The 144,179-nt window shown below is 43.7% G+C and overlaps 2 protein-coding genes across 8 annotated transcripts; both read left to right on the forward strand.

The window, feature by feature from the left end:
• Positions 1 to 16,502: 16,502 nt before the first annotated feature.
• On the forward strand, positions 16,503 to 40,765 carry LOC114599154 (potassium voltage-gated channel subfamily A member 3-like). 6 transcript variants are annotated; one of them, XM_028733823.2, is made up of 6 exons: positions 16,503 to 18,925; positions 19,398 to 20,452; positions 23,527 to 23,610; positions 23,985 to 24,055; positions 24,558 to 24,718; positions 37,807 to 40,765. In XM_028733823.2, the coding sequence occupies exon 1, from the start codon at positions 16,933 to 16,935 to the stop codon at positions 18,775 to 18,777; it is 1,845 nt and encodes a 614-aa protein (XP_028589656.2). In that variant the 5' UTR covers positions 16,503 to 16,932; the 3' UTR covers positions 18,778 to 18,925; positions 19,398 to 20,452; positions 23,527 to 23,610; positions 23,985 to 24,055; positions 24,558 to 24,718; positions 37,807 to 40,765. The 6 variants fall into 6 exon arrangements, with proteins under 6 accessions (XP_028589656.2, XP_028589653.2, XP_028589658.2 ...); XM_028733820.2 differs by having other exon boundaries at positions 16,503 to 20,452; XM_028733825.2 differs by having other exon boundaries at positions 16,503 to 20,452; positions 23,990 to 24,055.
• Positions 40,766 to 65,583: 24,818 nt separating this feature from the next.
• Positions 65,584 to 75,752, forward strand: KCNA2 (potassium voltage-gated channel subfamily A member 2). 2 transcript variants are annotated; one of them, XM_028733831.2, is made up of 2 exons: positions 65,584 to 66,326; positions 67,621 to 75,752. In XM_028733831.2, the coding sequence occupies exon 2, from the start codon at positions 67,766 to 67,768 to the stop codon at positions 69,263 to 69,265; it is 1,500 nt and encodes a 499-aa protein (XP_028589664.1). In that variant the 5' UTR covers positions 65,584 to 66,326; positions 67,621 to 67,765; the 3' UTR covers positions 69,266 to 75,752. The 2 variants fall into 2 exon arrangements, with proteins under 2 accessions (XP_028589664.1, XP_028589665.1); XM_028733832.2 differs by having other exon boundaries at positions 65,584 to 65,721.
• The last annotated feature ends 68,427 nt before the right edge of the window (positions 75,753 to 144,179 follow it).

Consider the following 144,179-nt stretch of genomic DNA (forward strand, 5'->3'; position numbering starts at 1 on the left):
TAAACTTCAGCAGTGAGCAAACTTTTGAACCCAGTTCCTTCACTATATACCATGAACATCAAATGTTTTTATGAGTTGTTCTAGCACTTTCTATCATGGGACTTCTCCTTAAGATATAATTCTTCTCTAGAAGATTCCTCTATAAACTGAATTATTTTTAATTCATCTTACAAATGTGTGGTTCTGAGGAACAAATCTCTTCTAATCTGATTTGCTTTTATGTCAGCAACTGCTATCACAGAACATGATACTCACAGGAGGCCATTATTGGCTCCAAACAACTTTTAGACAAGTTGAAAGGGGATGCTGAAGATGTGCAGTAGAAATGTCGAGCCAGCAAACTATTCTAATCATAAATTACTCAGTCAAGTTTCCCATATTTGGGGAACTTGCAGGGGTCAGTGCACCCAGAGTGCAATGGATGAGCCTCACCCTGGGAAAACTCCACTTTAATGAGTAGTGCGAAGTTTTAGGGGTGCTGCTAACCCAGGTTTGGTTTTCTTTTGGAAGTCACTGGAGATAAAATATTTACATTTACAGTGTTTACAAATGTACAAGTTGAGCAGAGTTGGAGAGATGCAGCTTAAACATTCAAAACAGATAGGCTTGAAGTCCACTGGTCCTACACAAGAGCTCTATGGAGACTGCCAGAAACCTGTGATCCATACAGATATTAAACTCAGCTCTCTGTCCCTTCACTTCTTTCCAACCCAAACTGCTGTCTGTCCTGTATAGACAGGCACCTGGATTACTGTGCCCTTTGCTGGGAAGGAGTGCCCTGCCTTGATTTGTCAAGGGCCTGGCATTGTTTCTCTGGAGATGGTGGAAGTGGCTGGTGCAATGCTAGAGTCGGGAGCCTCCGTAGGCTCTTCAGATTTTGTGTCAGGGGGTCTTCATTGGAGGAGAAGTTGTCCTGGCTCAGACCTGAGTCAGGCATGACAAAGAGGAAGACCTGCCCCCTTCTCTTCTCAGTTTTTCCTACTCAGAACATTCCTAAAATGATCCTACTTCAAGAAGTAGCTGGCGAAACATTTCATTTCCATGGCAACATATTGATTGTAGTTAATCTAACAAAAGGATGTGCCCTGCCAGATCTGGCCCATGAACCATGTCCTGTACCACTCCAGAGACTCACAACAATGTGTACAGTGGTATGACAACTTCACACAGAAAGCTATGGCTTGGTATGCCTTCTCTATCTCATCGTAGAACTGGAGCACATAGATTGGCACAATGGATGAAGAAGGGGATGTAAGTAATTTTTGGCTCAGTGCTTCTGTGTGGCTATGGAAGGATCTCTTTTTGTCACCTAACATGGCAGAAAGTCTTCTGAATGATTTCTTGAGCTGGTGTGAATCAGCATCGCTCAGCTGATTTCAGTGAAGTGACACAAATAGATACCATCTTGGGATATGGCCCTCTTTGTTTTGAACAGCAGATATCTGTAAGTGACTCCTTTGACATTTCGGTTGCTGCAAGGCATACAGAAAACAGAACAAGAGCAAGTTTATAGGTTGTCACATGACTCTCCTGCTGTTTTAAGAAATATGTAGGACACACATACTCCAAGGAGGTGTTATCCTCAATTTAAAGTTGGCAAGTTACTGGTCTTCCCTTTGTGATACTTTCATTCTTAGACAGTTCTTCACTGAGTTCTATACTTGGTTTATTCATGATGTCTCATCATTGATAGACCAGAAAACATTCCACCTCTCTTTCAGTCCTGAAGCTGAAAACATCAGGTGGAATTGAAAGAAGAGACAAGAACAAAAGAGATGGAAACTGCAGCCGCTGAAGCAACTGAACACTTGACAGGTGTGGTAGCTGCAGGTGAATGGTTGTGACTACCTGTCTATGCAATTGACCTATATGTGTTCAGTTAAGTTAAGGCGATTAATAAGACAAATTTGAAGGTTGGATCAGGGGAGAAGGCTAAATAAATTCAGTGAGAGAAGGACACAAAGCAACAAACTTAACTTCCCCCCTCATTTTTCTAGTCTTAAACTCATTCCCCACATTTCCATATTTGATTGCAATTGTTTTCTTTTAATCAGTGTTATGAATTTATTCTAATGTACACATTTTTGCATGCAGTTTTGCCCTACATAATACAGTTTGGACTGTTATGTTCACTAATATATGCATTTCTGTGCATACTTTACCATATAATATGCCTTTTTTTTGTATGGATTACTTGACAGGGGAACGGCATTGAAAAATTCAGAGAACTATGAATTTTGAAGGACTGCTGTGTTTTGGTGTGTGTATTGTTTCCAAAGTGTGAATTGCATAGGCTCAAAGGCAAACTAAACTGAATTCTACCTCCATCTCTATCCACATCCCACAAGAGACTGTTTACTCACCTCACTCAGTTCCTGTTTGCACTGGCTCAGTCTCTCCATCAGACCCGTGTTTCATTGGATAACCACTCTCCCATTGATTCTGAACAGAGGAGAGGTGCAAAGAGGTAGCATGGCAGTGGCTGAAGCAGGTCTTTCCCCCATTGGTGGTGTGGCCAATGTGGTGTGTGTGTGTGTGTGTGTGTGTGTGTGTGTGTGTGTAATTTCCTTTTCAGCTGTTTTGGATGTGGCAGCCATTTTGTGCTATGCCATGCCCCCATTGTTTTTTACAGGCCGTCAACAGTGCAAACCCCCACACTGCACTTCCACTCAAAGCAGGAGTTCAGCAGCAGCAGAGTGATGGTGGCATCCCTCTGCAGGCAGTGGTTGGCAGAAGCCTGCTGGGGGCTGGCAGGGCTGTGTGGAGGGTACCTCTGCCCAATTCAAGCCCCAGTGCCCCTGGCTGTGGCAAAGGGGATTTGGGTTCCTCGGCTGATTAAGCACCTTGTCCATATTCAAAATTGAGACATCCAGCTCAGGCTCTTTCATACATACAAGCTGATGCCCAGTTAGAGAGAAAGTACTTAGAACTGATGCATGGTTGCAACATATTGGCATTTGGCTGGGCAGTGGAGCCTGTGCTAGGGGCTGGGTCTGTCTGTCTTAACAATGTGTGGCATTTAAAGAGGCACACTGCCATAGACAGGGATCTCATCTCAGTGCAGAAGTCATGCTCTTCCCATGCAGATGCAAACCTAACTGCGACCTGGGTAAATGCAACATGAAGGAATGAGAAAGCATCATGCTCATCAGGATTTTGTAGGCAGTCACTAACTTTGTTATTATTAGCTTTTTGAAAGGAGGACAGGCCACCAGACTTGAGGGGAGAGGACTAACAGCTAATCTTTTCACTTAACTTTCTCTCCCATGTGCTGTAAGTGCTGTTTTTGTATTATTTCAGTCTTTATAGTCTTTGATATGCATACATAATTCACCATACCAGCTACATAAATCTGAATTTCTTTTTCTCTGCCAATTCCCAGGGGCAATGGTTACAAGAAGAAAACAAGAGTGAAGTCAACTGGGAGGATTTGATGTGTTTTCTCTCTCTTGAGCTCCAGGAAGTCTTCTTCCTGCGGAAGACACTTAAGTGGAAGTAAGGATTCTTTACCGCAACACAATTAATATGGGAGATCCTCTGATCCATGATCAGATCTCCCAACATTTTTGTGTGAGGATGGGCAATTTAAACTGGGCCTGCGCTGCTTGGATATAAATTTTAACATTCTGCCTCCAGTGTCTTGTCCCCAGTTTAAATCACACTCAAAGGTGCTATTAACCATGGTGGCAGAGAAAGACAGGGACTTGTATGATAGCTGTCTCTTGGAGAGAGGAATGATCTAAATAATAAAAAACAGTATGGAGAAAGACCAGGCAGGGTTAACTCTTCTTCCCCCAATACCATGGTACCAAACCAAATTCTCCCTACTGCACCTGCTTTTAACCAAAGACATCAGGATATGCAATTATATGAACATCTCAGCTTGTCTCCTAGGCTTAGGAATGGCCACAGCCTGCATCTCACACTCTCCTCTGCATACAATACTGCGACAGGGTCACATCACATCTGCACAAAGAGAGGATATATTTAGATCATGAGTGTAAAAATTTGAAACAATGCAGTTTTCAGAAAGCAGAATGGGAACAAGAGGACTAAAACAGACAGCATCATTATTTTCAGATATACCACTGTGTCAAATCAATCCAATGTTTGGTGATATATGACTAATAGGATTTCCAGAAGGAGAAACATAAAATGGGGGATGTCTGTCTTTGATAACAACTCAGGCATAGGAAGGAAATGAGTGGCCTCAAAACATTAAACACTGAATAAATGATTGTGGAAAGCAGCACAGAAGGTCTAATGCAAGATGTGGGGAAGGAAGAATAGTCTGGATTGTGTATGACCTCCTAATATGGCTTTAATTCCCAGAGAAAATGGTTAAATAAAAATGTTTGTGTCGTTGTTCCAAATTCATTATTGAAGTTTGATCTGTTTCCCTGCTTCTTCCTTCCTTAATTGGCTAATGCATGCATGACTCTTGGAAATTAAGTTCTACAATTAAGGCCACATTTTTTGTTGACAATCTAGGTGTAACTCTTTCCTGCCTAGGCAAAATAAATATTTATGACCTTCCCCATTACATTTTCCTCAGTCTGATGGTTTCTTTGATAGTGATAAGTTTCTGATAATGCGATGAGAGGGAATGTTTCTGGCACTTCTTAGTAATGACATCAATCATCACACCCTCTGAGGTTGTTGAAAAGACTATGGGAAAATGAATAGTACAGGGTACAAAGTGTTGAAATTTGGATCAGTGATTGTTTGGCCCAACCGACCGATGGCTTTATCTGTGCTGGGAGAAAACTCGGTTTCTGCACTGAGGGCCAGCATGAGGGAAGATCACATGCATCTGTATTTCACATGCTACAAAGCTTCCAGAAGTGAGCTGGCAGTATGGCACAATAAAAAGGGGTTGAATTATGGTCTGGATATGTGGTGAAGAGAACTGTGAGCCCCTGTTGAAACTGAAAAACTATCTGCTCACCAAGGCAGGTATGTCAACTGAATGCCTAAGATGTACCAACAGATCTTTGCCTACCCCCTAGTATGATCTAGCTTCAGCTACCCTGAGGATGCAACTCTGGGGTGGGGGCAGGCAGGAAGCTTGAATGGGGAAGGGAAAATTGTCAAATCTTGTGTGGAATCCCATCAGATTTTGAGTGATCCTCTGTTTCAGCATCCCCAGCGCCCCACCCTATATTGTTTACATCCCACCTCCCAACTTGTGTAAGTTCAGGATAGCCTCCCTATCTCTCAGGCTTGCAACTAGAAATTTTGTGGAGGTGAGGAGGTAGTGAAAGGCAGGATCACTCCAAGATACTTTGCAGCCTGAGGTGGAGCAGCAAATGTGACTCCCTTGCTCCACCCACTCCAGCCAAAATGCACAGTACCTAAGGCTGGTCCAATTACTTTGGAACCTGACGCAGAGCAGAAGCCCTGGGAGGTGTCATCCTTGGTGATGGGCCCCAGCACATATCATCTTCAGCCATGGATGTGATACGAGGCCTGACGATTTATCCTCACATACTACCCCCTCCCATTGTGGCAGGACCATAGGATTACCTTTCCTGTTAGTTGTGATGCTTTCAATTGGTTTGTTAATGGGTTAAAATCTCTATACTGTCTTGTTACAGATGATAAGTTTAATTTTGCTAAATAATACAGGCAAATCAATTACAATTTGGAAAATCATCTTCAACGTGTAGCCTGAAACAAACTATCCACATTGTTTACAACATCAGCTGCATGGAACACGTTTATGAAGCAGCACTGATTAAGATTCAATTAAAATTCACATTCAAAATCTGCAAATAATAATGTGATCCACTGAATTAATTGACTGTTTGCAGCCCTGAAGGTTATAAAAAGCTAGGGCAGACTGTCAACTAGATCAATTGATTCATTAATGACAAAGATTTAGCCAACAAATTAACCCACTTTGGCCTGCTTAGGATTTACTGCTCTTTAATGTATGCTCCCTTGGCCAATAAAGCGCGATGAGCGCTGCAACCCCAGAGTCGTCCGTGGCTGGACCTAACGGTCAGGGGTCCCTTTACCCTTTACCTTTAATATATGGATATACAGTGGTACCTCGGGTTACATACGCTTCATTCAGGTTACAAATGCTTCAGGTTACAGACTCCACTAACCCAGAAATAGTGCTTCAGGTTAAGAACTTTGCTTCAGGATGAGAACAGAAATCGTGCCCTGGTGGCGCGGCAGCAGCAGGAGGCCCCATTAGCTAAAGTAGTGCTTCAGGTTAAGAACAGTTTCAGGTTAAGAACGGACCTCTGGAACGAATTAAGTACTTAACCCGAGGTACCACTGTAGACTTGATTTTGATCATTGTTTTCATTCTTTTTGAGTCATCTGGGCAATAAAGTTTTGGGCTTTCTTTTTTTGTTTTGTTACTTGTGCCCAATTAGAGTTTATGTTTCTCTTTACAGAGGCAAATCTTTTAAAACCACTTCTTTTTTTTTTTTTAAATATTTTTTTATTGCGTTTCTTTTCATAATTTTTGCATTCCAAACAATACAGAATAAATCAAATACAAGAAACAATTTTTTGATTTTTTTTAACAAAAGAAAAAGAAAAAAAACCATTTTACTTCCCCACACCTTCCAAATCTGCATTCTTTGTAATATCAATGTCAGCAATTTGTTACCTTATTTCAAACCTTGTTACAACTTTCAATTATTATGTATCCGTATTCAATGTATTGTATCTCAAATTTGATACCTTTAAAATAAACATAATATGTTTGGTTCACTTTGTCCTCTTTTCTCTTTTATCACTTATTTTGCCATCTGCTTAATCATATTTGCTAAAGCATAACATTTCCAGTAACATGCACTATCTTAGGGTTCATACAACTTATAATATTTTTGCAAGTAGTCTTTAAATTTTTTCCAGTCCGCCTCAACCGATTCCTCATCCAAATCTCGGATTCTGCCGGTCATTTCAGCTAACTCCATGTAGTCCATCAACTGCGTCTGCCATTCCTCCAACGTGGGTAAATCTTGTGTCTTCCAGTTCTTTGCGATGAGTATTCTTGCTGCTGTGCTGGCATACATAAACAACGTTCTGTCTTTCTTTGACACTTTCTGGTCCACCATGCCCAGCAGGAAGGCCTCTGGTTTCTTAGGGAAGGTATACCTAAATACCTTTTAAAACCACTTCTTATGGTTTCTGTCCATATTTTAAGAAAACTTGTTGATTCCACGAGACTCAGTTTTTTAAATGTATGAGACAGGACACATTTATTTCTATCATCGGTTTCCCTGGCTATCCCCAAAACCTATAATACCCTAATGTGTAAAGCCTGCTACGACCAGATAGTTGTTCATAGTGAAATCTTATATATGACTGAAACCTCTCAGTTTTCAAGGGGTGTTCCAGAACATCACTTCCATAGAACATAATTGATCTCTCCAATTTCTAGTTTGAATCTTAGCACATCAACATAAATGTAAACTGAATCCATCCTCAGTCACTACTATGCCATGTAACTTAGGAGTTGCACTGGCATAGGGGATTTAGTGACAATCACAGTTCTGTCTTGTTCAATTAGTGTAAACTGAGGACAGAATTGCATTATTTCTTGGCTGCAATTCTGCTTCTTATTATCACTAAAAATGTCTTAAACACCCCCCCTCCCAGTACATTCTTTTTAATCAGTTGCTCTCTAGAGCTTTCTCATCATGCTTCTGCAAACCAAGACTGGATGATACACATCTCTATTATGATGCTCATTGATCTAATAAATTAAAGGTTGCAAAGATTTTTGAATAATGGATAAAATTGTTCTAAGAGACAAAGCCCGTATTCTCCTTGCCTTTCACTAAGAAGAGAATAATTTTATTTCAAAGCCACAGTCTATTCTCATGTGCCATCTGAATGTCCTTGATAATGACATGAAAGATGTTGAAAGCACACTGAATCATCTGCTGTTAGGCATGGCTGTCTAACGATGATAGCAGGTTGGTGCTTTATACAAGAAACTGAAGCATACAACTGCTCTTGCAAAGCAGCAGCAGCAAAAGAGGAAACTTGATGTGCAATCCTGCAGCTGCTGTTTCAGATTTCATGAGTTCCTGGTAGCCCATCTCTGGAATCGATGCCCAATAGGAAAGTCTATGAGAAGAACAAGCAAAATTCCCCTTTCCTTTCCTTTTATACGCCATTCTTACATATGAGTACCACTCATAACATACTTTCCTTAACTATACATGCAATAATGCATTTCCAAAAGTGTTTAAAGCAAGCTTCACTGGAGAATTATCCTGCCCCTGTGAGAGATTCCCCACAGTCTGTTTAAAATTAGACCCTTCCTTTGTGGCTGTAGCTTTCTCCAGAACTGAGTAGATTCACACCCACTACACAGAAAAAATAATGTGAAAATAATGACACAATTTATCTGCTGAATTTGTTGCCCATCTTACCTGTCATTTACAAAAGAATTCTGTCACCTTTTCATCTGGGCATAAAAGAATGATTCCCGAACAATGCCCTTTTTGAATGTGCACTGATATTGTGGTCCAAGCAGCACTGTAATAATATTTCAAAAGATTTGTGTGACCATTGCTTCAAGTTCAGCATAATGTATTTCAGCTTTATGTGAGGTGTTCCACATTTGTACGAACCTTTCAACTAGTGCAAAGCTGCGGATTAGAGATTCCCTTTGCTTTGCAAACATGATCTTGTATCTTATGATAAAATAATGACATGTAACAGGAGCTCTGCAGACTTACTGCATATCCTTTGTTGCTATTGTAATAGTCCTATAATATGATCTCCATTATGTGGAAATATGAATTAACATTGTTTGCCCAGCATAATCCCATACTGTAATCATACTTTTAGAATATTAAAATGGATCTCCTTGTACTCTGAGTTGTAACTTTCTATATATCTAAAGAGATGAATGGGATTTAGCTAGGCTGCTCCCATCAATGTCAATGGAGTCATCTAGCTAAATAACACTGTGTAATTTGAGAGGGGGGGAGAAGCTGATATTGTTCAGTCAACAAATCTCATTGTTCAGGGGTAAAGTATTATGGTTACTGTTATAGCCTTAGGATGATCTCCCTCTTAGACTAGATAAAAGGTTGGAAACATCTAGTTTTTAAAATTGTAAATATTATTGAGCATACAGAAAAGCTATTTTTCATAATGTTTTGAAATTGTTTATTTTGTAATTGATGCCTCTAGCAACAATACACTGACAGTTACATTTTGCTCATTCTGCTTTGCTACATAATGTATGGTATATAGTTACTTTTGTGTGCTTAACACCACTGGCACAGGGAGAGGGGCCAGGGCCGGAAGAGGGTCAGCGATCGACCGCAATCTACCAAAACCTTGCAGGGATCGACCAGTAGATTGCGATCGACATGTTGGACATCCTTGCTATACATCCACACTTGAGTGTATGTCTGACTTTGCTCAATTGGACTTACTTCCAGGTAAGTGTTTATAGGATTGTAGTTTAAAGAGTTTCTATTTGACTAGCCCAGAAAACGACTACTCCTGCATAGAGAGAAACAGAAACAAGACTGAAAAAACGCAATAATGCAATATTCATATTCGGTATAAGAAACTAGGACACACAAATTAAGGAAGAGATTAAGCCTCTTATTCAGTGACTAAGTGCATGAAGCTGTGTCTTTGCATTAGCCAGGAAACCACTGTGCGAACACATATTGCCTTCCATCTTAATGGGGGGAGGGGGCGAGAAGAATGGGGCCTTCTACCTTCCGGTCTGGCTTGACTGGGACCTGATTTCTACTGTTGTCAAGATGGACGGACCATCTCTCCAAAGGATGAGGGCATGTCCACATGGGAGTTTCTTCATATGTGGCACCAGAGGAGGTGGGAGGACAAGCAACCCCCAGGCAACTAACTGCCTGCCCCCTGTAGGACTTTTTGTGAGATTTTACATTGTGACTCCAACACTTTCCAGCAGAGATCCTACTGTGAACCTGGAGTCCATTGTGGTTTTCTGATCATCTGACCCATGCAGTGATAGATCAGACAAGTTCAAAATAGTTGAAAGTTTCATTAATCTAGAGCTACAACAGACCAAAGAATCAGAAATACAGTACAAAGGAAACATAAAAATACACAGCAATTATGAACACATATAAAGCCCATTTTTGCCAGCTTACTCATCCCATCTTGCTGAGTTTTGTCCTTCTCATCTATCCTTTCTCTTGTGCCTGCTTAGGTTCTCTCTCATTAGTTCCTTCATCCCAGGTCTTCTCCCCTCACCACCCCTGCACTTATGCAAGTCCTTCTTCCTCTAGTGCCTCCTGTCTGTCTCCACCTAACCACAGTCTTTTATTTCCTTTTTCTGCCACCATTCAAATTGGGGTGTTTCCTTCTGACTGGCTCCCTAAATATTTTAGTCTTCCCCTTGGTAATAACCTTGTTCCATTCTTTGCCTTGCTGTTCCAGACAGCTAAGCAAATTTGGTTCCCTAAAATTATTACCTGTCTTGACCCTGGGTTCTTCATTGCTAGACATTTGTTCATGTTCATCAACTTTCTATTTAAAAATCTTGCCCAAGCATTCTCTGTGTGCTAAGCGCTTGCTTATTCTGCTGCTTGTAGCAATGAATCCTGTAATAAAGCCTCGTGATTCCACGTTCCCATAATTTCGAGTCCCCTTGATTTTTTCTAAACTCAGAGAACAATTTGTTGGCTATATAAATATGTATAAATATCCACATGCTGTTCTGGTCTTACACCCCCACCAGATTCTTTCCCTTTTCATTTAAAAGTCTAATACATGGGACAAAGCTTGCACTTACAGAAATGAACTTTGCCCCCTACCTCATCACCCACTGAGCTTCCTATGGGCACCCCTGGCATCTTTGTATGCAGAAAAAAAAATGTGTGAAGCACATTGAGGTGTAGAGTGACTGCTTGGGGAAATAATTCACCACACAGAAAATGGGGGAAAAGTATTATACTGTAATAACATTAGGTAGTGAAGAAAAAGGTAAAGGTAAAGGAGCCCTGGACAGTTAAGTTCATTCGAATCTGACTATAGTGGTACCTCGGGTTAAGAACTTAATTTGTTCTGGAGGTCCATTCTTAACCTGAAGCTGTTCTTAACCTGAGGCATGCTTTCGCTAATGGGGCCTCTCACTGCTGCTGCGCCACTGGCACACGATTTCCGTTCTTATCCTGGGGCAAAGTTCTTAACCTGGAGCAACCACTTCCTGGTTAGCGGAGTTTGTAACCCGAAGCATCTGTAACCTGTGGTACCACTGTATGGGGTTGCAGCGCTCATCTCACTTCAGGTTGAGGAAGCGGGTGTTTGTCCACAGACAGCTTTCCAGATCATGTGGCCAGAATGACTAAACTGCTTCTGGCACAATGCAACACTGTGACAGAAACCAGAGCGCACGGAAACACCGTTTACCTTTCCGCTGCAGCGGTACCTATTTATCTACTTGCACTGGTGTGCTTTTGAACTGCTAGGTTGTCAGAAGCTGGGGCAACACCAAAGTCACTTAGTTCTAAGGGGTGGTTCCTATGCTGTAGTAGTATTAGTAGTAACAGCAGCAGCAGCAGCAGTAGTAGCAATTTATTTGTGTAAGAGTACACTGGTACAACTGAAATGACTAAATGTGCATGTTACATGATGACATGTATGTGTATTGCATCAGGTAGGCATGACCAGCTGCACCTTACTGCTCCATGTATGCATGAAGTAGAATATAAGTAGCTGCTGTATACCAATGCAGACTATTAGTCCACTAGTCCAGTGTTTCCCAACCTTTTTTGGGCAAAGGCACACTTGTTTCATGAAAAAAATCTCGAGGCACACCACCATTAGAAAATGTTTTAAAAATTAACTCTGTGCCTATATTGACTACCGTATTTTTCGCCCTATAGGACGCACCGGCCCATAGGACGCACCTAGATTTTGGGGGGGAAATAAAGGGAAAAAAATTATTCCCCCCCCCAGACGCGGGGCTGGGGCGGGAGAAGCCCGAGCTTCCCCCGACCCCAGCCCCCAGAATGGGAGCCAGAGTGGCTCCCGGAGCTTGCGGGACTGGGGGTGGGGGAAGCCCAAGCTTCCCCCGCCCCCAGCCCCCAGAAAGGGTCCGAGAGCGATGGCAAAGGTGAGCGCACCTTCGCCATCACTCCCAGAGCTTGCGGGGCTGGAGGTGGGGGAAGCCCGAGCTTCCCCCGCCCCCAGCCCCCAGAAAGGGTCCGAGAGCGATGGCGAAGGTGAGCGCACCTTTGCCATTGCTCCCGGAGCTTGCAGGAGCTGGGGGTGGTGGAAGCCCGAGCTTCCCCCGCCCCCAGCCGCCAGAGTAGGTCAGAGAGCGATGGCGAAGGTGTGCGCACCTTCGGCATCGCTCTGGGACCTTGCGCGGGCTGGGGGCGGGGGAAGCCGGAGCTTCTCCCGTCCCCAGCCCCCAGAGCGGGTCGGAGAGCGATGGCGAAGGTGCGCGCACCTTCCGCATCGCTCTGGGACCTTGCGCGGGCTGGGGGCGGGGGAAGCCAGAGCTTCTCCCGTCCCCAGCCCCCCGAACGGGTCGGAGAGCGATGGCGAAGGTGCGCGCACCTTCGCCATCGCTCTGGGACCTTGCACGGGCTGGGGGCGGGGGAAGCCGGAGCTTCTCCCGTCCCCAGCCCCCAGAGCGGGTCGGAGAGCGATGGCGAAGGTGCGCGAACCTTCGCCATCGCTCTGGGACCTTGCGCGGGCTGGGGGCGGGGGAAGCCGGAGCTTCTCCCGTCCCCAGCCCCCAGAGCAGGTCGGAGAGCGATGGCGAAGGTGCGCGCACCTTCCGCATCGCTCTGGGACCTTGCGCGGGCTGGGGGCGGGGGAAGCCGGAGCTTCTCCCGTCCCCAGCCCCCAGAGCAGGTCGGAGAGCGATGGCGAAGGTGCGCGCACCTTCGCCATCGCTCTGGGACCTTGCGCGAGCTGGGGGCGGGGGAAGCCGGAGCTTCTCCCGTCCCCAGCCCCCAGAGCAGGTCGGAGAGCGATGGCGAAGGTGCGCGCACCTTCGCCATCGCTCTGGGACCTTGCGCGGGCTGGGGGCGGGGGAAGCCGGAGCTTCTCCCGTCCCCAGCCCCCCGAACGGGTCGGAGAGAGATGGCGAAGGTGCTCGCAGCTTTGGCATCGCTCTGGGAGCTTGCGCGGCTGGGGGGATAGCTTCCTTAAGCCTGGAGAGCAAGAGGGGTCGGTGCGCACCGACCCCTCTCGCTCTCCAGGCTTCAGCGAAAGCCTGCATTCGCGGCGATGGGATGTGGGAGGGAGCTCGCTCGCCACCCCGCGTGTGCTCGCCGCCGCCGCCCCGCCTCTCGCCGCCCGACTCGCCCGCCTCCCTACCACGGCACACTAGGCAACGTCTCACGGCACACTAGTGTGCCGCGGAACACCGGTTGGGAAACACTGCACTAGTCTACCCTGACTGGCTTCAACTCTCCAGGGTTTCAGAAAGTAATCTGCCAGAGATTGAACCTTGGACTTTTTGCATGCAAAGCATGCAGCCTATCACTGAGCTATTGCACTTCCCTCACATGTTCTTAGCCAAATATTATTATTATTTATTGAATTTATATACTGCCCTATACCTGGAGGTCTCAGGGCAGTTCTCAGAACAAAAATATGATAGTGTACACAACTGAATTAATGCATACACTTTGAATCTATATATTAAATAGCACAGACAGCTCGACTGCACAGCAGCAAGTGGTTAAAACCTTAATTTTAATTTCTGTACTGGCCATTTACATAGGGAGTGCCAACATTTACATCCCTACGAACAGAGGAAAGACATGAATGTACCCGGTTAATAACTTTCCTTCATTAGAGATTTTAAATTAGAGATTTATGACCATCGATCCTGCAGATTTCTTACTTTGAGAGGGGTGGCCAGCATGGTCTCTGAGGTCTCAGACTTAACCGTGATTGTATTATTCAAACCCAATTTCAGTGGCTGATACGTCTTTGAAGATTTGGAATTCCAGCAAGGTCTAGTGAGTAAGTTTAGCAGCTATGGGATAAGAGGAGAGATCCATTTATGTTTCTGTAACTGATTATGGAACAGGAATGAGAGGAGGAATGAGCAGACATTCTTCCAATGGAGGGATGTTGAAAGTGGTATTGGGGGATTGGTACTGGAGGCTGTGCTTTTTAATTAGTTTATAAATGCTCTAGATTTTTTAAATTAAAAAACCTTTTATTTCAGTTTTGAAATATGAATTAAAAAAAAAACCCAGAACAACAATACAGAGCAGTCATAAATGATTTACTGTTAGGGGTGAGTGGTGAGATAGCCAGATTTGGTGATGATAGCAAATTGTTCAGAACAAAAAGGAAGTGCGAGGAGATCCAAAATGATCTCTCTAAATTGGCTGAATGGGAATTAAAATAGCAAATGTAATTTGATGTATGCAAGTGTAAAGTGATGCACGCTTGGTCAAAATATCTTAATTTCACATATATGCTAGTGAGTCTCATTCTCAGGAATAAGATTGTGGGGCCATAGTGGATAGCTCAAAGAAGATGCTGACCCATGTGTTGTTGTTGTTGTTGACATCTCAAGAGACAACTACATGTGCCTCAGGGCGTGAACTCAAACTGCTGTGTTTGCAGCCCTCAAGTGACCTTCCTGGGGCAGTGTGTGTGGAGGTCCTGGCCTGCCCAGATAACAAGACTTCCCTCTGGCCCAAAGGAAAGCAGAACGATACATTTGGCATGAGCTTGGCTGAAGGAGTTGCTGGAGGGAAATGTACAAGGCACCATCCAACCATCTTAGGGACTCCACTCCAGATTTGTGTAGGGTTTACTCCTTAGCCTTTTCTTCTCTCAAAGATGTCCCCCAAGGCAGAGGAGGTTTAGGACCAGAGTTTTCCTTCTCCTAAGCTGTGAAAAAAGCCGATTCCATGTTAGCAGGGATCATTAGGAAAGGGAATTAAAATAGAACTGTCTATGGTGTGACCACTCTCTGAATACAAATCTATGGTGTGACCACTCTCTGAATACTGTGTACAGTTCTGGGTGCCGTACCTCAAAATGGGTATTGTAGCTCTGGAAAAGTTTCAGAAAACGACGACCAAAATGATCCAACTCCTCTATGAGGAAAGGTTACATTTCTGGCTTTTTAGTTTAAAGAAAAGGTAAGCGGTAATATGATAGAGGTGTACAAGGTTATGCATTGTGTGGAAAAGGAGAAATCTTTCTCCCCCTCTCATACTAGAACCTGGGACCATCAAATGAAGCCCAATGTTGGAAGATTCAGGCTAGGCAAAAGAAAGTACTTCACACAACATCTGGTTAAACCATGGCACTCACTCCCACTAGTCACTTTGGTTACCTTCTATTTCCACTGTTGGAAGCAGTAGAAGAAGAAGAAGAAGAGTTTGGATTTGATATCCCGCTTTATCACTACCCGAAGGAGTCTCAAAACGGCTAACATTCTCCTTTCCCTTCCTCCCCCACAACAAACACTCTGTGAGGTGAGTGGGGCTGAGAGACTTCAGAGAAGTGTGACTGGCCCAAGGTCACCCAGCAGCTGCATGTGGAGGAGCGGAGACGCGAACCCGGTTCCCCAGATTACGAGTCTATCGCTCTTAACCACTACACCACACTGGCTCTCAGTATGCCTCTGAATCCCAGTTGCTAGAAATATCAAGTGTGGAGAATGCTATTGCAGTAAGCTCCTGCTTGTGTGCTTCCAACAGGTATCTGGCTGGTCGTTGTGAGAACAGGATGCTGGACTATGTGGGCCTTTGGTCTGAACTAGAGGGTCTCTTCTTATGTAAATGAATAAATGTATCTGGGATAGCAGCATGCAGACAGGACCAGCCCCACTGCACAAACAACACCAGACATTGCTTTTTGGGGGGGATAATGACAAAGGGAATGGATAAGCATTTGCCAGGTGAAGGCAAGCAGTACAAGGAGAACCAGGTCACCTCTGCACCACATGGCTTCGCCCAAAGTGTAGTTTGTCAAGGGTGCTGGGAATTATAGCTCTGCAAGGGGTGGAATGCCACCCCCAGATTCGTTTGGGGGAAGCCATGTACTTTAAATGCATGGTGTGGATGTGAGCCCAGAGTGCTTTGAGCGAGGGGTCCAGAGAGCGCGGCTCCTTGTGGCCCTGGAAGTGAGCCCCTCGCATCACTGCAGAAGACGCGCCCTGCACCAGGAGGAGCCGCATCTCTCACCAAGCTTGCACAGTGGCCGGCGGGATCCGGAGCAGCACAGGGTTGCCCGCTGCAACAACAACCCCGGGGCAGCAAACTGGCTGGCGTCAACAACACAGCCAAGCGCACGCCCGAGCCCCTGCTCCTCACGTTACGAGAAAGCCATTCTTCCCTATGTTCCAGCAGTAAACCTTGACGTTATTTCAGAGCCCAGGCGTGTGCGCGCGTGTGTTTTTTTTGGGAAATGCTCCTGAGGAGGCCGATGCGCGGGAACCTGCCTCTTGAAAGTAAGCCTCGTAGCGCTGACGGGGAGTTTACTCCAAGGTTAAGCGCGCGATGCAGCGGCTTTGCAGCCGCGGGGAGGGCGAGGCGCTCTTGCAAACTTCCCCCCGCGCGTAACGTGTTGCTCGCTGGCAGCGTCCAGCAGCCGAGTGCGCGCTGTCTCTCTCTCGCTGTTGTTGTTGCTGCAGCAGCAGCAGCTCTGGGCTCTCACAGGTGGGGGAAGCGGGGAGACCCCTCCCTCGTTCCAGAAGCGTCCGCTCCCCTCGCCCTCCTCCTCGGCGCTCTGGCGGGAGGGCGACGGCGTGGGCGGCGACGGCGCGGAGCGAGTGACTGAGGAGGGCGAGAGGCGGCGTCCGGGCTGGGGGCGGATTTTTTGAGCCGCGTCGGGCGGGCACCTCAGAGCGACGGCGGCGGCGGCGGCGGGTGCAGCCAGGAGGGTCACTCTGGCGCTCTGCCTGAGGTGTCGCTTGGTCGGCCGGGGAGGCAGCCTCCCCTGGGCTCTGCCGCCACCTCCATGGACGAGCACCTGAGCCTGCTGCGCTCGCCGGCCGCCCTGTCCTCCGGCAGGCACCCGAGGGGCGGCAGCAGCGGCGGCGGCGGCGGCGCTGGCGTCGTCGTCGCGGGCGTCGTCGCCGTGGGCAGCAGCCACCACAACTTGGGCTACAGTGAGCAGTTCTTCCCCGAAGACGCGCTCTCGGGGCCCGGGGAAGGGCAGGAAGACGACGAGGAGGGCGTCGAGGAGGACGTGGGCGACGGGGAGCTGGAGGGGGGCATGACCGTGGTGGGGGGAGAGGACCCTCTGCTCGAGGAGACCCAGCACCCCCATGCCCTGCTGGGAGGGGAGCGCTACGACCACCCCTCCATGGCCCACACCCTGCCTCCCCCTGGGCATCACCAGGTGGGCAGCGGGGGGGACGCCGGGGAGCACGAGTGTTGCGAGCGGGTGGTGATCAACATCTCTGGGCTGCGCTTTGAGACCCAGCTCAAGACCCTCGCCCAGTTTCCCGAGACCCTGCTGGGGGACCCCCGCAAGAGGATGCGCTACTTTGACCCCCTCCGCAACGAGTATTTCTTTGACCGCAACCGACCCAGCTTCGATGCCATCCTATACTACTACCAGTCCGGAGGCCGCATCCGGCGCCCTGTCAACGTCCCCATTGACATCTTCTCGGAAGAAATCCGCTTCTACCAGTTGGGTGAGGAGGCCATGGAGAAATTCCGAGAAGATGAAGGTTTCATCCGTGAAGAGCAGAGACCTCTGCCCGAGAAGGAGTTCCAGCGCCAGGTGTGGCTCCTCTTTGAGTACCCGGAGAGCTCTGGACCAGCTCGGGGCATTGCGATTGTCTCAGTCTTAGTTATCCTCATCTCCATTGTCATTTTCTGCCTGGAAACCTTGCCTGAGTTCAGAGATGATCGTGACTATGACAGCACCACAGGGACATTTGGGACCAGTGGTGGACCTTTCGTGGCAGATATCTTCCCAAATTCCTCTTCTCCAGCAACCTCCATGGTGTCTTCTTTCACTGATCCTTTTTTTGTGGTGGAGACTCTGTGCATTATCTGGTTCTCCTTTGAGCTGCTTGTCCGTTTCTTTGCTTGTCCCAGCAAACCCACCTTCTCCAAGAACATTATGAACATAATTGACATTGTGGCTATTATTCCTTATTTCATCACCTTGGGCACTGAGCTGGCCGAGAGGCAGGGCAATGGTCAACAAGCGATGTCTTTGGCCATTCTCAGGGTCATCCGGTTAGTCAGAGTCTTCCGTATATTCAAGCTCTCTCGGCACTCCAAGGGGTTGCAGATCTTGGGGCAGACCCTCAAGGCCAGCATGAGGGAGCTGGGCTTGCTCATTTTCTTCCTCTTCATTGGAGTTATCCTCTTTTCCAGTGCTGTCTACTTTGCAGAGGCTGATGATCCCACGTCCAGCTTCAGCAGTATCCCTGATGCCTTTTGGTGGGCTGTAGTGACCATGACTACAGTGGGTTATGGTGACATGCACCCAGTCACTATTGGGGGCAAAATAGTAGGGTCTCTCTGTGCCATAGCTGGGGTGCTGACCATTGCCTTGCCTGTGCCCGTGATAGTCTCCAACTTTAACTACTTTTATCACCGAGAGACGGAAGGTGAAGAACAAGCCCAGTATATGCATGTAGGAAGCTGCCAGCATCTCTCCTCCACTGAGGAGCTGAGGAAAGCTCGGAGCAATTCCACTCTCAGCAAGTCAGAGTACATGGTGATAGAAGAGGGAGGCATCAGCAACAGTGCATTCAAACAGGCTGCCTTCAAAACAGGCAACTGTACAGCCACAAACAATCCAAACTGTGTGAATATTAAAAAGATCTTTACGGATGTTTAAAAGACACCTTTCAAGGATATATAAAAATATTACAGAAGGTCTCCGTAATCAGTATTGTGAGGAACATGCACCATCGTCATTCTTTGTGCTCTTGTTTAATACATGTACTTTTCTGATCCTTCTTTCTGAAGATGGGCATTTTTAGAAGGTAAAAAAACCAAACAACTAAGCAGATGTTAAGAAAGCAGATAGATAAGAGGATACAAAGAAGTCTGGGCTGCTTCTTCTAGAAACAGGTTTTTGTTCTGCGCTGTTTGTTGCTGGGCTTTGGGGGTTTTGCTGGGAAATTTAGCAAAGAGCAGCTCATTTGTTGATTTTCCTTTCCTTGAATGTGTGCGCTTGTTGGAATGAAAGTTATGAAGTGAAAGAAACGCGGATGCAAGTGTGTTGCAGTGAGTAGAAAATATAGGCACTGAAATTTCACAAAGCATCTCTGCCATCACGCTGCAAAATGATGCTCACATCATCTAATGCGTGTCATACGAGGGTACAGTTTTGCTTTTGTTAATGCCAGGTTAAAGCCTGTGTGCAGTCTGAATTTGCCCTAGGCATACGTATAATTGTTTTGATATAGCGAGGGGAAAGTCTTCCTTGTAAGTTTGGATTTCTTTGATCCACAGAACTACAGAATTGCTTCCTTGAATTCAAAATTCCAGCTGCACAATATAGTGGAAAATACTTCTTCCTACATCACAAGGTTGAACAATTGTCTAACTGGATCATATCCTGAGTGTTTGGCTTTCTGCATATCATGAAGTTTTAGGCTTCTGGTAAGTCACTGATGGGCTTTTCACAGTGACTGTAGCCTCAGTTGAAACCCATCGAAACCTTAGAAACAAAGGGGGCATTTCCATCCATTGCCAATGCATTTAAGATAAGCGGTTGCATCTATCACAAGAAGATTAAAGTGGCAAACACGCCTTGCAGCGGAAGTTACTAATTTGGACCTGAGTGATGCAGTTTCCATAGCAACTTTGGTTTCCTGGGAAACTCCCAAAGGTTGTCATGGCATCCATTCCCTCCCTCCCCCAGTCCTTTGCTGTTTCCATAGTAACCCTTCCAGATGGTTCGAACTTCTGTGGTTCCGCAGAAAAGCCGCTGCTCTGATCACACACACACACACCATTAATCCCTGAGAGATTTAGGTGTGGAAACTAGGCATTATTCTATATGCACCATTTTTAGATGTGCAGAATTCTAAAAGTTCTGGAGCCTATAGAAGAAGGGGAGAAAGGATGATATGGAATAGTTTTTGTTGTTCTGCACATCCTAAAAGAATCATAACATCTGTTCCATATAAAAGCAAGCTTCAAACCCTCCCTTACAATTTGGTGCCTGATAATTGAAAAGTCTATATATGCTACCTACAAAGCTGCATAGAAGATTTATAAAGATGACACCATCTCTGCTTCTTTTGATGAAATGATACATTAAATCATGGTGCATGACCTAGTTTTATGCAAAACACCCCTCCTGACACAAATGGCAGCTCCACTTTCAAAGCACGTATGGCACTGAAGAACAAGACCAAAAGCATTTATTACAGAAGGATGAAAATCTGGGGAAATAGATGCAGATGAACCCAAAAGTGTTGGGCTGAGAAATATTCAAATCATCTGGGGAATGTATACTCGTATACACACAACTGGGGCTGTGGAATATCAGACAGACACAGGTGAGCAGTTTGCTGCTGCAAGAAGTGTTATTCTTGCTTATGGTGTATAAAACATACCATCTTTGAATAATCAGACATTTCTAACCCCTTAGTTTTAAGATCAAGTCTCATTTTACTTCCTATTATTTTATTTTTTAAATGCTTAATTTCTGAAAGAGTTTTGTTTCCTGCATTTTTAGAATTGCAGTAAAGCTACCTGCTCCAAAGCATTTCTATTGATTTCAATCCAAGTGACTTCCAGAGTAAATATCAGGATATCTCTATATAGCTATTGGAATTCAGTATGTGTTGCAATATTAGCCACTAGTGCATTGCTTTCTGTAACTTGATTCCACTTCTCAAAATGAATCTATAGAGCTGCAAGTTAGTTAATCATGCCAGCTGTGAGGTCCTGATTCAGTGACTTTCAAGCCACCTTAAACCTTGGTAAAGCAAAATGTGTGGTAGATAATGCCTACAGACACCAGATATTCAGCCAATTTAATTTTTTAAAAATTGTTTTCAGCAAATATAGTAGCAATTGAATGGGGATACTTCTATTTGTGGCATGTGTGTACATTTTATAAGATTCAGAGCTCTACTAGCATACAATGTTATGCTTTTTGTATGAAACTATTATCTGTGTGTGGCGATCTTACTTGATCCCATTCAACATTCCCGTCTACTATTATTTTCAGCCACTAAATTCAGCACACTATGATAAATTTATTGGCCAAGCCCACAGTTATTTGTGGCACTATATGGAGCTGCAATTGAGCCTTGTAATTTTCACCAGCTGAGAACTGGGCTAATTAGCGTCGGGTGTAGAGCTGTGCCAGCGAAATCGGTCATAATAGTGTTGTCTGTGTGAATTTCAGCTTGCAAGTTTGTCTGGAGAGAAAGGATAAGAGGGAAGGGGGAGCACTATAGGAATATTGCTTTCTTCTTTTGCTTATTGGTTGAAATGGTTAAATCCTAATTTTGATGTGTGTGGAATATTATCACAAAGCAAGAACTCTTTGGCCAGGATCCAGAGAGTCACTTTGGGTGCATCCTAGGGCTTAGGCATGCCTAATGGGACTGTGAGATTTTCTCTGAGCAGCAGTCTTCTCTCTCTCTCCCCGCCCCATATCGTTCCCTCTATTTCAGTTGTTTAGGCATGAGTGCCATTGCTTTATGTAGCCAAAATGGCACCATCCATGAAAACACAGGAGCTATTACGGCACTTAGGGGAACCCAAAGGTTTACAAAAGTACAGTGGGTGGTATCCAGTCCAATCATTCCATTAGTGCAAGGATTTGTGCTTGTGCAACAGAGCTTCCCACCCCTCCCAGATCTCTGGGGCAGGGTTGAGGGAACCTCTAGAACACATCTGGGGATGGAGATGAGGGAATGTTCTGTTGCACGAGCAGAAATCCTATGTTGGATACAACCCAAATTTTGTTTTTGAGAAAAAGCTGTAAAGGTGGTGGTGATGGTGGGGAGAATATCCAAAACAGTCCAAGGACTAGAAGTGTGCAATGTGCATAGATTGTTGACTGTCAGTAGGTTGTTGTTGTTTAGTCGTTTAGTCGTGTCCGACTCTTTGTGACCCCATGGACCAGAGCACGTCAGTAGGTAGGCATAGGCAAACTCAGCCCTTTAGATGTTTTGGGACTACAACTCCCATTATCCCTAGCTAACAGGACCAGTGGTCAGGGATGATGGGAACTGTAGTCCCAAATCATCTGGAGGGCCGAGTTTGCCTATGCCTGGTCAGTAGGGATGAGGTGAGGGAGAAATGGAAAATCATGGAGGAAGGTAGGGCTGGAACAGTGAACAGGAGCTCTCCATGGTGCAACATTTCATTGCAAGTCCCATGCGCCCCAAACTACTTTGGAAATTTCTCCTTGGTTCCAAAAGAGGCCACGCAGCATGGGGAGATATGATTGGCAGAACTAATTGCATTGTTCTTTGGATCTAGGCCATTAAGATGAATAGGAACTCCCAGCTCTAGGAATAAGTGATGTGCATTATTCTCATTTTATGTTCAGGGTTTTTGCTTCACCCACAAGGTGAGAATGAGGACTTTGAGAAGATGACATTGCTTCAGTTTTTTTTACTTGCACCCAGAACATATGAATCCATGTATTCCAAAGGAAAGATCTATTACACAGAAGCCACACATATTGTAAGCATAGAGAAGGCTCTTACTTCAAAAGGAGATCCTTTGCATGTTTGTGTTGTTTTTTTAAAACTGTTTGTGATTATCAGGGTGAGAAATTCCAAGCTATTGTTTCTGGTGGACATCGAAAAGTCAGCCCAATGGTGACAGAGTATCACTGTCAATGATGGCCCTATTCCCAAATGAAAGGAGGGATCTTTTTAAAATAGTGCCACCTAAGTGGCTGTTTCTTCCTCTTTAGTAGCATACCTGCAAAGTACTGTATTACAAAGACCAATATTTTCAAGCCAGTTGGTCTGTTATTTTCCTGTTTGTTTAATGCTGATTTTACTATTAAATATATACCCTGCATTCTCAGCACAGTAGTGCTGAGCCACAGTAGTGGCAAAGGCAAAAAGATACTGAAACTGGGGCCCCATTTTTATAGCCATAAACTCCTTTCCTAGGTTACTGTTTCCCTGGGAAGAGGGCCAGGGGGCAATTTTGATTAGGAAAAGAGTATGGGGAAAATAGTTTAATATTCCATCCTTCCCTGTGCTGCTGCAAAGAAATTTGCAGCTCCCCACTCCACATGGCTGCATTTCAGTAAGAACAAAAATCAGATCGAATCATGGTCCTCCCACATAATGCACAGTTTGGCCTTTTGCCCCAGTCACTGAACACAGATCTCATGTATCAAAACTATAGCATGGATCTCCATCACTGTCTAGAGAACTAGGGACCAACAGGTGGGGACATATCACTGTGTCTTAATAGTTTTTGTTGTAAGTCAATCCAGGGGCTCCTTTTGGGGCCAAAAAGCAGTAAATAAATGATCCAATGAATGAAATGAATGGCACGAAATGAGCACTGTTCACAAACAACGCACACCCCAAAGTCAAGGATAACAAAGAAGATATGAAGGACTGATGAGCAACACTTGTCTTCTCAGAATTCCTCTGCCTTGGGACTCCAGATGCAAACTTCAACTCTAAGCCTGCAACCAGAGCTGCAAGGAAAAAGCACCCCATAAGAGGTAGGCAAGGTCAGGTGGTTGTTGGGGGTCACCAGGGAGGGGGGCATTATGTTTCATCATATGATGCCTACACTTCTTCTCCAACTCTCCCAATAAAAGTGATGGCCACCCATGGCCTCAAGAGTGTCTCCCATCAATCCCTGGGAAACTTTTAACTTTACAAGCTTCCCTTCACAGCAGACAGCTGTGGGACACAGGATAAATATACACAGTGTAGAAAGGGGACTTCTGTTTATTCCAGATGTTGGTGAGCTTCCACAAAGCACCAATGAGTGCAGTGGATAACATCCACCTTTGCTACTGAATGCTAGGCACTTATCTCTGTCTATTGCTGCAGCTGGCAAAACACTCATGATGTATTTTCTCCACTCCAGTACAGCCAGAGCATACGGAACAAAAGAAGCTGCAAACTGCTGACAAACATTCCAGTCCCTACAATGGACAGGTGAGCGTTCTTGCAATGGCTGCATTGTCTTCCCCTACAGGAGAAGCTTCCAAACATAGAGTGGGAGAGTGGCCTGCCAGTGGGAGAGTAGGAAGCTGAGGTGAGGCATGCAGGGTGAAATAGCATCTAGTGATAGCATCCTTTGTTGCTTCTGCTCACTCACCTAATGATAATGGCACTTAGTCACTGGACCTATCAGTTGCTGCTGATCCCCGTTATTCATTACCATCCCATACTTGTCTCCCTGTAGGCAACAAGGCAGCCGTTCCATATTCTGAGAGGCAAGGATGATTCCCATTCCTAGTATCATGCAGACCACAAACGGCACCTGCAGCAAGCAGCAGCAACAACAACTAGTTGAAGGCAGATATGCCTTTGTTGGGCTTCTGTCTTGGTGCCTACAGCTTTTCCATCAGGTGTGATAGCCCATAATGTAAACAGGGGTAGCCAGCATGAATAGTGATAAGGAAACCTGCATCTATTACTCTTCTTTCTCTTGCAGTTTTCAAGCATACAGAAATCCTGCAAGAACGCAAAGACAACAGCCTTGATTCTTCTGTGTTGCTGTCAGAACTTATACCTGCCACTGATATGGTTTAATAAAAGCTGGGATGTTGTGAAGCTGTGTTTCAGCTTTGTCTGTTTTCTCATGACGGTTGGCAGGTAGGGAACCATCACCCTCCAATTTTTGCTCTGCTCAGTTGTCTCCCAAGAGAGGCACACAAACTAGGCAAGGGAACAGTGAGTTCCTTGCTACAACAAGACAGTAGGACTGTGGATCAGCATCTTGCCTATAGCTTTGAAATAGAAGTACTAGTAATGGCGAATGGGTTGCCGCCTCTACCTGACTTTCTCTGTGATGAAAAACCTACCAACTGGGCTGCATGGAGAGAGGGAATGCAGGGGTGGCTGTGGGTCAAACTGATCACAAGGTTGCATGGCACACTAACCAACACATGCAGCAGTTGTCGAAATGAATATATTTCTGAATGGGATGAAGTAGGCCTGGCAAAATGAGAAGTGTTCTGGAGTATGAATGAAACTGAGAGAGAAACGATTGGTCTGTGCAAATGACATTAACTGGATATCTCATTGCTCTGTCTTGGTTTGTCTATGGTTCTTCCCAACCATTTCTCCTGGGATTCTGTAGCTAATAGTGACTCTGAAGGCTTTGGCATGCTGCATCTGTGCTTTTCCATTGGGTTATGGATGCACATAGTGCTCCTTTGGTCCACATGACTAGGAGCCTTCGTGTGCATTGGGGTGCTTGAGAGGAGTAAGTGGCATGTCATAGGAGACTACAAAGGGCCCTCCATAAGTTATTCTGTGCACACCTTTGGCTTGGTGGTCAAAGTGTAGCTTTGGGTTCTGGTCTTGTTGTTTTCCCTGTCTGCTGGCTAGACACATAAAATGTAGGCTGTGCCTGGTAAAGATCATATTCACATCTCTCTGAATTTTGGTTTGAGATCTCATTTTGTTTTCCCCTCTGTTTTGCTCCTTCCCAATGACCTGCTAAGCAGCTCACAATACTTTCTGCCATGGGTCTCCTGTTGTAGCATTCAACCTCTCCCCACTTTCCCCTGAAAAATGCTGTCTCTCCTCACATTCACAGCAATGCAAACACACTTTGTCTTGAATGGAGGCATTGATCCTCTCCATTGAGACTGAAACCTTCCTCCTGAGATCTCCTCTGGTTTCTTCATGCAGGTCTCCTATGCAGAGTGCCATGACAGCTTACGCAGGAGGAGTCACTGTGGTCTGCTTTTTATGTCTGATACTGAGCAGTGCAAAAGCTGTGTGCATACTGGTTTAGATGACATAATGAGGTCATTTGCTCATTTATTCATTTATTGTAGATACGTGCTGCCCTTCAGTTTACGAAACCTGGCCTAATTTCAGGAGGCACTTAAAGGACTCTGAAGATGATAATGACAGTTAGGCTTCTCTCTCTTTGTTCCCTCCATATGTTGTACCTCCACAACTCTTGTGACCCCTGACCATTAGGCATGCTGGCTGGGACTGATGGAAGTTGTTAGGTATCAAGGATAAGTACCACGTTGGGGAAGGCTACACAGTTGTCCTTATTGATGCTTTCTATCTATGCAAGGAACTATGCAACTTTCCATTAGCTCAGATTAAGGGTTCTGACAGAACTTTCAAAAGATGCTCATGTGTTATAGTCCCCAGATGGATGGAGTCTCTAGATTTGGTGTATGTGTCTGATGTAGTGCATATATGGCGCTACCAAGGGGCAATTGATATTGGAAACCGGTGAAGAAAATGAATGGGTGGTGGTTCTTAGGGTGTGTTTGGTCCAGCCTGTTTAGAATTTTATTTTTATAGAAAACTTGCAATTTGAGTGGTACCTGAAAAACAATAGAAAGCCATTGTAGGTGCTGAGACATTGACACAACCCAATGTTGCGTTTTATGCTAGTATATCCTGCTCTAGCTGAAATTTTCATAGTCATAAGGGGCAGCCCATCATAGATAACGTTACAGAGCCTTTGTTTGAGGTTACAGAAGCATGGCTAATTGTTGATGAGTGCCAAGTCAACATCTCATAGAAAGGTTCACAACCTTCTTGCCAGGTGAAATTGCTGGAAAGCTTGATGCATTTGATTGATGCAATGCTGTCTTAACAACCTTGCAAACAAATCAGAATGATTGATCAGTAAATAGCTGATGCCATTTAAACTTTGTGCAAACAAATCAGGATGAATGTTTAGGGTCATCTGGAAGCAACCCAAGTCTTCACATGATGGTGCCAAGTGGCTTTACATATGTGTATGAGCAGGAAGGGTCAAGATCAATCTTGTGTCCCCAGAGGGAAGTGATAAGGGAAATCCCCATAATCACCTGCTGGGACCTTGTTGAGAAGAACAAGTAGAACCAGTCAAGGATGGTCTCACTATATCAGGTGTGGGAAGTCTGTGTCCCTCCACATATTGTTAGACTACTACAACCATCATTCCTGATATTGGCTATGCTGGCTGGTGCTGATGGGAGTTGGAGTCCAACAACATCAGGAGGGCCACAGATTCCCCACCCTTGCACCAGATATTGTAGTTGCCCAGTATCCTGTGTTGAATAATATGAATATAGCAGAAAAATATTGCAGGATGAATAGAGTGCTACTGTTACCTGTATCAAACACTAGATAAAGATTGGTTCCTGAGCAAGGCTGCAAATGCCCTAGTCCAAGCTAAACAATCCAGAAATCTGATAGTATCCAGAAAAAGATGAAGTTGAAAACTAATTGTTCACTTGACATTATTCTACAAAAGGGGAAGGTTAAAAATGAGGCAGTAACTGGCTGGGGAAATTTGCATTTCGGTTTCGTTTATTGAGTAGAAGCCAGACAACTACAGGCCACCTGGCGTCCTTCCCTCCCTGAAAGGTGTATTAATATCCCCAGGCAGTTTCTACTAGGCAGGATGGGCATAGACCCAGGTCACAGGTGGTAACCTACATACTTTTAAATTCCCTGCACATCTCTGGGTGAAGCCAACTGATACCAATCCAAATCCAATGGACTAGGGTGAGCTTTGGATACATACTATGTAAATTCCATTCAGAATTACCTACCCTGAATATGCTTACCTATACCATTAAGGCTATCACGTTGGTCACTCCCCACCCTCGCCAGTGTTCAGACTCTGTAGTTAAATCTACATATATTCATAGTAAAGGCTTCATAGATTGGGAGCCAATGCACTCAGACGTGGCTAGGTTATTACATATGAAAAGAGATAATGAAGTGTAGCATAACTTGTTTCTCTCTGTGTCTAGTTGTAAGATTTCTGCTAATGACTCCTTTGGGGATCAGTATGAGGCCCTCTTTAGACATCTGCAGATTCTTCCTCTTGCTCTTTTGACCTTTGGTATTTTTCTCTCTGCAGATATTTAATAAAGAGTGGTAGATCTGCAAGGTCTGTATGACTAGATAATCAAATAAATTGTGACCTGCTTGTTTTCAATGAGATCATATGAGGACAATGTCAGTGCAGATTCATCCCTTGAGTCATCTTGCTCACCTTTCGCCATACATCCTGCTGGCAGCTTCACACATCTCCAGCTTGCTGCCAGTGCTATTAAATTGAAAGTACAAAAAAACGGTTAAAACAGGTACCTTAAGCATGGCTCCTGTTTGGCAGGCTGCACACGGTGGTGAAAATACGTTTAGATTTCAGAATTGGATGAGAACTGAATGCAAATCAGTCCCTGTTCTAAAGCGTTGTGCTGCCAGCAACCCTAAAACATTTCCATCTGGTGCTCCACCTTTTCTTTCATGGTGCAATGAAGTGGCGGTCTTGAGAGATGAATATGCATCCTGATTTTGCCTCAGGCAAAAGTTAAAACATTTCCATTTCAAGTATAAACCCCCAGCTGGCTAATACTGTTCCTTTTCTCTGTCTGTAATCCTGTGCACATGTATTTGGGAGTTGGCCCCTGCGACTTCAGTGGGTCTTACTTCTGTGCACAGACTTGGTCTGCACAAAGTGTTATACTGATAGCAAAAGGGGAAACCTTGCAATGGATTGTGGCTCTTTAAAAAAACATCCCTTATTTCTTATGTGACTATTTGATTAGACTTCGGTGAGCTTAATGCTGCTTTGCCACTAATTTTACCAATCCTTCTGTGATGGACATTTATGCACAATCCTTGGATTTTGGGTTCCAGTAAGCCCCGTAGTAACACACTGCCAAACATTCATGCATGAAAATACCCCTCTAGTCTTTGTCATTTCATCTTTGTTTTATGAATCGAGATACATGCTCAAGTAAATGTAACTTGTCTTGTAACAGGCTGAACTGTGGAAAGCTTTTGTGTTCAGCTTGCCAGTCGATATAACTATGCTTCTCACCCATAAGAGCAAAATGCATAAAGTCCTACAAGATCTGCCCCCTGCTTTGCTGACCTGTTTCTACCTGCCCTGGGTGGGATCCTGACTGAACCCTGCTGTAAAAGGAGGTCAAGAGATAGGAGATCTGAATCCTTGTGGGACACTGAAGGGGCCAGAGACTAACTTAACCATGAGTCCCACAAGGCTCCAGATCTCCTATCTCTTGACCTCCTTTTTCAATTTGTATTTATTAAGGACCACATTGCTTACGGGGCAGTGGAGGATGCAGCAAAAACACAATGTTAGAACCAGTGTGAACTGACTTAGAGACCTAAATTTGCACTATACATTTGTTTATGCGAATTTCATACAGATACATACATATACATGTCCTGACTCTTAACTATCTAGCAAAACTCATGTCTAAACTATCTTGAAATTAAAACACACTCAGTATTGACATATCTCTCTGAGGGTTCCTCCATATTACCTATTTATTGAGCATCCTGATTTACTTTCACAAAGCTTGTGTGAAGGTTAGATTATCTGGTCATTCTGTTTGTTTGCATGGTAGTTATATGACAATGAGCATTCATCCTGATTTGTTTAAGGGGTGTTTATATGTCTTCTCGTTGGCCATTCATTCCACATTTTTCAATGTATTTCCAGTCACTTTCCTAACTCTGAAAAGTTTGTTTCTTTGTTAAAGTGGATTTTCTGTGCTAGGTGCATCTGTAAACTTGTGATTACTTGTGGGTGCATTCAGTAACATGTCTGTCCCATGTATCTGGGGAGGACCATTTCCAGACTATCAATGTTTTTGGGTGGAATTCAGTCATATCCCAGCCTGCACAATTAAAGTAGATTTGGAGCTCTTGTGAAACAAACCTGCTTCCACAAAAGATAGGATTTTTTGCAGTAAGGAAAGTGATGGGGAAATGCACAGAAAGTGTAGAACAATGCCTGCTTGATGCAACTTCATGTAATATTCCCACAAACAAATCATAACAAATGATCATTAGACAAGTTGTCTGGAAGCGACCTGATGCAATAATAGTGCATTAGTGGTGCATTTATACTGTAGTGTCTGGACATCATTCCACTTTAATAGTTGTTCTGTGATACTTCCCCAATGCTGTTGCATTATCGCTGTCTTGGAGGGGCACGCTTGCAAGAAAAGTGGAACACCCGTCCATTTGTGGTATAAACAGTTACAGGATTTCAACAGGAAGTTATGAGACATGCACTGATTGGAAATGAAGCAATATGTCACACCCCAAAACTTCTGCAGGTGTCAATTGTATTGAAAGTGAAATCACACATAACTGCCCACCAAGTTATACAGAGAGATGGTGGCTAGCCCAGGTTCCCTTAATGATCTTTATTTATGCTGTGTGGATTTGGACTTGGGCTATCCTGCTTCAGGGTGGGATAGGAAAAGTGTGTACCCTAAAATGTGTTGCTGTAAGTATCTTTTTTCACCTTCTAGTATATATTTATTGGGAAGCTGATGTTTGTGGTGGTTTCTTATTGAGAGGTCATTGCACATCACACTGACTTGCTTTACTGGCATGAAGATTATGGTAATCTCTCTAATAGAAAATGTATTTTCTGAAGATGCTATTAGGAAACAGTAGATTGGGGTGGAGAACCTGTGACTCTCCAGTTGTTGGATTACAGCTCCTTTCATTTATTGGCTATGCTGGCTGGGGCTGATGAGAGAGTTGGAGTCCAACAACATTTGTAGAGCCATAGTAGAGGATCAGGTACAGAGAACTGCATTGATTCCCCTCCCCCAAATGATCACACATGGCTGATTTCGCAGTTAAATTGCATTTCTCAAGATATAATAAGCATAATGCTGTGCTTTCTTATCATTATGCTGAGCCAATGTATGGTTGACATTGCAAAATCAGAAAGTACTTCCTACTTTCTGTTCAACTTCTGATTATCATGCTAATGATCTATTGAAGTGCAGAACTGAAGATTTTGGATTTTTATTTCTATTATTAGTGCTGCTTTCTGAACATATCCCTGAAGGTAAGAACGGATGCAATGAAGGTAGTTAAGTAGGATCTCTTCACTGTCTCCACAGTCATGTGGTAGGCCTAATTATGAGTCTGAACATGTGCTTGGTTGGCTATGGAATGAGATTAACACCACTTACACTCCAGTCTTCACCAGGTCTATCTCTATACCATTGACCACAGCTACTCAGAAACTTCACCAGGAAGTGGCCTGACCATAACAATGGGGTGATATCCATGTGATCTATTTCCAGACCCCCTGCTCTCCACATGGCTCAAATACAAAATCAAGGGTATGCCCTGCTCTCTGTGTTGCATTGATGTTCATCTGAGACAGGCCCATAGTTACAATGGAGGCCATGAACACCAAAACTGGACTTGAGGTTTCCTCAGCTTGGATGTTGAAGTCACCCAAAATCACCATTCTGGGTTCCACACCCAAGACAAGTTCAGTTAGGGAGGCTGCTGAGCAGCAGGATGGGTGGTGCACCAACAGTATCCCAAACCTGCAGATCCTTCCGTCCCCCTCCCCTCAGGGGAAGTGAACTCCTGTGTACAGCAACACCTCCCTGCTGCTCCCAGTCTGGGCTGATGTCAAACTGAGTACCTGGGTAGGTAGAGCTGCATCAGTTCTGACCCACCCACCTCCCTCTCAGTGATATACCCCAGGGTGGCCCATTCATCCATGAATCAGCATGGTTTTATTACAGACCAACTTGGCATTCAACACCAAAACTACCAGAATGTTGGGGACAGTGGCAGTGAGTTCTGTTACTGTATGCCTGCTGTTACTTTGGATAGGATTTCTTGCCTGATCTGAGATTTTGTTTGTTGCTAGCCTGATTGGATCTCATAATCTTTTCTGAGGAAGGATTTTGTTAAAGAGACTTTGTTGAAATAAGCAAGTTTCACAATCTTAAAGTAGTGGTGGAATACGTTCTCTTTCAGTCTGATTGATGAAATTAATAGGAATTGCAAAACCAGCTTCTCCATCCAGCTTTGCTTTCCAAAAAACTAATGTAAGGTTCTGAGGAAGTGCAAAAATGGAGAGTCAAAAATAGTAGTGTTCCATTACTGGGCTGAAAGCTCAAATTTGAATTTGCTCTACATTGATTAATAAAACCTGTTGATTTCACTGTTAATAGCAAATACTTGATTCAGATATTGGAGAGCCTGAAGGTGCTTTCAGCTCTTTTTTATTTTTTAAAAAATAACAATACATGGTTGACTGTTTCGGAATTGTGGACAGATGGGTAATTGATCTTTATTAGCCCTCTGCTGTCATCTCTAAATAAAAATGGAAACATCTGGCTTTACAATTAACCCCTCTAAAATATGCTTATGAATATGTAATGACACCATTTTTTACATGCTACTTAGCTCAGAACCATAATCTCCCAGTGTATAGTATGATAATAGCTTTTGGGGGAGAATGCTTAGAAATTTGAAGGGAAGCAGACTTCAGCTGTGGCGCTTGTGGAACATGCTGTCATCTTGACTTTACAGCTTAGAACCTATGTACTTCTGCCTTCTTAAAATAAAATTGAAGAGCCTTGAGAGTTTATTAAGGCCAGCTATATTTCACTTGGACAGGTCCTTGGCTCCTACTGACATCTGTAGTTCCAGGAACGCTGGTGTGTAGTAGCGGAGAAATGGACAGCCACACATTTGATCCTTCCCCTGCTTTGCTGTGTCCTTTCCCCTCTTCTACTTAGATTCTACTTACTTACAGCTCTTCCCTTGAGAGCTTCTCCACCCCACTATTCAAAAAGAATCTCTCTGCGTTGTATCCAACTATTTATTTAAAGCATTTATAAACCACTTAATATTTTAAAATGACAGCTGTGTATGCACTGCTGTTTACTCTGCATTCCGTTTGCTCCCAGTGCTGGTTTGGGAAACAGTCTATGCATAACCTCAGCCACAATCCATATTTATCCAGTATCTGTTCTGTTGTCTCTTATGAAATACTGTGTTTAGCTGTGCTTCCCTCCAAACCAGCTTCAATCCAAATTGTGGAAAAGAACAACCTAGCTGTGTTTTTAGCTGGGAATGTGTGCACAGCCTAAGTCACTGCATGAGTGGAAAAAACTTTCTCTTGTGAAATGGAACCTCCCCTCCCCTCCCTTTCCCTGCACTTTGCACCCCCGCATCCGCTCTAGAGATTCTCCTTACCCTCCAGAGCAAGATCTTAGGGTGGAGCAGTGTGGTTTTGTGTGTGCAGGGTGTGCAGGGTGTTGGTGTTGGAGAGGGAGGGGAAATTCTGCTGTGCAAGTGGAAGTAATTCTCTCTATGCAATGATTTGGTTGGCTACAAATCTCTGCTCCCCCCCCCCCCCACTCTGATCAGTTCCACTTTCTGTCATCTTCTCTGTGCACCTGAAGTCCAACTTTGGAGTTCTCGTCATATGTTAAAATCCCAGAATATCAGACTAGGGTTGAAGGAGACATCATCACATCCTTCTGACTTGTTTATTTTGTACTCACATGTGCATTTCCTCACCTCCTAGAACTGTCAGTCTGGCACTTCTTAAAAAAAGTAAAAAAAAAGTTAAGGGTTTTTTGTTTTAAATAGCCTACATTGATAGATGAAGAGGAGCTGGCAAGTGCAGTGTTCTAGGGAAGAAAATAGTATTTAATTCTTAGACATATGTGCCATAGAAGGCTGCTTTGTATCCAGTCAGACCAGTGTTGCATCTAGTTCAGTATTGTCTACATGTGCACATGGTGTTAGTCATACTTTTTTAAAAAAGTTTATTATTATTATTATATTGTTCCTATCCTGCCCATCTGGCTGGGTTTCCCTAGCCACTCTGGGTGGCTTCCAGCAAAATATAAAAAATAATAAAATGTCAGACATTAAAAACTGAACAGGGCTGCCTTCAGATGTTTTCTAAAACTTGTGTAATTCTTTATCTCACTGACATCTGATGGGAGGGCGTCCACAGGGAGGTGCACCACTGCCAAGAAGACCCTCTGCCTGGTTCCCTGTAACTTTGCTTCTCGCAGTGACGGAACCACCAGAAGGCCTTCGGAAGTGGACCTCAGTGTCCATGCTGAATAATAGGGGTGGAGATGCTAAATGGCCGAGGCCATTTAGGGCTTTAAAGGTCAGAACCAACACTTTGAATTCTGCTCAGAAATGTACAGTGGTACCTTGGTTCTCAAACTTAATCCGTTCCAGAAGTCTGTTCCAAAACCAAAGCGTTCCAAAAGCAAGGCGCACTTTCCCATAGAAAGTAATGCAATATAGATTAATTCCAGACTTTTAAAAACAACCCCTAAAAAGCAATTTAACATGAATTTTACTATCTAACGAGAAAGCAATGAACAATTATACTGCAGTCACACAATAAATCAATCAGTAGCTGAACTTGGTTCCACACAGTCACAAAAACAAAACAAAACAAAACAAAACAAAGCAAAACAAAGCAAAACAAAACAAAAAGAGCCACAAAGACAACAATGCAAAATAAATAGCAAAAACAGACAGACCTCAGCGTAACACTCAAAATGGAACTATGGCACTCAAAACGGAAGTGTGGCCCTCAAAACGGAGCACGTTCGGCTTCCAAAAAAGTTCAAAAACTGGAACACTTACTTCCGGGATTGCAGTTTTTGGTTTCCAAGTTGTTTGAGTACCAAGGCATTTGAGAAACAAGGTACTACTGTACTGGGAAACAGTGAAGATCCTTTAGGACCAGTGTTATATGGTCTTGGTGGCCACTCCCAGTCACCAGTCTAGCTGCTGCGTTTTGGATTAGTTGTAGTTTCTGAGTCACCTTCAAAGATAGCCCCACGTAAAGCGCATTGCAATAATCCAAATGGGAGATAACCAGAGCATGTCCCACTCTGGCGAGATGGTCTGTGGGCAGGTAGGGTCTCAGCTGGTGTAGCAGATGTGCTTAAAGTACTTAACCTGACCATGTTTATTTTGGAGAAAAAGCAGCTGCAGGGCCCCAGTCTGAAACTTGCTCCTGATTCAGATCAGAAACATATTCTGGATCAGGGCCTGTAGTTGTTTATATTTGTTTATATTTATTGCATTCACTTCTATTTCACCTTTCCTCCAAGTAGCTCAAGGTGGTGTACATGGTTCTATTCCTCCCCATTTTATCCTCACAACAAACTTGTGAGGTAGGTTAGGCAGAGAGATTGTGACTGGCCCAAGGTTACCTTGGGTTGAGCAGATACTGGAACCCTACTCTATATGATTGTAGCCCAACAATCTAACCAAGTGCATTAAAAGAAGAAGAGGAGGAAGAAGGAACAAGAATAATAATGTGTCATTTGGCTAGTGATTGGTGCTGACAGCAAGCCCAAAGGGATTGGCTGCAGGAGGGAATTGCTAATTGGGAACTTCCTCCTGCAGCCAATCCCTGTTTTTGCAGTTTGGCTTGAACTCAAGCTGGGCAGCTGCAAAGGAAGAAAGGAAAGAACTAGAAGTGCATTTAGAGTTCCCTGCCACTGCAACTTGTACATTTTTTTTTAAAAAAGATAGTGGCTGGTGTGATGGTGCAGAGTGGTGGAACTGCCCTCCCCAACATCGTTGCAGCTGGGACAAGGCAGGGGTGTTGGTCAGGTTGGAACTTTGCAGGCGTTCTGGAGGAGCTAATCCGGCATTCCTGCCAATGTGTCCACACAGCCCCAGCCTTTTTGCCGTCCTGTCCCCAGCCACATCCATATAAACTGTAGCGATGCCAGTGGTGGCAGGACTGTTCTGTGGCTCTGCCCCACCCAACTGCATAACTTGTTCAAAAAGAACAGTTGCAACAGAAACAGGGGGTGTAGTGTTATATGAAAGGAGAGTATATTAGTACCTGAAATGAAGATTTGATCCTAAGTGGCTAAATCAGCCTTTCTCAACCTGTGGGTCCCCAGATGTTGTTGAACTACAACTCCCATCACCCCTAGCTAGCAAGGCCAGAACTCAGGGATGGTGGGAGCTGTAGTACAACAACATCTGGGGACCCACAGGTTGAGAACCGCTGCGCTAAATGAATTGTTTTAGCAGTTCTGAAAGTGTGAGATGGGCCTCCCTAGAGTAGGATGGATAGTAGCCAGGAGAGGACCAAGCTTCCTTCTTATAGTGACGGTCCAAATGCAGTGAATGGCAACCACCCAAGTGTTGAAGGTAGTTTGAAAGAGGAATCACTACTTGTGTGTTCACTAACCTAGGGATGGGGTGAAAATCTGATTCAGTTTGCATTTCAAGATGAACCTCCCTAATCCACAGTTTCTGAAACAAGACGCAAATGAAACACAGCTATCCATTGCCATGCACTTTCCTGATGTTTGCAGTGCCATTTTCCAGACAGGTAATGTGCACGAAAATGCATACAGTGCAGTAAAATGTGCATAAAATGATGTAGCAGTGAAAATAACATATAAATGTGTATTAGGGAAAGTTGCTTTAATAAAAAATGTTTGTACAGTATTAAGAAAATTTGCATAGAAATGTGTCTGGTGAAATTCCCACTGTGAAACTTATGAATTTTCACGAAGACTTTAAAAAATGGGAAAATGATGTGGAAATATGGAGGATTGAATTTAAGATTGGAGAAAATGAGAAACTGAAATTGACCGAGTCTCCCATCTCATACTAATCTAAGTTCAGCTGGTTTTTGTACTATTCTAGAATCTTGGAAAACCCATCTCACCTGAGACAACAGTGAGGCAAAAGTAAATAATATGTACTCCATAGGCAACCATGCTCTGTCATATAACGCATTGTTTTGTCTAACGAGTGACTAGGCAGACCACCCCTTACTGAATATGAAAGCTGAAGTATCCATACAGCAACAATCAGTTTCCATCAGCAGTTGGGTTCCCAAGGGTCCCTCCCATGGGAACTATAAAGCATGCTGCTTTCTCATGCAGCTCTGTTTTTGCTCCTCCTCCTCTCCATCCTCTTTCCTCCTGGCCTAAAGACAGAGTGAGCATCACCAAATGACCTGCCTTCAAGCATTGTCTTGGGTCTCGTCCAGAAAACCCCCTCACCCAGGTGGTTTCATATTACAGCACTAGAAACTTGGAGAAACGTACTGCAAAACTCACCTGCCTCCTCTCTGCGTGGGAGACCCTGCTCTCCACTGTTAGGGGTGGGGAAAGTGTTAGAGCAACACAGTTGGGCATGACGCATATAGCAAAAGGGGTGGGAGGAGGAGGCATGGGGAACAGCAGTTGTCCATTTCAGGGCGTGTGTCCCCCTTCCATAGCTTACCTGTGTGGAGTGCTTTCTTGTAATGGAGTTGGGTGTTCATGTCTGGGGTCCCAAGATGAGGTTCCTGGTGGGGTTCTAAACAGACAAGTACTTTCAGTGTGTTCAAGTTCGACTTTGTGCATTCTGTTTTGTGCAAAGTGCACCTGTTTCTCTGAAAAGAGCCAGAGAAGCCAGTCAGAGGGAAATGCTTTGTTCCAGCTCTGGGGCTGGTATACAGCTGTGCTGTCAGTGCAGGGCATGGCTGTGGATTGTCCTGCCTACAACCGTACCCCATTTTGGCTGTTACACTGGCATATTTTCACCAGCGGACAGCTCAGCCAGCTGCTAGCGTTCTGCTTGAAAATCTGGCGTGTTCTGACATTGTACCTTTCAAGGTGGCAGTGTAGCTCAAGTTCTGCTGGCATAGGAGGTCTTTGGACAAATTCCTCTCCTTCTCCCCCAAATAACAAACCAAAGGTATACTCAGAATTTGCCAGGTGTCATGTGGAGTGCTGAATTTAGATATCCTGCTTCTTACTTTTATTTTTAGGGCATGAAATTGCAAATTTTCTGGAATGCAAACACTGTACAAGAAGGATTTGATTTTGCCTTTAAAAATGTGACACTATTCCATGCTTGAATGTACACTGAATGCTTTCATTTATTCTGCTCAACAGATAACAGAAGATGTCTCAATAAGTGCAGCAGAATGCTACCAACCTCTTAAATACTTACTAAAAAGAACCACAGACACCAGGAAGAAGTCACTAATTATACTATAGCATCGTGCACCGAACTGAAGGATGGTCTGCCCTCTTGTGTCTCAGTATTTTAACTTGTAGTTGTATAACAAGTTCTATCTCTGTGTTTTCTGACAAGTGCATTATGTGGAAATGAACATCTTTCATGTTGTAAGATAAAACCAAACGCAATATTAAAAGAAAGATCAAAGCTGGGGGAAAGGGGCACAATTATGTGGATGTTATTTCTGCCTTTATAAAATCTCATGCAAGCTTCAGTGACTAAGAACAAAACTTCAAATGAGCTGCTAATAAACATTCCAAATGTGTTGATTGTAAAATGTTCATGTTTTGTACAGTTTTATTTTGGGCTGTGATGAGAAATGAATCATCATTCTGTGTTTTTTTTTAAATGAGTCCCCCCCCCCCCCGTCCAGTGTTATTTATAAAGTGGTACCTTTGTTACAAAAAGCTTTCCTACTTATTTTAGCCTTTGTGTACGAGGAGAAGTGATGCTGATTTAAACGAATCCTCAAAGGATTTTCTGAACTGTTAAGTTTAAATTTTGTGCCTTGTTTTGAAGCATTTATTTAAATAAGGATACTGAAAGGCATATGTGTTTGTTAGCAAAGAAATACATATCTCCTCTTAAATTGTAAGTGCAATTCTTTGCATGTTTACTCAGAAGTTAGTCCCATTGAATTCAGAGGGAATTCCAGTAAATGTGTATTGGACTGCAGCCTGTATTTCATTAATATTCATGTATAAAGGTATAATAAAATAGATATGGACAGATTGCTTAACAACCACAGGCTTATCACCACGTTGGGAAGGATTAAGAGCATCTGGTTAAAGCATAGCACAAGTCTCTAGAGCCGCTTTGAGGGTCCTACAGAGTCTTACTGTTTGTGGTCATGATAGTGAGCTCCATGGGCAATTACCAAGTGTTGTCAATGAGCACATATCATTATGGTCAGCTCAGCTCTGCTCTAGTGCAAGCTCGCTTGAAAACAAGTAGGACGTAGTGCATTACAGCTGAGGGGAGCAATAGAGAATTGTTTATATAGGGTTCCAGTCTTTTACAGCTAGTAGGGCTGGGAGATAATATCGATAGATCGTCTAAAACTGGTTTGAAGTCCATATCATGATATTGGTTTCATAATTTTGACCTGGCAATATATCATGAATCACAATGTGTGTGCATGCGCTATGCAAAAATCACAACGTGGGAAGAAGCTTGAAGCCAGCCAATGCCTCTACATAACTCCATCCTTATTTCAGACATTATATCAGTATATCGGTATATGGCTATGCTTAGCTGGTGATGTATTGATGTGGAAAACCAGATATCGCCCAGCCCTAACAGCTAGTTATTAATGTGTAACCAGCAATGTTAAATTATGAACTGAAGCAACAGGAAGTGCAACTAGGCATGTGTTTCACACCCAAGTTGCTCTGAAGGGACCAAATTGGGTACCTTAGCATGCAGCAGTAGTGAAACAAAGTGTATTTCTTTGTTCCAGTGATAACCTTCTATCGGTGGACCTTTCCAGAAGATGTTTTGTTTGCACAAGGATAATCTCGTAGCTGTTGCCCCACCTAGTTCCAGTTTGGGTTTGTTCTTGCCCTTTTGTACTGGGAGGGTTAGAGTTGCCTTGCTGCAGGAAAGGATAGCCAAAATCTCCACATATTAAGAGAGATGAGCAGTGCTTGGAAGTGGGAGGGGAAGTCTTTCCAATGGGACGTCAGAGGTGGCACCTGGCAGGTGCTCACAACATTAACACACGGCACCTAAGCCCATATGTTTTTATATTAACATTTTATTATGTTTTGACAGGAGAGTGACACAAATCGCTGAAGCATCATGAGTAGCAAATGACAGGTTCAGCATTTCTTAGGCAAACAGACCCCCCCACCCAGTGCCCCCTGACCTGAATATGGCAAATTTAAGGAAAGAGAAAGAAGAAAGGAGGAACTTTGTCAAAAAATGGTTGACAACCAGTGCCTAGTTAGAGAAAATGAAATGATTCCCAAAGGAGTGAACAGTCTCAGAATTAGCCCTCCTGCCACAACAAATTTGTTATTTAGTAGACAGATCTCAAAGATCCTCAACCCCATGCTCTCTCTTTGAAGATTATGACTTCTAAAACTGCAGCGCAATTCATTTTGCCATTAGTGATATGCTAGAAATTTAAAGCACAGCAGGTTTTGGAAGTGCCAAAATTACCAAGATGAATATGGTGATTAAATAAACACCAGAGCTAAAAAGACATTAGTTCTATCATTTTCCCAAATAAAGACTCAATAATGGGGCACTTTTGCATGTGTTTTTAGACCTGGCAAGGATTTCCACTCCTCCAGCACATGGTTGTGCCTGCATTGCATTTTCTCAACAGCTCAATACTGCCATCTGAATGCAGGGAAAAGTTATTTTCTAGGAAAATGTGTTCACTGAAAATAATAATCTAGATTCCTCCAGTTGATGGGCAGCCCAATTGTGTATTCTTCGCGCAAAATATCTGGAAGGGTCCCCTAGGAACAAGAGGATGAAATGGTACACGGGCTCAGGTAAACAATGTTCCTTTTGGAATATGCTAAAGCTAGTTCCAAGGTTAGATATTCAGAATTAAAATGCGTAGCTTTGAATTTCTTTGCCAAAGTTCAATGCCAGCTGAAGGATTTGAAATTGGTATTTGACTTTTGAAATTGGTATTTGTTCTCCTAAACCACCAATATTTGAATTGCAGCATAAGAAGTGGTAGTTAAATGACAGACGACATCTTTGTAGTCAGTGCAAAACTTCCATTGAGCTTGATGGATTCTGTACTAAGCTTTTTAACCATGTGCTAAATATAAGAGAATCAACACTGTTAATAAACATCAATGCATCAAGAAATGTGGAATGTGTACTCTGTAGATTGTCTGATGTGTTTCACTGTGCAGATAAAAATCAGAAAATTGTTAATCGGATAAGTTCTTGCAGAAAACATTTCCAGTGCTTGTTGAAATACCAGCTACTATGAAATTCTACTTTTGGTCATGGGGATGACTTGAGGGTGTTCATTTTCTATGCCTTTTCCCATTTCTTGCATTGACCTGAACATTTGCTCTGCCCTTTTTATTAAAGGCCTTATGCAAAGTCAATATGCAATGAAGAAAACTGCCGAGCTGTGTTTTCTCAAGCTTGTAGTTGGTTATTCCAGGTGCATAGTTGGTCTGTGTGGATATTAAAGCCATTTAAAATAAAAATGAATAGAAGGAGGACAAGTTCACAGCTCATGGCTCTGCCATCTTCCCTATGCACGTTCAGCAAAATATCTATGCACATTCAAATAGCATGAGTGATCAGGAGCAAATCCATTGATCATGCTTACAGAGCCTAGATGTGTGTCCTCCTCCTCCTCCTCCTCCTCCTCCTCCTCCTCCTCCTCCTCCTCCTCCTCCGCCTTTCTTCTTTCACTCATAGCTGAGCAAGATTGTCTTCCCTGAACACGGTCTTAACAGTGAGTCCATAAGTGACTATGGAGGCCAATTCTGGATCCACACGTCCTTCCACAGTGGGGAAGTGTACTATGCACAGATTATTTATGCATTCCTTTTTATCATGTCCTTCCTCCAAGAACTACATGCTCCCCCTCCCTCACCTCCATTTGATCATCATAATAGGAGGTAGGAGACACTAGTCCAAGGTCACCCAGTGAGCTTCATAGCTGAGTAGGTATCTGACCCAGGTCTGCCTAGTCCTAGTCGAGTGCCCTAACCATGACACAACACTGGTTCTTATGTTGAGCAGATACATGAAGGGAGAGTCATCATGTGGAATCTTATTTCTCCCACTTCATGCTTTACATGATCACAACATGTGTTAAGTCTTTCTTCTCTTACACCATGTTGCAATGGGGTAAACACTTCCCTAGGAGTAAGTCTCCATTGAACTCAATGGGATCTAATTTTGAGTAAACATGCATAGGATCGTGCTGTATAATCCAACCTTTTTTGTGTTAACCAAGATACTATTGCACTCCCCAAGGTGCCCTTGAAATGCTGTTAGGAAGCATCTTGTCTTCTCTGGCATTGGATACAGATGGGATCTGATTCTGAGTCTCCTGAAGTTGCGCATTGCATTACTTTAAAAGCTTTACATCAGTTTTTACTCCTGCCATATCAGCTCTTTTTGCAGAGGTTCAGTGTAGATTGCATTTGCCAACCACTTCTAGAAGCAAAAGTTATACCTGAGCAGTGTCTATAGCAGCACAGCAAGCAGAAAACTTTTCTTTTGTAGAGACAACACACTGTTTTTGTGGAGGGCAGGTTAGGGGCTATTCTGTTTTCAATAAAGAACTATTTTGTCCCTATTTTGACATACTGTACGTCAGGAGAACAGGAAATAATCAGCTTTTCTGCTTAGAGCTAAGGCTTCACAGACTGTACATCCATCTTTATCAGGTAATTTCAAAGCACAGCATAGCAGGCTACAAAGAACACAGTATATTTTAAGAAAAATAAGGGCAATATGAGGCCAACTAAAATGTCACACGACAGTGTGCAGGTTTTTAAGTTCTGTAGAACTCTTCATCAACCTAGATGGTAAACAAAGCAGGGAATGGGGGCTGATGTTAAGAGTATCACGAAAGGCAATTCAGAAATTCAACTACAGGCTAATCCCATTGAGTTAATGGCAGTAAATCTGCTTAAATCAAAGTGTTCTGTCTTGGTGGATTTGCGAGCAGTGGCCTAAAGACACAGTCCATTGGGACGTTGTACTGTATTTTGCAGCCTCAATGAAAAGAACAGAAACTATGGAGGAACACTCAGCCATGCATCTCACTGGGTGACCTTGTGCCTGTTACTGTCTCTCAGCCTAAGCTGCCTCAAGATGCTGTGAGGATAAAATGGGAAGGGAGAGAGCCATATACACTGCCCTTAGTTCATTGGAAGAAAGGTGGGATGTAAATGTAATTAATGAACATGAAGGTGATAATAAAATCTGGACTTCTCCAACTTTGTGTCCTTCAGAAGATGTTGAACTGCAGCTACCATCACCCCTGACCATTAGCCATGCTAACTGGGACTGATGGGAGTTGTATTCCAATAACTTCTGGAGAATCACACCCCTGCTTTACATACATGATTTTTTTTTTAAATCTTCTGGGTTGTAATTGCAAGGGGTTGCTATTATTTAAGCATGTTGAAGCACCTTTGTGTCCTTGATCCCACTGTCAAAAATATTATAAAATCATGTAGATATATAACTGCGGGGTCCGATAACAATTGAACAACTTGCTTAAAAGCCAGTCTTTTCAGACTTCTTAATGTATTCATCCAAATGGCCTCTCAGGTCTCACTCACTCTCTCTCTTCCTCCTCCTACCTGAATTGCTAAGTTTTCCCTGGCAAAATAAGTGTCCTGTTCTCTACAGACCAAATGCCACCTGTGTAGTTTGGAGAACGCTGGCATTTGGAGACAGGGACTGCCCAAGAGAACATAACCAACCGGGGGGCTTTTTAAAGAGAATGAGCCTAAAAGCTGAAAATAGGCAGGGCCTCGTGACAATGTCGGTGGGTGGACTTGTTTGGGTGGGACTGGCACGTTCGAGAAGCTGAGAAAATCTGTGGGTGTGAGCTGTGTGCTGGGTCAGAGGCCTGTTTCTGAAAGCTGAGAAGAAGTGGTGTGATAGTGAAATACATGCTTGTATACAAGGCAGGAATACATTGCAACCAATACGTTGCAGTTTACATGTATGCCCATAGAAAGAAGACACTGCAGCCAACTACTAAAGCAACAACAACATAGGGCATGCCTAGTAGCCAAACCCCATGATTTTCTGGTATAACTGCAGGCTCCTTATGTTCAAGGCCACTTCTGACCTCCCCCCCCCCCAGCTTTTGGGAACAGCTTTTCATCAAGCTGCAGTAAGAAGGGGGTGCTGGGCTTGGAAGGTACACATATAGAAGTTTCCATGCTGCCCTTTGAACCAAGGAACATAGGAAGCTGCCTTAACCTACATCAGACCTTTGGTCCATCTAGCTCATGATCACTTATGCTGATCACTGCTTTCCAGCGGTCTTTTTCAACCCCCACCTTGAAATGCTGGGGACTGAATATGAGATTATTGATCTATTTATTTGTTTGGCTGCATAAAGAGTTATTAGCGAGGATGCCTCTTTGTGTTTCTTATAGTATTCCATCCTAAAATGATGCTGCTTCTGAAAAGGATAATGTCATATATTGTGGATAGGATTTGCAGGAGGGCAGGTGCCCAATCCCAGTGAAATTCAGTGAGAGATGGATACCTTCATGGAAGATGACAGCAATTTAAGGCTCTGTTCCCCCACAAGCAGCCGATGAAATGGCAAACCTTTGTCTAAACTGTATCAATATAGACTGTGTGTGTGCTTGTTTGTGTGTCACACAACTGGAAACTCTTCCATCAAAAATATTCCCTGCGCACAAGAAATTAGATGCCAAGCAAAAGTATTCTGATCTCGTCTTCTCCCAAGTTTTCTATCTGCGTTTTGAGGTACTGGAATCTGGAAGCAGATTTACCAATTCTTTTGCTCTTTATGATGACCAGGTCTAAAAATATGTAAGCAATCTATTACTTTTCAGCTATCTGCAGCATCATTTATCAGGCATCATGGAATGGGGAGCCTGTGACTCTCCAGATGTTGTTGGCCTCCAACTCCCATCAGACCCAGCCAACAGGGCTAACGTGTAAGGTAAGATGTCTCTTAAAGGTAAAGGTAAAGGGACCCCTGACCATTAGGTCCAGTCGTGGCCGACTCTGGGGTTGCGGCGCTCATCTCGCTTTACTGGCCAAGGGAGCCGGTGTACATCTTCTGGGTCATGTGGCCAGCATAACTAAGCCACTTCTGGCTAACCAGAGCAGCGCACGGAAACACCCTTTACCTTCCCGCCAGAGCAGTACCTATTTATCTACTTGCACTTTGACTTGCTTTCGAACTGCTAGGTTGGCAGGAGCAGGGACCGAGCAACGGGAGCTCACCCCGTCACGGGGATTCGAACCGCCAACCTTCTGATCAGCAAGCCCTAGGCTCTGTGGTTTAACCCACAGCGCCACCCATGTTCCATAAGATGTCTCTTGGGTCACTGATTAATAATTGGCTTGCAAACCCCAGGATAGTTTTTGCAGTCATTATTAGAACTGTGGGCATTAGTTCCAGCTTGCAATGACCCTGACAAAACCAGAATAAAAGTCATATTTGACTCACCTGTTTCTACATTATTATTAATTAAAATTATTATTAATTATTATTACATTTGAAGATTTTGGATCCACTAAGCCAGATGCATTTAAAAGAGATGTATTTCCTTCTTACCAGACTCTGAGCCTCCACTTAGCAATGGGTCTATGGTGCTATAAAAGGGACAAGACTTGATCCAAGGTCAAATGTATAATGCTATAGCCATTTAGCCAAACTTTCATAGACTGAGAGCATGAGGAAGGCTGGGTTTTTCCATTTTAGAGAGAACTGAGTCTGGAAATAGATGTTGCTGCCAGAGAAAACAGCAGCCCTGTGTCTCTTCCCCTCTCTGCTTTAGATTCATAGTATGGTGCATTTGTGATGAGGGAAGAAATTCATTTGGTTTGTATTTTCATTAGAACCTGCTGAATTCAGACTTCCTGAATCAATATGCAAACCGGAATGCAAGGCATCTCTGAAATTCACACCTCTCCAAATTTTGCAATGCAGTGCTCCAGCCAACCAAAGCATATGCACACAAATCCATATGTTTATGAAAATAATGTACCAAAATGCATTTTTGGGTTTTCACTTTCCCCTAGTTTACTTTTCTCTTGGTATGCATATTTTGCAGGGCTGCATACCAACATTCAGAGAAGTGCAAATTTCAAAGGACAGCTGTGTTTTGTTTCAAATAGTGTTTCAGGAACTGCATATTAGGTAGGTTCATGCTAAACTTTGAAGTGAACACCAGTGGCGTAGCGTGGGGGGTGCAGGGGGGGGCTGGCCGCACCGGGCGCAACATCTGGGGGTTAGGGGGCGCAAATCCATGGGTTAGGGGGCGCAAATCCACGGGTTAGGGGGCGCAAATTACTTGCCTTGCCCCGGGTGCTGACAACCCACGCTACGCCACTGGTGAACACAGCAGCAGCCATGCATAATGAGTAGTTAGGCACTATGGGCATTCAGGGTTTAAATGCAGGTCTTCTAAACGCCAGCTAACTGGCCATTTGTAATTTGGGTCATTTTACTTCCTCGTTATGTCACCTACATTAAAAAGGAATGCACCCTGGAAAGGAGAAGTCCTGGAGCCTTTTCTAGAGCAAGTCATCACTGAGAACATAAACCAAATGGGAAATTACCAATTGCTTTCCACATTGTAAGGTATTTTATAATAGTTCTTCTACCTCTTGAGTTATATCTCATATGCAGAAGGTTTTACTGTGTTTCTTTATTATTATGGAAATGATTGTAAGATATTTTTAAACACTGCAAAGTGTCATTCGTCATCTAATATTAATGGCACTTTTTTGGGGGGGAATGATCTACTCTTGAACAATAGCCTTCTGAAGATGTGCAGCTAATGAAGAAGGCTCACAAAGCAGTCACTGATTGGATAATTGGTCATGGGAAAACACTAGCAGAATCTTCTTGAAACATCAGAATTGTGAATCACAATGTAAAATCAAACCATTTCCTGGTGCGCATTATTGCATCAACCTTCATTTTTGGCACTGTGGATTAAATAGTATTTGACATCGCTGTAACATGAAAACAAACTGTGGTGTGCTACTGTACAAATTGGACACACATTTTTACTGTAGATTCCATAGTTATATGGTTCTTGTTTTCAGTTTCAGTCAATGTTGGGTTGTGTGATAGTTTTTTAAACAAACAAACAAACAAACAAACAAAAACAAACACAAACATTGAAATTCTTTTCCCCCGAATGTTTTGCAGTAGAATTTTAAATTGCCAAATTTTCTGTGTTAGGAACAGTGTAGAAAAAAAGCCACAATGATGAAAAATCAGGCTTTGTGTGACAACCTTACCAGGTAGAATTGGCATGTACTGACAATAGAGATACTGGATGAATAATTGAATGTTCCAGATTCACAAGGCTATAGGGAATCAGGGAATATTCCCAGGACACTCAATGGGCCTGTATGGTCATGTTGTAAGCAACCTGTTGACCAGGGAAGCTGCTTAGGGTTGCAGCACTATCAAGGCTAATGACAGCACAAACACCTACATAGCTGAGCTGAACCGGGGCAAACAATGCATTGCCAATAGACTTGTAAGCACCTGTTGTGATGCTTGCAAACTCTAGCCTCTTTCCTCAGCAGATGCAGAACACATCATTCAAGGTGTGCAATTTTGACCTACCCAGGAACTATTAGAAACAGGTGTGTTTGTAGTGGGTGCTGTAGCAAGGTGCAAAGACTGCTTGGGGATTCTGCATTGGGTCTGAAAAGCATGTTGGATGAAGCATGGAAAAACAGTGGAGTAAAGGTGATGCATTAAATGGATTGACCCAAGACAGGAGGGAGGGGCTGCTGTGATGAGAATGATGGTGCTGGTCTATAAATGTGTATGCAGAGTGAGGGCCTCACAGTCAGTCACCCATTCCCTGTGTAAATACAGAAATTGATATGTATATATGCCTCAGTTGTTCTCTGTGATGTTCTAAGGCAGGTGTAGCCAATATGACCCCTACCAGATGAGAATCAGCAAGAAAAGGCAAGGGTTTCACAAAGCTGAGGAAGTTTGCCTTCTACAGGTATCCACTAGTTCGGAGCAGGCTAAGGCAAGGGGTGTGTGGAGCAGTCCAGTGAGTGAGATACTTGAGGACTGAACAACATGGGGACTGAGGACATACTTAGCTATAGGAAAGAGATGTGGGTGATGTCATTAAGGGAAGGGCTGGATGGAAGGGGCATTAAATGACAAAGAACACAGGCAGTAAACTACTGGTAGGCATTATAATATGATTTCCCCACCAGAGTGGCAGAGAGGTCACAAAGGTCTCTGGCCAATCAGTTCTCAAAGTGTGGTGTGGGAAAAAGGAGATACATTTCCCAGAAAATTCAAATTTAGACTTACCGTATTTTTCGCCCTATAGGATGCACTTTTCCCCCTCCAAAAATGAAGGGGAAATGTGTGAGCGTCCTATGGGGCGAATGCAGGCTTTCGCTGAAGCTTGGAGAGCGAGAGGGGTCGGTGCGCACCGGCCCCTCTCACTCCCCAGGCTTCAGGAAGCTCTCCGCAAGCTTTGGGAGCCCGCGGGAGTTCCCGTCGGGCTCCCTAGGCTTGCGGATAGCAGCCTGCATCTCGAAGCCTGGGGCGCGCTGCACAGCACGCCCCGGGCTTCGGTTCCCCGACCTGGTTTGGAGGCTGGCAGTGGGGAGAAGCACGCTTCTCCCTGCCGCCAGCACCACAAGCTCGGGGGACAGCGGGGAGGTGGAACGCCACCATCCCGCTGTCCCCCGACCTGGTTTGGAGGCTGGCGGCAGGGAGAAGTGCGCTTCTCACCACCGACAGCCCCACAAGCTCGGGGGACAGCGGGGAGGCGGAGCGCCGCCATCCCGCTGTTCCCCGACCTGGTTTGGGCTTCAGGCAGATATCTGCAAGGTGTGGGAGCCTGGCGGGAAGTTGCGCTGGTCTCCCAAGGCTTGCGGAGAACTGCCTGTTCTGGGGGCTGGGGTCGGGGGAAGCTTGGGCTTCCCTAGCCCCGCGCCTGGGGGGAAAATAAATTTTTTTCTTTATCCCCCCCCAATAGGTGCGTCCTATGGGCCGGTGCACCCTATGGGGTGAAAAATACGGTAATTCTTAATACAACTGTTGGTAGATGCTCGTTTGTTACTTTCCTTTAATCTTTTAATCAAGGATTATGGGAGGTGCATGATAGAATGAATCCACAATTTTGTAGTCATAATCAGCACAATCAGCATTCCCTAAGCATGCTGATTCTGACTACCACACACATTCTCTTAGAAGGGCAATGGTGCCCATCTGGGATGTGCCGAAACTGAGTTCTGCCAAGTCCCGGCTGCAAAAAAGCCCTGCCCACAGGGAAATGTCAACATTGTAACAATTCAACCACAAATAGCATTGAGATGATCCATATCACTGAGCTCAATGGGCTACCTGGTCAGTAAGCCCATTCTTCAACGTATGAAAAGCCAACAAACTGTCTAAATCGCTCTCCAGATCCATCAAACAACAACTAAAGACCCATCAGGTCAACTGTTCCTGGTGAGAAGGACAGAATTTGGGAAGATTCATGTGATCAACTACATAGGAAAGCCTGTGATGCTCTACTTTCTAATGGAAGTGGCTGGCTAAGAGTAAGAAAAGACAGTTTCCTTGCTAGTCAGGTCTTATTATCATTGCAGAGCAGGGTTAGGGGGAAACTACATGGCTATATATAGAGAGACCACAAAGAAATGTATGAAAACATCTGGGCGGGGGGAGAGAAGAGAGAGGTTACCATGACAACTGGAACATCTCCTACAGAAAGCAAAAAAAGGGGGGGAGGGATGAGATGAAACTGTAAACAAACAAAACAAGAAAATGTAATGGGAAATGATACTGAAAGTACAGTTGACATTGTGTGCCTCTAAGGGTCTTCTAGAGAACACTTAGCAACCCCTGGAATAATGGATTCTAAGCCATCAGTGGAATATAAGAAAATAACAGAAGTGCAGGCCAGGAGAGGATTTGAACATGCACACAGCCCAAACTCCTGATAAATTAGCTATGGCATCCATGTTAGAAAAAGCAGTAGAAAAGGTGAGCTTTGACAGAGGTGACATCAGGCAAGCAAGGATTTCCCTGAAGGTGGGGCAGAATGCTTAGGCCAGAGACCAGTTACGTGGTGCCATACCATAACAGAGAGGGAGAGTCTCATTCCCAGGAGCACTAGACTGGGAGAAAATCCTTTCAGGCCCCATCACCATTACGGATGAGCAAACCTGACAATGTTGGCTTCTCTGTTTCTCGTCTGCCTGCTCTTCAGTCCACTTTTCTGCATTTCCACCCCGGTTTGTGAATTTATTTTTAAAGTTCTTGTTGAAAATTCACCAGCATTTTAGTGCAAAATTCTCCTAATACACACATTAATTCTGTATTTTTGCCTCTTCCACACACTTTCGCAAAGCAATTTCCCCCATTGTAACAGATGTTTGCGTGCTTTTTTCCACCAATAAGTGCATTTTTATGGACCTTTTACCCCAGTATATGCTTTTTGTTTGTTTGTACATATGACTTGGCTGGAGAACAGCATTGCAAAATTCAGAGAAATGCAAATTTTGAAGGATGGCTGTGTTTCACTTTTTCAGAAAGTGTGAAATAGCCTTTGAATGCAAACTGAATCTAATTTCTCCCCCATTTTTAATTACAATTAGTGATAGACTCTGAACATCAAAGTAAAGTTTACGTGAAAAACTCTAGCAAACCCAGCTGTCTCAAAGGCATTACTTTTATGTTGTTTCCTCAAGATGTGAAAGGAAGGAATTGGGTGGACTGTTGGAGCAAGGGAATTCCAGGCTCAGTGGTCAAAAAGCCAACCTTAGGTAGTTGTGCAGACTACAGTCAGACAGTGATGAAGAAATGGACATGGAAGTCCAAAGCTGCAACCCCCTGTCTCATGTTTTACAGACCAGCTCCATTGTTTTTGCCCCTAGGAAAGCAGCCCCCTCATTGCTATGACTGCCACAACTTTTAAAACATTGTTAATATAATTAGTTACTTAATTATAAATTTATATACCAATTAATGCCAAAACAGCCTTCTATGCAGTTTACAAAGTACAGTGGTACCTTGGGTTACAGACGCTTCAGGTTACGCATTTTCAGGTTGCGTACTGTGGGAAACCTGGAGGAACCGGAAAGGGTTACTTCCAGGTTTCGCCACATGCGCAGAAGTGCCAAATCGCATCACACGCATGCGCATGTGCAGCGCTGCAGGTTACGAACGCTGCGGGTTGTGGACGTGCCTCCGTCGCGGATTATGTCCGCAACCTGAGGTTCCACTGTATAAAACTAAGTTGCAGAAACCAATTTAAAAAATATATCCCTAATTAAAACACACACACACACTCCCTTTTTGCAAAAATGACATGGGTGCTAGCACAAAATGGCAGCACTCTGCACCAGTGAGTACAATGGCAATGCCTCCTCGCTGAAAAGGCACACTAAAACTGTGCGATTAAAACAATACTGCAATTGAAAACAGGAGACAGATAGAGAAATTGAAGGAATGCCTGGGTAAACAGGCACATCTGCAAAAGCTGGCAGAACATTGATCTGCATGGAGCCTCTTATATTTCAGCAGGGAATGCACTCCATACCATACCACCAGGGGCATAGCAAGGGGGGGGGGTGCAGTAGGTGCGGTCCACCCCGGGTGTCCTCACTGAGGGGGGTGACAAAATGGCAGACGGCACTCACCATGGGGCCTGCAGCGCGCCCGAGCCACACGTCTCAGGAGCCCGCAGGCTCCATCCTGTACGCCCGCTGCCTCCCCCCCAGCTGTAGGGAGGCCGACTTCCCATGGTGCCCCCTGTCCCTATGGGTCCTGCACACCCTGTCCCATCCCTATGGGTGCTGCTTGCCCCGCCCCACCCCGCCCCTATGGTGCATGCCACCTCAGGTGCCCGAGAGGCTTCCTCCGCTGCTACATACCACTGGGGCTACTTTTTAATCTGATGGAACCCTGCTGTTTCTTCACACTGGGCCCAATCCACAAAGTTCTCTGGTCTATCTCTCTCTCTCTGCATCCATAGATAGAGGCAAGCAGGGGGGGCTGCTGCCTCATCACCAAAAAAACTCAAAAGAGGATAAGGTCTGCATTAATATATACAGTGGTACCTCGGGTTACAGACGCTTCAGGTTACAGACGCTTCAGGTTACAGACTCCGCTAACCCAGAAATAGTTCCTCAGGTTAAGAACTTTGCTGCAGGATGAGAACAGAAATTGCACGGTGGTGGCGCAGTGGCAGCGGGAGGCCCCATTAGCTAAAGTGGTACCTCAAGTTAGGAGCAGTTTCAGGTTAAGAGTGGAGCTCCGGAACAAATTAAGTTCTTAACCCGAGGTACCGCTGTAGATGCAAATTTAAAAATAAATCACTCTAATTTACATAGAAATACAACACATCTCACCATCATGGGAGGGCCATGCAACTTTTGGGCCTGCTCAGTCTGCTGTCCAGGTGTTGACAGTTGATGGGTGACTTCAGCTGATGGACTCAGTGTCACAACTGAATAGTCTAATAAAACATTGCACTTGCGTTGGAAGGGGAATTTGATTTAATTCTCGCTTAGGTTTATGGCTTAGTTCTGTTTGGTATTCATATTGATAACAGAAGACTTCGCTGTCTCTGACTAAAAATAGATGGGTTTTGCTATTCTTATCATTTGTTTATGTGGCTGATGGAAAGAAATTGGAAGAGACACTTTGCTGAAGACCATCTGCAGCATGCTCAAATAGACAGGAGCCGCACACATTTTATATATAAAAACTATAAGGGATGTGTGAAAAACAGAAGCATTTAGCAAGGCAGGCTCTCACATCTTAATCATCTGAATCCTGGAGTTATATTTTTAAAAAGAAACCCTCATACCACACCAGGGAGGAGTCATAGCTCTGTGGTGAAGCGCATGCTATGAAGGTCCCAGATCGAATCTCTGGTTTCTCTAATTTAAAGGTCCAGGAAGCAGGTGTTATGGGAGACTTCTGCCTGTCCATCAGAGTCAGAAACACAGGGCTGAATGGACAAACTGTCTGATTTGACTGGATATAAGGCAACAGATATAAGGCGTATACCATTTTCCAGCTGTGCAAAAGTGGTTAGCTAAAATTGCTTCTGGTGAATAGCCATTTCCCCCGTGAGTGAAAATATCACACTTTCTGCACTGTGGGAAGATGAACCCCTTTCCTCCCAGGAAATAGATTGTGGCAAGGAGAAGATCAGGCTGAGTCTATCCATCAGCCAGAGAAGAAGGAGCTGCGTCTTCCTCTCTGCCAGAAAGAGCTCTGCTTTAGTGCTTGTTTTCCTCTTTCCTCTGCGTTTCTGAGCACAATTCAAAGTGTTGGCGCTGACCTTTAAAGCCCTAAACGGCCTCAGCCCAGTATACCTGAAGGAGCGTCTCCACCCCCATTGTTCTGACTGGACACTGAGGTCCAGCGCTGAGGGCCTTCTGGTGGTACCCTCACTGCTAGAAGCCAAGTTACAGGGAACCAGGCAGAGGGCCTTCTGGGTAGTGGCCCCTGCCCTGTGGAACACCCTCCCATCAGATGTCAAAGAAATAAGCAACTATATGACATTTAGAAGACATCTGAAGGCAGCCCTGTTTAGGGAAGTTTTTAATGACTGATGCTTTAATGTATTTTAAATCTTTTGTTGGAAGCTGCGCAGAGTGGCTGGGGAAACCCAGCCAGATGGGTGGGGTAGAAATAATTAATTGTTATTATGATTATGATTATTATTCTTTTTCCCCTTCTGTATCATGTCTATTTGATTACAAGCATGTGCACAAGGACTGACTTTTCACTTTAAGAAAATAGCATCGAGAAAGTTTCAGGTGCATTATAAGTTTCTGTTGCTCTTGTTATTGTGGTAGAGCTATGAATCAGCAAAACCCCCAGTTCAGAACTTGCTTCTTCCCTAATATTAGATAATCTTCTCTCTCTCTCCTTCAAATCCATGATGAAATGGATAATAGTAATTCCCTACAGGGTTGTTGCAAGCATTGCAAGGAAAACATATGCAAAGTACTTTGAACACTTGAAAGTACTAAATAAGTGTCAAATGGGACTATTCGGAGAAGACTGTATTGAGCCACATTGCCCATAGTTCATCAATGCACGGGATGAACAGGCCTACCCTGGTTTGTTACGAAAATAACAAAAGATCTATCCACTCCGGAGATTATATTTTGGAGTCATTTGGATTTCAGTACAGTGGAGTCAGGTCTTCTCAATTCAGACAATTCGTGTATTTCCATATAAAGATACAGGAATAATAATAATAATAATAATAATAATAATAATAATAATTTATATACCATCCTTCATTGTAAGATCTCAGGGGGGTTCAGAGGGATGATCGTTATATTTGCAAGCGTAAAATGTAATAGCACTTAACATTTATACAGAGCTTCCATGAGTTCAAAGTGCTTCACATTAGATTCTGCTGAGTATTCCTTTCATCTGTACTTACTCAGGGCTAGCCAAGAATATATTTTAGGATTGGCCATTTAAAACACTAAACCATCACAATCTAAACTCATGAGAAGATAATTTCTGACAAATAACATTTTCACTTAAAACAATCATTGTATGCTTATGCTTCATGGTAAATCATGAAGGAACAGAACAAACTGGGTTTTTGTTATTGTTGTTTTTTTGGGGGGAAGAATCAAGATTTGTTGATTTCCCATGGAAAAAAAACTGGGAGAAAACCCATGGCTCTGGTCTGGTGATGTCTGATGACCTGTATATTTCAGTTTTGCCCTTTAGCCTGCTGCTATGCAGCATCATATGCCTCTAAGTAGCTCTTAGTTTCACCTTCTGCTTTATCAGCAAGTAAGTCAAATCTCCAGGTAGGGTTACCATCTGGTCAGTTTAAAACAATAATTAAAAAAAATAAAAAATTCCAGTGCCAGAGAATAGGAAACAACACGTACACATACAATTCTGGAAGCTGAATCACCATATCTCCCCCTTGCCCCGATAGAGGCTATTCCTTTAATAAAAGCCTGACAGGCAGAAATAAGACACCCTGGGCAGGTGTCTCCCTCATTATTAACATTCAGGAGGAATTTAAAAACAATGGAAATGTTTTTCGATGTTCTTTGTGTTTTTAAATGTTTCTATTCATTTTATTTTTCATTGTATTGTTTTGCTTTGGGAGGATGAGCAGGATATAAATTTAAATAAAGAAATAAACAGCAAAGACACGTGTGCAAAACAAAACACTGTTTACTTGCTAGTTTTGTTAATGGTCATGAAAATATTAAATAAATACTTAAATAAAACGTAAAACATCAACAACAACAGTATAAGCCTGCCATAGAATAGTACAACCAAAAATCTGCAAACTATGTTGAACCATGAATGGCTGTTTTAAAAAATGCAATTGTCTCAGTTAGTGGTGTTTAGGGTTTAAGATGCTGGACTAGGGCTTGGGACTCTCTTGACACAGGCCCTAGTGGAATGTTAACTTATGCAGATGCTCTCACTTATTATCTCCTCAGCCACAAAGGAGATTTAGTGGAACACTTTGTCTCCTCTAAGCACCTTGGGGTGTGAATACAAGACTGTATATATTGCTTTGTTCAGATATTTTGGTGCCAAGAGCTCATAAGTGCTTTTAGAATGCAGAATAAATGCTGAAGTGGCCAAACTTGTAGCCTCCTCGTGATATCTTTATCGTATGGTCTCCTGCTTGCCTGACATCCTCAGAATTGTTTTATCCAGGCTACTGCTCAAGATCTCTACTACATTGTTTGTTTCCATGCCTATGCATTTGGACTTATGAGGGCAAGCATGTGGAGTACATTGCATGAGAAATGGCCAGCCACTTGAAGCAAGCCCATGAGCAGGAATCAGATTTAACAGCTGCCAACTATTTTCTGTGCAGGGGCTCCTGTGCATTTAAACCACTGCTGAAAAAATGGAAACATTAGCAGGCAAAGCTTTCCCCCAGCATACCGATACAGTACCAATGGGGTTTCTGCTGGTCACACAGTACTTAATGGAACAAAAGCCATGTCAGAAAAAAAGTTGGCAATGTGGAATCCAGTAGGAAACATCTGTATTATGGATAGTTCCCATTTTGGTGGATGAACAACAATGTATATGTATCCATGAGAATCTCCCCCCCCCCCCAAAAAAAAAATCTGATGGAGGTGAAGACCTTAATAACAGTTGCTTTTGGAATAGCTTTGAGCTTCCATCCCAGAGATGAAGGTTTGGGACTCAAATTGTGCAAACGGTGTATTGAAAATTGCACATGAGATTCACTGAGGGTGAGGAGTGATTTATATGAAGAGGCCATCAGATTCCAGAAGAGGGCAGCATTGCACACAAGCCAGTACCTTGCAAAGTCCTCTAAGCCAATTATGCATACAATGTCTCCAGGCTCATTCCTGTAGCTGTTTGAGCCCATGGCAGCTTCATATATATTTTTTTATTTTTTTAGGCTAGCCCCTTTCTCTGCTACCTTCAGGATCATAAATGACACTTCTCATGCCAGTAAGGCACTCATGTGAGCTGAGAAAAAGGAAAACAAACAAACAGAAAAAGTATAACTCCAATGTGGCTCATAAACAGACCTTTTAAAGAGTTCTTGGATAAACAGTTCTTGGAAGTGGCAAATGAATGTTAACAATGCAAAAGTGTGTATGTCAGATAACCAGTCCTGAGCACCTTCTGCTCCTCCTTACAATGCATCTGAGACCCAGGTCACACAAACAGCTGTGCAGCGGATGTTTTAAATGCAACCCTATATAGTAAAACAGCTCCTGAATGCATATGGAAAGAGTGTATCATTTATACAGTCATGTTTTTTAAGTACATTAAATAAAGCAGGATATATATATATAATTTTATCTTGCTAATTTTTTCACCGGTCCATTCCCCCCCTCATTACTTTTTAATATTTTCTTGGGGTGAGGACCAGGCTGAGAAATATAGCGACTACGGCATTTTAATGTCATGTGTGATGCTGACTTCACAGTAATAGGTGTCAGTGAATTGGTGGCGATGGCGGTCACCATTCATGAAACAGAAATGAAGGATACTACAAGTGTGTAACGCCCAGCTTGCTTTGGATTCAGCAGTACATTCCCTCCTTTATTTAGTTCACTCAGGCCTGCATGAAATTGCTTTTTAAATTGTTATTATACATTGACTCCCTTTGGAGAAGACTCTTCAAAAATTGCACATTAAGGTGGCTTCTCTACAATAAGGTCGCCATGAGGGAGCTGCTTGGAGCTGCTTCTACAATGTGGGCATTCTCTGTTGCTTGTTGCTTTGTGTGCATCAGTATTCCCTATGGATTGCCCCCTCCCATACGAATCCTGAGGTGGAGAGGAAGGAAACAGCTGAGTCCAACATGCACCGTGAGCTGGTATATAGGAAACAGCCACCTTGCAAAGTTTCAGTAGAGTACAGGCCGTGATTGTACCAAAATAAGCTGCCTGAAATCGGAATGGTCTCATTCAGGCAGTTTCTTGACACGTCTAATATCTGTACTTTGATCCAGAGCTCTTGTTCGACAACAGGTTGGGCACAAAAAGAATAAATAGCCACAAATCAGACTTTAGAAAGTGCAATAGTCAGAAACCACTGGGAGAACATTGCAGCTTCCCAGGATGCCCTGTTACTGATGTTAGCGTGGCCTTTCTTGAACAAACTTCTAAAGGAGCCTCCAGCATGAAACTGCTGAATTACAACTGAATTACAAGAAGTTCCATAGTTTAACCTGAGGCCCGAATTGAGATAATAGGTTATCCCTGGATGTTTGTGTTATTATCAACACTGCTTTGTGAAAGATCACTGTACATTTTTTACATACATTTAAGCTTTACAGTAATTGTCATTGTCTGTACTTTTGGCATTTTATTCCCCTTCAACCTTACTCCCTATAATATCCCCCCCCCCTTTCCTCTACAGCCTTGTGTGTGCACAGATATATCTGCCAAACTCGGGTTAATACTTCATTAGAGATGGACAAATCTGTCCCTTTTGGTTTCTCTCTCATTTTTTCCAACCTTAAATTCAGTTCTCCACATTTCCACATCAGTGTGTGATTTTTAAAATAAATCCTTATGAAAATTCACCAGCATTTTAATGTGGATCTTTTTGAATATTCACAAGTTTGTATGCAATTTTGCCTAATATGCACTTTTCTTCAAAGCAATTTCATTTAAAATAACAATGCATCTTGTCCGTTCTTTTCCCCAATAGATGCATTTTTATGGACACTAGCACAGTATATGCATTTTTGTGCTCATTACTCAGCAGGAGAACTGCATTACAAAATTTGGAAAACGTGAATTTTCAGGGGTGGCTCTGTTTAGGTCCTTGTATTGTTCAGGAAGTGTGAATTAGGTAGGTTCACATTTAAATGCAAACTGAATCCAATTCTCTCTCCGCCCCCATCCCTACACTTCATGTATGTGATGCAGTGGACTCTAGCCCACTGCAAGATCTCACTGGAAGCTGCCACAGCTGCTTCTCTGGAGGCAGTGTGTATGTGTGTGTGTGTGTGTGTGTGTAGAGGACACCCACAGAGAGGCCCCTTGAATTCCGCTGCCTGAGGCAGCTGCCTCAGTCTGCCTCATGGATGAGACGGCCCTGTATCCAGGTGTGTTCCCATGACCTTGTAGCTGCTGAACAGCGAAACCATGCAGATACTCAGGCGGCAAACAGTTGGAGGGATGGGGGGAGAAGGCAGGCAGCACTCTTACAAACAATATTACACTGAATGAATAAATACACCCTGTGTAATGCATAGCTTGGTCCCCACAGAAACTGAGTTTGAGAAGTAGGTTATTTCTAAAGGGCTGAAACATGTTAAGGGGCTGAACCCAGAAATGGCAGCTTAGACCTTTTGGATAAAAAATTTGAGTCAACTTGCCAGTCAACCACAACTCTCTCCTAAAGGTCCTTGTTTGAGAAGGCAAAATAAAGGGGGGAGGGCATAAATGTTGCTACAGCGTCTGGTTCCAAGTTAAAGTGCTGCCTCTTTTGACTTTCTGTGGTTCAGGATTTTAAAAATACTAAACTACAATGGAATAATTTTTGAGCGAAGTAAGCTAAATTTCTTTTTCTAATAAAAAGCACCAGTTCTTCCTTGCCACCCCCCTTTGAACAATCTCTCTGCTTGAAAATCTCTCCTTTCATTGGATTTGGTGAGGCAGCAGAAGTGCTAAATTGATGCCTGGACTTGGTAATTGATTGGACAAGAGCCAATAAGCTGAAGTTTGTTGCAGGCAAGATGGATGTGCTTCTCAGTGGCTGGCTTGGCTATCTAGGAAGGAGGTGTCCAAGCTCTTCTACATGGGTCTCCACTCTCCTTGAGGGATCAGATTTGCAACTTGACGGTTATCATTTATCCCTTTGCCACTGAATGCAGACGTTGTCTCCTTGGCACACAGTTTTGTTTTCACCCAGTGGCACTGCTTGGGCTGGGTGATGGGCCACAGGTCTGGGCCCCTGCACAGGGTGCAGGGGTGGTGGCTGGCCTTTGTTAGTAGCAGTCATCCGTAATGTCTTTCCTTTAAAAATAACCAGAGTGAGTGGGGAACAGAGTGAAGCTCCAGTCACTCAGACCTCCATCTTTGTTTCCCAGAGCGCTATACCTCCGAGCCTGCTTGGAACTCTGGGAAATGAAGATGGTGAGTGTGTGGTTGGTAGGCCTAGGGGAGAAATTTAATTCTGTTTGCATTTAAAGACAAACTGACAGAATTTGCCTTTTCTGAAACTATTTGTGAACTGAAATACAGTCCCATCCTTCAACGTTCATGCTTCTCCAATCTTTGCAACATAGGTCCCTAGTGAAGCAATGTGTATAGAAATAAGGTAAAGGGACCCCTGACCATTAGGTCCAGTCATGGCCGACTCTGGTGTTGTGGTGCTCATCTCGCTTTAGTGGCCGAGGGAGCCGGTGTACAGCTTCCGGGTCATGTGGCCAGCATGACTAAGCCGCTTCTGGCAAACCAGAGCAGTGCATGGAAACACTGTTTACCTTCCCGCCAGAGCGGTACCTATTTATCTACTTGCAGAAATACATATGCATTTATTAAATGTATATATTAGTGAAAATTTCAGACAAAGCGCATTACACGAGGGAAAGATGCTTTACAAAAATATGATTTTAGCCAAAACAGGATGCAAAAATGTATCTTTTATAATAAATTCTCACTAAAATGTGGATGAATTTTCATGAGGACTGAAAAAAATATTGCAAATGGATGTTGAAATGTTGAGAACTGGGAAATCCAGCCAGATGGGTGGGGTATTTTATTATTATTATTATTATTATTATTATTATTATTATTATTATTATGCTTGGGAAACAAGAAACAGAGAGAAGGTACAACTGGTCCACCCCTCGCGCCTGCTGCAGTAGTGGCCCCCTCTGCCTTTGCCACACATTTGAATCAGGGGAGAAAGGGGGAGACTGACATGGAAGTGGGCAAATAGTAAGACAGGAAGCGGTTCCTGTTGATTTCACCAAAGCTTTTTCCCCACAGAGACTTTTGGTGCCCTCCTTCCTTAACATGTTCCAGCAATGAACCTGGGGTGGGGAAGAGTTCCTCTTATTTGCTTTCTTAGAAGAAAGTAGAAGGGGCCTGTTAATCCCCCTGCTGCATTACCTGCTGCCTACCAGATGCTAGGTAGGGAATGGAATTCTCTCTCCCACCCAGTTACCAGGCAACAAGTAGGAAGGAGCCAAGGAGAAGAGTGAAAGATGAAAATGAGTGACCTGAAGGAGAGGGAGGGAGGGGGACCTTGGAAGGTATTTCCCCCAGGACCCCTTCAAGACTGGCATTGCTTCTCTTTCTACCAGCTGAAGCTGGCATGCCAACTGCAACCCCTTCTGAACAAAGAGAGACTGGCTGCGGTGGTCCATGCCGTGCTAACCTCCTGGCTAGACTGCTGTAATATCTTAAACTTGGGACTATCTTTGAAGACTGTCCAGAAACTTCAGTGGAATGAAAATATAGTTGTTAGGCTGTTAACTGGGATCAGGGATTAGGAGGGACACATCACAGCAGCTGCACTGGCTCCTAGTTTGCTTCCAGGTACAATTCATTCAGAGTATTCATATGTCATAATGTACAAACAGTCAATCAATCAATCAATCAATCAATCAATCAAATAAAAACAGAAATTTGGCAGTCCTCAGGTCTTGCTTGGATTGACAACAACTTTGGTCAGCCTGACCTATGCTGGGTGGAGAACTGGAGGAGTCCAGCAATCTACATGGACCAAATAGTATTTTCAAGACCATCAACTGTGATACTTTTTCTACTGAGGCTGTCTGTGAAGTGGGAATCACCGGCACTCTGTTTTAGTTGTTCCATTCCTATCTGGATGGCTGTTTCAGGAGGTATTTATTTATTTATTGGATTTATATTCCACCTTTGTCTCCAAGGAGCTTCTCAAAACAGATAACAAAATCTATAGAAGATAAATCTGGAGTAAAATATAGATCACAACAGATACAGAAGAAAAAGAACTTGCTTTAGGAAATAAAGTCCCCACATTGGTAGCCTTTTAATGTTTGATGTTTTATCATGCTTTTAGATTTGCTGGAAGCCACCCAGAGTGGCTGGGGCAACCCAGTCAGATGGGCGAGGTACAAATAATAAAATTATTATTATTATTATAGTTAAAGTGATGGATGTGGAAAGAGGCAGTGTTTTCATCCCAATCATACCCTGGCTCCATTTCCAGGCAACCAATTCAGATGACCTGGCTTGGCTCCAGATGTTCTTGGGACAGGCCTGAATCTTCAAGAGTGCATAAACAACAACAGATCTAAAATGTGAAAACAGTCCTTCATTGAAAGCTAAGAACACACACACACAGTTACAATTAAGCAACAGAGTGTAATATATATCATACAATCATGGAATTGTAGAGTGGGAAGGGACCCCCAAAGGCCATCTAGTCCAACCCCCTGGAATGCAGGAATCTCAGCATTCCTTACTATCCAACCTCTCCTTAAAAACCTCCAAGGTAGGAGAATCCACCACTTCCCGAGGGAGACTGTTCCACTGCCAAGCAGGTCTTACAGAAGTCTTATCAGAAGACCAAACGCCAGATGATAGTCTGTTTCAACTAATTAGTCGTTTTCAATCTCATCCATTTAATCTAGTGTTCTTGGGAAGAGTGATAACACCACACTCCTGAGAAACTGTATCCCTTTCTGTACATTACTGGCCAACAGAATTCCTTTGCCTGCGCTGCTGCTTTTTTGTTGATAGATCATTAGCAGTAAGTGCAATTTGTGCACACACACAATAATTAGACACAACAGATGCAGTTACCCAGGTTTATGGAATATTCCACTCAAATATCATTCTCACAGGGCAAAACATAACGAATTGTGGAAATAATACAGATTGGCAAAGTTGGGGAAAGTTAAAGAAAAAAGAGCAGATGCTAAAAGATATATACATGCTACAATTCTCCCAAATCTGTAAATCTATTCTGTAAATCATTGAGGATCCCTAGGGGATTGAGGATTAAAAAAAATATCCAGGTTTATTTAACCAGGACATGGATTTATTTTTTAAAATGGGCATCTATTTTGAACAAATGCTCTATGGACTTAATATTACTACTATCTGAACGTTCTAACATGGAAATACAGAAGGTAAATAAAAGCTGTTCAGGATTGTGAAACAGGGCTAATAACATATCACAAGATAAAGCACGATGGCGAGAAGGTACGCAGAAGGAATTGAATGTATACATAAAGGACTTAAAAGCTGTCAAGATTAAGAAGTTTTAAATGCGATGAATGAGATTATAAGAATAGAGAAAGCATATCCCTGGTTGAATCAAAAGGATCCTACCGAAAAGGTAGTTACATTCCAAGAATCTCATAGTTTTTCTTCAGACCCCGGGAGCAGCAACAAATATGGAAATAGCCGATCTCAGAGAGAGGGAGAGGAATGCAATAAAGATAGGAGCAACACTTTTTTGGAGCATTGCCCAATGTTAAGATGGTCAGGATGATGCAGAGGCTGATGCAATTCCCTCGTATTCAAGGAGAAGATGGATTTGATAGTAAATTTATCATCTCATGAACTAAATGCAAATGAGAAATCCATCTTAAGCAGCAGGAATTGGGAAAATGTCCATAGCTGTATTTATTGGCAAGCAGAAGCTCAGCAACTCAGCAGATGACTTCCTACAAAGGGAAGACTAGGACTCCACCTGGTTCCCACTGAGCTATGGAGGGAAGCACACCCAGATAATGGAGCAGAGCTTCAACTGCAGTTCAGAGATGTCTCTTAAAGAGGCCACCCTTGCCATATGTACAAAGATAAAATTGACTTTTGTTACTGTGCCCATATTTGCTTCTTGCCCCATGTGACCCCCAGAAGGGAATGTGGTCCTCTGGCTGAAAAGATTCCCTTGATGTAGGAAGACACTTGAAACATGAAAGTGAGAGGTGAAGTCACCTCATATAGCTAAATATAAGGTAAAGGTACCCCTGCCAGTGTGGGCCAGTCTTGACAGACTCTAGGGTTGTGCGCCCATCTCACTTAAGAGGCTGGGAGCCAGCGCTGTCCGAAGACACTTCCGGGTCACGTGGCCAGCGTGACAAAGCTGCTCTGGCGAGCCAGCACCAGCGCAGCACACGGAAACGCCGTTTACCTTCCCGCTATAAAGCGGTACCTATTTATCTACTTGCACTTAAGGGTGCTTTCGAACTGCTAGGTGGGCAGGAGCTGGGACCAAACGACGGGAGCTCACCCCACCGTGGGGATTCGAACCACCGACCATGCAATCGGCAAGTCCTAGGCGCTGAGGTTTTACCCACAGCGCCACCCGCGTCCCTATAGCTAAATATAAATGACCACAAATGTTGCAAACCTCCCAGCAGTCAATGGAGGCAATTTAAGCACCCTTGTTCAACCTCATAAGAGGGTTGAGATCAAGGTCACACCCACACATGGCTTCCCCCAAAGAATCATGGGAACTGTAGTTCACCCCTCACATAGCTACAATTCCCAGCACCCTCAGCAAATTACAGTTCCTAGGATTCTTTGGGGAAACTCATGCCCTTTAAATGGTCCAAGTGTGGAAATAAGTCCAGACTGCTTCCTTTATTTCAAACGGTGTATTGTTTCTGCCACTGAAACATGTATTTGGACTTTTTCAGAATTTTTTTTTCATTTGCAGTGTACTGCTAAAATTAATAAAAGATAAGGAGAGCCTTGCGGGCCTAGGCCAAAGGCCTCTCTAGTCCAACATTGTTGACCAACCAGATGCCTCTTGAGAAGGCCTCAAACAAGACGTGAGTCCCACAGCCCTCCTGATATCAAGTTGTTAGTCTTGATATAAAACCCAGAACGTTGGCTTTCTGTCAGGCAAACAGATGTATTTTCAGGATGTGTGCCATTGTCAGGAATAAACTGGTACCTATTGCACATGAAAATAGGTGCCTATGCCTAATAAATAGGTAGAGTTGGGAATTCTGGAGTTGGGCCTAAGGACTCATTCATGCATTCATGTTAATCACTCAATGACTGCCAGATGAAGTGATGACTTCTAATTGTATAACCATCATGCATCATTCACTACAACCAGAGCTTTCATCATATTACCTCTCAGCCCCCATCTCAGATGCCATCTTTTCCAACAGGGGCAACCCACACCTTCAAAGGCAAGGCTCGGAGCGACCTCAGCCATGGTCTGACAAACACACATGTGTGAGTCGTTGACCATACTATGGACCCATAGGGAGGTTATACAGACCTGCTGCAAAGAAACTGCAGACCAGGGGAAATTCCTGACTGAGAAACAATTATTTTTGCACTTTTACCAAGCTCATTGGTCACTAAAACTATTACATGTGTTGTAGTGGCAGCAAATGTCCATAGTTTTTTTTTTTAATGGTAATTAGTCACTGCTTCAGAAAAGCAAAGAAAAGTCACTGAAGCTTTTCTTTTTTACTAATATGAATTGTTATCAGGGATTGTAAAGCTCACTCTCTCCATTTCTCTCTTTGTCTCCTAAGCTCTGTCTCCTTTAAATTAGCTTCCTCTGTTCGCAGGTAAGGAGGGGCGCCACGGCACAGAAAGCTTGTTATGTATTCGCTGCATGCCTAACTGCAGAACCAATTGTAAGCCGCTGCTCACCTCCCCCCACACCCCAGTTAAATAGAGGTTTACCACAAACTGTGAAAATGGATGCTTCATATTTTGAATGAAAAGGGTAAATCAAACACAGCCTTTCCCTTGGTGCGTGCACCTCACTGCCTCTGGAGATTATGCTGAGCATTGCTGTAGTGTGTGGCCTGCCTCATGCCTGTCCAGTGATTGATTTCATCCATTCGCCGCACCCCTGCAGGCATTTACCTGATGTGGTTCACGCACTGCAAAGACCCCAATACATCTTCGTTAGCCAAATCTATATGCATGAGAATACACATGCACGCACAAACAAACATATGTATGTCCTTCTATGAATTGCGGATCAAAGATGCATGAAATATTGAATAGCACCTAGACTGGAGGAGGAATTTAAAATATGATAAGCACAGACGACACTATAACATTTGTATAATGAAAATTTCCATCACTATTAAGATGCCAAAATAAAAATTAACCTGCTGGAAGATTTTCTCTCTCTCTCTCTCATTTGCTGATGATTCACCTTGAATTTGTGTGATATTAGGGAGGGAGGCAGGGAGGGAGGGAGAGACAATATAAAAACCAAGGTTAGATTTTGTTTTTGTTCCATTTTGTGCACATCAGGTTGATTGTAAACGATGCCTCCCATTTGGCATTCAGAAATATTGCCTTAAAAACCCTCCGTTCCCAAGGGGGGTGGATTCTCTTAGCAATTCAAAGGAGAAGGAGGAGGCAGAGGGAGGGAGGGAGGGGGAAGAGAATGGAGCATATGATAACCCTCTATGATTTTGCCTCGGTAAACAAGGGGTTAAGAATAGCAGTTGAAGGCTGCAAGCTTTGTCAGGGTTGTACTATTTTTCTAATGCACAAGGAGAAGGGAGGCTAGGAGACAGGAGACAAGAGGAAAATCCAGGGAATGGAGAATCTGAAGCACACCCTGAAGGGATGATGATGGTGATGGGCGTCAAGAAAGATAACAGGTCAGGTGCATGCAAAAATCTCTGTCTTAAGGACTAAGACTAAAAGGTGGTATTTCATTTGCCTCCCCTCCCTTAGTTCTTGAATCCTGACTCTGAGTGGTTAAGGAAGGCGGCTGTCTACTGCTGAGGATGGGATGCCAGGGAGTCTCTCTTGGGGAGCAAAAATCCTTTGGTTGGGCTTAGCAACAAGAAGGCAAAAAACCCACCAAAAATTGCAGTATCCCGAGAAGAGAACTGAATAGTCTCCTGTGGCTATCAGTGAGGTGGGCATCCACTTAGACCAAGCCAGAGGCTGGACAGCTGGCAATGCTGCATTGTGCTAAGGACATGGAAATCTCAGCGGGGGCTTCTGGCTGAGACCTCGAGCCCACATGGGGTCTTCTTCAGGTGCTTAGGAGGGCCAAGCCTTTCCAGGACATGTCCTGCATGCGGAATGAAGTCCAGAGCTTCTTTGATGTGGACCCGGCCGCAGCTGGATGAGCTCTGCGTGGCAGAGAGCGTGTTGCACTGTTTCTCTTGCTGAGAGGAGGAAGATCAAGAGGGAGACCACACTGCAGAGGACCCTGCGCCAGCCAGGCTGCATAGACCGACACAAGTGCCGAATGGTGTGTAGACTACCACTTCTACCCTCAGCAATATACAGCTCTCTCTCTCTCTCTCTCTCTCTCTCTCTCTCTCTCTCTCTCTCTCTCTCTCTTTGTGTGTGTGTGTGTGTGTGAAAGAGTGAGTGTTTGTGTCTCTGTGTGAGAGAAATATAGCTCTGTTTTTATGCCACCACAGTTGCTCTCCTTGTTTCATCCAAGGTAGCTAGAGCTTGCAATACAGCTCTGTGAGGGAAGGGCTACATTTGGACAAAAACAAACAACCCCCCTCCTGGTCTTCTTTGCAGATGCTGTTTTAAAGCCCATCCAGCACTGTCTTACTGCTGGTTTTCCGGGCAACGTCACACCTCTTGAGGACACTGGGGACATCAGGGGTTGTTTGTTTTTTTGCTGAGTATAGCATCTTTCCACTATCATACAGAAGGATTTCAATTCAGACAGGCACTGCCCTGAGCAAAGGGCTACAAGAACTACCAAAAATTCTTTCCAGTCCCCACCTCATTGCAAACCTCCACCCTCTTCTTTCTTTCTTTCTTTCTTTCTTTCTTTCTTTCTTTCTTTCTTTCTTTCTTGACTCACCATATTGCCTGAGGAACTTATGGGAATCTTGGAAACCTCTGTGTTTCTCTCTAAGGTCAGGGAGTCAGTGTGAGAGACACTGAGCTCTCCTCCATCAAGGTAAACGTGTGCCTTGTTTTTTGCTTGCTCTTATTCCTTAGGCAATTGTTAAGAGATGAGCCTCAGCACAGAAATGCAGCAGGGGAAAGCTAGCAAAGAGCACTTGCACACTAGAAAACAGTGGAGAAGGAGGGGTGGGAGGAAGGAAGGAAAGGGAGGGAGACTGGACTGCAAAAGTCAAAAGAGATTAAGGTAGGGATGCAGCATGTTAAATGTGCACGATGCTGTTTGATGAAACAGAGTGCTTAATATTTACCTCTGAGTCACCAGGGTATTCCTTGAGTTGAATGCTCAAGTCCCAGGTGCCACATGGGCAAATCTTAACACTTCAATGCAGGAGCAAACTCTAGGCAGCCTTTGAAGTTCTTTGAATAAACTGTTGGCCGTGGGGGAGAAAGAACCCCTACCTATGTTGTGTGATATGTTTGCCAGGGAGAAAGCACCCTTCATTTATTCTTGTTTCTTTTAGCCCTTCCTTAAATGGCATAGCATGGGGTGATGGGAGTATTTTTAGACTACACTTGAGGATGCAAATTAAAAGCAACCCATTTATGTTTTGTACACATTGTGAAGAAAGAGGGGGCTAATGCTCATGGTGCTATTTGTTTCTCTCTTTCAGCTGGACAGGCTTCCTTTACATCCTCTCTACGTTTTCATGAGCCACTTCCAAGCCCACGCGCAGACCCTTCTGGCAGGTGTTAAAGTCCCCCTGAACCTCATCCCACCACCAGACATTCAGAAAAGTTTAGCTTAAAGGCCTAAATATGACAGTTGCCACTGGAGATCCCACAGATGAAGCAGCAGCTTTGCCTGGTCATCCTCAGGACACCTACAACCCAGAAACTGACCATGAATGTTGCGAGAGGGTGGTCATCAACATCTCAGGACTGCGCTTTGAAACACAGCTCAAGACACTTGCTCAGTTTCCAGAGACCTTGTTAGGAGACCCTAAAAAGAGAATGAGATATTTTGATCCGCTTCGGAATGAGTATTTCTTTGACCGAAACAGACCCAGCTTTGATGCTATTTTGTACTACTACCAGTCTGGTGGCAGGTTGAGGAGGCCTGTTAATGTCCCCTTAGACATCTTCTCAGAAGAGATAAGGTTTTATGAACTTGGGGAGGAAGCTATGGAGATGTTTCGGGAGGATGAAGGTTACATCAAGGAAGAAGAGCGGCCTTTACCAGAGAATGAGTTTCAGAGACAAGTGTGGCTGCTGTTTGAGTATCCAGAAAGCTCTGGGCCAGCCAGGATTATAGCAATTGTCTCTGTCATGGTCATTTTGATCTCAATTGTAAGCTTCTGCCTGGAAACTTTGCCTGTGTTCCGGGATGAGAATGATGAGATGCATGGCAGCAGTAGCAACCCAAGCTCTTACTCCAATAGCACTATGGGGTCTCAGCAGCAAACATCTTTCACAGACCCTTTCTTTATAGTGGAGACGCTCTGCATCATTTGGTTCTCCTTTGAGTTCTTGGTGAGATTCTTCGCCTGCCCCAGCAAAGCTGGCTTTTTTACCAACATCATGAACATCATTGACATTGTAGCCATCATCCCCTACTTCATCACACTTGGAACGGAACTGGCTGAGAAACCAGAAGATGGCCAACAAGGTCAGCAGGCAATGTCTCTTGCCATCCTCCGAGTGATCCGCCTGGTGAGGGTCTTCAGGATCTTCAAGCTCTCCAGGCACTCCAAGGGATTGCAGATCCTCGGACAGACCCTGAAGGCCAGCATGAGGGAGCTGGGCCTCTTGATATTTTTCCTCTTCATTGGTGTCATTCTCTTCTCCAGTGCTGTCTACTTTGCAGAGGCCGACGAGAGCGATTCTCAGTTTCCCAGCATCCCTGATGCTTTTTGGTGGGCCGTGGTTTCCATGACAACAGTTGGCTATGGAGACATGGTCCCCACGACCATAGGTGGGAAAATAGTTGGTTCCTTGTGTGCCATTGCAGGTGTATTAACAATTGCCTTACCAGTGCCGGTTATAGTGTCCAATTTCAACTACTTCTATCACCGTGAGACAGAGGGAGAGGAGCAAGCTCAATACTTGCAAGTCACCAGCTGCCCAAAGATCCCTTCTTCCCCTGACCTAAAGAAAAGCAGAAGTGCCTCCACTATTAGTAAGTCTGATTATATGGAGATACAAGAAGGTGTGAATAATAGCAATGAGGACTTTAGAGAGGAGAACTTGAAAACAGCCAACTGCACCCTAGCTAACACAAACTATGTTAATATAACCAAAATGCTAACTGATGTCTAGCTAATAATAATAATAATAATAATAATAATAAAACAACCCTAATAACTTACTTAAAACTTGAGTCGAACAATTGCAGATGTTGCATAATACCTTGCATTGTAGTTAATACAAAATGTTCTACAACGTGTATTGGTTCTGCATGGGAAGCAATAGTTGTGTAAGTGACTCTTTTTAAACATTTGATGCTCAATAAGCTTTCATGCAACCCCTCCTCCCCATCACAGACTTCTGGTTTTCCAATTGTATGGCACAATTAAAGCAGAATTATGTCACAATATCAAACGAAAGGCATTGGAGAAAAACAAAACAAACCACCTCCCCATGTAAACAACAGTAACAAACAAATGCCAACTAGCATAAATATAATTTAATATAGAACTCAGCCCATGCAAAAATATATCCCAAGGAAATAGTATGCAACTATACAACTAGCTTTCAAGCTTCAGGAATTATACAAAAGGTCATGCATAGTTTAATTAATGGAACATCCATCCAAATTACTTTAAGGTTCAGATTTCCAGATCAGAAATGCCAAAGGGAGAATATACCATGCAGGGTCATGCTTCTGAACCAAAAATGCTGCATTGGATTCATCCACTGCAGCAGCCAGTGTGAGGCTCGCGGGAGGCACTGTTTAGTAGGACATTTTCTGTTGCTTTGGTAGAGATACATCAAGAGCCTGGAGACATTTCTTTTTTTAAAGAACACATGTATTATTATTTTTTGCTGGTTTGGGGGTCACCGACATATTCAGGACTGAAAAGCATCTTGTTTCAAATGCTGGAGCAACTAAGCTGTGGCCTAGAATATATTTATACTGCAGTGAAATTTAACCCAGTATTACAGTAAAGCTGCATGGATATTTGTTGCATGGATCTTAATATTTAATACACAAAAATATATCTATTTTCTTAAGTAGACTATAGAGTATACCTGTTTATAGTGTTTCTAGATTCTCCAGTGGCTTGAAGGAGATTTGTGGACATAAAAGGGGGAGAAAGGGAATGTGTTGGGGACGGATGTGGGCCGGCCACAAATTTGATAACCAAGGCAAATGCCCTGGGTGTTTGCTTGCATGAGGGTGCAACCCAGGAAAGGTGATATGAAGAGTACACACCTGTCTTCCACATGTAGGGAGGAACTGGTAATTTATTCATAGTGGTATCATATGCAGAGATGTACATCTGACCAGAGATGGCCAGGCTTATTTGTGACTAAAACATTGCTGGGTGACACTGTTAGGCAAATGTAAGCTCAGACCCACAACAAATATTGCTCACAGTGCTTGGAGGCGTAGATAGTTTGAGATCCACAGCTAAGATGCAACAGTATAGAGTGCCAATGACTTTGTCTGAACTTTGTTGACTTGCGTTGTCTGGTGGTGATGGGGCTTATACAGTAATGCCAGCCCAAGGTCATTTGTTCAGGTGTGGGCAAAGTTGCCCCATGGAAATGAGTCTTGACGGAGTTGCCCCAGCTGAGGAGATGGCTGTGGATGGATACATGCAACGCATGGCTTGGAAGTTAAGGCTTCCTTTGGGATGTTGCTGTCATGTGGTGGTGTCAATATTCCTCAGCTTTAGAGTAAATACAATCCAAGTCTACTCCCAGTGGGCTAATCTGTTGGGGAAATGGCCATGGGCAATATGGTAGCAGAATTTGGCCAACCTCACACATCAGAATCAGATCCATTCTTTTGAGTCAAGGAGGCAATAAGACTCCTGGTTGGACTGCTCTTCATAGGCTGGCATTTTAGCTTGGTAGTGTCCCGTTGATGCGGCTGCTTCAGCTCTCAAGGGAAAGGATAGCCCTTCAGTAAAGGCTCATTCTGCTATCAACATCCTAGGAAAGTGGCTTTTGGAACCAGTGTTTAAAAGAGTGAGGCCAATATCCCCTTCTTCTCATCAGTAATAAAAAAGATAATGACCCTTCTAAGCCAACAGGATTTGGTTCTGAGGCCACCATGGGTGTCCTATTTCCTGAGCTGCTAAACATGGTATGATTATTTGAAATAGCACACTCAGATACACACACAGTGTGTGTGCTTATATCATATTTAGAAGCTTAGGATTTGGAGACTATTTGAGAAGTCCCCTATATATATACCCACCCATGCCATAGGGAGCAAATGGAGCAAAACTGAAATCCCCAACCAGATCACTCATGTGGATCCTGCAAGTATTACTCAGGCAGCTTGCTTATGGGTCCTGATCTTGCATTGATATGGATGGTGGATGCCTTGTGAGGACCAAAAATTCACCAGACCAAAATAACGTGTTGAGCATGTGATCTGCTTGGATCTGTACAGAATTTGGCAACAAGGTAAAGCAGATCCACTGTTGCTTATTTACTTATTGCACCCCACTCAACTCACTTTCAACAGCTTAGCATTGAAAATGATATAGGTTGAATGGGATACATGCTGAAGCAATCACCTAATTTATTGATTGTGTGCCAAACTCTATACAATCCACTTAACCTGCATTCTTAACGAACCACCTGGGTTGTGTGTATTGGCCCTAACCCATATGCTTGTGCCAAGAGGGGCACTATATCTCAACAACACCTGCCCTCCCTTTAAACAGAGTATAAGCGACATGCAGACCTTGTTTTGATTCTACACCTGTTGCAGGACAGCTGACTCTCACTTTTTGAATATGAACCCCCCCCCAAACATTAGATTCACATGATAAAATGTGGGTCAATTTCTTGATCTTCCCCCAACCCTGCACTGCCCCTGCCAAAGAAAGGCAATTTCTCTAACCTTCTTGGCAGTCGCTGCTGAAAAGATGTATAAAAAAGAAAGCTGTCAGGGTTTTCTAATGGCTTATGATTTGAGGGGCTTACTAATTATTTCACACATCAGCAGTGCTGGAGTTTGCATTGCAGGATTAGGGCCACCTATGTCACAGTGCCTTGGACCATTCTTGTAGAATGCTGACAAAGGAAGAGCTTGGCATCACATCTCTAATTGCTTGCTCTCCAACTATGCTATGAATTTAAAAGGCTAATTTTGGAATATCTTCCATTGCAGTGAGCAGGGATGGAATAATCCTTCCTATTGCCTTAAGCCACTGCTAAAAATATTCTGTCCTCTCCACAACTCTGTCTGTAAAGGAATCATAAATATTCTTGGTTAAAGATCCATGCAGGATACTCCTGTACATTAGGGGGAAATCATTGCAGTCTATGCAAAAAAATTCATGAGGAAGCGGGTTACTTCAGGGACTTCCATGGGGTACTGTCCTCATGTAATTATGGGGTAGGATCCATGGGGCATCAGAGAGTAAGGGAGGCAAAGCTAAGCCAAGCCTACTGATTTCAATAGTAGTTGAGGTTATTCATGCTAGGAGTATGTTCAAGATAGATTTGCGAGGATGAAGCCTAGTACTTCTGAGGAGGGGACTCACTACTGCTATTTCCCAGCATCTTAGGTTGGATCCTGACCGGTACTATTTCAGTGAATTTTCAATCGCTGCTCTTGTACTTGGGTTTGCACATTATCTAACTCCACACTTGTTTTCATGCATTTCCCATTCTGCCTCTCGGAATTGCAGACTTTGACTTTTTAATGTCCTCACCCTAATATAAATTTGATTGTATTTGCAGTCCCAACTGTGTGCTCACCTATTGACCACCCCCTGCCCCAAAAGGTGCAGCGTATCAAAAAGGAGTGGTTCCTGTATGGGAAGTAACCTTGAAGGGGCATCCTAAATTGCCTGGTCTCTGCATCAAAAGAAATTGGCACCAGAAGTGAAACTCAATGCATATGTTAAGATACAGGTAGAGGAGCAATCTGAGACTTCATCTGAGGCCAGTTGCATAAAAGCTTACACCGCTTATGAAGTGCAGTACTTAAAAAAAAAAGTTTATTTATGAGAAAAAGGTGGGAGGGGAAACCCAGGAATGAAACTCTAAACAGGACTAAAAGGTCATGAAACATTATCTTGAAATGTACCTCCTTATTGCACAAAAGTCCATAGCAGAGCATGTTTGAAATGTTGGACACATCTTTATAGCTCATCATCTTGCTGCCTGATCCATCCCATCTGCAGTGGCAATAACCTGAAGCTTTAGATCCTTATCTAGCACCATCCTGGACTATGATCCTGGGCATTTTTTCTGGTGGCTCATTTTAAGAGTGCCAATCTAGGAACTTTACAAAAGTCACTATGGTTGGTCAAGCTTCTAGGGGGAATAGCTGCACACTTGGGAGTCTATCTATCTATCTATCTATCTATCTATCTATCTATCTATCTATCTATCTATCATCTATCTATGGCACTGGCTCTGGACCCAGACAGTTAGTGTGAGTCCTTTGCTGTAGCTTTTCAAACCTATTATCAGGAGACCCCTAAGGCTGATGTAAATCAAAACAACCTACCTTCTGGGCCTTAACTGTGACTGACCTCTATCAATGAATGTTGAAAAAAAAGCAGAAGTAGGAAATCTAAGCATTTGGTTTTTCATTTAAGTTATTGCTTAATGGAGAGATGCTGGAATATTGATTCCATAGACCGAGGGAAGGATGGCCCCAATGTGCTGCAGTTGTCTCTGAAGTCTGTTCAGTGGGGCTTACTCATTAGTAAGTGTGTTTGGGCTTGCAGCCTTAGATGTGCTGCGGAGGTAGGGAGAGAGGAAGCCAAGAATAACCAGGAGAAACACGAAAGGCTGCAGTGCTCTGTTGCATCCAAGGTCAGGTTTAAATGGAATGTATGATTGTTTTGACTGTCGTATCTGCTGCCTGGACACTGTGTAGGCAACTTGAACTGTATCTCAGCGGCAGGACGCCAACCCTCTAATCTATGAATTGGCTTGACCCAACCACTGTGCTAGAGCTATCTCACGCCCCGTACCTTTGCAGAGTGTTATGGCGCAGAGCTGAAACTGCAGACCACAGCAGGTGGGAAGGAGCAGATGGTAAGACGGGAGTGTCATGATGAATGCTGGAATAAGGATGGCAGGATCTGCAGGTTTAAGGCAGGGCTTCTGTCGTGAGGTTTGCCTATGCGGTGTCCAGACTGCAGTCCAATTAAACTTCAGCAGGTACTTCTTTACATAACTTTGGGTGAGGTTATTCAGGGTCAAGGACACACTTCTACCTAGATAAGCATGAAGCAATACCCCAGGGGCGTAGCCTCTTGCCTCAACTAGGGCAGATCCACACCACACACGTTTAACAAAGCACATTTAACATACATTTAAAGCACATGGCTTTCCCCAATGAATCCTGGGAATGGTAGCTCTGGGGAAACTAGGACTCCCAGGGTTGTTTGGAAGAAAGCATGCACTTTAAATATACAGTGTGAATCTGCCACTAATTTGAATTAGTTAGTAAAGCACAGGAAAGCAGTCTGGGCTATTGGGGTGGCAACTGAGTGTCCTTCAAAGGCTAGTAAGTAGGGTTGATCTTATACAAAATAGAGGAGGACATCAGCCCAGAAAGCCTAGGGCAGGTTACAAAGGTGATGTAAACTGTGAATGTGAAAACTGGATTTGTTAAACCAGCATTCCTAACTTCCATTAGAGCCCAATGGGTTGATTGTCTCTTTAATTTGGAAAATGTAGTCTTCTGTATATTACTCAGGTTCCTAAATGACAGCTGAGGCAGGAATAGATGGATGAGAAGAGAGTGGGTTTAAATGCAGGAGTAAAAGAGGAGTTGGTTGTTGAATGAAGCATAGTTTAGTCATTGTTATTCCACAGTCCAGGAAGTATGAGACGGCTTTTGGATCTGCAGCAAGAAGCTCTCTGTGTCCATCTGATTCCCTGCTTGTGAATTGCTTTCCCTGCCCCCAATGCAAGATGTCTGGCAGATGTAGATCAGTGGTGAAAGCAGGGGCTCAGCATATGCTCAGAGGCACTCTTCATTCTTCACATTTCACTGCTGAGCTTTTAGAAACAGATCCAGAACTGAGCCATGGTTTACTGCAGATCATATTAAGTCCTCTATGTGTGGCTTTCTTGATAGCAACACAAAAATGTTAGCATTTGACCTGAATCCTCAGTAAATTATTTTGACTCAGCCAGTGCACATGTTGATGCCTTGAATACTTTTGTTCCTTCCTTCAGGGTCTCTAAAGGCTGGTTTATGCATGTAGCAGTATGAGATGAGAATAAGGGAGATCAGTAAGAAAATGTTGCAGCGAGTGTTCCTGTTCACTGCTCTAGCCACCCATACCCTTTTCCAGGACACCTCATCCCATTTGCCTCTCAACCATTTCCCCATCCTTCCAATAATCTGTCAGTATTTGGGGGACACTGAGCATGCTCAGTCCTCTGTGAGCTACGGTCCCCCCTTTTTTTGGTGGTGTGTGTGCGGGTTTCCTCTTAGTTTTTATATAGGCTTTTTTTTTTGTAGTTCTGCAAATTTCAGAGTTCCCCCAAGTCTGTTGACCTGACACCTCCCTTTTGTAGGCTGGCGGTACTGTTTTTCCTATATAAACTTAGAGCACTAGAAAAAGAGGGAATGATAAGGCAGGACAGTTCTGACACAGTAAAATAATTAAAAACAAGGGGTGGTATCCAGTTATGCTATGCTTAAGAGTGTAACTAATGAATCTAGTTAGTACTGTCCATTGATTTCAGTTGGGCAAACCAACAGTGGATTTCAGTTGGGTAGAACCCCAGAGTTGCACATGGGTTTTCTAAAGCTGCAACACACAGCTCCTTCCAAGACAATCTGTTTCCAGTGCAGCAAATGTGCAATTATTACCCAAATGGTGTGTATAGTTCAGATATTCCTTCATTCCCCCAGACTGAACTTAGAAATATTTCATTTCCCCAGCAGTTAATTTGTTATATTTTGAACCTGGAAAAATACTATCCAGATAATGCATCCATTACAGTTGTGGGTTTGGAATTCAGGTGTGAAAGTGTCATTTGATATTGCCTGCGATGTGCATAATGATGAATGATGGACACAACACATGGCCTGGATATTGTACTCTTGCCTTTGAATGAGAGCTTTCAGAGCAATGAGGGTTCACATTCAGTAATCGTCAGAGTAAGCTCTTAATAACCACTTTTAAACTTTAGAAATGACCAGAGGAGATAGAATAATGTTCCTAAAGTCATGTAAAAAAAGAAAAAAAAGAAATTGTCAGTAGTGGAGTTGGAATTAAAAACACAGAAGTTTCTAACATGCCATGCAAGATGTTCAGATCACTAAAAATAAATACATAAACTATATAAAAATGTAAAAACAGCCAAGAGAGAGAAAGAGAAAGAAAATAGCATGCCTGCTAATAGCAGGTAGATGATGAAATGTTCAACTTGCATAAAATCATAACAGCTCTGAGAAAATGTATATAGCGGAACATATCTCAACAGTTATCTTCTGCATTGTTTTCTGTAACCTCCATAACTCAGTGCTATACCTAGAATGGTCTTAAGAGCATGCAGCATGAGGGTGTGTAAATATGGGCATATTTGTGCATAAAACCCAGAGAAGAAAAGTGAAATACATAGGAGGATCTCTTTCAAGAAAGGTCATGCTTTGTAATCAAATCATTCATGGATGAGCTACTGGATTTACTGCTGAAATCTCCAGTCTTTCTGGAGTTTGCAATACACTAGAGAAGGGCCCAAATCTCACAACAGATCCAGCTGCTTTGACAAGGTTAAATTGACTGAAATGTGACTCTCTCCATTCTCCAACTTGGAGGAGGAATTCACTGATCTCCCTTCTCCCTTTTCTCAAGTTAGTGAAACCAAATCCCCCCCTTGGGACTTGTGTTGAATTCTGATCTGGATCTGAAGTTTGCAGTTTTGGACCCATCACTAGTATTTATGTTACTATGCAGGTGAAGCCAAATTATGAGCTAAGGCATTTGTTTGTTTGCTGTGCACCTTTCAGATTCAAACAGCTTGTCGTTTTCACAGCACCATACCAATGGGGGCATCCTGGGTTCCTTTCCACCCCAGCTGTGGAGCCTGTAACAAAAACGGCCTCTAAGCAGGAGGCAGAGGACCATTGGATTCAGAAATACAGTGGATACTACAGAATGCACACTTAAGGGGAGAGTGCCCAGTCTAAGGGGAAAGGAGCAGAGGAGAGGCAACACACATTTACTACAAGGATGTAGGAATTTCTCAGGGGGCAGCAACACTATTACTCTGAGTACTATGTTCGCTTTTTTGCATCTCACACCCTGCCAAGACAGAGTAAAAAGGCTTTCCATTATAGAAAGACAGCACATCCCAGCAGCCTTAGGGGCACAACCACTTTGTCCCAATTTGAGGCACACACAAGTGCACTTTACTAATCTTCATTTGTCCTCCCAGTTCTCCTCCAGTTTCCTGCCCTCTGTGCAATCATGTTCACCAAAGGTGTTGTAGCAGGAGCATGCTGGGCCTAGGGTGCAGCCCACTCCATCAACAGTCTTAAAGATGACACAAGACCCCATTCCCCAACATGAAGAGTAAGGAAGGCTTACTCTTCTTATTATTGCCTCCTGCCTAGGGCCACAGGGTGAGGGATTCTTTCAAGCACAACCCCCGCCCAGTGGCGTAGCATGGGGGGTGCAGGGGGGGGCCGGCCGCACCGGGCGCAACATCTGGGGTTAGGGCAAATCCACAGGTTAGGGGGCGCAAATCCACGGGTTAGGGGGTGCAAATTACTTGCCTTGCCCCGGGTGCTGACAACCCATGCTACGCCACTGCCCCCGCCCCCAACAGCCTTCTTTGGCTGATGCAGCTCATGTTCCTGTACAAAAGGGTCCTCAAATAGTGTTTTTTGATGTTTTTTTTGCAAAGCACACATTTCGATGTTCAGAGGCCCTTTGGGCCCCCACCCTACCCCAAAGTGCAGAATCTCACCCCCCTCTCTTTGCAGAGTTCTCTGCCCACGAGGTCTGAATCTGCTTAGGCCCTTTCTTGTTGATCTCTGTGATCTTTCCGCAGCTCCCGCCATCTTTATCCTGTCAGCAGTCTTTGTGGTGCTGCAGGCTAACCTGTTTCTATCTGTCACATGTTGGAAGGACGGGGTGGGTATCTGATGCCTCCTTGCTCATTCCATTTTCATTGTTGCTGCTAGCTATTTGTTCCTTGGAGCCTAACAGCTGATCCCTTTTGCTAGAAATGCCCCCCCCCCCATTCCTTTCTCCTGCTCCACTGTCCCAAGTGAATTTCAGACTAACAGGCATTTTCTAAAGGCAAGCCCTCCATCTGTAATGTGGCTTCTGCTCTAAAGCCTTGGAGATCCCAATCTTAGAGCACAGATAAGGCTTTGGCTTGGTTTCAACAGAGCTATGCTAATTTACACCATCCCACAATTTGGCCCAAGGATGAATTCAAGGTGATAGCTGGCAAATGAATCCCTTAGTTCTCATTTTATCTTCTCGGGTACATTTTGGCTTCTATGAGATGTCCAATGTTGTGCTATTAGGAATTTAATTCCAAAATCTATGTGTATGTGTAAATATGTAATGGAACTGTGTGTATTATTTCAAGATTTGTAAGGCTGTTTTCTACTGAGTGCGAGGAATGTAATTAGCGAACTGCACCTGCTTTCCTTGCTACCTGAGACATTGCAGATGTCCTACAAACTAGTCATATTACTAATTATTGCTTGGAATGTGAAAGAAAGGATATTGGATCAAATAAGTGTGTGTTTGCCTAATTTGAGAGAATCAATAAGAAAAGGAAATCCAAGAAGGACTCATAATAAAGATGCCGTGGAACTGAATCTTTTGTTTCCATGGTTACTGGAAGAATGGGACCAATAATGGTGAGAGGACGCTAAAGAAAGAGAACTCATGGGAATGTCGAATCATTTAACCATGTGTTTGCTTGATGAAAATTTAGACACCAGCTGTATCTAAATTGCACAATGTGTATAGAACTTACTGTTAACAACTCACAGGAGTCCTCAGCACTAACTGGACACAAGAAGCTGTGTCCAGGGCTGTGCCCTGTCAAGATGAATTACTTGTATATAGGGATAGCTATTTGTGTATATGTATATATATGCATATACATATATATATTCCCAAATGGAGATTTGCTGTCTGGTTGATCATGTGTGTACATAATATATGCTTCACCACCAATTTTGTAAATATCAGCACCCGTTAAAAATAAAAAAGGTATATTACTGAGGATTCGTTTTGCCATACATTGTGTGTGACAACAAAAGAGGAATAAACTTTTGACAGGCTGCTGAAGTCATATTGTTCTGATAGCCCCCAAATGGACCCCTCTAACTATGTCTCCCCACCCTGTCACTCTTCTTTTTTCTCTGTCTGCTCTTGAGTATTCCATCCATTCTGAAATAGTTCTGAAGCTATTTGACGATGGGACATGGAGGCTGTCAAAATTATTATATCATCTGCAGACATCCCATAATGGTTAAAAAGTGTTCCATTTCTGTCACACAACACACTTGGGGTTGTATAATGATGCCAATACCTCCTAGAGAATTGTAGCAACATTGTTAGTGATGGAAAGAGGAAAGCTAATCTTCAGCCACCTGTCCACCTGAAAGCCGGAGAATGGCCATTTAATCTGGTTCCTTCTGAATGGCCATATATGGTAGTCTTTTCCCCAGCAAACTCGTCCTCAGTATCTGAGTAGTTTTCTTGCAGCAGTATTCTTCGTGCACTGTTCTAATTTATTTCAAGGACATTATTGGTGTTCAGATTCCTTTACAAAAACACTCAGCCATGTCTTCCCCAGCAAACCACTTTGCATTTATTTTAATGCAACATCAAGTAGGACAAGATTGGCTCTCATCAGCTCCCAGGCATAAACTCTTATTGGAGTTTTGGGGTGGAGTTGAGTAATTTTGTAACAGTTATGATTGGCTTAGATAATGAAGGAGGAGAGTCTGGGTGATGACCAGACAAGGGGCATAAGGAAACATTTGCTTAAACAAGTGCCTTTTAAATACACGGACAACACTCTGTTTTCAGCCAAATGCTGTGTTCCTGTTGTGCACAGGACACAGAGGGTTAATCAGGGACCATTAAGAAAGAGGACATGCAATGGGCAGCAGAGGTGGCACCAGTTTCTGCAACACTTTCTTCAACACTGTCTGTGACAGAATGCCTGGCAACCAACAAAATGCCTGGTGCCAGCATTCCATCTATTTTAGAGGCTGAAAATGCTTCTTATTATACATATTGTTATTTTATTTTATTTACATCCGGATTGTGCTCAGGCCTGGCTGTTTTCCTATCGCCAAACCCCTTTTCCTTCCTCTGGGTTACAGTATGTCCAGAGGATACCATTCCATTTGCATGGACCCATGCAATTGCAGCCAGGAAGTCTGTTTCAATTTCAGCACAATAGGCCTGGCCCTTGTGCTGTATTGCAAGCTGAAACTCGAATAGGATTTCAGTGGTGGGTGTGTACCATGCCGATAGGTAGAAAGAGCATTTTGGGACCATCTGGTGAGAACATTCATCTCGGTGTTTCTTATATGTCGTCATTGGTTAACCAGTTTCTGAGCACGTTTCAAGGTGCTTACACTTGCCTGTTGGTGTAGTGGCTACAGTATCGCACTAGGACCTGGGAGACGAGGGTACGATCCCCCCCTCATCCATTAAGCTTGCTGGACGACCTTGAGCCAGTCAGTTTCTCTCAGCCTAACCTACCCTGACAGGGTTGTGGTGAGGATAAAATGGGGAGTTTGGGGAGAACCATGTGCACCCACTTTAAGCGCTTTGGAGGAAAGGTGGAATATAAATGTAATAACCATATAATATATATACATAAATAACTGGAGGTTCTCCTTCCTCCTGAGGTGACTGAAGAGAGGCCCTTCTCACTTGTGGCATCCTGCCAGGGGAACTTTCTCCCCAAGGAAACTCTCTGCTGCCTTCTTGGCTTTCCCTTTAGTACCCTGATTTTATTTCCTCAGGCTTTTAATTTTTAAGCTATGATGATTTGTATAGCTGCTAACATGATTTAGTGTTCAAAACACTTAACCTGCTTATTGTCCTTCTAGAGTTTTGTATTATTATTATTTTGGCCTTTAGAATATTTATTTCAAAGTGTGGTGTAGAAATGAATAGAATAATACATTGTAATGAACTATGTGTTATTGTAAAGGAATAGGGAGAGAGAGAGAGAGAGATGCAGCAAGGGGAATATTTTCAAACGTGCTTCTCTAAAAAGAACGATAACTGGTTATTGAATAAATGATGTATGGTTCTTGTTGCTGTGCAGACAAATCAATATCAGTGCTAAGATGAGCTATAATGTCTTTCTGAACAAAAGTGCCTACGTTGTTTGCAGAATCCATTGTAAATCCATGGTGACATGCTGCTTTCTTCAGAACAGGCCTTGTGGTAGAACAAAATACCTTCTGGGAACCCTGGTCATATAGCTCTGCCTTGCAATGACAAAAAAAAAAAAAAAAAAAAAAAAAAAACAAAACAAAAAACTCTGCAACATACACAAGAGAAGCTGAGGCAAGGCAAGTAAGGAGCCCATTTTCTGCCAGCCCAGCGGTCTGAAAGAGGACGTGACATTGACAAAGTTCTAAGTGGATGTTTTTGTCTTCTTGGAGAAGCAGCAAGTCATATATGCAGTACTTCAGAAAAGGCTTCCTAAGGATTTAATTTTTTTTATAGTCCCCCCCCCCCCCCAGAGCAGAGTAACAAAGAAATGCACTTGGGAGAAACAAAGGAATATGGAGGAGGGAGGGAGGGATGGTGTTAGGTGTATTGCATTAGTGTCAGTTGGAAACAAAAAGAACATTTAAGCAATTGATGGGTAAAACCAGCCCAGATGTCTTTATCAAGGTCTGCTTAGTGTTCATGAAAGTTCAAGGAGGGCCAGGGAATGTAGGCCAACAACCCGCTGCTTAGCGGATGAAGATGATTTCTCCCCTTCCAATGTTGGAGCACCAGGTGATTGCAAAACCTTGGAAGCAGTTCATTGTAAGGTAAGGCAACCATTTTGTGTATATCTTATCAATTATGTCCACTTTCAACAATGAAGCCTCCTTGGGATTTGAAGACAGTGTTGACATCCAGGTTTTTAAAGCCGCAAAGATTTGTTTCCTGAGACAGAGAAGATGGCACCTCCCTTCCTATTTAAAATACAGATGCCATCTAGACTGGCACCTGGATCTTATCTTACTGCTGGGGACAGGATGATGTCCTCCATTGCAGCTCTGGGCAGCAGGCCATGTTGGAAGGACAGGTAAGAAAGTATAGGGGAGCAAGTCCATTCACTTTGCATTTTATGGTGAACCTTCTTAATATTCCCTTTCCAAAACAACTCATGAGCCAAAATATAGCCACCCTTCAACATTCGCACTTCTCTGAATTTTGCAGTGCAATTCTCCAGCCAAGTAATGTGTGCAAAAATCCACGGACTATGGTAGAATGTGCCTAAAATGCATATATGAGTCAAAATAGCATTAGAAAGAAACTCTATTAGGGAAAATTACTTTGGAAAAAAGGTGTTTATTAGGCAAAATTGCATATGAACATGTGTGCATCAGGGGGCATTCGCAGATGAATATTCACGAGGAATTTAAAAAGTGCAAACTGATGTGGAAATGTGCAGAACTGCACTTAAGGTTGAAAAAAATGGGAAACAGAGAGAAACTGACAATTGACAGGTTCATCCACCCCAAGCTGCAGGGAAGTCGTCGTGACACATCTACTTTGGTTTCCCACCTCCCTGTTGCTTCTCACCCCCCCCCCCAGCATCTGTTTTAAAACTTTTATACTGATCCATTAGCCATTGCTTTGGCAAAGCAGCACACAGATCTGGGACAAATAGATACTGGATCCCAATTCTGGCACAATGCCACACAACGCAATCTGTTTCTGAGATCCAATTCCAGCCCCGGTATCATGTAACAAGTGCTGTCCGTGGTGTGACTCCTGCTTAGATTGGATCAGATTTCTGGTTGCAAAAAATGCCATGCTCGCCAGGGCTAATGGGAGTTGTAGTTCAAAACATCTGGAGAATACCAGGCTGGTGTAGCGTGAATGTGTTTGTGTGTAGGAATGGCTGACATCAAAACTTTTAAAATATCCAGTCTATTTGTAGATCCTGAGCACCAAGATATGTGGCCTGTGACCTCTAAGATGTTGCAATTGGCTCAGCGCTTGCCTAAAAGGAATTCCCTGAAGATCAGCATTTCAAGGACCCTGTTATTGTTGGACCTCATAGTTTCTGTTTCATTTTTGAATCTTTTCCCAATGGAAAGAAAGGATTCCCCAACTTTCTAGTAGGTGGCATTTGCAAATATAAATGTTTGAATACTTTTAAAAACGCAGCTGTTACAAATATGAGTTTCTCTTGCATGATATAATGATAAAAGCCTACTCATAATCTGGGGTCCAAATTATATATGCCAATTTCTATATGTATTCCAAAGCATTTTATGAAACTGCCTGCCTTAACGCATAGCTTTGGATATCCCTAATGAACAGAGACAGAGCAAAACATGCAGGGTTTCATCATTAAATACATGCACTATTAATATCCATCTTATGAAGCAGAGCCTTTTTCTTCTTGGTGGCAGTCCCCCGTTTTTTTTAAATATACCATGGACCTCTGTGTCTTCTGCTGGTGTGAATGTAAATGCTAGTATGTCCCCACAGGAAAACTCATTCCTGATGAGAAGTCAACATTGAGCTACAGAAATCATCTAAGGGCCTCATTACAAGTTGAATAGGCCTTTCTAATGAATCCTTCATGTTGGCCAATAAGCAAATGAGCAAATGAATGTGCAGAGAGAAACATTGGCTTCCAGGTGGAAAAATCAAAATTAGAAACTGAATTGTTAGAACCCAGTAAGAAAAATCTGTCAAAAATGTACATCTTGCTGTTGAAATGGAATACACAGGATGAAACGGTCAAATCAAGTATGATTAAATGGGCTCAGGACATAGGGCATAACATTATGTTTGCTGACTGGGAAAAGTTGTGGACCACCGGGATGAAGTTCACGGCGTGTAACGCCCTAAGAGAAAATATTATGAAAATGATCTATAGGTGGTACATGACCCCAGTCAAGCTTGCAAAGATTTACCATTTGCCTGACAATAAATGTTGGAAATATAAAGAAAATGAAGGTACGTTCTTTCATCTCTGGTGGACGTGCCCGAAGATTAAGGCATTCTGGGAAATGATATATAACGAACTGAAAAAGGTATTTAAATATACCTTCCCAAAGAAACCAGAGGCCTTTCTCTTGGGCATAGTCGGCCAGGGGGTGTTAAAGAAGGATATGACTTTTTTTATGTACGCTACAACAGCAGCAAGAATACTCATCGCTAAGTACTGGAAGACACAAGATCTACCCACCTTGGAAGAATGGCAGATGAAGGTGATTGACTACATGGGCCTAGCAGAGATGACGAGCAGAATCCGAAACCAGGGAAGAGAAGCAGCGGAGGAGGAGTGGAGAAAATTTAAGGACTATTTAAAGAAATATTGCAAAATTTATGAAGTTTAGAAGGATGATGGATTAGTGAAATAAATGGTTGATAGCGGTAATGGTTAAGACAAGGAGAAAAATGAGTAAATTAAGTTAAAATACAAGAAGATTTGCTGAGTAATTGATTAGAAATTGGAACACAGAAAGGGGAAGCATGAGGAAGTCAGGGAAGTAAGGTTTAAGAAAATAAGATTTGAAAGTATACTTGTTATTATTTGTTTGTTATGTTTTAATGTATTGTCATGTTTTGTTTTATCTTTGTAACCATAAGAAAAACCTCTAATAAAAAATTATTAAAAAAAACCCAGAGAGAAACAGAGGGGAAGCCTGGAAATAACTATAGTGAGGACATAAGAGAAGCCATTGCTTATTTACAACATTCATATTCTTCCTTTCTTCCAAGAAGCCCAGGGCGGTATATATGACCCTTCTCCACTTTACAAGAAACCTGTGAGTTGGTTGGGCAAAGAGATAGTGACTGTCTGGATGCCACCCAGTGATCTGTACTTATGCATTTAAGTTCCTGATTCAGTGGGAAATAACTTGACTCCCCCCCCTTCACTCCTTCTCTGGTTCTGTCATTCAGGGAAGGAACCAGCAGGAATAGCCACAGCTGACCTATCTCCTGTTGTATCGGAAATACAGGAATGGTCTTCAGGAAGGCAGCCCTGGTGCAGTAGCAGCCACTGAGTCCATTGCTCTCCTGGTATCTACAGTGAGTTGCTGCTACCTACTGAGAGGGAGAGGGGAGCTATGAGGTGTGGGGAACTTGGTCTGGTGTAGCATGTGGTGGTAGGAGCATCAGAATGGCCTCCCGTTCCACTTCCCTGGCCACTATGGCCTTAGAAGTTGTCTTTCTGATCATTCCATACCTTCTCTCTGATATCTGTGTTACCCTTCTGGACTATTTTACAAATAGGCAATGTTAACCAATGTAACCCAAGGAAGGTTTCAACAATAGCAAAATATAATTGGAGCTCGGGAATGTGACAATGCCTTTCAGAGAAGTTGTCTGAGGATCCCATTTCCTGTCCTTCCATAAAACTTCCTCTGCTTCCTTTCTGGTCAGCTATAGCTCACAGTCTTGTTGCAAATAATAAAGTCTGTTGTCTTCCAAGAGCTCTCCTGTGCCTGCCTGATTCTGGACCATGAGAGGAGAGCCTTTGTTGAATGCAGATGTTGAATGTGGATGCCTGCAGCTGATCCCAGAGGTAAGTGAACAAGAATATGATCCAATGGCAGCTGCTCTGTGGTGGTTTATGGGGTGAGAAGATAGATTTCTTTGGCAGTTGATTGTACACCATGGTCCAACTCAGACACAATGAACTTGGTCCAATAAAGCATGGATTATTAGGCCAAGGACAAGTCTTGTGTCCATGTACTTCCTCAGGGTTGGCCAAATGGCTCAGTTGATGGAAGGGGAGAGGCTGAAGATCATTTGCCCTCTCACACACTGCCCTCAGGGCCAGCCACCCCCTGCAGTTGATTGGTTGGTCAACACTACCACCACTATTCCCTCTGTCCTGCTGCTACCTTCTCACTCCATCCCTCCCCCCTTCCCTTCTCCCTTTAGCACTAATGTGAAACAACAGTTTGCCACAATTGCGACAAAGCACTGATGGAACAGACCCTCTCTGGGTGGAACAATTCCTCACTCTGAGGTTGGGCCTCTCCTTCAGAGTGAAGAATGGGATGTCTGTGTTGCAGCTGCTTTGACAGAATCCAGCAAAGGCCAGCAAGCAGTAGGAGACAAAGTCATGGTTGGGAGGAAAATAGGCAGTGGCAAGGAGGCGGAGGGGCGGAAGCAGCCGTGGTGCAGTCTGTTAGACTCAATGTTTTGTGCTGGCTTTGGGCCTTTCCTTTCTCCCTTCTCACATGCACAACAACTGAAAACTTCTGGTGTTGGTTAAACCACGGTTTCCTGTTACATGTGAACAGGGACACTGTAGTCTTAACTACAGAATATATACCATGATATGAGATCAGTGCCTGTGGTTAAGTCACAGTTTCCAGGTTCAGATGTAGCGGGAATATGGAATTTAATAAGCACTAGAAATTTTCATTTGCAGCTTGTGAGAAGCAAGTAGAAGGCAGATGGAGCATGCAGCCATAGGAAGGTGGTTGTTTTCTATAAACTGGACTACCATTTCAATATTTTATAGGGTTTCATAAAACTCTGGTGTTCTGAAGCAAGGGATACTTCACTAACAAAAGGCAAACATGTTTCCCTATAAAGTCTATAGACTTTATAAATTATTCAGAAATCTGCTTAAGATATGAATAGTAATTACATGGGTTTATGAAAAGTGTCTGGTCTATATAAATTCTTCACCAATCAAAGCTACCTGTACAGATTAAGCAAATTAAGCAAATTTGCTTAATTTTCATATATTTTAGGTTTCTGTCAAACTTGAGGGGAAAAGGATCTATGTAGAGCACTGAAGCACCAACCCCTGGCAATTAGAAGCCTCCCTGGGCTTAAGAATGGTCAAGTTTATCTCCATAACCATGAGGACCAGAGACATAGCTGAGATGCAGAGATGTATGCTACATTCCAAATTCCGTCCTTGCATAGTACAGGAAATATGAACAGCCCTGGTCAAAGTCAGCCTAGTCAAAACATAGGAAATGGTTTTTAAGTCTCCATGGTGACAAAAACAAAAGTTTGGCTAGCAACATTGCTTTTGCCATGGGCCCAGAGCCAGGCAGACCAAAGGAGAATGGAGAAATTAAGGCTATGTGCATTCATGACATAGCTTGAGGCTCTCAAGGGAGGTACCCTACACACACACACACACACACACACACACACACACTGCATTATTTACCCTCAGCACCATAAATCATCTTAACAAACGAGTAGTCCTGCCGTCAGGAAAGAGGCACCAGGCAACACTGTCTGCCTTCTAATTCAGTCAAGATATGTAGGAAGCTGCTTCTGAGGAGGATATATTGGAGGTGGAGGCACATAAAATGTCCCTTGCTATTGGCAGTGGTGATCCCATTTTCAAAGAGGGGATCACATTTTTAGCCACATCTCAGCCATCTTCTTACCTGAAGTCAATTTTCTTCATCCCATGTACCTTGATGGGAACCATAGCTGGTCGGGGACAGAGGGTGGCGCTTGGGGGGAATTGTCATCGCGCCACTCCTTGGTGTGTGGAGTACCTCAGGGTGTGATACTCTCCCCGATGCTTTTCAACATCTTTTTATATATATATATATAAATTTTTATTAAGCGTTTCAAAAGTTTTTTATCACAACAAAAACAAACAAAACTATACAGTAAACAAAACAAAACATAAAAACACGTATAATTTCAACCCTTATTTCTTGTATCTTACTTTCCTGACTTCCTCATACCTCCCCTTTCTGTATTCCAATTTCTAATTAATTGTTCAGCAAATCCTTCCCTTAGTTTTAACTTAATTTTAATCTTACTTTTTCTCTTTAACTTTACCATTACCGCTAATAACCACATGTTTTCAAATCCAGCGTCTTTTTAACAGTCATTGATTTTGCAATATTTCTTTAAATAGTCCTTACATTTTTTCCAATCTTCTTCCGCTGTTTCTCTTCCCTGGTTTCGGATTCTGCACGTCATCTCTGCCAGGCCCATATAGTCTATCACCTTCATCTGCCATTCTTCCAGAGTGGGTAATTCTTGTGTCTTCCAATACTTTGGCTTTTCAACATCTTTATGTGCCCCCTTGCCCAGCTTGTTCGGAGTTTTGGGCTGGGTCGCCATCAGTATGCTGATGACACCCAACTCTATCTGTTGATGGATGGCCATCCTGACTCAGCCCCAGACACAATAACCAGATGTTTGGAAGCTGTGGCTGGATGGTTACGTGGGAGCCGGTTGAAGCTAAATCCTTCGAAGACAGAGGTCCTGTGGCTGGGACGGGACGATATGGGATTGGGGGGGGGGCAACTCCCATCTCTTGCGGGGGTGCAATTAGTGCCAGCACCGTCCGTTAAGAGTTTGGGTGTAATTTTCGACACCTCCCTTTCCATGGAGGCGCAGATTGCAGCTATAACAAAGGCGGCATTTTTCCATCTCCATCTGGTGGAACACTCTGTCACAAGAGACTAGGGCCCTGCGGGACTTGACATCTTTCTGCAGGGCCTGCAAGACAGAGCTGTTCCACCAGGCCTTTGGCCAGGGCACAGCCTGACTCCCTCCCTCAGCAATCTTCGCGGAGCTCTGGCCCAATGGTTGCCAGTGGCTTGAATTAATTAATTTTATAATGAATGATTTTAGAGTGTTGTTTGTGTTGTACTTTTGTACTGTTTTATTGTTGTTAGCCGCCCTGAGCCCGGCTTCAGTTGGGGAGGGCGGGATATAAATAAAATTTATTATTATTATTATTATTATTATTATTATTATTATTATTGCATTGCTTCTCCTTTTCTTGCTTTTCTTGTGCTTACAGTGTGCTTGTCTTCCTAGAGGCTTCACGCCTCATCAAAAATCCCCTTCCGGGGCCACGGCCCCTCTGGCACCCACCACGCTATGCCCCTGTGCTCTCCAGCATTTTATTGTTAGTTGGTGCAAACGTGGCTCGTTTTTATATTTCTTTAGCAATCAGTGTGCTAGGCTGCACATGAATACCCTATTCCAGCTTTCTCAGTGACCTGGAAGAACTCTTAACCAGTAGTAGGCAAACTCCCTTTGGCTCAGCTTTGGAACCAGTTCAATCTTTATTAGCTTTCTTGGTGACTGTCCAAGAAGGGGGAGAGAATTATAGCTCAGTGACAGAGCACAACTCTGCATACAGGAGGTCCCAGGTTCAACTCCAGGCATCCCCACTTAAGAAAAGGATCAAGAATCAGGGGATGTGAAAGGCCTTGTTCTGCTCAAGACTCTGGAGAGCTGCTGGCAATACCCTGGTGGAAAATATTTGCTTTTAAACTGTCTGTTATTGATTATTTTAATGTTTATTTTATTTGATTGTAAACCATTTTGAGGTTTTAGTACAATCAACCGGGATATGAATTTTGATGGATAAATAAATAATATTGGCTTAGATGAACCAATAGTCTGATTTGGTATAGGGAACATGAAGCAGTTTTATAGCTGGTTGGGAGTAAAAACTCACTCCAAAGACTCCAAAGAGAAGAAAGAGACTCATCAAATGAAAGGCTACATGGCCCAGTGATCTGGTGACAGTCAGAGCAACAAACTAGACTATCATTGAAGAGGCTAACTCCAAATTACCTTTGTGGATGTGCCTACAAAACAGCTGGCTTTGGTTGTCTGGTCTGCACATGTGTAGATAAGAACTTTTCAAGGGAAATTGTTATTGATTTATTAGGTCACGGAGCATGGCAAGCTGCATAGATCTGTATACCAAAACAACTCACGAATTTTCGCACATCGCTAACCCTATCCATTCATTTAGGGTATAGCCAGGGGTCACCTAAGATATTATGGTGCAGAAAAGGATTATAGCTCCGTGGCAGAGCATAGGTATGAAAGTCCCCACGTCCAATCAATCCCTGGTATCTACAGGTAGGTAAAGACTTCTGTTTGAAACTCATTGTTGACAATACTGAGTGAGACGGACCAAGGGTTTGGCAATATTAGGTACCTTCCTGCCTAATTCCAATGATGCTTCTGATAGTGCTCCCCTCTAGTCTATTTACAGAAGCCACTTGGCCTGCAGCTGGAGCTTATTTCAACACTGGTGGTGGGACACTGTCCTCCATGTCATCTGAAGGCAGCAGGATAGCTTGGAGGAGAATAGGTCATGTGGCACACACAGATATCTCCAAACCGCACTGCTGCTCCCCAGCACCTGCAGCTCCAGGTGACCACTTCATCTTTTTCCATTTGCAAAATTTTAGCTTTCTTTATCAATCCACCTGCAAGCTGCAACTGCTCCATAGAGCACGGACCTAGGAATAGCTGCCTAATGCTAGATTGGTGTGCCTAGGTCCCCAGAGCTGTGTTATCTTTGACAATAAAGAGTTAGCTCTCTGTCGTGTGCATTCCTTGGCTGGGAAGTGCCCTTGACACAGTCATACTTTCTAGAAATCCCCATTGAAACTAATTAGACTTCTCAGTAAACAGGATTTCAATATGCAGAGTACTTTGTAGCACTTACCTCAATCTCCTTCACAAGAGTCCTGTGAGGTAGGCTATTCGACAGCACAAGCCATGCTTTCTCAGAAGGAAATTCTGCTGGGTTTAATGTTTAGGACTGCAGCATAATATCTTCACACAGAAGGGAAACTGAAGCTGAAAGTGATGCATGATAGTGAATCTGAGAGTTGAAAATAGGCCAGGCCAGTACTTTATTCTCTGGCTGACACTGGCTGACACCTACAATTATGTCTGTGTTTGGAGGGGCTGTGTGATAGCAGCCAGCCCATCGTCACTTTTTATATTCAAACATTATATTTGTTGTTGGTCCTGCTATCAGTGGCAGAACTTCATGCTCCGGCACTGAGGGGCGGAGAGCAGGTGGGGGCAGGGCTAGTGTGCATCCCAGGGGCATGATGCGCGTCCTGGGGGCATGACACGCTGCCTGCAGGGGTATGGCACCCAGCACGGTCAGGGGAGGGCAGCTGCGATGGCACCCCACAGGGATCATGCTGCTGGGGGCGGTGCGCTCCCCCCGCACTCCTCTTCCTCCGCCAGTGCCAGTGCCTGCTATAGGCATGCACACACCCACCCACCCACCCACCCACCCACACCCTTTCATGGACTGAAGCCAGGACAAGGAGCTCCCTACAAACTGGAGTGTTGATGAGTTATATCTGTCACTTGCTTCAGGCTACTGGAATATTACTCAGTTCCAGGACATCACAAACCAGATGCAAACCAGATGGTGTAATGGGGACATAGAACATTGAAGAGAACAGATTCAGGAACTGCTGAAAGGGTACAAAGATTTATACCACCGCAACAAGCAGTCGGACTGCAGACAGCTCTTCCTTTGAGGGATTTGACTAATATTTGCATTTATTAACAAATATGCAGGTTGAACATTGATAGGGGTACAGTTCTGAGGATGATCTAAAATCAGATCAGATTTCTAGAGGAACACCACCAATATGTTTTTACAGAGACAAACCTCAGCCTTCTCAGTCTGTTTCCCTAAACTATAGGTTGTCCCACCTTGGTTTTCACACAGGCATTTGGATTACTATATTTCTTAACTGGCTGGGGAGCAAGAGGCATCCAGATTCAGATATTTGCTGATAAGGTCAGCCATTAAAAGCTATCTTCTGCTTCTTGTTTAGTTCTCATAGAAACACCTCACCTTTAATTTACCTGTAAAGGGATTTGCCTGGACCAAAACTGGCCCGCAGGTTTCAGGGCTGTGAATCTTCTCTTTGAGAATCAAGAGCTGCCCTGGGCTCCTCTGAGAGGAAGAGCGGGATATGAGTTTCATAAAATAAATAAAGAAAGAATGGGGTGCTGGGAAGTCATTTATAGTCCCAGTCTTATAATAATGTAGCCAACTGGTGTCAGAAACTAAACACCAAAGAACTAGATAAAGGGTCCTTTGGCTTTAAAGACTGAACCAAACTGATCAGCAGGAAAATTAGTGAACTTTGTTCAAATTCTGTAGCTTGTTAACATTAGCCTCATCTTCTCATTTGCTAGAAGCTCTCTCCTTAACATTCTGTTGGTGACCACAATCTCTTTATTTTCCTTTCTTTCTCTTTTTTTGTAAGCACCTTAACATTCATGAGCACAACTAAAAAGTTTCCTCAAAAGTAGGTGAAAAAGATTGTCTCTTAATTTTCGGAAAAGCATTCAGAAGTGAGTGTTTCCTTAAAAATAAATAAAGATCTCTTCATTTCCTGATTTTCCATTTAAATTGTTTACAAAATATCTGAAGATCAACAACTTAGTGCAAATTTCTTCCAACATACACATTTCTGCATGCAATATTGCCTGATATAATGCATTTTATATATTATTTTTAATAATATATGGTGGCCGTGTTGTTGTTTTTTTAACTTATACACATATTTCTGTACACATTGTTGGGTTGGACAACTGAATCACAAAATTCAGAGCTGTGGTTAGCAGTGTTTCGGCATGCAAATTGTTTTGGGAAATATACATTAGGTTCACATTAAAACCCAAACAGAATTTCTCCCCCGTTCCTAATCCAAATCAATCTGAATCTGTTTTGATACTATTGTGACTCCATGAAACTCCAAGTCTCTCCCCATGCCCTCCTTCGTTCCTCCCTTCCACCTCCAAATCCCGCTTCCTCCTTACTCAGGCTGATGCTATTCCACCAGTGACAAGAGGGAGGGAAATCTCTCCCACCTCCACTCCAGCAGCTGATATACAGTATGCAAGCAGGAAATGTAGCATTGCCAAAGGCTACTGACATCTGAAAAGCAGTTGAACACACAGTTATAATGTGAGGGGAGCATTATGAGCCCCAGAGACTCCTATTTCTGAGCCAAGAACCACGAGTCTCAGCAAAATCTCTATGTGAAATCAGAACGATAGTGTGCAATGATCACATGTGGCCTGCAAGGGAGGGGGGCAGGGAGGTTGTCCCTCCCATGCCATCCCTAAATGGTGCCTCTGCCAGGCAATGGATTGTGAGGCTGTGCATACTATTAGCTGAGGGCGCAGACAAAAACTCCACTAACGTGGCATTTAGCCAGCAGGAAAACATGGTCACTAGTTTTGATTTCACTCCTAAATTGATTTTGTCAGAAAAACCCTGCCAAAGACAGGATGGGGGGGACCTTGGGGCAGTGCCATAGCAAAGTGATTATGAAGTCCCAGGAAGATTCATGCTTCCAGCATTTGTCAGGACCAGTTAGTTTAATAGGATGGAACCTGGTCAGCGCTCAATACATCCACTAGGTAATAGCTTTGAATTGACAGTGTGTGGCAAATGCTCCAATATATTCATGACCACCCTTGTTATTTTCCTTTCTAGCTGCGTTACACAGCCAGCCTTGCAAGAAGCTATACTAGCCTCAGTTTGCTTGTAAGAGAGCTTCCATATATGCCGCATTTCAAAAAGAGAGCAAGAGCGGTAAACCCCTGGGGTCCAGGGAGTGGGGGAACTGATTGAGTTCACATGAAAATTGGACCCACCCAATTAACACTTCCCGAAGCAATGTGCGAATTGAAACACAGCCACCTTCTGTAAGCTTCGGCTGGTGGCCCAGTTGCACCTATCTGCACAGGGACAGCCTAACTTTTGTCGTCTGATAACCTCTAGGTTAGATTACTGCAGTATGTTATATGTAGGGCTGTCTCCGAAGATGGTTCGGAAACTTCAGCTGCTGCAAAACTCAGCGGCCAGGTTGCTCACCAGGACAAGACGGTTTGGGCGTATTACACTAATTCTGGCCTGACTGCACTGGCTGTCAATTAGCTTCTAGGCCTAATTCAAAGTGCTGGTTTTCACCTATAAAGTCTTAAACGACTCCGGACTGCAATACCTCAAGGACTGCCTCTCACCATATGAACTGACCTGGACTCTGCAATCGTCATCTGAGGTTCTTCTTCATGTGCTTCCTTCGCAAGAGGTCTGGAGGGTGACAACATGAGAAAGGGCCTTTTTTGCAGTGCTGCCCCCCCGCATGTTGAATGCTCCTTGGGGAGGTTCACCTGGTGCCTTTGTTACGTATCTTTAGGCACTAGGCAAAAATATCTCTTTTCTCCCAGGCCTTTTAAACTGTGTATGTGTTGAAGGGGGGGGGGGTATTGCTTTTGTGCCATATATTGTTGTGTTTATATATTGTAGCCACCCTGTGGTCTTCAGTAATTTGTAGGGTGCTTTGAAAAAGAGAGAGAGAGAGAGAGAGAGAGAGAGAGAAGTTTCAGGAAATGATGCATCTATAACTGACCTGAACTGTGAATCAGGAGTGATCCATGATTGAAATGGATATCTAAAAATCATTTTGATTGCTTACTTTCCAATAGCCACACCATTATACCCCCAGGGGTGTTTACAGAGATGCAAAGGATGAGGCCTCTGTTTTCAGTGTCTCTTTTTGGATTATGCGATCATAAATGGAGAACCGCAAGCTAGTGCGAGGGGTTTGCACCATGCCATTAAGTTGCCGAGCCCCACTCTCAGAGAAATGTAAGGACAAGTCTGCAAGATGTGTGGGTAATTATTGTAAACAGCCGAGCTATTAAGCACTAGCAGAAGCAGGCTTCAAATACATGGAAATGCAGTCAGTAATCTATGTCTTACTGCTAACAAGGCAGTTTGGCACATTTACATAATTTAAAATAGACAGCAATATTTGCAGGCTAATTATTCTGGCAGGCAAACACAAAGGGCTCCCTTTGCTTACACAAAAGGCCTTTCGGCCCTACAATGCACAGTGGTTGCTCATGGCCAATGAGCTTGATTGCAGAGAACAGCTGATCCCCCACCGAGTACAGGCTGGCTGGTAACGCTTGTGATAGGTGACCTACTTTCTGGGCATTTCCTTCTCTGAGCTCTTCCTTCCTTACTGTCAAACTCAATGCCCAGGAGACATCCATCCCCCACCCCCATCCCAATCAACAGTGGTTCATATCTATGTAAAAAGCTCTCTCAGCCTACAAAGATTCTTCCCAATCTCTGCTCTGCTTTGTGCCAAAGATCCATGCTTATAGTAACATCCGTGGGTTGGCTCCCGATCATTGAGATTCAGAAAAATGCCAGCGTCCTGGGATCCTCTTTGAGGTCCTCCAGCAAGTATGTAGCAGCATTTGCTACAGAAGGACATTAACTGGGAGAAACAGCTGTGCCCTTGCATGCCTTATGCAGATCACCTCCTTCATGTTGTTGTGTGGCCTATGACCTCTTATGTAAAACTTCCTTTTGGATAGTGCGTTGTCATAGATGGGGCAGGCGATTCAGTTGCCCTTTGTCCAGAGCTGGCTGGCTTATAGTACATCTTGGGTGTGGGGGTGGGGAGACTGAGGGTGCATAGTCATGGCACACTCATCACAGTTGGTATCATTTTAACTGTCAGGACCTCCCCTAAGGAGTCCTGACAGTTTTAGCACGGTGTCCATTAGCAAAATGCAGTTCTGCAGGTCTGCAGAGGACAGAGGATGACTATTAAAACTAGTTTACAGATGTAGTGCTCATGAGTTGCAAGCCATTCTGAAATGTGAGAAGGGGGCGCTAAGGGAACTAAATGGAAAGAGTTTGGAATTGTTTTATAGGGTAGCTGTCAGAGCTGCCCAAGGTCCCAGCTCACAAAGGACCAACGCCAGTGCGTTACTATTTACAAAAGTCTTTATTGAAGTTCAGTTTCGATTTCAAAGCCGCGGCGCGCAGCTCTACGTCTTAAACTCTAGACCGCTGAAGCTCCGTCTGAATCTCCTCCCCCCAGACACCAGTTTAAGACTCTAGCCTTGCTCCACCTCTTCCTTTGCTCTCTTCTCCTCTGGGCCCGCCTGTCCGCTGGGGTCTCGCCTCTTCTAGACTCTTCTGAGGCTGAGTCTCCTGAGTCTTCCCCCTCCCTCCGGCGGGCTTTAGGACCTGGTTCCCAATCCGGGTTTCCTGCTGTGCCGCGCGCCTGTACATTCGAACTTGGCGCGCGCGCCCAGCCGGCCACCTTCCTCCTGACCGTTACACTGCTCCTGTCACTGCTTCCCCCTTCGGGGAGGCTAGCTGCACCTGACTCTCCCTCCGTTCCCTCACTCTGCGATGGAGGCGTGGCCACCCCTGACTCATCTTCTCTCCCTGCTGGAGGAGGAGCTGGCCCTGATACATGTGACTCTTCCCCCTCACTACGCTCTGGTGGAGGAGCTGGTCCTGCTCTCCCGCTGCTGCTTTGGGAGTCCCCGCTGGCCCCTTGCTTCTGGTGTGTCCCCCCTGGGACCCCCCTTGCCCTGGCCATCGGCGCCCCCCTCTGGGAATCTTCTGATTCGCTGGAGAGACTCATGGAATCTCTCGGGCCACTTTCATACTCCCCTACGCTGTCCTCAGATTCTTCCCCTTCGCTCTCTATTTCCTCTCTCCCCTGTGCCTCTGCTCCTGAACCCCTGACAGTAGCCAATAAGTTTCTGGAATGAAAGATAATTGAGGATTTAGGATGGGGGGGGGGGAGGTGGCCTGATGCCACAGTAGGGTGGTCAGCAATACAAAAGAGGAGAGGGGCTCTTGCATCTTTATTAGTTATTTAGAACAGGGAAAGTTTAGCAGGCATAACTATTAAAGGTGCAAGAGCCCAGTCTTCTTTCCCCATCACTGGCTGCCTTATGTAGCTGTGGACTTAGCACGTTCTTCTCCTTTACTTATGGCTGCTCTATGAGCACAGAATGGATTATTAACAAAAGTATCATGGGACATGCAGGGCAGGACCAGTGGGGAATGTGCCACAGTGCCACACACAGAATGGCCACTTTTAAAATAGACAGATACATTGTGCATTTGAAGATAGCATGAAAGACAAGTCAGCAGATGCAACTTTTCTTGTCATTGTGCTACAGAAGGGGAAATGGCACCTCTTGAATTTCAGCCTCATCTACCGGTTGGAGACACAGAAGCTATACAAGCAAAATGGTGGCTAATCACAAAACAACCTGATATCACATAGATCTCATACCATGTTTCAGTCTGATAAACCAGTGCAAATGCCTAGGGTTTACTAGGGTTTGTTAAACAAATCTCCCTTTGCTCCTGATACATGCTGCAATATTGGAGCGCTGGACCTGAATACGGAAGAAAACGGCAGTAGATCTATTGATCCACTACAACTGGGAATGGAATTGAAGAGCTAGCCATTACCTGCAGAATTGTAAAGCGTTCAGTTTTTCGTTCTTTCTTTTTTAAAGTCAAATGCCCTCTAGACCTGTACAAGGCTGAATGTAACAAAGCTATCCAGCATTTCACCATGAATAAGGTATGAGTCTTTGCTATCTGCGGCATCATTGACCTTAGCTATTGGGCTTGCTTCTTGACTCCTGTGCACCAGCAACGGCCATATCAGAACGTGTCACCTAAAGGCATGCTTTACACAAGAGCAGAATAAGCTCAATTCACTAAGCAGCTGCTCCTTTCCTTGCAAAAAAGAAAGCTGCAAAGTATTGGAAGGAAATATTCTTTCTCTTAGCACTTAGGACTTCCATTGTGTGGCTTCACATTCACCCTTTTGCCCTTGGTTATTCTAAGACTGTAAATCTATGCACACTTTCCTTGGAGTAAGCCCCATGGAAGACAGAGGGGCTTGTTCTGAGTGAACATGCGAGAGAGTATGCTGCACACAGAATGCATTGCATCAAACTTGAATGAATCTTGAATCAAGCCTTGGAACAAATATTGAAGGGAAGACTATTGTGCTTGATTAATCCAACATGTTTTCAAAGGATGTAAACTGGTATGCTGGGCTAGAGAAATGTGAAAGTCTATTCCAGCTGCAGGAAAATGTTTGATAGGTTGTTATACTGGTGACCTGCAGGGCGAGTTAATGTTTGTGGTTGTAGGAATGCTAGGCACCAACACAAATAGAGAAAGGGTGGAAATTTTAGCGGCTGGTTGTAATTGTATGCGTTACGATTAAAATTGTAATTGTTAACATTTTAATATGTTTTCAGAGCATTGGTGAACTGCAGGTTAGAAATTCTTCAAATGAATAAAAATAAATGCCATTGCTGACATCAGACACAGTCTCCCTCTCCCTGCCATCTATTGCATGTGTGGTTTTGAAAACTATTTTTAAAGTTTATATATATATATATATATGTTTTGTAAAGGGTGAATGCTTATCCGCTTTGCCACATGAATGCTTATGTAGCCCTTCCATGCAGCATTGTGCCTTCACCTGAAGTAATGTCCTGCCATTTGAAGAACCTTTACTTATATATTTTACTTGTAGAATAGGCACGCAGCATCACTCCCAGCATTAGAACACACATCTCGCCCATTTAATTTTTCTTAAAAATGTGAATAGGTTTCCTTTCCCTACTGCTTAGCTATTCCAGTGGTGCCAGTTCATTCCTTGCCCATTGTCTGGAGATCATAGCACTGCTGCAAAATCAGGGCCAGACCACAAGAGTACTAAAAGGGGGAAGGCACTCCCATTGCTTTCTCCCATAGGATCACTTGCATAAGTCCACATTTTATCTCCTTCTACTTCATGGTACTGTTACACAGTGCAATGAGAAAGGGGTTTTGTGGTTATTACACAATATTAGATATGATATAATCATAACTGTGTCTTTTTGGCAGTCAAAGGATACACCTGAGGGAAAACCGATATGCCACACACAGGTAACTGGATTTACTCACATGCATCCCTTGTTATCCTTATCTCATCTTCTATCTCTCTTCCCCTTCTGTTATTTTCCCTGTTCTTAAACTGTTGATTGTAATTCCCTGGAGTAGCATTCTGCCTGTGTGTTGCATTTGTTGTATGACACTTTGTATGCTGACAACATTGCGTATGGTGGTTACTTTTATCTTTATTTCATCAGCTTGCATAAAGCTTAACGATCGTACAGTGGTACCTCGGTTTACAAACTTAATCTGTTCCGGAAGTCTGTTCTTAAACTGAAACCGTTCTTAAACCGAGGTGCGCTTTCCCTAATGAGACCTCCCACCACCGGTGCCCTTCTACCCTTCAGCTTCCGTACTTAGACTGAGGTAAAGTTCACAGATTGGGACACTACTTCTGGTTTTGTGGAGTTCTTAAACCAAATAGTTCATAATAGGGCTGTTCTTAAACCGAGGTACTGCTGTAGTCTTGAGGAGATTAAGTAGAATAATGGTGGTGACAACAGCTATGATGCTCAGGTCTCATAGACACATCAAACCACACACAACTATACTGTATATAATTAAGAAGACCTACCAGGAAATTCATCAAATCAGTACTTTTTTTGTTTGATTCAGCAAAAATGGCTTCCAGCCAAATATCTGATATTTAGTTTTAAAGTTCTGCACTCTTCCTACAAACTGCCTGGGAATTTTGCACTTTAACATTTCTGTAACGGCTGGCCAGAATGGTTACATCAGAGATCTGTATTAAACCTTTTAACCTCTGAGAACAGTTCTCAAGATTGGCTGCAAGCATTGATTGTGTGTGTGAGTGTGTGAGAGAGAGAGAAAGAGAGAGAGATGGAATTGCCTTTTAAAATATTAGTTTCCTCGCCACACAGGATGTTCGCTTTCAGGCTGCGGAACTCAGCTGACCATGGTGCTGAAATGCAAAATCCCCGACTGAAGGCCTTTTGAAATTGTAATTGTAACCTGCAAAAATTTCCACAGGGTCTGTTGCAGGAAAATAATAATAATGGAGTCTTATGGTATGTTCAAGACTAACATATTTATAGTGGCATGTATCTGTTTGGCCTTTAAGGTGCCACAAGACTCTTTGCCTTTTTCTGAATGCAGCAGCAAAGGCAGTCCTTGACCTTGCCTGAGCTTCCAGCCTGGTGCAGAATCCTGCTCCTGCCAATCACCACCTTCCTTGGGCCACCGTTTCTCTTTGTGGTGGACAGGAGGAACATCAAATCCAGATTTCTCCCACCCCATGTGGTGACTGGAATCTTGCAGACTATGGAACATACTGAAGACATAGAGAGAGTCTGGTCTGCTATTGCTGAAAGCAACTTCTGTTTATTTCCCTATGGCAGGGGATTCCATGCACACTTGGGACAAACAGGGGCTGAACCTCCACTATGCCATCTGTACAGGTCACACATATCATGTCACCAGTGAGCATACAGAAAACCTATATTTCAGTGGGCACCTTATATTTTAGAGATACCACGAGGGTGAGAAGGCAGTTTTACTGGTTCATAAAATGAAACACAAGGTTCTTGGGAATCCATCTAAGTTCTACTCAGAGTAGAACCATTGAAATGAATGCACCAAAATTTGTTCTGACCAGTAACTGCAAGGGGTATGACTTGGGATATGCATACATCCCTTTAACTGCAGGATTTATTTTTTTTAACCAGACTAGAATTGTGTGATGTTAACCACTATTAAAGATACTTTATTTAGATGCCTAATCACCTCCAGGGAATCTGCTTGTTAAAGCTTCTAAAGCTGTGAACAGATTGTAGCAGGTCTGGATCAAACCTGGCTCTTGAGCCATATATAAAAAAGGGGACATGTATACATCCTTTCTTTTGCATTTCTTGCATACTCTCATTGCATCCCTCTTTCTCTTGTCCACATACTGTACACAAACAGTAATTTTGAACTATAAATCACACCAAGACCTTCTGAATCCATTTGGGAGAGCTGTGAATGCTCCAGACAGCTGCTGTTTCAGTGTTCCTGGTTTGCATGTACCTTTGTTATTTTCTGAAGGAGTTAAGTGTGTTGCTCTGCAGTGCAGCTGCCACTGCAGTCAGCGATGTTCAGGAATCCTCCTCCCTTTGCTCTCATCAATACCAATACTGCCACCTCCTCTGCACAAAATGCAAAGTCACAGCTTGAAAATTAGACACTCTCTCCCCATTTTAAGAGAGAGAGAGAGAGAAGTACATTGAATAAGACGATGTGATGCAACAGGGGTGAGGTAACCTGGGCAAGATGGTTTACACCATTAGCTATTGGTGGTGCTTTCCTTTTTGGTCAATCCTTGTTTGTTGGGTCATGTCTAACAAAGGACCTAATTCAGAGAGGAAGAATTCCTCCCATTCCTGCTGTTGTGAATGATCACGGCGCTTATTTTGTGTACATTTAACAAGCTCTGCATGAATTCCCACCTGCTATACTGACTGATGCATTTGCTATTCTGAGCCCTCTGTTGTCAAAGCCCTCCCCCTCGTCCACACCAGTGTGTCCCCCCGGGGCAGGGAACCCTTTGCAACCCAAGGGCTTCATTCCCTTCTGGACAATCTACCAGGACTCCACATGCCAGCGGTGGGTGGGGCCAGAGGCAAAAGTGGGTGGGACAACTAATGTAAACGTTACCTCCGTACAGTTACCTTTGCTTCTACTAGGGCTACGCATGTGTCAGATTTGGAACTTTGGATCAGGTCCCAGGGCAGTTCACATCATTTTAAAATTCAGTATCATTGGTATCCATCTGTCTCAAGAAACAATGGAGTGCACCTCTGGAGGTGAAGTCAAACTGCTGGAGAATCACAGCGCCTGCTATGGCTGCAGAGACCGGTAACTCATAACTGCTGCCTCCCGTGTTGTTTTTGCTGTGTTAGCAGCAGTGAAGTGACCTTTGGGCTGTGTGTATATAGGTCCTGGGGTTCCCAAACAACAAGACCCCCCCACCCTCACTTTCATCCTCACTGATGTGGTCCAAAGGAAAGCAGAGCAATATGTTTGGCACCAGCTTGGCTGCGGGAGTTGCCAGAAGGAGGTGTACAAGATGCCATCCAACGGTCTTAGGCACTCCACTCTGGATTTGTGTAGGGTTTACTCCTTAGCCTCCTAAAGATGTGCCGCAAGGCAGCGGGTACAGATTTTTCTTCAGGGTTTAAAATGTTGACCACAGTATAGCAACATTTGGAGAAGCATGAAAGCTGCATTTAGTCCAAGAAGAGCAGATCGGGTCATTTCATACATAAATTCAAAAGGTCAGCTTCTCCCAAAATCACTGTGAGTCAGTCTGAAGGAGACTTCTGAAAACTGGCAGAAAGATTCTGTTTTTCTGGGAGGTAGGATGGACACAGAAAAGAGCGAGCGAGCTCCTTTTTATTTATAGCCTGTTTGACTGTGGATTTGGATTAGCTCTCAAGCTCTCTCTCAGGTGAGCTGGTAAATTCTGACATAAGGTGTGGAAGTCATGTAAGGCAGTGTCCTTCAAGCTTCAGTAACCAGGACTACAAGTCCCATCATCCCTGCCTATTAGCCTGGGTACAGATGGGTAGCCGTGTTGGTCTGCCATAGTCAAAACAAAAAAAATTCCTTCCAGTAGCACCTTAAAGACCAACTAAGTTAGTTCTTGGTATGAGCTTTCGTGTGCATGCATCTGAAGAAGTGTGCATGCACACGAAAGCTCATACCAAGAACTAACTTAGTTGGTCTTTAAGGTGCTACTGGAAGGAATTTTTTTTGTTTTGACTATTAGCCTGGGGTGATGGGAGTTGTCATCCAACAGCCGCTGTGGGCCCAGCATTGAAAAACACTGGTGTAAGGCACCTGCCTTCAAACAAACAACCCTCCATGTAAAAGTTGAGATGGCAGAGGCCTGTGAAAGAGAGGGATCCTCTTCAGCTCCTGAAGGTCTGAATGGGTCTGAATAATTAGGGACCACTTTCTGAAAAACACCTGTGCAAAATGTCAAATTAAAAGGCAAACAGAATATTAGGGATTCTTAAGAAAGGACTGGAAATGATACTGAAAATAGCATCAGATGGAATGGTTATTCTCGCACACGGTTCTGGAACTGCTATAGGTGACTTGCATTTCTTGCTTTCTGCATCATATGCTCTGACACGAAACATTTCCTGCCTCTAGTTGCAAGAGCTCTTCTGCTCCCCATATGCTAGGCTTCTAATCCTCCAAGACACTGAGCCTTCTGTGTTTTCCGGGTTGCCTTGACTGTGTATGCTTGGTGAGTTTCCATTGCAACTTTTGAAAGTGAGACTGGGCACAATGCCATTTTAACAGATGACTGGGAATGTGGGAAGCCCAGAAGCAATGTGCCAACATTTAATGTGTGTGGTAAGGGCACAAATCCCAAAAGAGAACATCCACAAGAATCTGCAAGGCAGTGTTCCGGTACGTATTGCACCGACCAGAGCGGTGGCCGGCACAGGGTGTGGCGTTTGCATCCCTGCAGAGGCCAGTCGCAAGGGCACACAGATGTTGCATCCTGCAGAGGCGAATTCTCTGCAGTCACATGAACCTCCCTCTGGCACAGGGGGAGATCATATTCCTAAATCCTGCTTGTGCAATGCAAATCCTGCTTGGCTAATCTTAGGCAAACTTAGAAAGGGCAAGTGATCAGTTTTTAATAAGAGAGGTGTCAGTGCTTAAGCCTTAAGACTCGTCCTTAAAACAAGGAGATCTGGAAGCTCGGGTGTAGAAGTGCCCTGGAGGTGACCGGATCCTGTACCTTTAAGAGTGGCACAGATGGGAGACATCCAGCATACCTGGCTTTTCCCAGCAATGGAATGTAATGTGCATTGCTGAAATGTAAAAAGCCACATTTGGTGGAAGTTTCCTCTTCATGCAGTTCCTAAAAGTGCAGCATCGAGAGAAACAGCTGTGTTTGCCTGCTGCAGCAAAGACACCAAGGAGCCTTGTAGCACCTTAGAAGACTCATGCATTTTTTAATGGCACAAGCTTTTGTGGATTAGTGTCCCACTTACATCAGACACACATGATGTGCTGTCCTCAGTTGAGACATGTATATACACCAGGGTTGGGGAACCTCAGGCCTGAGAGCTAAATCTCTCTATCTGGCCATCAGGGCTCTAAATCGCTCTATATGGATCACCACAGTTCAGTTCAGGGCCACTCCAAAGTTCCAGATCTGACACATCTGGGACCTGCTAGTGGAGGGCAGGTTAATAATAATAATAATAATAATAATAATAATAGCCTTCCCAGAACCAGTTGCCGTCTAGTTATTGTTGGACTCCATTTCCCATAAGCTCTAGCAAGTATGTTCAATGGCAGTGAATGATGGGAGTTGTAGTGTAGCAACATCTGGAGTGCACTAGGTTTGGGGAGGCTGCTCTAAAGACACTGGGAAACCCGGTAGACAGTGGCACACAGTGCATATCCACAATGGGGTACACATGAGGACACAAGATGTCTCTGCACATAAAGTGGAAATCTGCTTTGTGGGAGAACCGATCATTTTTTGTCCATGCAACAAGCTGCTAATTCATTAGGACTTTCCCATTCGCCTGATTATAACATCGTTAAAAAAAGATTTGAGGATGCAAGTCCTTGTGATAAAGGTCTTATCAAAGTCTCCCTGGATGCACAAAGATATTCAATAATCTTTTAACGAAGGCATCCTGCCAGCATCCTGTTTATGTGCAATACTGTGTCCTAATGGCAATTTTCTTTTTTGCTGTGTGGATAATGCAGTGTGGCTTATGTGGTATGGGTGATGCCATGAAACCGATGGGGTAAAGTTGTCCTGCCTCTAAAAAAAACACATTGTGGAGAAATAATTAAGTCCTAAGGGAATCGGAGCTGCAGCAAGCAGATATAGACGTAATCCAAGCAATATGTGTGGCTCTGAGCTTGATACCTGCTAAAACAGGCAAGGCGGATCTGATTGTCTGCAATGCAGCTTTCAGACTCTGCTGTGGAGTATCAAATACAGGAATAACAACAAGTTCAGAAGAAGAGGAATAAATACACAGAGCAGTCAGCTCGATTTCTCCCCACATGCATAGTGGCAAAGGCTTCCTTTTAGCCAGAAGAAGCCATTATTTCCTGTGTAATGATATAATCACGATAGCTAGTTCATGCCATCTGAATGTTTAAGAAGTGGGTTCTGGGCTGATGCAATAGGACACTGGCTGACATTTACAATTCAAATATTCTTGTTATTCGCCTCTTTTTTCTGCAGCTTGAATGTGGCTGTTTCACATGACCATTTTTAACCACTTTGGGTGGACATCATAATATTTTTAAAAAGATTCTAAGTGCATTAACCAACTGCAGAGCAATATTAGCTTCCTCCTGGACTGGCAACTGAAATGACATTGAGACCAGCAACTCAAACCCTGGCTCAGCCACTACCTGAGCCACCATCTGGCTCAGTCTGTTTCCCTTTCTGCTATTCAGTTTTTTAAAATTTTGACTTATAACTGTGCAAAATAAAAGATCTCATATTCCAAAACAGTTGTCAGTGGGAACTTTGCTGAGCAGCTCCAAGGGAGCAATTTTCATCCAGGTCAGCCTCCCAGTGGCTACTATTTATATTTTTTTTAAGTGCACATTAAATGTAGAGACCCATGTGCAGCAAAATCCTATGCAGTTTTACTTGGATGCAAGTTCCACTTCTTTCAATGGAACTTAGGGCACTTCCAGATTGTCACTAATTTTGGGTGATATACTGTACTGGCAAATTCAGGTTGCTGCATTAAAGTCGATTGGGAGCTATTGTGCAACAAACTTGGTTTCACTACAGACCAGAATTTTTGCAGTAAGAAAAGTGATAGGAAAATGCACTGGAAAATGTGGGACAACACTTGCTTGATGCATTGGTATCTAACATTTCTGCAAACAAATCAGGATGAATGCTCAATAAGCAGGTCACCTGGAAGTGACCTTACTCCCTAGTAAGTGTGCAGCTTCAATAGTTTACTTCCTAAAATCCCACCTCTCTGTGTCTTAGTCCATCTATTCCTCTCTGTAATAACACAGGCCTGCCTTGCAGGTTTGTTGTAAGAATTATTATGAGGACAATGCCAAGCACTTTGAACACTCATAAGGTGTAATATGGATGCATAGGATTATATTCAATATGAAAAAGGTAAACGATGGTTAAGTCCAGTCAGTCTTGACAATGGGGTGTGACGCTCATCTCGCTTCAAGCCGAGGGAGCTGGTGTTTGTCCACAGACAGATTTCTGGGTCATGTGGCCAGCATGACTAAACCACTTCTGGCGCAACTGGACACTGTGACGAGTGCCAGAGAGCACGGAAACTCCGTAGCACTAAGTAACCATTCCATCCATGCAAGTATATTTGCTTGTGTAATGGGACTCCCCCCTCCTCCCCCGTGTGCCCCCAAAATCTGTTATGGGGTTCCCCCAATCCTTTGGAGCACATTTGGGGAGCACATGGGGGTGCATGCAGGGGGATGAGGTGGAGGAGTCCTGTTGCATGCCTGGAAATCCTTGCGCTGATGGGACTGTTAGTGCTACATGGGATACAAATGTTATTATTATTATTAACATTACTGCACATTGCACAACTGTGCTGCCATATGAGGGCTGTGCCACTCTGGCAGGGGCAATGGAGGGATGGGGCAAGATCTTTCTCTTCTGCCCACCTGAATCAGAACCTTCTTTGCCTCATACAACCTGCACAGCAAATATGCAACAACCATTTAGTGTTTTAGTGTTTAGTGTTTTAATGGAAGCCGCCCAGAGTGGCTGGGGAAACCCAGCCAGATGGGCGGGGTATAAACAAATTATTATTATTATTATTATTGGCGGTAAGGAACAAGGGTTTCCTTCAGGCATAAGATCTCATTTGGATTGGACTAGTCCAGATCACTCCATGTACTTTTTCAGTTAACATAGGGCTCTGGGTGATGTTGAACGGCTTCAATAGGTCAGAGGTGGCCCTCCAGATATAGCTGTACTCCAACTTCCATCAGCCCCAGCCAGCATGGCCAGGGATGGATGGAGCCTTAGTCCAACAATATCTGCCACCCTTCAATAGCAGAATAGCTGCGGGTGTCTCTTTAGTTTGGAGTGCAGCTCAGAGAAAGTCACATTTTAGAAGAGAAGACTATGCAAATCTAACTTAATCATTCATTTTCCAGCAATACCAGGGGTTCCAGATGTTGTCATATAGGGATTCTTTGTTAAACTGATCTGGCAACAAATGGACTAACATACTTCAGGTACTTTTTGATTCCAATCTTTCCCCTGTATTGACAGCTCCCTAAAGCATATGGGCCAAATATTTGCAAAATGTATGGAAGCAATTGAAGAGCAGTCTGCAGAACTGAGTGCATTTCACTGGGTTTTCAAGCTAAGCACTCTCCTGCGCTCCAGTCATTCTGCCATCACATCTCCACTGGAATCACCGATGACAGAGCAAATCATTTGGTTTATGGCAAACTTCTCTTTTGTAAACATTATGCGCGGATACACAAAGGAGGAAAGGTTCTGATGCACCATAGGAGATATTATTGCCCTCCAGAGCCCTTTTCTCATTGATCCAAGAGAGCACAAATAATTTTTGAAGTGCATCATCATCCAAAAGCTATTGCTGTCATTCTCTCTCCCCCACTCCCGCTACTTCTGTTCAGTTTAGGGCCAAAAATAATGTTACACAAACAAACAAAAACCAAAACAGTTGCAACAAATATAGGCTTCAGCAAGAAATGCCTCTATGCCAGCGCACAGTCCTGAGCAATAAAGCAACCAATCAAGAGGTCGCACATTGGAATGAAAGGAAGAAATTGCCTGTAATCAATCCTGAGATAAACTATAAGAACAGAGGTTGATATATGATTGAGATTGCCAGTGGCAACTTGAAGCACTCATTATATAAGAAAGGAAGACTCAGAGTAGATGTTGCATGACATGTAGCATTCACTCAGTGGTGTGGGCTTTCTTTTAAATAAAAAGTATGATAATAATAATAATAATAATAATAATAATAATAATAATAATAATAATAATATATTTATACCCCGCTGATCTGGCTTGGTTTCCCCAGCCACTCTGGGTGGCTCCCAACAGAATAATAACAATAACAATAACACAGTGGTACCTCAGGTTACAGACGCTTCAGGTTACAGACTCCGCTAACCCGGAAATAGTACCTCAGGTTAAGAACTTTGCTTCAGGATGAGAACAGAAATTATGTGGCGGCAGTGCTAAAGCTAAAGTGGTACCTCAGGTTAAGAACAGTTTCAGGTTAAGAACCGACCTCCAGAACAAATTAAGTTCTTAACCCAAGGTACCACTGTAATATAAATAAATAAAACATCAAACATTAAACACTTCCCTAAACAGTGCTGCCCTCAGATGTCTCCTAGAAGTCAGGTAGTTGTTTATTTCCTTGACATCTGGTGGGAGGGCATTCCACAGGGCGGGCGCCACAACTGATTCGGCCCTCTGCCTGGTTCCCTGTAACCTCACTTCTCACAAACCTGTCCTAAGCTCTCTGAGCTATTCTGCAGCCTTCAGGTATGTGGTGGACAACACAGTCCTCTTCTGAAGTAAAGTTCAACAGCTAAGTTGGGTGGCTTTTGTACATGGAATGGCAGTGAGGGTGCCATTTTGTCCTTTTGTCCTTGGGCTGACCTTAGGAGTTGGGTTGGTGTTTCAGCATCCTGGAATGATCTTGCTTTGGAGCTGGCATTACCACCCCCTGCTAGTTTCTCCATAATGCAGCTGCCTACACAATTAGTAGATTTGTAAATAAATTCTTGACTAGAAAGTTATGGGAACATAGGAAGCTGCCTAATACAGAATGAGACCATTGACCTGTCTAGCTCAGTCTTGCCCACATCGACTGGCGGTGTCTCTTCAGGGTTTCATACAGTAAGTCTTTCCAAACCCTACCTGGAAATGCCAGGGATTGAACCTGCAACCTTCTGCATGCAAGGCAAATGCTCTGCCACTGAGCTACAGTCCTCTCCCTACATCTCCTCTATAGGAAATTGCTTCTTCAAGGATGTCTCTGCTTGCTTGGGAAGGGGGAGCACCTCACAGTCTAAAGCCATGGTGCCCATCTTCATCTACCAAAATACAGGAGAGGGCGTGTTCACAAGCACACTGCATTTTGTTTTTTGAGCTGGAAGATTCTCCGGAGGGCTACTTAAATAAGAGCTGTCCTATTTCTGAAAATATAACTGACTGTAGATTCATCCAGCATCAACGCATCTTATCCGAAAGACAGCATCAAAGACGGGAAGCCTTTGTTTAGGGCACAGAGAGTGCAAATAGCAGCTGAGAGCCTCCTATCACATGGGGGAAGGAGGACAAAGGCTGACTGCCCTCCCTTGGCCGTGAGTGTGTCACGACTTGCTGTGTGAGCCTGCAGAAAGAGATGAGAAGGGAACGTAATAATGGAGGGACAAGGCAGCAGCTTCCTCCAAGGAAGGAGTAATCGCTGACAGCTGGGACTCAGCCCTGAGTCAAGATGCTGCCATGAGAACTGTTGTTGAAAGGAAAAGGCACAGCTGCAGCTTCTCCCCTGCTTCTCTCAGACCCAGAGGGGTTTCACTGGAAAATTTTGTGGTAGCGTGCGGGCACACATATACACGCACACACGCACGGGATACATTTTGGGCTTGGAGGAGGAAGCAACAAGGTTTTATATCATGCTATCAGCCAACACAGTGCTTTCGAGAGCAAAAGAGGAACAGAAGCAAAAAGATGAACGTCTCTGCCCCAGAGACCTTACAGTTTAAATGCAGGCATGGGATGGGGAGGAGAGACAAGTTTTCTTGGCAGCAGACACACAGACTATATTGAGACTGGAGAAGGGAAGCAATGAGGATTATATGATAGGATGGGGAGAAAACTAAAACAAAGATATATGGGGATGACTATGTGCCAGTGCAATCACACTAAGCATTTAGACTTTCTCACAGTTAAGGATAAGGGCTGGGAGTAGAGATGTCATCTGTGGAAGATGATACCTTAACACAGAGCTCCCTCCTTTCTGGAGATTTTTTCACCCTACAGGAACCCTAGTTGGGATATGCCCCACAGATCTCTAGGTAAGAAAAAGGGGCTCCTAGACTCCTTCCTCTCTTCAAATTCAACCTTAATTTCTGCGGTAACACTAAGCCCCTCAAGTGCAGAGATGTTGGGAGGAGCCAGGTAAAGACTTGGAAAACATTACTGCAACAGCTGAACACAACTCTGAAGAGACAGATTTCAAAAATGGGATAAAACCCTGGCCCAGACTGTAATAGTTGAGCTGGGTTTGGGGTCAAACTCACCCAAGTTGGTATTTGGCCTTTTGTGACATTAGCCTAAGCCAAAGTAGCTCCTGCATTGAGTGTAAAAGCTATATAGCATGTGGGTGCACATGTGTATGTATATGTATATGTATATGTATGTGTGTATATATATGACTGGTGGTGTCTCTTCAGGGTTTCATACAGGAAGTCTTTCCAAACCCTACCTGGAAATGCCAGGGATTGAACCTGCGACCTACAACAGACTCATCATTAATGATGTGAGGGGACCCTGGGAAGTGGATTAGCTGATGTACCTCTTTGTGAGAGTGTCAGTGAATTGGCTGTACCTCTTCCTGGTTGAAAATGGATGGGCCTTAATTCCTTTCCCCAGGTATCCCATATCAATATCCATCTACGAGTGGGAATATAGTGCAGTGATAAGCATCCAGTTTTAGAAAGGCTGCCTTCAGATAATTGATCGTAAGTTTTCTTCCTTCCTGTTTATTTTTTCTTTCGTTTTGAGGCTGTCTTGATATAAGAGACTACTTCTAATCTAGAAGAAGAATGCCTAATGTAACAATAAAATGAAACAGAATTCCAGAACAGCCTTAAGTGCTTTGAGGAGCTGCTCAAGATAATGGGCTTAATTCATCCTTCTTTCCCCTGTGTTAGTTAGGGCTGCCATATTTCAAAAAGTAAACTTGTTGAGCTTTTTGTAGGAGGAACCCAAAATTGTTGAGCTTTTTAAAAACAAACCCCAAAGAAGCGCCAATTCCACCTTTGAAATCCCGATAATCTCCGGGAACTTCCGGACTAGGCAGCCCTAATGTTTGTAGGTGATTTTATGATGCTGATGCTGACTCCTTAAATATACTGTAAAACTGGACACATAAAGAGTAATTCCCTGATAAAAGACTGTTTGCCCTTGAATTTATATTTTATTATTGTTACCCATTTCATGAATGCAAACATATATACGAACAGAAAATTAAAAGAGTGCATCATTTTGGCAGCTGGGACAGTAAAGAACCTTCCCTGAAATTATTCAATTTAAATGGGAGGGGAAATCATAGCACTAAGGCAGGGATGGGGTATGTGTAGCCCGCCAGCTGCTCTTGAACTCCAACTCCCTTCAACCTCCAGCCAGCAGAACCACTGGGCAGGGACGATGGGAGTTGTCTAACAACAATCTGAACTGAGCCCATGGTATACAATATATGAATAATCTTGAACAAATGATAGAATTATTGGGTTTCAGGGGGCGATATCTCATGAGGCCTTCTAGTTTTCTTTCTTTACCAAAGCAGGATCCTTAGTTTACTTTTCCCCTACTAAACATATACAACACACCCAAAGACCACTATATTCAAGAGGGAGCAGGGGAACATAGGCAGTGATGGCATTTCACCTCCTTCCTACAGGACTGGCCTAGGGCACTTGCTGAGGCCCACATCCTTATATAGGGCTGCCCTGTTGTTCTTTCTCCTCCTTGCCTTCATTGTCTTTGAACATACAAATGGTGAGAAGGGCAAGGAGATGGAATAGAAACCCCCCCCACTTGCCTTGAGCTCACATTTTGAGCAGTTTTGCAGTAGTTTTGCAAAGTTTATTCCATTCCTCAAACCCTTGGAGACACCAGTCCAGTCATTAACCATCACCATCTCAACCACATCCTGTTGAAGAGTCTGCAAAGAATATCAGGACTTTTACACAAGGAACAGTTTTGCACTCAGTTCCTTTTGGCATGGACTCTCTGAGCCTGCTCTTGAGACCAACATCATTTATAAGGAAGGGATGAAAACTTGAAAGACATTAACACCTGATGCTGGGTGTCAGTGTTGTCGATTTTTCATTGATTTCTGAGAATCTTGTCTGGGATGTTTCCTCCTCGTTGTTGGCGTGGTGTGAAAGCCAGCTTTATATTGATGCTCCCCGTTGCTAGAACAGACCTCCTGCCAATTATGAGTCAAATTCTTTGGAACCCATCCGGCTTTCCAGCACTACCTCACAGATTTTCTTCTCCTGGCTTCTTCCATGTACGAAAAATATATGATCATGGGGCTTTCCAGTGCCAAGTTGGACCAATGCAACTTCTTCCCGCCTAATTTAGAGTGGGCAACAATGTATGAACAGACTTCTGGACCTCAGTCTCTTTATAATGGGGCCTTGAGGCTTATACACAGGCCGACATTTTGGGGCGTGTGGAGCCAAAGCTATTGGACAAAGCTGGTTCGGAGTGCAACTTAGGTGTGTAGAAGAAATTGGAGCCACATATGTTTTGTTAATGAGAATGATGAAATTGCTAAAAATACGGTAACTGGACACCAAGGAAGAAGCTGCAGTCCAAAGAAGAAGAGGCCTTGGTCACATTTGCACCACAAAATGTTACGATACCACTTTCATAGCCATGAATAGCAATAAGTGTGATGTGAAGCTAAAGTTCAACTTTCCTGTCTCTCATTCTAGGTCAAGTTCATGTTTCCTTTATGGCTCTTTTCCTCTAGGGTATGCTTTGGTTTGGGCTCTTTAAACCACAACTTAGGACCCTTTGGCTTCCTTATCATTAGCATGACTGAGATGCAATGCCTGCTTCCCATCCTCCAGAAGCCCAGCCTGATGTTAGGCAATGTGCCCAGTTGCTTCTTGGAAGTAAGCTTGGGAGATCCCTTCTTCCTACATATGTGGTTCTCCTTGTGCTGCAAGGCATCAGACGTATGACTATATATCCTTCTTGCAGCTCATCAAAGCGACAACCTTCTTGTCTCCAGCGAGAAGTTACAATTTGATCCCCCACCTCCTTTTCTAATTGGTGCTAATCACACCGGAGAGTTTATCTAGTGATTCTGGTTGAGGGAGATTACCCAGGATTCTAGTGTAGGAATCCTCCACACTAAATAAAGTTGCCATTGCCAAGATAAAAGGAACAGCATGAATAATTCAAGCCTCGGTCTTTTTTATCCAGCCCGGCTGTAAATATTTTAATAGTTCTGTGCTAAGGCACGGATACAGAATCTGTAAGTGAATGGAGAGGAAGGAGACTTCTACCACAATAGAGTGTAAGCCAGTCATGCACAGACACCCCCCTCTCATTTAGCATCTTCCACAGCCCTATTTGGGGATTCTGGAAATAATGGATTCCTGTTAATTACGCATACTGTATTTTAATTCCTGCTCAGTACTTTGTGTGCAGTTGTTTGCATGACCAAAACTGCATCTCCTCCACAGAAGTGGGAGGTATCAGCAGACTGAAGATAGCTGGGAGGTTTGCAGAAGTACAAAAAATCTTTTAAGGAGTGGGCCTAAATGGGGGGAATCCCCCAAAACATCCTAATAAGAACTGAGCATCCTCAGGGGTCATGGAATGTTGACTGAATGCTGAGCAGAAAATACCCGACAACCTGGTAGGAGGGGGAATGGAATGGAGATGCTAGAAAAGTAGGGTTGTTGTTGTTTAGTCGATTAGTCATGTCCAACTCTTTGTGACCCCATGGACCAGAGCATGCCAGGCACACAAATTCATGTTGGTCGCTTCTATAACACTGTCCAACCATCTCGTCCTCTGTCATCTCCTTCTCCTTGTGCCTTCAATCTTACCCAACATCAGAGTTTTTTCCAGAGAGTCTTCTCTTCCCATGAGGTGGCCAAAGTATTGGAGCCTCAGCTTCAGGATCTAACCTTCCAGTGAGCACTCAGGGTTGATTTCCTTCAGAGTGGAGAAGTTTGATCTTTTTGCCGTCCATGGGACTCTCAAGAGTCTCCTCCAGCACAATAATTCAAAAGCATCAATTTTCTGGTGATCAGCCTTCTTTGTGGTCCAGCTCTCACTTCCATGAATCACTAGTTTAGCAAAAAACCAAACAAAACCAACCAACCAAACCTCTAATTGCCTTGATAGGTCATTTCATGATTTAAAGGGAGACACAATTTTTATTTATTTATTTGGATACTACCCTTCATTTGAAGGTCTCAGGGCAGTTCACAAGTATTTTTAGATAACTCCAAGGATGAAAGAGAGGAATGCCCATAGAAATCAATGGGGGAAATCTGAGATTTTAATGTAGCTGGGATCAGGCAGTAGTGTTTTCAATGTGAAGAAGACTGAGCTTGCTCAGTAGATACAGAATACTGGGGGTGAAGTAGGGGAGAAAACCAGTGCGGCAGTGGTGAACTGGAACAGAGCATCTGGGAAGTTAAAAAGAAGCACTCTATACTTCAACATTTCATTGCAGGGTCCGGTCCTAGTTGTAAATATTAATACAGATTTGGGGCAACATAGTTTAGGGGTGCAAGGGCACCCATAACTGCTAGAGTTAGTGAATGTTAGAAATTAGTAAAATGGTTGAATTTTACAAATTTGAAGAGTATTGAAGGGAAGATGCAGGCCAGTGGAAAAATATAAACTAAGCTCTTTTTTCAGGCCAGGGCCTCACCTGGGATGGAAGCCTTTAAGCCTGACAAAAGATGTTGATGGCCCATCACAGGGAAATCCTTGGGTCTGGGCCAATGGAGGTTGCCAAGGTAACACGGAGCGATGATGTAGGTTACAGGAAAAATGGTCACCTTTAAAAACTAGGTGTGGAATAGCCAGGAGGAGGGGGTCAAGCAGACAAAAGGGGTGGGGGTGGGGTTGTTGCCCTTTGGCAAGGTGTTCTGGGAACATGAAGCAGGAAGTAGCTAGGCAGAGGCCATGTGGAGCAGAACCATATTGGCAGGCTGGGACAGAGGCACGAGAATAGTGGGCAGGATGCCTTGGACTTCAGTGCTGCACTGTTGTGAGGAACAATCCCCTCTCGAGATGCAATGCCGTGAATTCACTTTCTCTGCTTAGACCCAGGTGTATATAGGTGTAAAATCAACCATCTATCTTAAAACACTACAGTCTTTTACATGCCTGGATTCCCAATGGAAATATAACCCTGGTGAGGTGCCTGGAACCTCCTGGAATCTTGCCTACTGCTTGGCAGAGACTGGGGGTGGGGAGCAACGTCTGTAGCACTATACAGTGGAACCTTGGTTCTCGAACTGCTTAGCTGACAAACAAATCGGATCCCGAACGCCGAAAGTAAGTGTTCTGGTTTTCAAACGTTTTTTGGAAGCTGAATGTCCAATGCAGCTGTCGGCTATTGTTTTTGGGGTGCCTGTGCCAATCAGAAGCTGCACCTTGGTTTTTGAATGTTTCAGGAGTCAAACAGACTAAGTTCAAGAACCAAGGTTCCACTGAACCCATGGCAATCTTAATCGGCAGCAGCATCCACACAAACAAGGGAGGATTTAGCGGGCTTTGGAGAACTTCCAAGGTTAACAGAAGTATAACAAATATTTGTGAAGGGAGGGGGAACCCCTAAAGAGATGGCAGAGCTCAATGCAGCCCAGTGAGGTGTAGGAATGGGGCGGGGGAATGGAATGGAATATCCTGGACAGGAGCACCCTCCATTGCAACTTCTTGTTATAGTTCCTAGTTGCAATGATGTAAATGTCAACTTTATTTGTGATTCGCTTTTGTTTTGCCTGTGCTATTCTTTCAGTTAGAGAAGAGAGGAAGAGCAAGACGAGAGAGTGCTGCTGAAATGACAGTTCTCAAGAACCTTCACTGAGAGTTTTGTTTGACCAAAGTTCATCTAGGATTCTCACCATAAATATCATTTGGGCAGAGTCACCCTTCTTGAGGTATCTGCAGTTCTTGCCCCTGTTCAGATTGCTAAATTGCGAGTTACTACAATGAAAGGAAAAGTTGAGGCCGTGGGGTGTTTGTGTACATACCTGTCCTCTACTCCATTTAAGAGATAATATGAGACAATAAGTCATTTTTACTGCAGTTTCTTTCGCTGGCTGGTTAAAATCAATAGCAGCACAACAGGAACAATGAGCAAACATTAATCTGTTGATGGAATTATCTCAATATTCTGGTGTTATACATAGGCAAAATCACTTTCTTATTTGCAAGATCCACATGCATCTGTTACTTATGTCAAATGATTACTACTTCATGTCTCGGAAGCACTGGAATCCTGTGACACATATTTTTCTCTTTCAAACTATGACTACATCCTTCCTTTGCAAAATCTGGAAAGAAATGCAACAGACACAAATGCTCAGTACATCTGTGCATTCGCCTTTCCAAAATCAACATCCATATTTTAAAATCACTTTTCACTGTGAACCAATCCAATTCAGTGTTCTCAAACTTGCTTGCGGATCAGAATGCAACTACAGTGGTACCTTGGGTTAAGTACTTAATTCATTCTGGAGGTCTGTTCTTAACCTGAAACTGTTCTTAACCTGAAGCACCACTTTAGCTAATGGGGCCTCCCGCTGCTGCCGCGCCGCCACCGCGTGATTTCTGTTCTCACCCTGAAGCAAAGTTCTTAACCCGAGGTACTATTTCTGGGTTAGCGGAGTCTGTAACCTGAAGCGTATGTAACCCGAGGTACCACTGTATCTGTTGAGTTACACATTTTTCTGGATTTTTCAATGCAGATTTGGTCCTTCAAAGTGTACACAAAAATACTTATTTTTACATTTTAAAAAGTGTACAAAATGTGTATTTTGGGGAAAATGCAACAAAAAGTCTCTAAATGCATGGAAGAAGGCATATTTTACAGCAGTGTTTTTCTACTTTTGACTGTCCAGGTGTTGGTGGACTACAACCCCTATCATCCATGACCACTAACTAAGCTAACTGGAGATGATAGGATGTAGTCTAACAACATCTGCTGACCTAAGTCTAAAGAACATTGTTTTATGGGAAGACTGAGTACAAAATGTGTACTTGCTGGTTTCCCAGAGGCATCTGGCTGGCCACTGTGACAACAGGATCCTGGACCTGATGGGCTGTTGGCCGGATCCAGCAGTCTCTTCTTCTGCTCTTATGATCACGACCTCATCTAGGTCAATGCTTTAATGCTGGCTTGCTCTTGTCCTGCATATGTGAGCCTTTGGATTATACCAAGATGAAGAAAAGGGGGTGTCATTCCACTTCTCTAAAGCCAACTCTGAAGCAGCCCTTGTTCATACCAACTGAAACCAAAGGCAGACCAGGAAGATAATAATAATAATAATAATAATAATAATAATAATAATAATAGTAATAAACAATATCAACTATCACCTATTTATTATAGATTTGTGGCCCTCCCAGTTAAAGTTCAGGGTGGGAGAATGAAACCAAACAGATGAAATGAAACAAAAATGCCGCCTTGCATCCTGGGCTGAGGTCCCATTGTTCTCAATTGTCACCATTAGTCATGCAGCTTTGTAACAAACCAGAACATCAGACAGATCAGGATGTGATGGGTCATAACAATGATTCACCAGAGTAGGAGAATTCACAGGAGATTTGGTTTTATTTTGAGCACTGAAGTTGGGGAAGATACATTAATTTAACACAATTCTTTTAAATGTCACCTCTTGGGGATTGCCTGAAATGACAGCAGCCCAAGAGTATGCTGTTTATTCATGATGGTGACATAACTGATGAGAGAAATTAGGTTGGATTCCTATGCAGTCATTCCCATCTGAACATGACAACGATGTGCTTGAAGTGAGGCCAGTCACAACCTAGAGTTCTAATGGACTCTCTCCGTTTTCAATTTCTCCCAATTTCTCATTTTTCCAGTCTCAAATTCAGTTCTCCACATTTCCCAAACAGTTTGTGAACATTTTAAAATAAGATTCTCATGAAGATTGACCAGCATTTCAGTGTGAAGTTTTCCTAATATACACATTCTTTGCATGCAGTTTTGCCTACTATACACATTTTTGCCAAAGAATTTTCTCAACATCTTTCTATGTTATTTTCACTAATATATGCATATTATGCACACTTTAAGTACATAATAAGAACCTTCTGGATCTGGCCAATGTCCCATCTAGTCCAGTATATGGTTATCAGATTTTTTTCAATGAATCCTCGGACACCACTTCTTCTTCTTCTTCTTCTTCTTCTTCTTCTTCTTCTTCTTCTTCTTCTTCTTCTTCTTCTTCTTCTTCTTTTTTGAAGCTGAGTAGCAACAGGGAGTCAGTAGTGGGGATGGTGAGGCAAAAGACCCTGGGCCCAAGCACACATGCATATTGTATAAAGGTGCAAAGCCCTTCTTTTGCACCCTGTGAAACATAATTGCACAGTTTTTTTTAAACTGGGCAATGGCGTGCTGCCCACCAGTAACTCCCAAACCTTCCCCGATCTCCTGACCCCTTCCCCCTTTGTTTTGACAGATCGGGGGAGGCTCGGGAGACACGGGTGGGTGGTGTGCCGTTGCCCAGTTGTTGTTTTTTAAAAACACTGTGCATTTATGTTTCACAGGGTGCAAAAGAAGGGCTTTGCACCTTGCCTGGCAGAGAAACCGTGCACCTTGTGCCCCTTCTGGGCAATGGTGCGCCCCCACCTGCGACTCCTGAGCCTCCCCCAATCAGTCAAAACAAAGGGGGGAGGGGGCAGGAGACCTGTACCACCGGACGCCCCTGGTTCCCCTTCGACAGTGGCAGCAGCAGTGGCAGTCAGCAGCCTGGAGCCAGGAGCCAGTCTGGTAGTCCAGAAGTTCCCATATGATGTGTGCATGCAAGACACATAATATGGGGACTTCCAGTGAGGAAAAATGGTGGGCGTCATGGCAGCGAGCAGCTCCTGAAGCCAGCCAGAGCCAACTGCGTTACCAGGCTGCCTCTGGGCTGCTGAGGCTGCCGCTGCCACATTTCCTGGGGACAGATTTGCAAATCTGGGGACTGTCCTTGGAAACTGGGGATGTCTGGTAACCCTAGTCCAGTATCCTGTTCTCCCAGTGGCTGACCAGATGCCTGTAGAAAACCCACAAGCAGGATTCGATCACAAGAGCACCCTTTCTCCTATGGTTTCCAGCAGCTGGTATTCAGAAATATTGCTGTCTCCAACTGTGGAGGCAACAGTATAGCCACCATGGCTAGTAGCCATTGATAGCCGTCTCCTCCATGAATTTGTCTTTTAAAAGTAACAAGGCTCATTTCTCCAAATCCCACACCCTGCCCCCTTGGACTCTTCCAATGGTCTCCCGGCCTGGGGCACACTGGGTGGTCCACCTCCATCTGCTTGTGCTAATTTGTTGTTTCCTTGTCCACCTTGCTGGCTTCGTTTAATTGAAATGTATGCAGTGGCAGAGATTTACATGGGACAGTGTATGCAGGGCTGGTTTTAAAATGAATGAAACGGCTCTCTTAAAACTGCATGTAGTAAAAAAGTGTGAGAGCAGATATTCCTCTCCACATCCACAAATATGCCACTAGAGGTCACAACATACCCATCTAATTTAGCAGGCATATGGGAAGCTTTAAACACAACGCTAAAATAATTTTGAGCATAATCTGCCTGCTCCAGAAGCATTCAGAATGCACCCATCACTCTAAATCCAGCATCCTAACTTGTGGGTGAATGGCCTAACAAAATAGAGTAACACACAATCTTGTGGCCCAGTTGTGCTTGTGCAAGTTGTGATCCTGCAGCTGGGAAGTTAGGCTACGTCAGTTTTTCCCAGTTGGTGGTGGTGGGGAACTGCCCCTATGGTTCCATAAACTCATCTCCCTACCCTATAAAAAGCATTGTTTAGAATAGCACTTTGTATGACCCACTAAGGAAGATTAAATTTCAAAACAGTAACATTTAATTGCACATGTATTCAAAATCCAATCAAAACTATTTAGCTTAATTAATTCAACAAAACTGATAAACTAGATCCAGGGGTACCATGTTTTCAAGTCTGATGGTCATTTACACCTCTGCCACCTCCATAGGCAATATCACACCCCCTGCCTGAGTGATATCCCTCACTGAACTAAGTTCCTGCCTGTTGCCCACTTGCAACTTTCTCCCCGCCTGCCACAGTCCTGGCTGTCACTCATATTTTGCTTTACTATCTGTAAAGATACAATCAGATACAATGGTTCTTTTAGCATATAACATCATTTGGAAATCTTAATCTTCATCCTATCTCCAGGACAAGAACCTTTCTCTGATGGCACCAGGTAGCTTCCCAGACTACCGTATTTTTCGCTCTATAACACGCACCCGAACATAACACGCACGTAGTTTTTAGAGGAGGAAAATCCGTAGGCATGCCACCCGTAGACATTTCCTCCATAACACACACAGACATTTCCCCTTACTTTCTAGGAGGAAAAAAGTGAGTGCTATGGTGCAAAAAATACGGTATGTTCTTATGCAGGAACCAGAGTGATGTAGCCGGTGCTTCTTTGGTTTTTTTAAAAAAATGCAGTATTCGTATAATAACAAATGTGTCGTGGATGCCAGCCAGGGCTGGCTCCTGAGATGAACGGTGAAATGGTGACTCTTTCCCCACCAGGATAAAGGCGTGAGTGAAAATCTGTCTCAGGAACAAGGGGGGAGGGAGGACTAAAGATCTGCATTTGAATCTGCTGCCCCTGTGGATCCTGCTTCCTGAGGCAGTCACCTCATCTTGCCTCATAGGTGGGCCAGCCCTGTCGCCAGCACATATTGGCTGCCATGGGCAGCAAACAGAAGAGCTGCCACTACTTCAGACAAAAAGCACAGGATATAGTCAGATCTCAATAAATTTACACAAAGGAGGTACAGCTTCAGTGAGATCACTGTAATTATTAATGTCAATGTATCAGTTTGGGAAGAGAAGGGGGAGAGATAGCTTCACTTTGGGGTCACAGCTGGGTCCAGTATTAATTACTATATTTTGAAATGAATCAGGGGATGGAGAAGACGAGAGAAGGTTTTGTTTCCCTGGTGACACCAAGCTGGAAGGATAACATAACAGATATTTTGCAGTGAGAATTACAAACTGAAACGAACCTTCAGAGGGATTGGCTGTCACTACTCAGATGAAGGCCAATAAGGACAAAGGCAACATGAGCTGGAGGGGGTGGGGGAAGAGCCACATATCACCATGGGAACATGTAAAGTGATGGTCAGATCTCTCAAAGTGCCATACATGGGGTTTCACAAGTCCTGACAATAAGCTGCCCAGGTCTTACAAAGCTCCATTCATAGCACTCTGAAAGACCTGATGATCTGCTGGCTTGAGAAATGCTATGCACAATGCTCACCTGAAATCATAGTGACGCTAGGTGATTGACAGCTGGGTAGGGTCAAACTTGATCCACAGGCCAGGGGGAGAAAATGATCTGGTCCACCAACCAGATCCAGTTCCCCACTCCTAACGTAAAGAGCAAAGCCTAGGCATGAAGGTTCTGATTCTGAGCATACTGTAAAATAATTCACCTCCCTGATTAATAGGAAAAACAACAACATTGTTTTGTTACATGAAGGGACTGTATTACATATTGGGTATGATCCAGAGCCATTAAAACCAATGTAACTTTAGACATGAACAGACATGGTTGTTTACATGATCACAGATAGCTAGAATTATCTGTGCAAAAAATTGGAGGTCATGTACATTACCTTTGACAAAGGATTGGATTGATACGTTATGGGATTACACTTTGCTGACATAATTAACATATTAAATGGGAAGAAAAGAATAGATTTATGCATAATTGGGGATGTCTTATTGAATACTTTCTAAGCACATCAGCGGACGCAGGTGGCGCTGTGGGTTAAACCACAGAGCCTAGGACTTGCCGATCAGAAGGTCGGCAGTTCAAATCCCTGCGACTGGGTGAGCTCCTCTTGTTCGGTCCCAGCTCCTGCCAACCTAGCAGTTTGAAAGCATGTCAAAGTGCAAGTAGATAAATAGGTACCGCTCTGGCGGGAAGGTAAACGGTGTTTCCGTGCACTGCTCTGGTTCGCCAGAAGCAGCTTAGTCATGCTGGCCACATGACCCGGAAGCTGTACGCCGGCTCCCTCGGCCAATAAAGCGAGATGAGTGCCGCAACCCCAGAGTCGGCCATGACTGGACCTAATGGTCAGGGGTCCCTTTACCTTTACCTTTTAAGCACATCAGCACATCCAAACATGCAGTTTTGTTTCTCTTTGATTCATATGTGTTATTAGTAAATTGCATTGAAATAAAGAATGCATTTCTCTGACTGGAAGAGTTTACATCTTTGGATATGAAAGAGGGGCCTGTAAATTTAGCCTTGATTATGCAGACTTCATTTTTGGGTGTTCTGGTTTTCCTTTGGTTTTAAAAAAAAGTTTCCATGGACCAGGAGTCAGCTTCACCTGCTGAACAGCAGCCTGAAGGGGGAGAAGTCCAAGTGACTCCACCTGTGGCTGATCATGCTTCAAGGACACAGAGGATGACATTAAGCTGAACCATGGCTTGGCTGCCATGATGCACTGAAGGACCAAGGAGGAACAAAGAGGTTGTGATCTCCTCCCCAGGTGCTCACACATTTGTGCAGTCGTGCAAATCCATAGTTTGTTTCTGCATTATGTGCATATGTGTTCTATGTGTAAACAATGAAAGAATCAAACTGAACCTATGGAAGAATCTCCAAATTACAAAGAGCCGGATCTCATGCATGCATGCATGAGAAAAGTCCTTAAAAGACATACAGTCTAAGTAACTATTTTCAGAAGAAATTAACTGTGTTAGGCTGCTGCAACCAAAACAATAAAAAGTCCTGTGGCACTTTTAAAGTGTGTATATATATATATATATATGCAGGTTTTGGTGTCCTCGGGTGTCTTCCCGTGTAAAAGTTGGGGTGTCTAGGCGACGTTTCGACGAGGTCTCACTCGTCATCTTCAGGCTGGTGCTTTCGGCTTCTTGTTACTGGAACAGAGCAGGATCTCAGTGTTTGAGTTCCTATAAATACTGTTGAGGAGGTGTGGTGTATAGCCTCCAATGTTCTGGGCAGAGAGGAAGTTCCGAGGCTAGTGTGCCTTTTCTTCTTTTGTTCCTTAATTGCTTGAGGGATATCTTGAGTGATTTCTTGAAAACTCCATTCAAAACTCCTTCCAGTTCATAGAAACAATAAAGAAGCAAAACCTACATCCCAATGACCTACTTGTGAGCTTCGATGTTGTATCTCTCTTCACACAAGTGCCCATTAATGAAGCCTTGACAGCCATTCAAAACAAATACAATCCCCCCGAATACATCTTGGACCTGACCAACCACTGCCTAACCAACACGTACTTCATCCACAATGGACAAAGATACAAACAGATAGAAGGAGCACCTATGGGATCACCCCTCTCACCGGTCATCGCAAACCTGTACATGGAACACTTTGAAACCAATGCTTTAGACAAGTCAGAACACAAACCCAAACTTTGGCTCAGATATGTTGACGACACCTTTGTAATTTGGCCACACGGGAAGGAAAAACTGGACAGCTTCCTCACACATCTCAACAGCCTACACCCCAAAATACAATTCACTATGGAAATAGAAGCCAACAACCAACTTCCCTTCCTTGACGTCCTAATCTACAAAAAACCTGATGGTTCCCTAGGACACACTATCTACCGGAAAAAAACACACACCAACCGCTACTTACATGCACAATCACACCACCACCCTGCACAAATAAACTCCGTAGCCAAGACTCTCATCTCCAGAACCAAACGCCTGGCTGACAAAGACCACTTGACAACTGAGTTACAGAATCTCTCAAATGTGTTAATTGCCAATGGATACCAGCAAAACAGGGTTACGAAGCTAATCCAAAAAGAAACACCCCCCAAAAACCAAGACACAGAAGAAAACAATGGCATGGCCCTCCTTCCTTATATCAAGGGCACTACAGATAAAATTAGCAAAATCCTCCATAAACACAATATCAAAACAGCCTTTTGCGCCAACCAAAAAATAGCCAATATCCTCAGAAACCCCAAGGATAAAATCCAGTTGGAAAACCAAGGGGTCTATGAAATACCCTGCAAAGTCTGCCCAGCCACGTACATTGGACAAACAAACAGACGAATAAATGCACGTATCGCAGAACATAAGAATGCCGTCAAAAAAGAAGAAAAAACTTCCTCTCTTTTCCAACACATGAAAGAAACAGGACACGAAATTAATTTTGCAGATTCCAAATTGCTCTCTAACATGGAACATCACCACAAGAGAATAATCATGGAAGCCATCGAGATAGAGAAACACCCTCACAACATGAACAAGCGTGACGACACATCCCGCTTGCCAGACATCTGGAAATTAGCCCTCCCCACAAAAACTGACACCAGATCCAGAGGCACACAGAACGCCATCACCAATCAACCACACCAGACCCAAACCCAGACCCTCTCCACAGATAAATTACAGACACCATCCAGTAGCCAAACCATGGTGGCACCTCCGGATGCTGCACCCCCCTGCAATCCCTACACAGATCTGGCTGGCACAGGCCACAAAACCACAGCTCGCCCCTATACACGAAGCCAAGCCAGAGCACAACTAAGTGCAGTACAGCCATCTTCTCAGAAAAACTCTTCACAAAGTTCAAGAGGTCAAGACACAAAGGCTTTAGCAACTAATCCACACCTAATGACCCACCTAAGTGGTACTCAGGATATCACTCAAGAAATCACTCAAGATATCCCTCAAGCAATTAAGGAACAAAAGAAGAAAAGGCACACTAGCCTGGGAACTTCCTCTCTGCCCAGAACATTGGAGGCTATACACCACACCTCCTCAACAGTATTTATAGGAACTCAAACACTGAGATCCTGCTCTGTTCCAGTAACAAGAAGCCGAAAGCACCAGCCTGAAGATGACGAGTGAGACCTCGTCGAAACGTCGCCTAGACACCCCAACTTTTACACGGGAAGACACCCGAGGACACCAAAACCTGCATTCCTATACCCGTGAAAATCTACGAAAGCATATATATATATATATATATATATATATATATATATATATATAATCATCAACTTGTATGGCCACAGATGCATAAAGTGTTCTCCTGAGTTACAGATACACACACCTACTTTGGACCTACTTTGATGGGTGGATGGGGCAACCCACCTGTCAATCAAATGAAGTCATTATGATGTCTCATGGTTGTCAGCTGGGTTGTCCCACCTGTCAAAATCCCTTGTGGGTTCATGAGCTTAGTAGAGACAGCAACAGCCTTCATTCTCCACATCAACTTTTTCAACTTGCAACATCAAAGGTTGGAAGTGGGAGAGCGGGAAAGGGCTCTGCATTTCTCCTCTTTTACACCACCAATATCAGAAGTGAAAGGACTTTGTGATCCTCCCAAGTGCTTCTCCTTTGCTCTTCCTGTTGTCTGTCCCTCTGTGACTCTCCTGGGCCTCAAGCCACTGCCTCCCATCACCCTGCAGTTCACAGCAGCACCAGTGTGTGACCCCTGTTTACCCCCAGCCATATTCCCATGTCTCGGGATATTTCATGCACCTGAAGATGCAGACTGTGGTTCATGGACACTTATGCCACAATACATACATTAGTCTATATGGTGCCACAAGACTTTGCTGCTGAAGATGTAGTGGTCAAGGAATTTTTTCTTTTCTTCACCATTCCAGCTGTTCAAATGTTTGAACCTTAGCATTACAAACCAAGCTGAGGCTTAGCTCAGATTAAGCCCTGGTAATTGTTCCATGGAAGATGAAACCATTAGCTAAATGAACATTGAAAGTCTATCCCTCCATCAGCAGAAGGGGCTGACCTACCCTGACCATTCTTACACTGTGATCAGTTTGCATTGCTGACCCCAGTCCATGGTCAAGTGACAGATTTTAGTTTCTATCACCAATATCATGACACTGGAAGGTATAATATGGGGTATGGGGTGGTGCTGGCGAGGGAAGGAGGAACGCTGTTAGCCTGACTTGCCATTGCAGCCCATCACTGCCCTTCACAGCCTCTACATGCCAAGCATTAAAATGGCAAGCTGTTCTTCCAGAGCAATGCTTCCCCTGGTGGCCATTTTCTTTTTTGTATGCATATATTTCAATGAAGACAATGAACATATCTCATTTTCCTTCCACTGATGAATGATGTAGGGAGAAGAAATCTAGGCAAGGAAATAAAAACCAATGCCCACGGACTTCAGTATGCATGGAAGAAGAAGAAAATCCCATTTGTTTTTCAAGGTTTGGTTAAATCCAATATTTACTGTAATACAGTGGTACCTCAGGTTACAAACGCTTCGGGTTACACATGCTTCAAGTTACAGACTCCGCTAACCCGGAAATAGTACCTCGGGTTAAGAACTTTACCTCAGGATGAGAACAGAAATTGTGTGGCAGCGGCGCAGTGGCAGTGGGAGGCCCCATTAGCTGAAGTGGTACCTCAGGTTAAGAACAGTTTCAGGTTAAGAATGGACCTCCAGAACGAATTAAGTTCTTAACCAGAGATACCACTGTAATTACCGTATTTTTCGCTCTATAACACGCACCCGACCATAACACGCACATAGTTTTTAGAGGAGGAAAACAAGAAAAAAAAATCTAAACGAAACAGTGGATGTATGATTTTTGTGGTTCATGCTGTGGCCACAGACATGTGATCTGACGGTGAGTTTGGGGTAGCCCAATGCAAAAATCCTGAGGATCCATGTGGATCCATGCTTTGTAACCACGTTTTTGCACTACTGCGGCCCCAGGCAACAGTGGGTGCGTGATTTTTTTTGGTGCAAGCTGTAGCCATGGACATGCTATGTGATCTGATGGTGAATTTGGGGTGACCCAGTGCAAAAATCCTGAGGATCCATGTGGATCCGTGCTTTGTAACCAGGCTCTCTGTCCCTCTCTTCTCCCCACTAAGCGGCTCTTCTCCCGCTTTGCTGTTTCAAAGTGGGCATGGTGGACCGGAAGGTGTCAAAAAAGGATAGAACCTTGTTTATGTATGCAACTACAGCAGCAAGAATTCTCATCGCAAAGCACTGGAAGACACAAGATTTACCCACACTGGAGGAATGGCAGACGCAGCTGATGGACTATATGGAACTGGCTGAAATGACTGGCAGAATCCGAGATTTGGACGAGGAAATAATAGAGGAGAACTGGAAAAAATTTAAAGACTATTTGCAAAAACATTATAAACTGTATGAATGTTAAGAACGTGCACGATTAGGAAATGTTATGCTTTCGCAATTTGATTAAGTAAATGGTAAAGTAAGTGATCACAAAGGAAAAAAAGAGGAGACAAATGTGAAACAAATATATTATGTTTATTTTAAAGGTACAAAACTGGGTTATAACACTCTGGAACTTGGAAACATAATAATTGAAAGTTACAGTAAGTTGCGAAGTAAGGTAACAAATTGCTGACACTGTTATTGTATAGAACGCAAGGCCTGGAAGATGTGAGGAGGTCCAACTGACAGTGATAAATTATGGAAAGAGGATTTGACATATATCTATGCTTTTTTATTTTCTTATATTTTTATAATCTGTTTCTTGTTTTTTACTCTTGTATTTCTGAACTTGTGAACTCATGGAAAGAAACGCAATAAAAAATATTTATAAAAAAACAAAACAAAACAAAGTGAGCAAAGCGAGCCACAGAGGAGGGAAGGAAGGGGAACCATGGATCCTCTGCTCACGACTGCAGCAGATCCCCCCGCCATCCATAGGCATTCGCTCCATAACACGCACAGACATTTCCCCTTACTTTCTAGGAGGAAAAAAGTGAGTGTTATGGAGCAAAAAATACGATAGTTCAATTTGCCTTTCCTTGACAAGAAAACAAAGCTAAATTTGAAAATCAGAAACAGCTTTCACTTTGTACAAAACTACTGGGCTTGTACGGAATCTGAAGGTACTAATTCAATCTGGTGCTAAGAGGAGCAAGCAGCTTGCACTCGGGGACATCACTGTTTTTTGGTCCTACTCATGCAGAAAGGAAGGAAGTGGACTGGCAATAAAGGAATGAGGGAAGTTTCACTGGGTGTGTGTTTGAGAGACAGGGAGAAGGAACTAGGTCAGTAGAGAAAATGGCAACACTACTCTCCCCTATTCATGACCCAACATAGCAGTCGGTGAGCACCTTCAAATTGACTAACGTGACCTTTGAGGGCAGCTACCTGCCTGGCTGAGAAACACAATGCAAGGCTGTTGGCAACCATCTCTTACCAGCATCTGCAGACTGCTCTTTGCCAGATGGCAGGCAGGACATGGTCACAGCCAGTAAGTAGAAAGAACATTATCCTAGGGAGCTTTTGTTTCCACCCAAGGGCTCTGCTTTCAAGCTCCTTGCTTTTCAGGGGGATTCTCCCCTCCTTCCTGATGCTGAGTAGTGATGTGATATTCTGGGGCCATCTCCTCACTGGAGACCAGCTAGCAAACCACAAGGAAGCTTGGCTGGCAAATGACTTAGCATCACCCAAGCTGTCATGTGTTTCTTCACACCTAATGTACATTATTTCAACTCCATTCTGGTCTTTTCCTTCTTATAACTGCTAGAAATGAACACCTCACCTCCTTTGCCCTGTTTGGATTCAAAGCAATACCTCATTACTCTGGCAAAAAGAGATGAAACCAATTCTCATCATGACTGATATGTTGATCAGCTAAGATCACCCCATGGCAAAAGTCACAAAGCCTCTCCTCCTTCCGGAGGGGAGGGATTGTGAGTGGGAGACGATTCCCACGCCACGCAGGGGGCATTCTGCCCCCTGCCCTCTCATCATCGCTGGTGCGCCACGCCTCCCAGTTGGGCACCCAATCGGGTGCCACCGTGGGGGGCGTGGTTTAGCCACTCAAATGCGGCCGTGCCAGCTCTCCCCGCCATTGTGCTTCAGATTTTCCACAAATTTGCTGTGGTCCAATGCCTAAGCCAATACCTTCTCACATGCTGTAATCAATAAAGTTGTGGCCTTTTCTTGCCCATTAACCTAATATACTGTGTCCACTTGTCTTCATTCCCCAAGCGGGGATCGGGTCCTCGAATCACAAGAAGGCATTGGGGTAAGTGTGCACAGAGGCCTTTTGTAAGTTAACAACCGCAACCAGGATTCCATCTGGATTCCATTAATGGTGGTTTTGCTGTTGGTAATGTGGAATCAAAACTTAAAACACGAGGATGAAAAATACTGAAGGCAGTGAACAAAACTTCCAGAAGGAAGAGAGAAATTGAAGTTACCGCCTATTGGCTTTGTAGGCTTCCCTTGAGGTGTTCTGAACAGAATGGTGGGGGGAGGCCTAACTCCAGGAAAGGAAGTTCACTGACATTTCAGGTATCATTGACTGATATTTGGTACAGTAACAACAACAACAACAACAACAACATCATCAACAACAACAACAACAATTTATTATTTATTCCCCAGCCACTCTGGGCAGCTTCCAACAGAGTATTAAAATACAGTGGTCTGTTAAACATTAAAAGCTTCCCTAAACAGGGCTGCCTTCAGATGTCTTCTAAAAGTCTGGTAGTTGTTCTTCTCTTTGACATCTGGTGGGAGGGCGTTCCACAGGGCGGGTGCCAGTACTGAGAAGGCCCTCTGCCTTGTTCCCTGAGTGCCTGAGCTCAGTCATACTGCAGCATAGTTAAGGACTGGGTCTGCCCTAGAGGTACAAAAACAGTAATGGGCCAGTTAGCTATTAGGGCCACCTAAGCACCCATAATCTTAGATTATAACCATTAGCCATATAAGTCAGAGAAGAGTTGACATCAATGGTTTTAAGTGCACTTAAACATTTGTTGGACTGTGGCTACTGATGTGTAGCAGAAAGATCCAATTGTTTTTGTTTCCTGTACCATACACTTTCAGCTTAAACATGCTACTTAGAAGGAAGTCAGAATGGAGTGAACTAGCTAAATGCATACTTTGAGTAGAATTACGAAAAAAATAAGAGGAAGCTGCATCACAATGGTGAAGTGTGCAGTGCACCTGTCTAGATTTCCACGCTGCCAGTCATGCCCTTTCCTAAAAGATTCCATTCCATCGGTCCATCGGCATTCCTTAGTCACTGGAGTATGCTCAGTCCCCAAAAGGCTGTTTTTGGGATCCTCCACTTAGAGATTTTTTTGACTGAATATTGTTTTGGTATTTCCTTTTCATGCATGGATGGTGTTGTTTCTGCTACCGGCCTTCAGGGAAGAAGTTTGCTGCCAGTATATATAGGATTGAAGTAAGTGGCTTCAGTGAAATCAGTGGCACTTAACCATCTCTCTCTACATCTAACCCATTAAGAGAATTCAGTTATATGGGCAGTGTATCAATGTAACAATTAATTAAATAAAAGGGAAATGACTTCTCATACTACTTTTAAGGCTACAATTGTGGCATACATACTAGGAAGTAAGACTGAAACTGGTGCCCACTTTCCTGGGAGGAAATCCCAGTTGAATTCAGTGGAATTTATTTTCAAGGAAATGTGCTTATTGTCTAACTGTAGAGTTTATTGGAAATCTATAGGAAATATAAGAATATATGAATGGGTACTTAGGGCTTGCCAATTTCTGATCCATGCACAAATCTGGAGTGAAGAGTTCTTTGTATACATAAAGATCAAGCAATAGCTTAGTTGATGGAAGTCTTATCCATGCGGACAATTTATTTCCTAACCTTGTCTGAATCCACAAGTAATTGATTTAATTGTTTCCAAAGTGGTTTAGTCTCAGTGACTTCAGCGAGATTAACCTGGCTTGAGTGCAATTATACTTGCTTAAGTAATTTGTGGATCACATTGCCTGTGTCACTTAAGCGCACAAGAACACCCAGTCTCTGTTTGATGCTGCTCCCGTTTTTGAGAACAATTCCTTTTAAAGCCTATGACAACAAGGAGATAAGATTTCACCAGCATATAGTGTTTCTGAATCTGAGTCTTAGCCAAGGCAAACTCTTTCTAATGCTTATCTTTGTATCGGAGATAACAAGCAGACACCAGTCACATCTGGGACAATTGGAGATATCTCAGCCTTTCCCATGCAAGTTCCTGCCCCTCAAAAGACCAGCTGAATTGGATCTGAGGTGAGCTGCTGAATATTTATATTGCATTGTTTTTTAAAAGAAGAACCCATTTGGTGGGCAGGGGGAATGATGTGATAGAAACATAACAAGATACAATCAGACAGGGTACAATGGGTGTAGTAAAACAATCTCTTTTGCAGCAACTCAGTTATTTAAAATGGAACAAAAGCTGTTTACTTAACAATTCTAAATGAAGTATCTTACAATGCCTCCATTTGTGGACCTCAAGACAATAACCTCAATTTAGGAAAATCCATGTGAATCAGAATTTCCAATAGCTTTTGTTTTCCTTGTGTTGAGTTGATATAAATATTCCTACTATTCATGTTTATTTATGACTTTGCTCTACAAGGCTTTGAATAATTTGCATTGTATTTAAAAAATGGTCGGAATGGTGACTAGTTTTTGTTCAAGTGAAGAAACAAAACTGGGAGAACACCCTTCGCAGTATTGTGGCCCTAAGGGGAATTCATTAAATTATTCCAATATTATGCAGTCCTATCCACATATCACAGCGTGTTCTTCAAGACTAGGGATGTCAATGTCCACAATGTGTTGTTATCTGCCTGCTTTATGGACCAGTGGTAGTGATTTTACTGTATGTATATTCTGCCTCTCTTATGGATCAGGCTCTATAAGAAAATTGGGGTCTATCAAATTTAAGGTTGTGCCTGGATCGTTGCACTCAACAGAGAGAGGAGGAGCAGCAGCAGCAGCATCTCACACAGCTTTTGGAAGTTTTGTTCCTTTAGTTGAGTTGGAGAACCTTGCAGAACAATGTGCAGGGTAGGTTGGCATGGTGGTGCTATAGTGGGAGCTAGAAGTGGTGAAGATCACCTGGTTCCTACCATTGGTCTCCTCCACTGGCTTGAAAGGGCTTCTACAAATGGAAGGAGCCCTTTCATTTGAAGAAGGGACATCTGGGATCAAAGCCATTGTCTTGGCCACACTTTAATTAAAAGTTGGTAATCAGTAAGGCCCAGATCTCACCTGCAAGCTGACTAGCCCTCTGAAGTCCTTCTTGCTTCAGACAATGGAAGGTGTATGAATGACTGATTTTGGTATGTGATTTAATGAAATTAAACTACTATGCTGCACGAGATTTTGATGTCCATTTGCTCAGATATCTGTGATACCTTTCATTCAATTCTTTCCCACTTTCCAGTGGGCTAGACCATTCCACAATGGAGTGACCTCAGGCAAAGGTGGAAGGAATTCTTAAAAGTTGTTCAGAATTTCATTGTACATCTAGTTATGTGAGCTTGTGTGTGGTATGCAGGGGCGAAAATAGCTGCACCTTCAGTGCAACTATGAAAGAAAGAAAAGTGTTGTGCTCTCTTGGTGTCTTTCAAGATCCTTACCTGCAATGAACATTTAGCTCAGTTGATTAGAACATGGTCCTGATAACAGCAAGGTTGCAGGTTTGATCCCCATATGGGACAGCTGGATCTTCCTGCTTTGCAGGGTGTTGGACTAGGAGATCCTCAGCGTTCCTTCCAACTCTACAATTCTACGAGGCTGCATTTTAATGTTTTAATGTTGTATTTTAATCTTGTTTTTAAGTTGTATTCATTCAACTTGTTTTTATTATTGGTTGTTAGCCGCCCTGAGCCTGGCCTTGGCTGGGGAGGGCGGGGTATAAATAAATTATTATTATTATTATTATTATTATTATTATTATTATTATGCTTCTATGACTCTATCCTGAAAAATCCCAGGGCATTTCATCAGGACCTCTGGTGAGGTTTTGGAACATATTCAAGGCCTCACCATCATATGCTATGAACGGAGATTGTGCCCAGTCCTCTATGGTTGCATATTGTAAGGATCCAGTCAGGAATGGGACTGCAACTAGAGACAAAATGGTCAAAAGCCCCTCTACCGTCACACTGTGGTTCCAATCTTGTGTGGTGTCCCTGTGCTTAGCTATTGGCAAAAGGGGAAAACAAGCTACGCAAAGCCATAACTACTCAATGGACCAAACTATGTCAATTTTAAATCGGCTTATTTGTCAGTCAATGTGAAACCCCTCCCTTCTTTTCCACTGAAACAGTCCCTACAATCCATCAAACCCACTGACCCATTCTCTCACCTCAATGACTGGGGTCACCCCCACAACCTACATTCAAACCACTTAACAGTCATGGTGAGTACTGGGAACTGTAGCTTGTTAAGGGTGCCTGGATCTTCAGCGCCCTTTAAAAAACGACACTTCCCAGGATTTGGGGGGAAAGCCATGACTGTTGTTATGAGTGCCTGCAATGTATGGTGTGAATGTGACCCAAGCTGCAGTGGAGGTCTGGTTCCTAAGCACCAGCAGCAAACTATGACAAGCCACAGAAAGAGGGAAGGAGGGGAAGGAGCTTACTTTCTCCTCTCCCCTCCAAAATCAGCTGTGCGTACTGCATAGGAGTGTCGAAGGCCAGGCTGAAGTAGCCCCTGGGAGATGTAATTTTCCCAAGAGCTCCTGTAATGTCAGTTGCCTTGGGGAAATTACATTTCCCAGTCTTGTAGCCTGGTGTGCTACTTTGCAGTGCTAAATGGGGAGGGATAGGAATCCTCCTTCCTTCCTTCCTTCCCTCCCTCCCTCCCTCCCTCCCTCCCTCCCTCCCTCCCTCCCTATCTTTATCTTTCTACCACCCATTGGAGCTTAGTGGCATTGAAGAGAATGGAAGAGGAATCAAAGAATTGCAGAGTTGGAAGGGATTCCGAGGGTCCAATGTAAGAATCTCAGCATGCAGTCCCTGGTTCAAGTGCACGGTATCTGCTGTCCCAGGTTCAAACCCAGGTAGAGCCACAAGAAACTCCTTCCTGACCCCCTGGGGGACTGCTTCCAGGTGGTGTAGAGTAGACAATATTGCACAAGGTGGATCAGTGGTCCAGGCAGCTTCTTATGTTCCTACAAGAGGCTTGGGGAATCAGGATGCATTGAAAGTGGGCTGAATGGGTGGGAAGGAACAGATATGAGGTCGGCTGGAAGAGGTGGAAGGGGAATTCAGAGGTTACAATATTCACTTGCCGTTGAGCTGTGATGAGTCCTGAAACTTGTACTTGCAACCCTTGAAATATGTGTTCAGTGACATCACTAACCCTGTTGCAGGTAGTCACCTATATGAGTGAGAATATTGTTTCTAAGTGCCTGCTTAAAAAACCTTTTGTTGATGAATTCTTGTAATATAAAGCGGTGTGTGTGTGTTTAAGAACAGCATGTTTCCATATTCAAAAGTGAATGTGTGGAATATACAAGATGTGCTAAATATGCAGAGTGGCAACGCCGGTGTTTCTCCAAAGGAAATGAAAACACCTCTGTTGGCTAGATCTGATGCCCTGTGGTACAGCAATTAGAACAGTAATTAGGCTATCAAATGTCATAGAACAGAAAATGACAAAAGCTCAGAGTGTGCTACCTTAGAAGTATACTCGGGGTGCATTAACATTAATCAGCTCATCTACTGTGAGGCTTTTCTTCTGCAGGGGATGTTCTGTTGACTTAGAAGTGTTCATGCAAACCACGCTAGCGCCAAAGAGCTTTAACTGATATCACTGGACTTGGATCAGGCTTTGTGTGCAAGTGAGGATATTTACAGCTAAAAACGAGGGGTAGCATTGTGACCGCAGCCTCTTGATCTAGCATTTCCCCATTTCTATCTTTCTCAGAAAGGGCGGCATTGCAGCCAGGCATCTGGGACCACGTAGCACCCCGGCTGGCGGGTGGGAGGTTGGCGCCCCAGCTCCGACCGCGTCACCCCAATCCTGTTTCTATCTTTCTCAGAACTGAACCTCATAAGGGAAAGTATTGACAGTGGTCTCCCTCAATGTTTTCTGTGGTATGGATGATTCAAGACTGGCAGCGATACGGTCCCTAAGGGTGAACTTCAGTTTAATTTCAGTCTATGGTAATTTCACATGTGTTCATTCAGAAGTACCATAAGTCTCATTTTTGCACTGATCTGGGTTTGTTGTTTTTAAAAAGAAACAGATTTTTTAATTTTTAAAAGTATTTAAAATACTAAGAGGTAAGGTAAAGGGACCCCTGACCATTAGGTCCAGTCATGACCGACTCTGGGGTTGCGGCGCTCAACTCGCTTTATTGGCCGAGGGAGCCGGCGTTTGTCTGCAGACAGCTTCCGGGTCATGTGGCCAGCATGACTAAGCCGCTTCTGGCGAACCAGAGCAGCACACGGAAACACCATTTACCTTCCTGCTGGGGCGGTATCTATTTATCTACTTGCACTTTGTGCTTTCGAACTCCTAGGTTGGCAGGAGCTGGGACCGAGCAACGGGAGCTCACCCCGTCGCAGGGATTCGAACTGCCGACCTTCTGATCGGCAAGTCCTAGGCTCTGTGGTTTAACCCACAGTGCCACCTGCGTCCCACCATTTAAAATACTATTTTGCCGCAAAATATGACTTTTTTTACCTTAACGTATGCATTTCTAAACATTTTTTTTGCCCTAAATTAATGTTGGGACAAGCTTTTTACACATTGGGGTATGTGATTTGAGACAAGAACTGTATTTGGAGAAGTGCAAAATCTAAATGACTAATGCAATTGATGTATTAGTCCAGGTCAGGTCACCTAAACATGTAGAGCAATTGATGTACTCCTGCTTCTCTAGGGGTAGCTGTTTAAAAGCTTATGGCACAGTGGCTACAAGTGCATGGAGTGGCTATGGGGGTGTTTCCTCCCCTGTGGACTTAACCATGTTACAAGTGCTTCTGGACATAATTAGAGGTACCATGTGGTAAGCTTTTTAAAGCAATGTCATCTCCGGGTTTTTGTGGAGGGGGGATGAGGTGGGCTTGTTCCCTACATCTTAGCAAGCCCTTTTGATGCAAACTGCTTTGTGCTAATGGAGCAAGCCTCTGGGAGTGTGCCTAGAAAGGTGGCCGCTGTAACCACACCAATCAGCCAATCAGAGCTTGCAGCTATCCCCATTGAACTTTCCCAGGTGTCAATCACCTGACATTGTGATCTCAGGGGATTGTCTGGTGGGTGGTCCTGCCCACCGGTCAAAGCTGGCCTGTAGAGGGTCGAGGGCTGACTAATCTGGTTCATGGGCCAGATCTTGTTCCCCACCCCTGAGGCAGGGCTTTGAGCAACCCAACTTCAAGAGTCTTCCTAACTGAGTAACACCACTTTGTCTTCATCACTACTTCCCATTGTGGGATCAATCTGTACCATTTAGAAGGAGAGGTAAGGCAAATGGAGGTTGTTGCCCCTTTTCCTTACTGCTCTCTGAGTCACTGCTATATTTTGTACCCGAACTTGGAAAAAGAAAAGGGGAGCTGAATGACCTGCAATTTTGTATGTTAGTGTAACACTGTTAATAGCCATTTCATGGGATTTGAAAAACAACCAGTGCCAGATGATTCATATACTTTCTGACTAATAGCCAAAATTGCAGCCATCAAAACACAATCTCAAGCACAGTGGTACCTCTGGTTACAAACTTAATTCGTTCCGTAGGTCTGTTCCTAACCTGAAACCGTTCTTAACCTGAAGCACCACTTTAGCTAATGGGGCCTCCTGATGCCGCCGCGCCGCTGGCACGCGATTTCTGTTCTCATCCTGAGGTAAAGTTCTTAACCCGAGGTACTACTTCTGGGTTAGCACAGTCTGTAACCCGAAGTGTTTGTAACCCGAGGTGTTTGTAACCCAAGGTACCACTGTATTTGAGAGAAGTGATGAAGAACTGTCTCCTATGTGCTTTGTATATTAAATCAGGCAAGTTACTTTAAAAAACAAAGCAAGAAATTGCAATATGCTGCAGTGGAAACTCGGGCTTATGTCACCCCATAAAAACCCTGATCCCCAAACAGTGAAAAAAGCAGTGTGTTGTGATGTGTGTGAGAGAAAGAAAGAGGGGGGATTGCTGTTTCTGAGAGGGTAGGCAAGTTTCTTAGAAATTTTCAGGATGTATATGTATTTGAAAGAAATAACCGCGGGTACCTTGTTTAAGGGATGTGGGTGGCGCTGTGGGTTAAACCACAGAGCCTAGGACTTGCCGATCAGAAGGCTGGCGGTTCGAATCCCTGCGATGGGGTGAGCTCCTGTTGCTCAGTCCCTGCTCCTGCCAACCTAGCAGTTCGAAAGCACCTCAAAGTGCAAGTAGATAAATAGGTACCAGGAAGGTAAACGGCATTTCCATGCACTGAGGTACCACTGTAAATATCTTTGCCAATAGCCACTAGAAATGTAGAGCCAGTGAGCAGGCCACACATCTTACCTCTAGAAGCTACTCTTGTAGACGCAAGTCAACATGAGATTCTGGCAGAAGATTCTGGCAGAGAAGGGAAAGCACATCTCTTCACCATAGTGAATTTGCTGCCATGTGATGTGGTGTTGACTGACCACCAGCTTTAAAAATGGGAGTCTTGCCAGTCCTAGTCCTAACAAGGCTCCCATGTGGGATGTGATGCAGCAAAGCAACTTTTCCAAGAAGATCTCCTAGTGAAGAATTTGCTCCCAGGGTCATTTCACCCATTCCAAGCTCTGCCCCTTGGAAGGCCTTAAAGGGGCAGACCTCTAGCTTAGAACCTAGCACTCCCCCATTCCGAAAAGTTGCTCTGCAAGCATCAGTTGCAATTAATTAAAAGTTTTGTTCTTGCTTTACTGTAATGTTTTCAGGTGCCACTAGGTGGCTCCCTTGACTTCCCCTCTAGAGCATAACTTGAGAGCAACAATAGAATATTCAGAACCATTGGCACTTCACAGAATCATAGCATTGCAGAATTGGAAGGGTCACCCCAAGGATCATCTAATCCAACGCCCTGCAATGCAGGAATCTCAGCAAGATAATAAATGACAAATGGCCACTTAAATGTTTTCTGACTGCAAGCATATATTGACTGATCTGAAGTGAAACATTTCCTACAGCAATGTATTGTTATGGTGCTGCTTTGCCAGGAAATTTCTGCCATGCTAAAAATGCCCAAGAAGCAGAGATCAGAGAGTAGTAATATTGATTTGATTCAACTGGAATCTTTCAGAAGATCTTGTCCTGCCCCCAAGATTTCTCATGGGTTCCAGTAGATCTAATGGGTCCCCCCCCCCACCCATACTGCCAGCCCAAAACATTTTCTTGCCTAAACTGGAAATTAAATGCATTTGCTAGGGCACTTTAAAAAGTCTGGTTGCACCAATCAGACACCAGTTCTTGTCTCCATTTTGCCTTTAGGGTACAGTGGTACCTCAAGTGGTTGCGAATGGGATCTGTTCCGGAGGCCCGTTCGCAACATGAAAAGTGTGCAACCCACAGTGGCGCGACTGTGCATGTGCGGGTTGCAATTCACTGCTTCTGCGCATGCGCACGACATAATTTTGCGTTTCTGCACATGCGCGAGCAGCAAAACCCAGAAGTAACCCTTTCCGGTACTTCTGGGTCGCCGTGGGACGTAACCTGAAAGAACGTAACATGAAGCGGACGTAACATGAGGTATGTCTGTACTGTCTTAGCAGGTTGATTTATCCTGCTGCAAGGCAGGGCACAGCAGGCCCACTCCTGCCCAGCTGCGTCCAGCTGCCATATTAATGTCCCACAATTCCCCTGGTGTAGTACCACTCTGGGACATTATGGGAAATTAAATTGGTGGCCAATCTCAATCACTCAATACTGCTTGTTGTATTGCTCAGAGTGCTGCTACCTGTTTCTACCAGGTAAGCCCCAGTAGGACTGTTCACACAGGAGGGAGCCCATCCAGGGTTCACTTTGAACAAGACACCCTCAGATCTAGAGCAGTTTCTGGCCAGACCTTCATTGTCATCTATTCAGGGAGACATCCCACAAAATCTAGTCATCTTCACCAAAACCACTGCCTGTGCATAAAGCAGAAGAGTGGGGAAGGGCTGTGACCCCCAGAGCTGGAGAGGCCTTAACCAACTCTGACACCTAGATGATACCTTTGTAGAAGCTGTAGTCTCTGCAGAACCAACTTGGTGCTCCCTCCTCATTGGTGGAGAATATATAAAGTGGTTCCTGTGTGACTGAGAATCTCAAATCTTCAGAGAGGGCATCAAAACTCCCATCAGGTACCAGGCTGCTCACAGTTCTGCATCTTGTAATATTACTGAGAAAGATCTTTGAGGAGCATACTAAAATACTTGCTGTGAAACAGAGTTCTTGCTTTTCTAGGGCAAGCCCATATGTCATTGTGAAAGCACATGTAGTTTCACTTAACTGATAGCGGGCTCTAATGGCTGATGGTTTTTAGCTGCTTTATATATGTGGAAAGTCTGCCTTTTAGCTTTGATCTCTGATCTCTCTCGTTATTAAATTACAGGCTGACCCGGTTAATCCACGGTTGATTAATATGCGCTGAATGTCTGGGTATCAGAAAGATTTCCTCTGTCTCATGGCGTGTACTGGGTGTACCAGGTTGTTTGTTAATCTGATTTTTATTTATAAAGCAAAAATCTGAATAAAATGTGCAAACTGGAGGAGGGGATTAAACAAGTCTGGCTGTCACTGCTCACACAAGAAGACAAGCCTCTGCGCCCGAGGTTTCAAGTTGAAGCAGTTTTGGCAGGCATCACCAGTACTGGGCGAGAATCTGATTCGCACAGCGAAGTTCTTCTATGCCATTCTGGCAGTGCAAGCAGACTAAGAGCCAGTACATCCGTTCTTAAAAGGTCAAATGTTTCAAATCATGGACAAGCTGCAATCTTGCTCAAGCTCCCTCTTCTGATGTTGTACTGCTCATATGAAGCATTCCTGTCTTACAGCAGATATACAGGTCAATACTGATGGTGAGTCAGGAAATATGCTCTCATTATGTTCTCTTGTGCTGAAACTTGACTATTGATGCAAGCTCCCCACAAGAGTTGGCAATAGTTTATTAAGCAAGTTTATATAGAACTTCATGACAGGACTCTAAGCATGGGCCTCCAAGGAGAACTCTTGAGTCTGGTTTGAGTCTACCTTTACTTCTCTGTGTCTGGATGCATCACACTTACAATGTAGGTGAAAAATCACACCAAGTGGTGTGGTGGTATTGGCGCAGCTGCAAATTATTTGGCTTCAGGTACTGTCTTTGTCATTACTGTGTCCTAAACATCCATCCCTGCCCTCACACCAAAACATACAGGTATATAGATTCTTATATCTATGTTCCCCTCCACTCCTCTGTGAACATGTTCATCTTTGTAAATTTTCAGAAAGCAACACCAATACAGACATAAGGCAAACTTCTGCTACGGAGTTGAAGAAATATTTCTGGTCTGTTAAAAACTTTCTGAACTCTTATCACCAGCAAAAGAAGCATCAGCTTCAACTCCCTCCTTTTACCTTCCTACTTGAGTGACTCTGACCTTAGAGGGCTAAACCAACCCATTCACAGGGGCTACTTCCATGGGCTGTGGGAGGAATGATGAAACATCTAGAAGTGAGGGATCCTCAGAGATCCTGCCCCAGTTTTAAAGGGTTTCAGACAGTGGTTTTGGTGTAGTGGTTAAGAGAGGTAGTCTTGTAATCTGGGGAACCAGGTTCGAGTCTCCGCTCCTCCACATGCAGCTGCTGGGTGACCTTGGGCTAGTCACACTTCTTTGAAGTCTCTCAGCCTCACTCACCTCACAGAGTGTTTGTTGTGGGGGAGGAAGGGAAAGGAGAATGTTAGCCGCTTTGAGACTCCTTAAAGGGAGTGAAAGGCGGGATATCAAATCCAAACTCTTCTTCTTCTTCTTCTTAAAGGGTTTCAGACAGTGAAAGAGGGTGAAGCCATTGCATTTTCCATCTCCACTTTCTCCACTGCTCTGATGTACCTGCAGGTACATCATTATTTCACATCATTATGGTGACTCCATTAAACTAACTTAAAGAACTTCTAGAATCGATCACACAATAGGAAAGACCAGACATTCTTTGCAGTTCTCATAATTTTAATAAGCAAAAACAAAATCCACAGAACACTCTGGTTTTAAGGTCATCTTACAGGACATAAGCCAGCAGACTAAAACTAATACTTTTATAATCCCAACAACCTTAATAAGATATTCTTTCCCCCCCTTTTTAAGGTAATGTTTTATTTTACAAATAATGAACAGCACATAACATCATGGAAATATGACCGGAAAAACTGCAGGAACCTTTTAAAGTTATTGAAGCTACTTTACTGAGGTCATTTTAATTAAAAAGCTAGCTGGAAGAGGTGAGTCTTCCAAACCTCTTTGAAGACCAGCACTGATAGGGTCAATTGCATATCGCTGGGAAGAAGGTCATTAAGCTAGGAATCACGTATCACATTAAAAATTGGTCTAGGTTCACTTATTCCTTTAGTGGAGATACATCTTGAAAATAGTAAGAATTGCTCTGTTGGATCAGACTAATAATTCCATCTAGCAGAACATTATGTCTTCTTGGTTAGCTAGATGCCTCTGGGAAGCTTGGTCTGTGTATAGAGGTTCCATGTTTACCTATCATGGCTAATAGATGTTGATGGGCCTATTCTTTATAAATGTTGCCTGATGCTTCTTCAAAGTTATCTGAACTAGTGTCCATCAGCACAGCTTGCAATAATTGCACGAGTTAATTATGAATTGCATGGAGTGCTTCCTTTTGTGTGTCTTGAACTCACTACCAGCCAATTTCTTGGCAGCAGGAATGGAGCTGGGCTTCTCTGTTCTGATTATTTGTTGTGGCTGTAAAGACACCCAGGATTTCCTCTGTGCTGTCCAAGCAAACACTACACGGTAGTGGAGTTGTTGATGTAGAAAAAAATGAACTAACCAACTACAAAGCCATAGTCTTTAAACCGTTGACATGTTTGGTGCTATCCTCTATAGGTTTATTGGCCTTTTGAGAAATGAGGCGTAGTCCATTTTGCTTCTTCATGTGCCAGAAATTCTTTCAGTGACAGAATAACATACATAGCTTCCCTGTACATAGCTTCTCTGTTGCCTCCACCCTGAAACAGAAAAAAGTACAATCAAATTAAACTTCAGCTAGAACTAGAACTTGAAATCAGTTGTAACAAATTGTTAAAATTTGGCATGATCACCCAAAGTTGAGTCCTTTTTGGACTCACTGATTTCAGTAAGGGTGAGTTAAGGCAGAATATTGAATTAGAGAAACCAGTTTTCATGCTTGCAGGTAATACTTGTACTGTGTTACAAATATATGAACATAATAATGAGTATGTCATATGTTGATTACTTTTGATTAAGATCAAATCAGATTTTAAAAAAATCTCACATTCTCAATGCTTAGAATTAAGGTAGAAATCACATTACAAGAAGTACATATAGCTACACAACAACCCTTGGCAATATTTAAAACATTATTGACAATTCTTCTTCTTTGAAGTGTGTGTGGATTAGCAGAAGAACCACCCATAAATTACCTGGAAAAGATGCAAACCTCACTTGCTCCAACTATCCCCAGTATAATCTGCTTCATTAGCACATTTTTTTTTGGGGGGGGGGAATGTCACCAGGGGTCAAAACTCAACACTAAATGCTTCAAATGAGGACCAATAGCCAATGCATTTCTTAAATGAGAAAATTCACAGACAAGGCCTTTTAAAGGCAACAATGACCAAGTCTTCCAAATGGCAGCTGACATGCTTGAGCAAGTGGTGCTGAATCTTTACTGCTGGTAGCCTTTTGCCAATGTCAAAGATGTGCATGCATAATTGGAGGCAGGGCAAGATTTCCTGTTTTTGTCCTCCAGGAAGACTCAGATTGGCTTCAGTGCAACCAGGACCCATAGTTCTCATTGATGAGTGGTGCTAATGGTGGCACTGGCAAGAGACACTCTCTCTCTCTCTCTCTCTCTCTCTCTCTCTCTCTCTCACACACACACACACACACACACACACAGAGTCTGGTATATGTAAGTCTGGATCTTCCTCCCCGCCCAACAGAAAATTACAGATGGCAAGAATACTGGATAATAATAATAATAATAGTTAGAATCATAGAATTGTAGAGTTGGAAGGGCCTCGAAGCATCATTTAGCCCAACCCACTGCAAAGCAGGGATCCTTAATTTATATCATTTTATATTTTTTATTTAGTTTTATGATATTTTTATGACCAAGTTGAGTTGGATACAAACATTTGACCAGAAAGGGGCTTTTACCCAAACAGTTCCACAAAGGGTGGCCGCTTATACAGGGCCAAAAAGAGGGGGCGAGAGCCTAGATGGCCTAGAACTATAGATGCAAATTTAGAGATAGGTACTGTAATTTCGATAGAAATACAGTATATCACACCATCATGGGGGAGACTGACCAGGAGCCTGTGCTATCTCCTATCCAGCTGCTCCCCATGGATGGGCGTTTTCAAAGCCCCAGCTCTTCCTTCTTTGAACTAGACTTGGAACAGACAGACCTTCAGTTAAGGGTTTGACCACTGTAAGGTAGGGTACATGGCCAGCCTAGCTCCACGTCATGCATACTTTAAAAGGTTCTTTACATCTGCAGCATGCTGCCTACATAGCAGGCTACCTGCAAGGTTCTTCTGCTATATTCTGAGCAGCAGCAACAGCAGCCAACAGAACTAGGATCCAGTTTTTGTTAGGCTACAAGAATTCCAGAAGCAAAGAACTGTTAACAAATAAGGAATAATGCACTGATCCCACCAACCTTCACAACTCCATTAATTATGACTACCTGCTCACGGGTAAGACCACCTCCTCCTAGGGAACACATTAATTGTTGCTTTAAGGGGAAACCCCCCCCAACCCCTACCCTACTCTTCTTCAGACAGACTCCAGAGGTTTGACAACATCAAATCAGATACAACGATCGAATCACAGCAACAAAAACTGATAAAAACTAAACAGCAGCATTAAACAGGAGAAATAAATATTATTGTTGTTGTTTAGTCGTTTAGTTGTGTCCATCTCTTCGTGACCCCATGGACCAGAGCACGCCAGGCACTCCTGTCTTCCACTGCCTCCCGTAGTTTGGTCAGAAATAAATATGCAGCCCTACAATAACAACAGCAGATATGTAGGTGAAAATACGTAGGGCTTTAAAAGCCATATAAATTGTTCTGGCTGTGAAAATACTGATTAATATAAGCACATGAAAGTCAGCATTTAGTGAAGCAGTACATATTAAAATGTCCAATACTTTCTTTGAATTATCATTTGTTATGTTTCATAAATTTTGGTAACATAGCCAATTTTAGTAACCAGCTATCATATTCCATGCATATAAAATATGTAACTCTGTATTACACAATTAATTTATTCTGCT

The sequence above is a fragment of the Podarcis muralis genome, chromosome 5 (genome assembly GCF_964188315.1).
Source record: "Podarcis muralis chromosome 5, rPodMur119.hap1.1, whole genome shotgun sequence".
Lineage (NCBI taxonomy): Eukaryota > Metazoa > Chordata > Lepidosauria > Squamata > Lacertidae > Podarcis > Podarcis muralis.

Excerpts from the sequence above, each read along its gene's own strand:
- LOC114599154 (XM_028733820.2), top strand. The coding sequence starts at position 16,933 with ATGGACGAGCACCTGAGCCTGCTGCGCTCGCCGGCCGCCCTGTCCTCC.
- KCNA2 (XM_028733831.2), top strand. The coding sequence starts at position 67,766 with ATGACAGTTGCCACTGGAGATCCCACAGATGAAGCAGCAGCTTTGCCT.